Genomic DNA, 121,896 nt, shown 5'->3' with positions numbered 1-121,896 from the left:
AAGAATCCACCTGCCAATGCAGGGGACACAGGTTTGAACCCTGGTCCGGGAAGATCCCACATGCTGCGGAGCAACTAAGCCCGTGTGCCACAACTATTGAAACCCACGCACCACAACTACTGAAGCCCATGCACCTAGAGCCTGTGCTTCGTAACAAGAGAAGCCACTGCAATGAGAAGCCCATGCACCGCAATGAAGAGTAGCCCCCGCTCGCCACAACTAAAGAAAGCCCGTGTGCAGCGGGAATCGGAGACGCGAGCAGCTGGGTCTTTGGGAACTGAGGTAGAGGTTTAACTGTTGTCGCGGCGGAGCAAGTCAAGATGCACCTACAGCCGTCCGGGCCAGTGCTGAGTTTCGGTAGCCTGTGAAGATGGTGTTGCTCACGATGATCGCCCGAGTGGCGGACGGGCTCCCGTTGGCCGCCTCGATGCAGGAGGACGAACAGTCTGGCCGGGACCTTCAACAGTACCAGAGTCAGGCTAAGCAACTCTTTCGAAAGTTGAATGAACAGTTCCCTACCAGATGCACCTTGGAAGCTGGTGCCATGACTTTTCACTACATTATTGAACAGGGGGTGTGTTATTTGGTTCTGTGTGAAGCTGCCTTCCCTAAAAAGTTGGCTTTTGCCTACCTAGAAGATTTACATTCAGAGTTTGATGAACAGCATGGGAAGAAGGTGCCAACTGTGTCTAGACCCTATTCCTTTATTGAGTTCGATACCTACATTCAGAAAACCAAGAAGCTTTACATTGACAGTCGTGCTCGGAGAAACCTAGGCTCCATCAACACTGAATTGCAAGATGTGCAGAGGATCATGGTGGCCAATATTGAAGAAGTGCTACAACGGGGAGAAGCACTCTCAGCATTGGATTCGAAGGCTAACAATTTGTCCAGTCTGTCCAAGAAATACCGCCAGGATGCGAAGTACTTGAACATGCGTTCCACTTATGCCAAACTTGCAGCAGTAGCTGTATTTTTCATCATGTTAATAGTGTATGTGAGATTCTGGTGGCTCTAAAGTAGTGAATCCAGTCACTGGCAAGGGAGAACCTAGAACCCAGCAGGTGTATGTTTTCAGGAAGCTGAGCTCACAGAGATGCGTATTAGAATCCAGGTGGAACTTCTGCCTCTAAAGACCTTGCAAGGAAAGACATGTCCTGAAAATGAAAGATTACGCCTCATTTAATGAAGCTTAGCCCTATGTAGAAAGTATCTTTTGGGGGCAGAGGCTTTCTCTGGGTGCTAAGCCATATATGTTAGGGAACAGTAGATTGTTTTATTTGTTTTTTTCCCTCCCAGTGTTTTACATTTTTAAAATAGCACTGACTGGGCATTCTCATCTCTAATGGAGCCGTCAGTGAGATTTGGCTTAACTAACCTGTGCTAGCAACAGTCTGAAATCCCTTCAGAGAAGGCAGCCCTTTGGAAAGTTTTTGGACTCTGTTTAATCAACATTCCGTTTGTTGGTGACACTTGTGATTTTTCAGGAATCTGAGTTGTTGAAGGCCTTTTAAACAAGACTCCAGTATGTGAAGGTTAATTGCTGTGCTGCAAGAGATCCTGTCTATTGGCCCCTGTAGGAAGTTAACCTTTGTTGTTTTCCATTTATGATGTTTTGCTTATTGCACAATTGCTTTAGGGTTAAATGAATTATATTGATGCCTTGAAATTATAGCACTCCGTGATTAAGAAAAAAAAAAAAAAAAGAAAGCCCGTGTGCAGCAACAAAGACCCAAAGCAGCCATAAATGAATGAATGAATGAATAAATAAATGAAGAAAACAGAGAAAGAAATTGCCGAACTGTTTTCCAAAGTGGCTGCACCATTTTCTATTCCCACCAACAATGTATGAAGGTTCCAACTTGTCTACATCCTCATCAACCCTTGTCCTTTCTAAAATTATAGCTATGTTGGTGCGTGTGAAGTGGCAGCTCATTGTGGGTTTTTTTGTTTGTTTTTTGGTTTTTTTTGTGGTATGCGGGCCTCTCACTGCTGTGGCCTCTCCCGTTGCGGAGCACAGGCTCCAGATGCGCAGGCTCAGCAGCCGTGGCTCACGGGCCCAGCCGCTCCGCGGCACGTGGGATCTTCCCGGACCGGGGCATGAACCCGTGTCCCCTGCATCGGCAGGCAGACTCTCAACCACTGCGCCACCAGGGAAGCCCTCATTGTGGTTTTTGTTTGTATTTCTCTAATGACTAATGATATTGAGCACCTTTTCATATACTTATTGGCCATCTGTATATCTTCTTTGGAGAATGTGTGTTCAGATCCACTGCTCATCTTTTCATTAGGTTATTTCTCTTTTTATCATTGAGTAGTAAGTGTTCTTTATAAATTCTGGATACAAGTCCCTTATCAGATATATGATTTGCAAATATTTTTCTCCCATTCTGTGAGTTGTCTTTTCACCTTCTTGATGATGTCCTTTGAAATGCAAAAGTTTTTGTTTTGATGAAGTTCAATTTATTTTTCTTTTGTTGCTTGCGATTTTGGTATCATATCTAAGAAATGGATTTTTTCCCAACTCAATCACAAAGCTTTACTCCTTTGTTTTCTTCTAAGAACGTTATAGTTTCAGCTTTTTCATTTAAGTCTATGACCCATTTCGAGTTATTTTTTGTATATGGTGATGGGGGCTTGTGGTGGTTTTCTTTGGATTGTTTAAGTTTTCTTAGAGAATTAGCAAAGTCCTCTGCTGAGGGCAGAGGTGGAATAAGAGGAAATAGACATACAGGAGAGAAGAGAGTTTAAAATACTTGTCTGGGAGAGTGGGAGAGAGAATGAATTGGGGAAGTAACATAAAGTACTGGACTCTACCAAGGACTCAACTTAGGTTCCTGGTCATAAATTTAAAGTAGAATTGCAGGAGAGGAAAAACTCTCCTTCACCCTATCTGGGTCTCTGGCCAGGCCTAGGAATTAAACTGACACAGAACAAATTAACAGAAGAGCGTATCATTTTTTTGACCAGAGCAGGAAGCTTTTATATCTTTCAGACAAAGACACAATGAATTTGTGACAAATTGACAAGACAAAGGGGTTTGGACGAGGGGTGGTAAGTGGTGAAGAAGTAACTAGGAGGATAAAGGTTAGTTTAATAAGGTTGTTGGTACAGATTTCTTGGCTTCCAATCTCCTGGCTCTGGTGATAAAAATGTCTTCCTTCCTCCCAGGACAGGGCAGACACCTGGGAGCTTTATCTCCTGCTTTTAGGAAGAAAAACATGGTCAATGTCCTTCTTGATGTTTCTTGAGTGTCTTTAACTCAAAATAATCAATATGCCAAAGTGGCCTATTTTGGGGTGAAATATTCTAGTTTCCTTCAAGACCAATCAGCATAGTCTTATGTTTTCCTCCAGCCGGTGGGTGCATGACCCAGGTGAGGCAGGTGGAGGGTTGGATTTTTGCCCATCAAGTAAAACCAAGCAAGTAAAGGACAAGAGGGCTGAAGGGAGGGGCAAGGAAGTAAACAAAATGATGGGCCATGAAGTTTAAGGAGGGAAGTGAGGGCGTGACGGTGTGACAGACAGACAGACAATGGCAGGGCCGATGGGTTTTGGTCCCAGTGGGTACTAGGGAAATGAGGAGGAAAAATGGGAGTGGTCGTGTTGGGGCAAAAATAATTCAGCTGGTAAATGGGGTAGGTACCTGTGTTAGTTACCTGCCTTTATCTGGAGGAAAAAGAAAACTTCTCAGATTTCTATGACAAGCAGTAACAGGAAGGCATCTCGTCCTTGATGTTTACATTTCAAAGAGGTGGCTCCTAGGCCTTTAAGAAGAACATCTCTGGGTTGTACTGTTGACCAGAACTTTTTAGAAGATTTATATACATATCAAAGGGACAGAGGTAGGGTTTAAAAATATTCTTTTCTCCAGCAAATGCTCTAATAAAAGGAAGGAAAGGGAGGGAGGGAAAGGTGTCTTTCTCTTTGGGCAACAGGGAAAGTTCAATCTTTTTGTTATTTACCCTTACTGTGGTCAGAGGGTGGGATGCAGGGCATTGGGACCAGTGAGGGGTCGCAGTCAGTGGTAACGGTAGAGTCCAGGTAAGACCATGGAGTAAAGGGCAAATGGACACCATCACTGAAGAAAGAGAGTTTGGGACTTCCCTGCTGATCCAGTGGGTAAGACTGCGCTACCAATGCAGGGGGCCCGGGTTCGATTCCTGGTCAGGGAACTAGATCACGCACATGGCAACAAAGATCTCGTGTTCCGCAACTAAGACCTGGTGCAGCCAAATAAATATTTTCAAAAAAGAAAAGAAAAGAAGAAGGGTTCAAGGAAATGAGAGACCACGGGGTGGCCAGAATCAATTTGGTATATGGTGCCGTCACCAAGCATTAAGACATGAATAGGACCGGGCTTCCCTAGTGGCGCAGTGGTTGAGAGTCCGCCTGCCGATGCAGGGGACACGGGTTCGTGCCCCGATCCGGGAAGATTCCACATGCCGCGGAGCCGCTGGGCCCGTGAGCCATGGCCGCTGAGCCTGCGCGTCCGGAGCCTGTGTTCCGCAGCGTGAGAGGCCACAACAGTGAGAGGCCCGCGTACCAAAAAAAAAAAAAAAAAAGACATGAATAGGACCAAGGACCTACTGTATAGCACATAGAACTATACTCAATATTTTGTAAAAACCTATAAAGGGAAAGAATCTGAAGAAGAATATATATATACATACATATATACATATAACTGAATTGCTGTGCTGTATACCTGAAACTAACACGATACTGTAAATCAACTATACTTCAATTAAAACAAAAAGACATGAGTAGGGATGGAGTGACAGTGAGTGAGGAACTAAAATCTTTGAGGAATGAGAGGGAGTGGCTTGGGGTCCGTAGGTCACTATAAAAAGCAAGGTGGGGGGTGGTATGTCTAAACCAACTGGAGTTAGGACCAATCTGTAGGCCACAATGGGGGCTTTGGGGTTTATTTAAGAGCAAAGGGAAATGACTGGAGGATTTTAAGCAGATGAGTGACCTGATCTGATATGTGTTACAAACTACCACTCTGGGTTGTAGGCAGATGTATTAGTTTCCTAGGGCTGCCTTAGCCAAGTACCACAAACTGGGAGGCTTCAACAAGGGATCTGTTCTTTTCACAGCTCTGGAGCCTAGAAGCTCGAAATCCAGGTATCAGCAGGGCCACACGCCCTCTGAAGGCTCTAGCAAGGAATCCTTCCTTGTCCCTTCCTAGCTTCTGGGGGCTCCCAGCAGTCCTGGGCGTCCCCTGACTTGCAGCTGCATCAGTCCAATCTCTGCCTGTCTCCATGCGGTCTTCTTCCCCATGTGTCCCTGTGTCTTCTCCTCTTCTAATACATCCAGGAGGATGTCATCTTGATATCCTTAATATATCTGCAAAGACCCTTTTTCCAAATAAGGTCCTTTCTGAGACTGGGGGTGTGGGGAGGCGGGGAGAACACTATTCCACCCACTACAGGAGATGGGAGTAAATGTGATAATGACCTAGAAGATTCAAAAGAAAGAAGAAAGTGGGCAGATTCAAGATACAGTATTTATTTGTTTATTTTTGCACGTGGGCTTTTCTCTAGTTGCGGGAGGCAGTGGCCTCTCTTGTTGCAGAGCACGGGCTCTAGGCGTGCAGGCTTCAGTAGTTGTGGCTCACGGGCTCAGTAGTTGTGGCTCACAGGCTCTAGAGTACAGGCTCAGGAGCTGTGGCATATGGGCTTAGTTGCTCCGTGGCATGTGGGATCTTCCCGAACCAGGGCTCGAACCCGTGTCCCCTGCATTGGCAGGCGGGTTCTTAACCACTGCGCCACCAGGGGAGTCCTTGTTTTTACTTTAAAAGTCACTTGTATTATGAAAAAGTTGAAACTGTAAAGGTCAAAGGAAAACAGAACATCTGTAATCCCACTTTCCAGCAACATCTTGATGTATTTTTGTTCCCTTTTAAAATAGATATATACTATGTACTTATTCTATTTATACATGATTTCTTACAACACTGGTACCTTAATTTTGGATTTTCCACTTAAAATTTTATGATTATTTCATACATCATTTAATATTCCTCTAAAACATTTTTAACAACAGCATGATTCTACCATTAGTAACGTGTCCAATCCCTTTTGTCCGGCATAGATATTGTCTCCAATTTTCAGCCTTATAAACAGAATTGAATGACTATGGGTGTCACACACGTTTAACACACATAGCCAATCCTTACATACAGTCTTATATCTTCATGACCCTTTGAAACTGCTTAAAACTTCTAAAACAGAATAGATCTAGAAGAGCGAAAGAATTCTCACTCAGCTTCCCGGGACCTGCCAGGCAGTCTCCAGCTTTTAGGTTCCTTGCTTCAGGTGATGCAAAAAGTATTCAGCACTAAGAATTTGACAGTGAATGAAGCAGGTGTGGTCCCTGCCTCCCCGAAGGCTATAATCTAGGGTGAAAGATGAGCATACGAGCAGCATCAGGCACATTTGGACGTTTTGCATGCCTTATCTCATTCCACTTTTACTGTAATTCTCTAACAAGACCTTGACTTCACCATTTTATAGGTGAGGAAACTGGGCTATGGGGAGCTTGTATTTGGAAAGGGCGCAGCTGATACACGGCAGAACTTGAGGCTGGAGGTCAGATCCGCCCACCTCCAAAGCAGAGCTCGAATCGTCTGCGGGTTCTCTTGGCTGGAGGCACTTGCTGCCCTCTCTTTCTTTCCAGCTTAACTCCATCAAAGACATGTTTGAAGAGCTGAATGCAAGAGTGACAGACGGGTCACGTGTTTATAACTGGGCAGGATCAGTATCTTCCAAAAGAACCCTGGGAGGGGAAAACGGAACTTAGAAATGAGAAGCAAAAGGAGAAAAAGCAGAGAAGAGTGAAGCTTTTTAAGGTGGCTGATACTCAGAGCATACTTTGATGACTTAATAGGGACCGGTCGCTGTGCCATATCATTTAATCCCCAGAAAAACCTTACTTTATTTTTTTTATTTTTGGCTGCATTGGGTCTTCATGGCTGCGCACAGACTTTCTCCAGTTGATGCAGGTGGGGGCTCCTCTTCGTTGCGGTGCGTGGGGTTCTCATCGCGGTGGCTTCTCGTTGCGGAGCACGGGCTCAAGGCGCGCGGGCTCAGTAGTTGTGGCTCACGGGCTTAGGTGCTCCGCGGTATGTGGGATCGTCCCTGACCAGGGATCGAACCCGTGTCTCCTGCATTGGCAGGCGGATTCTTAACCACTGCGCCACCAAGGAAACCCAGGAAAACCTTATTAAACAGGAACTATTATTATCCCCATTTTACAGCCCTCTGAACCCAAGTAGCTGTGCAAGTTCACTTGGCTGATGGTGGGAAAGCCAGGAATTTAACTCCACGTAGCGCTCCAGTAGCTGGTTCTTTGGACCAGGTAGTAGAGCAGTAGTTTAGATATTGGTGTGCAATATTCAGAAAAATGAAGTTCAAATCTGAGGCTTACCATTAACCGTGCTCTCAATCAGCTCACTTAATGGGCTTGTTTCCTCATCTGTGAAATGAGGATCATGGCATTTCTTGAATATTTATATCTAATTTTTATGTGTGTATCACATCCCACTCAGTGTTTTATATTCAAACCTTTGTGAGTTGGGACTGCTCATAATTCTGTTTACCATATTTGCTTTGCTCTGCCACGAGTCTGAAAACTCTGATTTATTTTTGCAAACTCCAGAGGCTGGAAGATACTGAAAAAAAAAAAAAAGAAAACAAACAAGAAAACTTGTTAAATGAAATGAACAGAGAAGCCTTCTCCTTATCTCTATGCACTTGAGCAAATGAATCATGAGAATTCCTCCCTCTTGTTTTCTCCAAGAAAAAAATGAACACCATCAGGACACTGTCCTTAAATCAAAAGGGTATTGGCCAGATGACAAAATGTAGATCAAAGTACTCTGGGCCCTTGGAGAAAGATGCTGGGCAGTAACAAGGGATTATAATAATGTACCAAACGTAAAGTGTAAAACCATAAAGACCGTCTAAGAAAGGAGAGGGAGTGAGAGGGGAAAGGAACATTTACTGAGCACAACTGGTTCCCAGGCTCTGACTTTGGTGCCTCAGATGCTATTCTCTCTTATCCTCAGAACAGGCCTGAAAGTTGAGCATAATTGCCCTCTTTTTTTCAGATAGGAACACTGCAGCTCAGCGAGGTTAAGCAGCTAATCCGATTATCTGATTCTAAAGCCTAATCTGTTTCTACAACACCAGGCGGACACTCAAGGGACAATTCGGCTTACATTTTTCTCTACTAGGGACCTGTCCCTCCAGAAAAACTTCCTTGGGTCCTTCTCAGCAAAGCCTAGAAAAATCCACCTGAGCTGATCGTAGGTGGAATTATGTGTCTGCGCTAATTTGGGGACAGCATCTTTGGAAAGGGCTGTCTCCATGAAGTAATGAAGAGGTCCGAAAGGGTACCATCTGGGAGAGGCCGGTGGACAACAGACGAACTAGGCCAGCCTCGTCCTTCTGGTTCCCAAACCTGATGGGACTGTACCATCTTGCACCGGCTTCAGCTGGCTCAGTGCCCAACCAGTGCCGGCTGCAGAAATATTTCTGGAATATCTAGCTGAAGCCAAATTCATAATAAGCTAGAGATGATTCAGGGCTGATGGCATTTCCTCCTCAGCCTTTATTTCCAGGAAGAAATAGCATTCTTTATGACCTGGGTTCTTTCAGGATTGTGTCCATGAACTTTTTTTCATAACCTGGGTGTATTTTATAAGTGGTGGTCAAGGCACTTAAACTTAGCTGCGGCTTTCAGAGACTCTGGGAGGGGTGTAGACACTGAATATGGGTCTTAAATGCTGCTTCAGGCTGATACATGGAAGGAAACCGGTTTTGTTCTATATGGGGTGGGAATGCTGCTTTATATTCTCCTAATAGCCTAAAGGATTGAGCTCCACAACTTTTGGTTGATGTCTCCCTCTTTCTTTGTTGTAAAGATTGGTCTCACTTTATAGGGAAATAAAGAGAATAACGCATCAGTTCAAAACTGGTAAGTACATATACTCTCTTTGAAAACTGCAACTCAAAAAGCCCTGGGGCAAGACAGTGTTGTTTTTGTCTCTCCCTCTCTCTTTTTTTTTTCTTCAAGGTGTAAGTTGTCCAACAAGATCTCTTTATTTGCCTTTGAAATCAAATGTATCTGACTCAAGTTCTGAGCTGTGGTAAATTGCTGATGACATTGGGTTATCCTTTACTGATAAGATAGAATGATATTTTTTTGATATTTAAAAAGCAATCCAGGGTGGCTTCCCTGGTGGCGCAGTGGTTGAGAGTCCACCTGCCGATGCAGGGGACACGGGTTCATGCCCCGGTCCGGGAGGATCCCACATGCCACAGAGCGGCTGGGCCCGTGAGCCATGGCCGCTGACCCTGCGCGTCCGGAGCCTGTGCTCCGCAACGGGAGAGGCCACAGCGGTGAGGGGCCCGCGTACCACAAAAAAAAAAAAAAAAGCAATCCAGGGGCTTCCCTTGTGGTGCAGTGGTTAAGAATCCACCTGCCAATGCAGGAGACACGGGTTCGAGCCCTGGTCCTGGAAGATCCCACATGCCATAGAGCAGCTAAGCCCGTGCACCACAACTACTGAGCCTGCGCTCTAGAGCCTGTGAGCCACAACTACCGAGCCCGCATGCCACAACCACTGAAGCCCATGTGCCTAGAGCCCGTGCTCTGTAACAAGAGAAGCCACCTTAATGAGAAGCCTGTGCACTGCAATGAAGAGTAGCCCCCACTCGCTGCAACCAGAAAAAGCCCGCGCGCAGCAACAAAGACTCAATGCAGCCAAAAAACAAGAAAAAAGAACAAAAAACAATCCATAGCAGGATGCCAAACTTTATGTATAGCATGTATAGTCATGCCAGAAGTCCCTATTTGTACATATGAATATACATTAAAAAATAACAAAGGCAATTTGAATGTTAACAGTGATTATTTTCAGATCATGGAAGTACAGGTGATTTTTACTTTCTTCTTTATACTTTTCTATGTTCTGCAAATTTTTATGAGATGCGTAGAATTACTTATAAGTGGGAAAAAAAGAGGTTATTTGAAAAAAAGTCAAGCAGACTTAAGGGTAGAATAGCTGATATCTACCCCTAAAGCGGTAGATATCAACTACTGTAAATTCTAATACTTAAGAGGAAACTTAAGATGTGAAGGACCAGAAAGATTGTAGATTTTTAAGTAAGACAAGGAACACTACGATTCTTATTCTTTTCTTAATCAGATGGCCAGGAGTTATTTTGTGTTGGACTCTTATTTCATGAAAAAAGCTTGTTGGAGGAAACCATATTTATGAAAGAAGAGGTTTCATAAGCAAAGTTGGGGACACTTCTAAATGTGTTGCCCAGTCTCTGGGAAGCCAGGTCTCTGAACAAAGAAGGCTAGAGAAACGTGGACTGAAATGGAAAGCACCGGTTCTTAGGGTTAGGACCCAGGCCTGCAGGCTTGCTGGGAGCAGTGGGAAGGACACAGGATTTGGGTCAGAGGCCGGAGTTCCACTCATAGCTCTGCCATGTATCAGTTGCGTGACACCTGACAATCCAAGCAACATCTGTGGGCATCGCTACACTTGTTCATAAACGAGGTCTGCTCCCAGCTCTAGGATTCTGTTTTCCCTGGCTGGAAAGAATGGTATTCCCAGATAAAGTCCAAAATCGGAGAACCCACGTCAATGTCTGACCGGGCCGCTCCTTCCCTGGAATTGCCACTTAACCTTCCTGTACACACTGGATTTCCTCATCCCTCCGTTTCAGGTGTCCTCCCTCAGGAAGATACTGCAAGGACTGACTAATGCATGAGTGTCCCAAGCTTGACGAGGCAGAGTGCAGGTGCAGGGAGTTCCAATCTGCCAATCCCAAATCCACAGTAGGACTGCAGTGCGATCCTGCTGTGACCTTAAAAGTCACCTTTCTGGGCTTCCCTGGTGGCGCAGTGGTTGAGAGTCCGCCTGCCGGTGCAGGGGACACGGGTTCGTGCCCCGGTCAGGGAAGATCCCACATGCCGCGGAGCGGCTGGGCCCGTGAGCCATGGCCGCTGAGCCTGCGCGTCCGGAGCCCGTGCTCCGCAACGGGAGAGGCCACAACAGTGAGAGGCCCGCATACCGCAAAAAATAAATAAATAAATAAAAAAGTCACCTTTCTGTCCCGCACCTGGGGCCTCCCATCCCAACACAGGGCACCTTACACCTCTTTCCAAAGATCTAAAAGCATTCCTGATAATAGGTTGCCCATCTGGCTAGTTTCATACAGTAAGGGGGACCCCATTCTCAGGGTAGCAACCCAAACTTCTTCAACACCCCCTGCCCCCTAAAGAATAATTCTGAGATTTTAATCTTTCCCAGAAATCACTGAAAATGCCATCCACGGAGAAGGATGCACTAAAGTTTCCTCCTTGACTCCAGAGAAAATGAATTCTTAGAGGTTTGTTTTTGTTTTTGTTTTTGTTTTTAAAACGTCAAATGTTAATCTCTGGGGTTTCCCTCTCTTCCAAACAGCACGGATCATAAACTCACACCGTGGTGCTAGAGAGTAAGTCAAGGCGATTAGGCAGTGGGTAAGGTGAGATGGGCGTATCCTGCAGGGGAGAGTTTCCTTGGCAACCAAAGGCAAGCTCACGCCCACGTCAACAGGAGGATTATTCCTCTGCCCAGGTGTGTGTTCCAAAACCTATGCAAACTTGTTGCGTTATTTTCCACAGGTCAGTTCTGTCTCTCGGTGATTCCCCTTGAGACCCTGTTCCCTGTCACTGTCCGGGGATGGGGTGGAGGTAGACAGACTCGAGGCGGCGGTGTCCGGGTGCCGAGTGCTTCGCCTCCCCCGCTTCTCTCGGTCGTCCGCTCTGCTCCGTCGTGGGGTTGGGGACCCCGTCCGATGCTCCCCAGAATCCCGCCGGGACCCAACCCAGCCGCTCGGGGCTCGGGGATCTCGGCCAAGTCGCGAAGGGCTGGATCCGCCGGCCTCTCGCGTGGCACAGCGGCCGCAGGGGCCCGGCGGGCGCCCCCTGCCCGGCGGCGGCTGGAGGCGGGCGGCCCGGTATGCAAATGTCCAGAGGGGCGGCCGCCTCCCGCTCGGATAAAAGCTCGGGGCGGGGCGTCGTGCAGAAGCCGCTGCCTCCCGGGAGCCGGCCGTGCGCTCCGGCCCGGCGCCAGTCCGCCCCCAGCCCGCGAGGCCCGCGGGCTCCCGGTAAGGACGCGCGGCGGATCGGGGGCCCGAGGCGGCGTGGGGAGAGGTCGCGCGTCGCAACCGGGGGCCCAGCTCGAGCCGCCCGCGTCGCTCTGGTCCCCGCTTCGCCTCGGCCCAGGGGCGCCGTCCAGGGCCGAGCCTTCTCCGTGGGAACCAGGGAACCGGCGTCTCTGCTGCGCCCTCCAAGGGGCCGGGCAGGTGGCATCTCCCCAGGTTCTGCGCAGGGCCAGTTTGTCCCCAGGCCATCAGCGGTCAAGCGCGAAAGGAGCTGCGTCCGGCGTGCGCAGGGTTGGGAGGGGCTAAGATTGTCTTCGAGGGGGTGAGACGGGGGCCAACAAGAAGAGCTTGCACGATGGGTCTCTGGCTATTATCCTGGTTTTTTCGTAGCCACCCGGAGACGTTTTGGGAGGCGATGGAAGGGAGAAACAGGCCGAGGGGAGAAAGGTGTGGGTGTGTACACGTTTGAATGAGCAGAGCTAATCGACTTTAGACGCTGGACAGAAACTCCCAGCCGGACCCAGCGCGTTACCCACCTCTGCAGAATAGACACCTAGTCCCGTGGAAAAACGACTCTAATAGCCCCCTTACCTTCCCTCTCCCCTCCTTATTTTATGAAGAAAGGGGTTCTTCTGAAGTCGTTGTAAAGCTAGCTCCAATCTCAAGGTTGGTCAGTTAAGATCTGGGTTTGCCCAGCCTGCCCATTGTGGAAGTGCCTCCTTGTCTGGTTCCTGCCTCACCACCCCTCTAACCCCCCAATCCTACATCCCTGGAGATGCAGCGTGGAAGGGAGAGAAATAGTCCAGAAGGTGCCCAAGTCCAGCTTACTGCCCCCTATTTTATGATGCCAGGAATGGGTTTTGTGCCCAAGTCCAGCTTACTGGCCCCCATTTTATGATGCCAGGAATGGGTTTTTCGCTGAAGTCGGAGGGACAGGAATCACACTCCCCCTCCTTCTCTCCTCAAAACCAGTCAGAACCACCCTGGGAAGGAGGGTCTTTGGGAGTCTTTACAAGACCTGAGGGCTTTCCAAGTGGAGATAAGCTTTGGGCAGATGGCTGTCCTTGGAACTGTAGAATCTGAACTGGAAGGTCAAAGGGGGGAAGGAACGGGAGATGGGAAAAGTGGAGAGGATTAATTCTGAGGGAAGGGAGTGGTGAACAGGTAGAGGTATTTGACACTTCTCTCCTGTTTCTGTTTGTGTATGTTGCTGTGGTTCTGGTCAGTAACTGGATAAAAGAAGACTGGAAACATGTCCGAGTTTTGGTTAATTTCTGCCCCTGGAGATAAGGAAAATTTACAAGCGCTGGAGAGGATGAATACAGTAACCTCCAAGTCAAACCTGTCTTATAACACCAAATTCACGATTCCTGATTTTAAGGTAAAATACCCCAGGAGGAGGAAGGAGGTGATGGGCTGGGGTGGTGTGGGTGTCTTCTGAAAAGCCAAGGAGAAAACAACAGGACAACGGCGCCAATGCTGAGGATCAGCCTGGCTGTGAAGCTGTACGGGGCCTGGTCTGGATGGGACTTCACGAATAGCCCCAAATTAACTGTGATGCTTGTGGAATTAGAGCCACAGGACGGAATGAGAGGGAGACAAGGGTGCGGCTAGCAGTGTCTTCAAAAAGTGGAAAGAGTGTCTTAAACACACTTGGGTCCTCATTGAGTTCTCAGATTCTTCCTGTTTTATCTTCAACATCTAAGAAGACCAACAGTATACTTTAAATGTGCAGGCTTGGAGAGAGGTTCATCCTTTTTTTTTTTTAATTTTTGGCTGCAGCGAGCGGGGGCTACTCTTCATTGTGGTGCACGGGCTTCTCATTGCGGTGGCTTGTCTTGTTGCGGAGCACGGGCTGTAGGTGCGTGGGCTTCAGTAGTTGCGGCGCGTGGGCTCAGTAGTTGTGGCTTGAGGGCTTAGTTGCTCCGCGGCATGTGGGATCTTCGCACACCAGGGATCGAACCCATGTCTCCTGCACTGGCAGGCAGATGCTTAACCACTGCGCCACCCCAGGAGAGTTTCATCCCTTTTTAAAAATTAATTAATTTATTTATTTTTGGCTGCGTTGGGTCTTTGTTGCTGCACGTGGTCTTTCTTTAGTTGTGGCGAGCGGGGGCTACTCTTCATTGCAGTGCTCAGGCTTCTCATTGCAGTGGCTTCTCTTGTTGTGGAACACAGGCTCTAGGCTCACGGGCTTCAGTAGTTGTGGCTCACAGGCTCTAGAGCGCAGGCTCAGCAGTTGTGGTGCATGGGTTAGTTGCTCCGTGGCATGTGGGATCTTCCCGGACCACGGCTAGAACCAGTGTAACCTGCATTGGCAGGTGGATTCTTAACCACTGTGCCACCAGGGAAGCCCAAGAGGTTCATCCTTGATTGTGCTCTTGAACTGGGAGCAGGGCAGGCAATCCAGCATCCCTCTGGTTCTGGTGGAGAGAGAAGGAAGGAGATTTAGTGACAACTGGGCAGATGGCAGAAAGAGATTTTATTTTATTTATTTACTTTTAAAATATTTATGTGGCTGTGCCGGATCTTAGTTGCAGCACGTGGGATCTTTAGTTGCAGCATGCGAACTCATAGTTGTGGCATGCAAACTCTTAGCTGTGGCATGTGGGATCTAGTTCCCTGACCAGGGATCGAACCCAGGCCCACTGCATTGGGAATGCGGAGTCTTAGCCACTGGAGCACCAGGGAAGTCCCAGAAAGAGATTTTAAAATGAAACAGACATGGAAGAGGAGCAAGAGGAGCAAGGATACGTGCAATCTTCTTACTTCAAAAAGAGTGGACTTTTTGCCATGCTTCCTCCAAGGGGAAGAAGCCTAAGGCAGTCTTTTTGCCCTACAACTATGTCATGGATTCTGGAGGAATGGTGCTAAATGCCCAGAGGTGGCTCTTCAAGTAAACTGCTGTGTAATCCTCTTTCAAACCTCAGTTTGCCCCTCTGGCTTTTCTGCATAGTTGTTAATGATGCCTACTACATTTGCTAGTGTTTATGGAGCGGTATGCTGGGCGCCAGGTTCTTTAAGCGCATCTTCCTGAATCTTCACAACTCCCACTTTATAGTTCAGGATGGGCTGAGAAAGGAGACCCGGGTTGTGGAGCTGGTAAGTGGCAACACTGGGTTCTGAACCCACGTCTTGCTGATTTTTCAAACCTGCCATGGTTTGTCCAGGGTCAGATACTGTGAAGGTTAGTAAATTAAGCATCCACTCATTGCTTACTACACGTGAAGTGCTGTGCCAGACCCGAGGGTACAAAGATTAAAAAAAGACATGACTTCTGCCAAAAGTTGCTTAAAATTAAGTTGTCTGAAAAGAAACAACACTTACTAGGAATATCCAGACTTCATAGTTCCCTGATTACTTTTCAACATCTGATGGGTGGTTGATAATGTGATAACAAACTTTTTCCTTCTGATTCTGTGAGTAGACCTTTAAATACAATTTTGGACACAGTAATAATTTCCACAAGAAACAGCTTGTCCTGAGTAATCTGTAAAGAAAAGGACTTTCATGAATGGGAGCAGGAGGAAAAGCTGCCCTTGCCCCAGCCAGATCACTGTTAATAACGGCACAGAGGACCAGAGATAGGGATTGGCTGGACTGCCTTGGAGAAGAAAGGCTTTCAGAAATGATAACTTCCTTGACTTGCTTTCTGTCTCATTGCTTCCTTGGCTGTGTTGATTAATCCCCCAAAGAGCAGACTGCCATTCTTAGACGAAAATAAGCTGAGGGTAGACCATGACACATAGTCACTCCTTTCTATGGCAGAAATGACAGTTTATCCTGTTGGCCAAAAAAATAATAATAGTAATACTAATCATCGTCCAAAATCCACTGATTTCCCTTGAGAGCTCGTCTCAGTTTCCAGTTTCACCATTGACCAAGAACAACTGAGTCAAGATAGAAGAATTCCCTGCGCTTTAGTTGAAACCCCGTGCCCCCCCCGCCAGCTACAAAGCCTGAGCATCTAACTTCTCTCTGATCTTTCTAGGTGGGGACCTTGGATTCCCTTGTTGGCCTCTCTGATGAGTTGGGGAAACTCGATATCTTTGCTGAAAGGTAAAATATTTCTTATTTACTACATACAAGTGAGAATGTGACTTTGTTGTCAGAGGACACGGTGCTCTTGCTTTGGCCAAGGCCGTGCTTGCCTAAACCCGGCCCTGGAAGTCACAGGAAGAGCCCGGGCAGGTCTCCGTGAGGGTGCCAGCTCCATAGAGCTGCACGTGGGGTCCCTTGCGTAGTTTTGTTTGCTGAGCCAGAGTTTTTTTTAGGGGGCTGCCTTCAAAATGAAGAGGGCTACGGCATAAGGTACTGAAACACTTAGAAAAACAGTTGGTGCAGTTTTCCCCCCAAGGCTTTTTAAGTTTTTCGTTTGGTTTTGTTTTTGTAGGGAAAATATGCACGTAGTAAAAAATTCAAGTACAAAGGAAAGCTATCCAGTGAAAATTGTTTTCTTCTCACCTATTTTTCAGTTTCCTGTCCCCTCATTTTTCCTCTTTTAAGGCAACATTATTATAATTTTTAGGAGAGCCTTCCAGAGACAGCCTGTACATGTACAAATAAATATGAACATATTCTTAAAAATAATTTTATACAAATGATAGCATATACATTCTGCACTTTGCTTTTTCCCCTTAATCACATTTCTTAGAGATAGTTTCATGTCAGTCCATAATTGCATTTTTAAATTTTATTTTTTAATCTTTTAAAAAAAATTTTTAATTAATTTATTTGGCTGTGTTAGATCTTCCTTGCTGCGTGCGGGCTTTCTCTAGTTGGAACGAGCGGGGGCTACTCTTTGTTGCGGTGCATGGGCTTCTCATTGCGGTGGCTTCTCTTGTTGCAGAGCATGGGCTCTAGGCACGCGGGCTTCAGTAGTTGTGGAACACAGGCTTCAGTAGTTGTGGCTCGCGGGCTGTAGAGCGCAGGCTCGGTAGTTGTCACACACGGACTTAGTTGCTCTGCGACATGTGGGATCTTCGCGGACCAGGGCTTGAACCCGTGTCCCCTGCATTGGCAGACAGATTCTTAACCACTGCACCACCAGGGAAGCCCCTGCAATTTTTTTAAACTGGCTGCATTACCTTGAATAAATGTAACCTAATTTATTTGAATTTTCTTATTGATGGACATTTACGTTTTCTAGTCTTTTGCTATTACAAACGATGCTGTAATGACTGTCCTTTTTTGTACTTCTTTCTGCCCATGTAGGAGTGGGATAATTAAAAATTGAAACACTGCATCAAGGAGTATTGCATGTAAACATCTACAGATATGTCCATATTACCCCACCATGAATTCGTTCCTATGTGTACTCCCACCAAAAGTGTATGAGGATATTTTAGTCTTCAAATCATTTATTTAAAAAATTATTACAAATCTGGTACATAAACATTGGGAAATATTTATAGATCATAGAAAAGCATAAAAAAGAAAATACAAATCATACGATACAAATCACTTGTAAATATGCCATCCGGAGATAACTGGATATGTTATATTTGTTTTATTTGCAGTACGTACATCCAACTTTTTCTATACATAAGTATTATTTATGCATACATATGTTAATAAAGGTGACTTCATATTATACATATTTTTTAAAATAAATTTATTTATTTATTTTTAGCCACGTTGGAGCTTCGTTGCTGCGCACGGGCTTTCTCTAGTTGCAACGAGCAGGGGCTACTCTTAATTGTGATGCACGGTCTTGTCATTGCGGCGGAACACGGGCTCTAGGCGCGTGGGCTTCAGTAGGTGTGGCGCACGGGCCTAGTTGCTCCGCGGCATGTGGGATCTTCCTGGACCAGGACTAGAACCCACGTCCCCTGCATTGGCAGGCGGATTCTCAAACACTGTGCCACCAGGGAAGTCCCCATATTACACATATTTTGTAACTTGCTTTTCCCTTCGTATCTTGTTCTTTGTTCTTTGGATCTCACCATTACCTAGTCCACTGTAATGTTATACCATATGGATTTGCCATAATTTACCTTTTAGGTAGATTTTAAATAATAATACTTCCTTGTCTTGGTGAAGATGAAACTGTTGTTTAACAAGTGTTTTCACTTGGTTTTAAGAAAAATACAGGTGAGATAGGTGAGGAAAGAGACTTCAGGGGCCAAGGCATACACCTACCAATCTGCATGACCAGGGGAGACCACGGTTTGACTGCCTGACCCTAAATAGAGGGTTTCCTATTTTCAGGGCCTGTGGACATGTGCTTTTTACCTTCTCAGTGGAATGGTGATGTGCATGCTACTGCCTTTTCTGATGCATTTTTATGGAAATTGTATAATTAGGAGTTCTAGTGATCATACTTTGAGGTTTCTAATCTGCAGCTTGGTGCCATGGGCTAGAAATTAAGTTTTCTGTGCTCCAGTTGCTGTTCAGCCACCCATTGCCTAAGAATAAAAAGAATCCTTTATTAGTAACGGTTTGCTCTATGTGGGATGTTGGACTAACCACATAAAGGCAATCCTAATCACCAAGCAGTTTGTAGCTCACAGTCCTTGAGAAAGAAACCTAACCTTCACCTTTCTCATCTGTGAAATGGGACAGTAGTGATCATCTCTGTGCTTTCAGGGAAGAATGAAGGGGAGTGAAATCATGTTGAATCAAGAATGAGCAAATCCCAGGAAGTGTTCTATGAGAAACTAACATCCAAGAAAAAGTGGCTTGATGCCTAAATATTAGCTCCTTTCTTAGGCTGCTCTGCCCCATGGGGAGGTGGGTCTAACAGATACCGTGGAGGCCAGCCCACTGTCCTGGGCCGGAGATGCCTTTCCTCGGCAGCCCTGACAAACCACAGGAGGAGGCTATGCAGTGAGGTGCAGCAGTGTTGGCTTCCGGGGAGTGAATTGTTAAAAAAAAAAAAAAAAAAAAAGTGTGAATTGTTCTCAGGCCTGCTGCAGAAATGACAGCTAGTCAGCATTTTTATTTTTCTAGACCTTTCTAGACCTTTCTTTGCTACCAATTTTCTTCCCTGGTGCAAGTCCTTAACCTCTTTCTTATTCACCAAAGCCCCCTCTACCTCTAATAAAATTCTGTGATCTTGGATTATTATCACTTCCACTTTACTTTTTTGTTTGTTTCTTTGTTTTTTTTCAGTAAGCATTTGTGTTTTGTCCCATACCTGTCGGTTGCACAAGTTACTTGTGTTTAAGAAAATGCGTGAGTAAGCCAAATTAAGGCTGTAATTGTGAAACAGATAACACCCGAATGAATTAAAGAGTTTTTTGTTTTTTTTTTTAAACAGGGTGAGGTATGGAAGAATGAAAATCACTGTGCATTGTTTTATTTTTTCCTTGTGGCTGTATATTCCCAAGAGCCTTCCTCTCAGGGGGAGAAGAAAAGGGGTGTGGTCTGAACACGCTGAAATTCTTATTTCTAGCATTTATCTAGTCTAGGGGTCAGATAACTTTTGTTTGGGGGTTAATGCTGGAGCTTGGGGTAAAATAATGGGATACACTAATAAAATACAGAGATCAGCTTCAGTTAAAAGTACGCAGGTGTTATTGGATAAATAAATGCTAGCTGGGTATGTAACCCGGGCAGCATAAACCTGTCAACCCTGCTACTGGCCAGGAGAACAGAGAAGGATCAGGAGTTTTCAAGGTGTATTGTTTCCACATCCTTTTATTATTTATTTACTGGGTGCACTAGAGTGTTTTTCCACATAGCTGGAAGGCAGCTTTTGCTTACTGGAGCCTTCCTTTTGTTATTGATTTATTCCCCCATGCTGTCTTTGGTAATTTACTCTGTATTTGCACTGTAATTAAGGAACTTTTGAGAAACCAAATGATTTTACCTTTAGAAGAGCCCTCCCTCCCTTTTTTTTTTTTTCTCTTCTACATTTGCGTCCTTCCCAGTATCTTAGCCTGTTTTCAGTGCTGGTTAAAATATTACATTTCACTGGCGCTTGGGCTGTCAGAGGCACCTCATGAGTTTCTCTGGTACTTTGGCGACCGTCAGCTGCCCCTGAGTGCATTACCTGGCTTGCGGAATAGCTGGTGGCTTTTCTTTATCCACGTGGCTCCGTGAAGTTGACTGAGGGTTGGCCGATCAAAGATTCCATATCCAAGTGTGGCTGTCTGCTTAGTGATGCAAGTCTTAGGAAGTCGGTTCTTCTAAGGGCATTCTAAAGAGAAGCAAAACTATAATTAAAAAAAAATTACCCAAGCTTCTCTTCTCTGTCACTGCAAGAACATCAGGATGAGATTACCTGCATTGACGCAGTTTAGAGTCACTGGAGAAATGTCAGCCGAATGCCTGTTTATGTGTGCTGTGAGTCCTCAGGGCTGCTTGGTAGTCCCGCTGTGTGTGCGCTGACCTCCTGCTCTCTGGAATGACTAATTTTCCCTATACCCCACTCGCCCCTGTTATCACCTGCTAATCCTGTTCAGCTCCCCCAGACTCTCCTCTCACCCACACCCCCTGCCTGCGGACTTGCTGATGGACCCTCCTAGGACAACTGAGTGTGCCCGCTTCTTCATAGCACCCTCCATGGTGGCCTTGTACATGTTCTTATGGGATCGTTTGGTGACTGTCTGTCTTCCCAGCTAGACTGTAAGCTCCAGAAGACCAGCCGAATGAATGAACGGAAGAAAGAATCCTGGAATATTAGAGCTAAACGGGTCCTTAGAGATCTAATCGAACTCCTTCATGTTCTAGATGAGGAAACATGCCCAGAGAGAAGTTCCTAGAAAGAGCTGGGTGGGCTGGGGGCAGTGGAGGGGGAATAGACCCTTGAACCAGATTCACTAATTCACCCATGTGTCCATCTGTGCCTACCCTTCCTCTCAGTGGCTCCCACCAGAGCCAACAGGATGCTTAATAGTATTTTTTAATACAGACCTTGAAAGGTGTCTTACTTGTGTTTTATTCATTGCTCAGATAATTATTGTTGACACTTTAAAAAAGTAATATATTTACACATTTAAAAAAATCAAATGGTATAAAAAGGTACAAAAAGAAAATTGAAAGTTCCACTTTCACCCCAGTCGCTCTCCCCATAGGTAGCCATTATTAGGGTTTTGTGTGATTTCTTCCCTGGTGAAAAAAGACAAAATGAAACACACACACACACACACACACACACACGCATGCACATTCATGATCCAACCCAATATTTACAAATTTTATTTTGAGATATCTACTTAGCACAAACAGATTTGCAAAGATCCTATTCAGGATTCATTTCGGATTGCACTGAAATTAGTGGAGATTAACATTCTTAAAACTTTGAGTGTTTCCATGAGCATCGTTCATCTTTCAATTGACTTAGTTCTTTTTCTTTGTTCCTCTGGTAAAGCTTTAATGGTCTATTCAGAAGGTCCTGCAAAATATCTTATTTTTTCCCAAGTGTTACAGTTTTTATTTTGTTGCTATTGTAAATGAGATCTTTTCTTTAAATGCTTATTGTTTGTAAATAGGGATTTTTCACATTAACTTAACGACGTGACAACTTATGGAATTTCCTTGTTGTTTCTAATGATTTTTCAGCTTATTTTCTAAGGTTTTTAGGCATGTGATCATATTGTCTGTAAATGACAGTTTTCCCTGCTTTTCTCTCATTTTGTTTTCTTGCTTAATTGCAGAGGGTAGTAGCCCAGAAAAATGTTTAAGTTCTCAGTGATGGTAGTGGACATGGTATTCTCGTTCCTGCCTTTAATTCCGATGATTTTAGTGGCTCACCATTAAATATCATTGAGCTCTTGTTTTTAAATATACTATTATCATGCTAAGGAAGTATCTGTTTCTGTTTTACTAAGTTTATCTGGAATAAGTATTGTAATTGTTTTCAGATTCCTTTTGTGGCATATAACGAATTGGTCCTATGTTGTTTCTTTCTTTTTCCTTGACCTTAATATGGTATATTTATTAATAGATATCATAATTACTGAATCATCCTTGCATTCCAAGGAGAAACCCTATTGGGGATGTTGAACTCTGTTTGCTAAGGTTGTAAGATTTTGCATCAGTAATCATGAACGACAGCAATACTAACATCGTAATGTTATCATAACAGGGCTTCCCTGGTTGTGCAGTGGTTGAGAGTCCACCTGCCGATGCAGGGGACATGCGTTCGTGCCCCGGTCCGGGAAGATCCCACATGCCACGGAGCGGCTGGGCCCGTGAGCCATGGCCGCTGAGCCTGTGCATCCAGAGCCTGTGCTCCGCAGAGAGAGAGGCCACAACAGTGAGAGGCCCGCGTACCGCAAAAAAAAAATTATAATAAATAATAATAATAATGTTATCATAACATAGTGATAGTTAACATTTATTGAATGCCTATTCTGTGACAGCCCAGAGATTTCAATAACTGATGAAGCTAAAGTTAGAGGCCAGGGAGTCTGGCTGCAGAGTCCTCATTCTTTTTTCTTTTTTTCTTTTTGAATCTCATTCCTTTATTCTAGCTCAAGCTTTGTCTCCTGAAATGTAACCCTTTGATTTTTTTTTAACATCTTTATTGGGTATAATTGCTTTACAATGGTGTGTTAGTTTCTGCCAGAGTCCTCATTCTTTTTTTTTTTTTTTTTTTTTTTTGCGGTACGCGGGCCTCTCACTGTTGTGGCCTCTCCCGTTGCGGAGCACAGGCTCCGGACGCGCAGGCTCAGCGGCCATGGCTCACGGGCCCAGCTGCTCCGCGGCATGTGGGATCTTCCCTGACCGGGGCACGAACCCATGTCCCCTGCATCGGCAGGCGGACTCTCAACCACTGCACCACCAGGGAAGCCCTTAAATGCTTTTTTAAATTTCTGGGCTGTTGAGTTTTTTTGTTGTTTCTGTTTTCGTTTTTCACTTCTAATTCTATTGCTTTGTTGTTAGAGAATAAAATAAGTGCTATTTCTACCTTTGGGAATTTGAAGTTTTCTTTGCTGCTTTTTCTAAGTGTTGCATGGGTGCCTGAGATGGGTGTGGTCTCTTGTTTTCATTGTATAGAGTTGATATATGTCTGTTGGAGCCACAGTATCAATGACTTTCATATCTGCTGGGTCCATGTTTCTAATCTTGATGCACTTTGCTGCTCTTACTGCTGGATCATAAAGGTCTGTGACAGTTATGACTCCACTGAGGGTCGCCCCTGGATGTTCTCTAGAGTCTCTGTTATATTGTTCCCTGTCTTGAGTCCACACCACCTGCTGGTTGTCACGTCCCTGTTTTGCTAGGGGCTATTCTTTGGTAGCCCGTTGTATGCCAGGCACTGTATTAGGCGCCTTCCGTTTCTCTATTTCCTCATGAGATCTTCACCACAGTCCCAGGAACTGGGTGACTATCCCCACGTTCTAGATGAGAAGATTGATGTTCTCAGAGTTAAGTCACTGTGCAGGATCATAACTGATGTGTGTCAGGCCTTCACTGGTCCCCCTGCTTCTCTCCCTTTCTGGCAGATGGCGGTTAACTTCTTTCCCGCCCGCCCTGCCTTCATCCCCTCCTTCAAGCCCTGCTGGGATAGTCTCTGCTTTGACAGCCCCCAACCAGCTCCAGCAGTTCTCACCAAAGCAGAAGTCCCACCTGCAGGGAAGGAGGGGGTGTTGATTTCTGTGCAGGAGGCAACAGGCCAGCGCCAGCCTCAGGCAACATTGTGAAACTCAGGGAGTGATTCTTTGGAGGCTAAATTTAGTATCGAGCCCCTCTTTTTTATTTATTTATTTTCTTTATTTTTTTGGCTGCGTCAGGTCTTGTTGCGGCCCGCGGGCTTCTCTCTAGCTGTGGCGTGCGGGTTTTCTCTTCTCTAGTTGAGGCGCACGAGCTCAGTAGTTGTGGTGCGCAGGCTTAGTTGCCCTGCCGCATGTGGGATCTTAGCTCCCCGACCAGGGATCAAACACGCGTCCGCTGAATTGGAAGGCGGATTCTTTACCACTGGACCACCAGGGAAGTCCCCCCTTCCATTTTAGACCTGGATCAGCTCCTGGGAGCCATGGCTCCACTGTTCTCCAGACCTCAGCCCAGTCCTGTCCACACAGCACCCTTCACGCCTTACATAGATGGCAGCCACTTAGACTTATTTTCAGAGGCTTAAGGGGCAGCTTTAAATGGTTCTTTTTTGGCATTCGCTTTATGTCCGAAATTAATATCATTCTCAACGGACAGCTTATATGTTTCCATTCTCCTCTTACATGGTCTTTCCCACCTCAGTCAAAGGCTCCCGGGGCCCAGGCACAGAGCAAACGGTCTGGGCCCCTCCTTCCTGACCCTCCACTTGAGACCCCAGTGAGGACTGAGCCCGGTGGCCTCCGCCTGCCAAACCTGTCCCGTTTCCGTCCACTTCCCTGCCTTCATCCAAACCACCTTCTTCTCATTCTGTATTTTTGCACCGAACTCCTGACCCAGGCCCCCCACCTGCCAACTCACCTTCGAAGGGTGGGCCCCCTGTTGTCATCCCATCTCAGTTGGAATGTCACCCCCTCCAGAGGCCTTCTGTGGACTAGCCGCCAGCCAAGCCCCTCTAGGTCACCCTGTTTTAATTCTCTGCCTTCCACACACCACTGTTTAACACTCTCCTTGTTTGTCTTTGTGTGTCTCTTGTAGAATATATGCCCCAAGGAAACAGGGACAGTATTTCTGTGCGCAGCTCCTAGAGCAGTGCCTGGCTCAGAGTGTGTGCTGAATTCATATTTACTGGGTACACGTCCATCTCACAGCAGTGGGCCTCCTCTTCTAGCACCTGTACCATCTCCTGGGGAACTTAAAAAAATTACAGGTCCTGGGGCACCACCTCCAGGGATGCTGATGGGGTCCGGTTGGGGCAGGGCCTAGGAATCTGCATTTTAAACGGGACCTCTGGGTGATCCTGAGGCAGGTGGGCTTCCGACTTTGAGGACCGGTGTTAGTAATAGCACTTACACAGCTATTTAGCCCACTGGATCCTAACGTACTTCTAGGAAGTATGTCTTAAGGCCAGGGATTCTAAATTTATATTTAAAAACTTACAACAAAGTTTTTTGTACTTGTTTTTGTGTGTGTGTGTGTGTGTGTGTGGTTTTTTGTTTGTTTGTTTGTGAACAGGTAATACATTCACATGCATCAAAGATAAAAACAATATAAAAGGCTCCACATGAGAAGTTTCCCTTATCCTCTCCCCATCCAACTCCCTCCTCAGTCCCCACTTAGGAAGTTGCTTGTATGAATTGCTTGGATACATTTCTGGTCCTTCTTTATGCAAATACAGGCAAATTCCAGCATAGATTTTTATTTCTCCCCTTTTCAAATACAAAGTAGTAATCCACATGTTTAGCATCTTGCTTCTTTTTCACTTAACAATATATCCTGGGAGATTTTCCCCGTCAGTACATAGAGAGCCTTCTTGGTTTTAAGCTACCTTGCGTTCCACATGGGGGAGGTATCATAGTTTATTAACCAGCCCTAGAAGTGGACACTTGGCTTATGTACTTTTATGGGGAAGGGGGCCGTTACCAACAGTGCTACAGGGTGTAATCTTGCTCCAACATCATTCCTTTGCACATATAATTGTGCAGGTGTATCTGCAGGATGAATTCTCAGAAGCAAATTGCTGGATCCCGGGGTCATATGCCTTTGTAATTTTAATGGATGTTGTCAGATTTCTCTGACCATTTTGCATTTCCACTAGCAATGAAATTAAGGAGTCCCCATTTTCCTACAATCTTTCTAATCAAGTATGCTGTCAAATTTGGGGGGGTTTTATGAACCTGATAGGTAAGAAACGGTACCTCAGTGTAGTGTAGGCATTTTTTTTTTTTTTGCGGTACGCGGGCCTCTCACCATTGTGGCTTCTCCCATTGCGGAGCACAGGCTCTGGACGCGCAGGCTCAGCGGCCATGGCTCACGGGCCCAGCCACTTCGCGGCATGTGGGATCTTCTCGGACCAGGGCTCGAACCCGTGTCCCCTGCATTGGCAGGCAGATTCTTAACCACTGAGCCACCAGGGAAGTCCTAGTACTTTTATATAAATGGAATGATATAGTATGTACTTTTTTGGTTTGGTTTTTCCATTCTGTATCATTATTTGAGATTTATCGATGTTGTGGTGTGTATATTAATAGTTTTTTTTTTTTTTTTTTTTTTACTGCCGAGTAGTATTCCGTTTTATGGGTAAGCCACAATTTATTCACCCATCAGAGGACATTTAGATGGTTTCCAGTTTCGGACTATTTAAGTTGTTATGAATGTCCATGTACCGTTTTTGTATTGACATAGCTTTCATTTCTCTTGGGTAAATACCTGTTCCTTGAGGCAGCTAGGCTCCTGATACCCGAAGTGTGATTGCATACCTCCCCTTTGACCCTCAGACCTTTGCATTGCTTCCTGACCCTGTGGGATGGTAGTGGCTTAGATGAGGGCCAGATTAGGACCCTCTAAAGCATGGGGTCCCAGGGCACGGCCCTCTTGCCATGGACTAAGCTTGATATTACAGCTGCATTGAGTACTACTATTTTGTAGACATAAGGGCTACTGATTTTTTTTTTTTTTTTTTTTTTGGCCGCCCTGTGGCCTGCGGGATCTTAGTTCCCTGACCAGGGATTGAACCCTGTCCCCCTGTAGTGGAAGCGCAGAGTCCTAATCACTGGACTGCCAGGAATTCCCAGGAATACTGATTTTTTTTTTTTTTTAAAGAAATGCCCCTTCTTTGAAAAGTTCGCATTCTGGGCGACGAGGCAGCAGGGTAAAGCAAACGTCTGGATCCTGTCGGTGGCGCGTGAGGGGAGCAGGAAAGACCGGGGACCGTGGTGGCTCTGAGGAGCATTGGGCTGATTTCTTGCTTCACATCCTAAGGCGCTTATCCAGCGAGCCAGCCAGGATTTGCTGAGCGTCTGTGTGTTTTCTAGGAGCCACTAGATGTTTGCTTGAGCTGATGATAGCTCAATTAATAAATTTTCCGAGATCTGTTTGTTTAGTGGTGACCAGATGAGGAAACCAGCACTTCAGCAGTGTGATAATTTATATGATGGAGGGAGGGTCCTGGTGTAAGCCCCCCTGAGGGCAACAACTGTGGTCTGTTTGTTCACTGCCGTTTCCCATAACATCGCCTGGTGCATAACGGATACAGTATGTTTTTGCTGAGTGCGGGAAGCAATGATTTTTTTTTTTAATGGTAGTTCTTTTTTTTTTTTTTTTTTTGAGGTACAGTTGATTTGCAGTGTTGCGTTAGTTTCAGGTGTGCAGCAGAGGAAGCAACGTGTTGTGGGTGGAGGTGTTCTCCAACGCTCTGTTGTACAATATTTGTTAGGGTTGAGTTGCCTTGAGGAGGGGGCACTTGGGCTGTTATAAAGGGTGAGTAGCATCCAGGTAGCTTCAGAAGGCTGGCCTGGGAAGGGCAAGGAAAGGGGAAGAGGGTGGAGAAAGAGGAGGCCGGACAGGGAGGGGTGTTCCTTGTAAACTCTGCTAAGGAGTTGGAACGTCACTATTTGAACTTCTTGGGAAACCAATGCTAGAGTAGAAGCAATACTGATGGCATGCTGAGATGTGTATTTTTAGAGATCCCTCTGGCTGCCATGGGAGGGAGGGGCAGGAGGAAGCCAGACTGGGAGAGGCAAGGAAAGCACAGAGGAGGCTGTTGAGGGAAACCTGGACAAAAATGGCATGACCTGCCTAGGACAGCGACCCAGGGCAGGGCCTGGACAGATTTCTGGTCACTGTAAAATATAGTGGTGATGGGAAAAAAGGGCGTGGAGCCAAGGAGCTTTGGGGGAGCTGGCGACATCCAGCATAAATGACCAGACCAGTCCTTGACACTCTCCACGCTGGGTCTCCACCCTCGAAGCCAGCAAAAAGGCTGAGACATTTTTTTTTTTTTATAAAATTGAGATATATCGGGCTTCCCTGGTGGCGCAGTGGTTGGGAGTCCGCCTGCTGGTGCAGGGGACGTGGGTTCGTGCCCCGGTCTGGGAGGATCCCACATGCCGCGGAGTGGCTGGGCCCGTGAGCCATGGCCGTTGAGCCTGCGTGTCTGGAGCCTGTGCTCCGCAATGGGAGAGGCCACGGCAGTGAGAGGCCCGCGTACCGCATAAAAAAAAAAAAAAAAAAAAAAAAAAAAAAAAAAAAATTGAGATATAATTCAACACTGCAGTATTCATCCCCTTAATGTATAAAATTCATTTGTCTCTAGTATATTTACAAAGTAGCCCAGCCATTGCCACTACCTAATTCTAGAATGGTGTCATCATCCCCAAAGGCTGATTGGTACCCATTGCCGTCCCCTCCCAAGGGGCACCAAGCTGTCCTAGAGGCCTAGTTTTCGTCCTGGTCAGCTCCCAAGGAGCTGTGTGACCTCAGGCAAGTCCCCACCTTGCCTTGGTCCCTGAAGGCCCTTCCAGCTGTGACCCCATATGGTGATTCTGGGTGGGTACATTATGTTATGGTCATACTTCCATGGCTCTAAAGTAATGCTAAAGATTTTTTAATGGCTGGGGTGGGGGGCTTGTTTCGTTTTATTTTTTATGGTAATAAAACACAGATGATTCTACTATAATTAACACCCTAATTAGCATCTTAGCATAAATCTTTGTCTTCATTTTTGGTTACCTCCTGAAGTTGCACTTCCGAAAGTGAAATTACAGGTTCAAAGGATGTAGAAATATTTAAAGTTGCTTGTACGCATTACTAAATCGTTTTCCAACGAGGTTGCAAGAACGTGCTGTTTCATCAGACCCTCATCGATTCAGTGCCTTTAAAAAACGTTGTTCATGTCCCTGGCAAAATGAAAATGATGTATGGTTGTGTGAATGTGGATTTCTTGGCTCACCAGCATGAGCAAGCACACTTTCGGGTGTTCCTGAGTCACCTGTCATCCCATTTTGTGATCTGCCATTTCTGACCTTGACCCCTCCATCCCCTGGGAAGGCTGCGGGTGGTACCACTCTGGTGGCACCCTTCACCTGTGAGCCCTGGGGCCCCTGCCGTTGGGCGTGGTGACCGGGCTGCTTGGTGGGTTGACTTTTGGCAAACTTTCCAGAACGTAGACAAATGTGTGCTGATGCTTAGGGGACTAACTGCCCGGTTATTCCTAAAAGACACCAGAGCATTTCAGTACCACTTCAGAACAAGTAGCCTTCCTCTCCTCCACGTTCCACTAGGGGGCAAATTTTCTCTTGGGGTAGGTTGGCTTTTTAAAAATTTTTATTTTGGTGGTGGCATGTGGGATCTTAGTTCCCCAACCAGGGATCGAACCCATGCCCCCTGCAGTGGAAGCACAGAGTCCTAACCACTGGAGCACCAGGGAAGTCCCGGCAGGTTGGCTTTTTGGAGAGGAGCAAGAATTTCTATGCTGTGTTGTGGGCAAGTTGAGCTGCACAAAGCCAACCTAACCAGAACCAGTTCCGTTCTGAGTGACGGTGGCAGGGGGTGGGGTTACTTAACTGAGTGGCATTCCTCTAAAGGTGGAAATATTTGTCTGTTTCTGATATATATATATATATATATATATATATATATATATTCTTTTTCAGATTCTTTTCCATTATAGGTTATTATAATGGTGATTATAGGTTATTCAATAAGATATTGAATATAGTTCCCTGTGTTTTACAGTAGGCCCATGTTGTTTATCTATTTTATGTATAGTAGTAAGTGTATATTAATCCCAAACTCCTAATTTATCTTTCCCCTCCCCACCCCGTTGTCCCCTTTGGTAACCATAAGTTCGTTTTCTATGTCTGAGAGTCAGTTTCTGTTTCGTAAATAAGTTCATTTGTATCATTTTTTAAGACTTCACATATAAGTCTTTCTCTATCTGACTTGCTTCACTTAATATGATAATCTCTAGGTCCATCCATGTTGCTGCAAAAGGCATTATTTCATTCTTTTTCATGGCTGAGTAATATTCCATTGTATATATGTACCATGTCTTCTTTATTCACTCACCTGTCGATGGACATTTGGGTTTGTTTCCATGTTTTGGCTATGGTACACAGTGCTGCTATGAACAATGGGGTGGATGTATCTTTTCTAACTAGAGTTTTCTCTGGATATATGCCCAGTAGTGGGATTGCTGGTAGTTCTATTTTATGGTAGTTCTATTTTTAGTTTTTTAAGGAACCTCCATACTGTTCTGCACAGTGGCTGTATCAATTTACATTCCCACCAACAGTGTAGGAGGTTTCCTTTTTCTCCACACCCTCTCCAGCATTTATTATTTGTCGACTTTTTCATGATGGTCATTCTGACCGGTGTGAGGTGATACCTCATTGTAGTTTTGATTTGCAATTCTCACATAATTAGTGATATTGAGCATGTTTTCATATGCCTGTTGGCCATCAACAATTTTTTTTAATGAGGTAAAATGTACATACAGTGAAATGTGTACATCTTGAATGAACAGGTTGATGAATTTTGTTGGGTGCCTCAGTGTAACCAAACCCCAATCAAGGTTACACACCATCTGCAGTTTGCTTTTTTAATTAAAAATATGATTTCTATATCTTACCTTGTGGGTTAGTATAAGCTTTTGTGTTAGAGGAGGGAGCCAGAGTTTAGTTCAGACAAGCACTGAAGAGCATGGCTTTGGAGTCATGTAGATCTGGGCTCAACTTCTGCTCTGACACTTATAACTCACTGTAGGGTGACTTTTAGCTCTTTAAGTCTTAATTTTTTCATCTTCTGAGTGGGGATGTTACCTAGCTCAAAAGAGCATCTCAAGAATTGAGTCCCCAAAACACCTAAGAGCCCTTACAAATCTATGTTTTTTAAAAAAAAAAAAATGTTGAGAAACCAGTGAAAGATATGAACACTCTATTACCAGAAGAAAATAGCCATCGGTAGAGTCTAATAAACCTATCAAAAGATGTCCAGCCTCATCGATGATCAAACAGATGCAAGTCGGAGCACCAGTGAGATAGAACTTTTCAGCTATCAGATTGGCAGGGATTAAAAAGATCCATAATTCATCACGTTGGCGAGGATTTAGGAGGCAGGCACTCTCATCCATTGTTGGTGGGAGGGTACATTGGCTCTGTATACTTGGCGGATAATTTGGCCTTATCTGTTAAAATTGCAAATGCTCACACCCTGTATTCCAGTAGTTACTCCTCTGCAAGTTATCCTACATATGTGTCTGCACGAATGGGCAAAATATGCGTTTTGTTGCAAAATCATTCAAAGCGTAAACAACCCAAATGTTCAGTCGAGAGAATTAGTTATGATACAACCTTGCAATGAAATGCTATGCAGTCAATGAAAGGAATGAGGAAGCTCTACCGTGACGTGTAAAGGTTTTCACAATGAACTGTAAAGGGAAAAAAGTAAATTTAAAACAGTGTCTAGACCCTTAGATTCCTTTCAATGAGAAAAATGTTCTGATTTTGTCATACCACAATTCACGGATGACTGTAGTTAATGATCACAGTAAGTCAGGGAATTTTTGTTATGTGCAACAAGCAATTTTTCCAGCAATTAAGCTTCGTCAGACCGTGCTATTCTGAGATGTTCCGTGGTGGTGTACACACCTAGGGGCAGGTGTGCCGCCATGCTTGTTATAGTTACACATTTCTTGGAGGCTAGAATTGGGAACAGCAAAGAGTCATTAACAGAATGACGAGGGAGTTCTGCTTTTAGGCCGATTAGGAAGGAAGCATGTGTGTTATTTAGGTGCTATGACATTCATTTATTCATTCAGCAAACATTTCCTGAACAGCTGCTGTGCTTCAGGCATTGCCATTGGGGCTGCAGTTACTACTTCCTTCATGTAAAGAAATTACTCGGAATATGACAGAGGATATGGTAATAAGAGACAGCCACCTGCATGTGTCACTATAATAATGATAAAGAGGATCCCTTGACAGCATTAGAAAGAAGCTCTCAGAGCAGGGGCTGCTCTGTGCATAGCATCTAGGTTCACAGCACTCTCATCCGTGCTTGGCACACAGTTGATTAATGTCTGGAATTTGCTAAATGAATGAGTGAATGAACAAATGAATTTATAGGGTCAGGGTTCTAACAAATAACAGAAGACACACTCCAATTAGGATGATTTGAGAAAGGTCTATTCATAAAGGAGCATATATAGTTGTATGAGGGCTGTTGAGAAGCACAAGGAAGGGTACAGGAACCCAGGTAGACTCAGAGAGGTTGCCACACCCCTAGGCTATAGGAGATGAGGGGAGATAGGTTACTGGAACTGGGAGGGAAAGAGATTTGTACCCCCTACCCCTGCCCTCACGGTCTCCTATCGAATCTGAATCTACTGGGGAGCCAGAGGGCAGAGAGCCCAGACGCCTCCATCAGGCTGCTGGGAGCTCATCTGAAGGTACCTACCACAAGCTCCCGGGGGCCTGGTTCCTTTTTTTTTTTTTTGCAGTACGTGGGCCTCTCACTGTTGTGGCCTCTCCCGTTGCGGAGCACAGGCTCTGGACGCGCAGGCTCAGCGGCCATGGCTCACGGGCCCAGCCGCTCCGCGGCATGTGGGATCTTCCCGGACCGGGGCACGAGCCCGTGTCCCCTGCATCGGCAGGCGGACTCTCAACCACTGAGCCACCAGGGAAGCCCGGGCCTGGTTCTTGATATGCATTGCACCGAACTCTGTGAGATGAGCAACATCACCCCCATTTTGCCAAGGAAACAGAATGAGATTAGCTAGGTAACTTGCCCCAGTTGTCATTAGTAAGATGCAGAACTACTATCCTAAGAAATGCCAACACATTTGTGATTTGAGCCCAGGTGGCCTAGAGCCTTGGGGTTCACAGACAAACTGGGTAGTTGGGAGGCAAATTACTCCTCTGGGCCACAGTCTCCCATCTGTAAAATGGGATCTTAATCATCACAAAAATTCGAGAGGTTTTGGATGATTCAATAACAGTGATAGAGGACTTGGTAAACAAAAGAGAACCTCAACTTAATATAAACTGTGGAAGTGTTAAGTATTTGGAAATATGCCAAAATGCAAAGCATGTGTTTCCTTTTGGGTGGGAGAGTGTGGTGGTTCATTTTTTAAAATTAATTAATTAATTAATTATATTTATTCTTGGCTGCATTGGGTCTTTGTTGCTGCACGCAGGCTTTCTCTAGTTACGGCGAGCGGGGGCTACTGTTCATTGCAGTGCTCGGGCTTCTCATTGCGGTGACTTCTCTTGTTGCGGAGCACGGGCTCTAGGCACGTGGGCTTCAGTAGTTGTGGCACGTGGGCTCAGTAGTTGTGGCTCGCAGGCTCTAGAGCACAGGCTCAGTAGTTGTGGCGCATGGGCTCAGTAGTTGTGGTGCACGGGCTCAATTGCTCCACGACATGTGGGATCTTCCCAGACCAGGGCTCGAACCTGTGCCCCTGCATCGGCAGGTGGACTCTCAACCACTGCGCCACCAGGGAAGCCCATTAATTACTTTATACTTGTAGTTTTCAGGTCATGGTCACGAACATACATTAGTTAGATCCAAAAACAAGTTGCTCTCCCTGCCTGCTCTGTCACTTTTTCCTTCCCTCTCTCCGTCTTTCCCTCTCTCCCTCTCTTTCTTTAATCTGGGGCCTTTCAGTACCCTCTGCCTCAGTTTTCTGTGTCGGGCCCTGGGCCCCGGGGCTTCACGCTCTGAGTGGCCACACGGCCAGTGCCTGCATCAGCAGAAAACCATGTTCTCCATTTGGAATTCAGTGACCTCATCCTCCTCCCTGCAAACACCTGCTCCCTCCTGGGAGCCAGGAGAATGAGGAGAGAGGGCCTGAGGCAAAGATGTAGATCATCAGAGCTTTTAGACTTTGATCCTGGTTGGCCTGCTGCCAGCTGGACTTTTAACTGATGGGCCTCCAGGAGTGGACACTCTTTGCCACCAGACACTCCTGCCTGATTAGTTCTATTAATATTTATAACAATCCCGCAAAATGGGTATCATCCCATTTTACAGAAAAGAAAACTGAGGCTCAAAGAGATTAAATAAATTTGGCCAGAGTCATACATTTGGCAGAGCCACAGTGAACTTGAGCCCTTTCTGCCTCCAAGTCTCAGACTTCCCTTTCCTTTCTCAGACTTTCTGGAGCCTTCAGTCTGTTTTCTGAAGACTTAGGAAGTTTAAATTTTCTAATTATAAAAGTAATACTGGATTAGAATAGAAAATATGTAAAGTAGGAAGAACATCTTCACATAGCTGCAGCCATACTGTCTGTATAAGTCTGTATCTTGGTTTTTCTCCACGTAACATTATAATGCACGCCTTGTTCCACGGTATTAGAAATTCTTTGTAAACCTATTTTCAGTGGCTGCTAATAACCCCTCAGCTGGGTATACCATCCTTCACTTAAACAATCCGCTATTGTCAAACCTTTCAGTGGCTTCCAGTTTTTCGCTGTCAGCAACGTTACTGCAAAGAACATCTTTTACTCAGAAGGCTTTTTCTGTTTGTCCAGTTTCCTTAAGATAGTTTCCCAGAAGTGGAAACACTGGTTTAAATACTGGTTAGCATTTTACGTCTCTTCATGCATATGGCCGGATTGTTCTCCCAAAGGGTGGCTCTGGTCCTTTTCCCGCCAGCAGAGTTGAGAGTATTCTGCGGGCAGTTTCCTACTCTAACTGGCTTTTTGTTCTTTCCCCAAAGCCTCATAAAGAGAATGGCCCAGAGTGTGGTGGAAGTGATGGAAGATGCAAAGGGGAAGGTCCAGGAGAACCTTCTGGCCAATGGAGGTAGGTTCCTGAAGTGCGTTTATGACGGTGCTTTCCCAGCTCATTCTGGTCCATCAGTGGCCTTGGATGTGGTCGCGCAGTAGCGGCTGAAATGATACAGGCACCATGGAGGCTCCAAACTGACACATCGGCACCGCTGTTTGGAAGACGTGCCCCTTGACAAGCTTATAATCCTGCCGTCTCATTTCTAAAGCATCTGGCATTTCTTAACCTGTAGCTGAACTGCTCAATGAAATTTGAAATGAAAATGGGTTCAGTGAGGTTTAATGGTTGGTTGGCTCACCCACCTTGTCTATCAGCCTCCACTTTATCCCGCATGGAGTATTCCATCCCCACCGCCCAACCGATTTATCCCTTTCCCCAAACGAGGCTGAAAAATGCCTTCATTGCTGGGAACGCCTCAGACTGAATTCTTTAGTTGTGCCCAGTAGGTAGAGGAGAGATTGACCAAAAACACTTTGGGTAGCATGTTTGCCTTTGGCATTCTGTCTTCCCTATGCGAACAGGATAAATCTTTAGATTCCAAGGATGTTTTGGTCCATGAATTAGCGTACAAACAATTTGAGTGCACTTAAAATGTGCAAGACAAAAACTTTGAGGCTTTGGAAACCTTAGAATTAGGTGTTTCAGCATCTGTAGAGATAATTAAACCTATGACTCTATGCATAAGTATACTGAAAATGAGAACATATATTCTATATTTAATATTTATTTATATCATTTATTACATATAAATTAAAGTCTTTTCCCTTCGGGGAACATTTCTTGTTTTTGGCCGCCATGTGGCATGCGGGGTCTTAACTCCCAGACCAGGGATCGAACTCGTGCCCCCTGCAGTGGAAGCATGGAGTCCTAACCACTGAACGGCCCGGGAATTCCCTCCTGGGAACATTCGAAAGCTTTTTCTTTGCTTGTTTTAACTGATAAATGGAAATGTTTGTACTCCCAAATCTGAACTTAGTTTCGTATGTTAACGCAGTCTAATAACTCCACCTCATTACATTGCAGGTTTGAAGGAAAAAATGAAATGTTTAAAGAGTAGGTTGTGCGTTGCTTGTCGTGTGTGTGCTCAGTGTGCCACCCGCATGTCCCCGGGAAGGTGGAATCTCAGTCTGGTTGTAGGGATACAGTGATCAGGTGACGATGGATTTCTCAAGTGACAATCTCATAGCGTGGTCACGATATCCATATAACACAGATAGCAACTGTTTTTTCCCTCCCCACTCTTCCTTGCATCTCCCTTGCCTGGAGCAGCAGCCCTGCATGCCTCCTGGAGTGGTGAATGGCTTGACCCTGGAGTTCAAGATCAACTTGAGCATCTTTTGGCTTGCGGTTCGCTTCTTGCCTTGACAGCTCTCCCTAGCATCCTCCTGCCTGTTCTTGGGGGCTGGCTGTTTTGTGGACCCTGACAACTTAAATGCCAGGCTTAGCTTTGGATGGCCTTGATGGGGTTCGCTCATACAGGGAGCCTTCTTCTCTCAGGCCCCTCCTGGGAGAGTCCCTACGCTCAAACAGGCCATTTCTGGTTTCCCTGTTAGAAGGTGTCATTTGCTTTGGTTTTTCTCCAGCCTGCTCAGACTGGTGGAATTGAAGCCAGCAAATCCTCTTAGGACGAATACAAATCTTTACAGATTAGAAGTCACCAAAATGCCTTCCCAAATGCAATCTGTTAGTTACACTGAGATTTCTTGCCGAGGCAAATCAAAAAAATTATTTTGTTCAATTGATGAACTGATCTTACTTCCCAGCAGGTAACTCACAGGGCCCAAGACTGAAGCGTGGACTTAGGGCCTAGAGCTACTTTTCTACATAAAAACCTGGTCTTGAGGATTCTAGGATTTGAGCTCACATTACAATAATGATCAAAATGCTTACATTCTACTCAAAATTCACGTCAATTAAAATTAGATGTTATTATTACATCGTATCCATTCCCAGTCCAAATGGCAGGACTCTAAGAGCCGCTGCTTCTCCTCTCAGGAGGTGCAAATTCAGCTTCATTTGTTCGTATGTGTTTCATTATCTCTAGGCCTCCTGGGAGTTGGGTGCCCACAACTTCCAGACTAAAGCCTCCACAGCTGGTCCCATACCCCAGCCCTGTGCACACAAAGGTCAAGGACGCTAGGGCAGCGCTCATGCACGTGTAGTAAAGGCTCTGAAAAGTACTGCAGTCAAGAGACCTTTGAGACAGTTTGGCTCAGGCTTTCCTGATATTATTCGGATGGGGAAATATTTTGCTTCTGCAGGGCACCCAGGGAGCTAGTGATTGAGAGAATTAACTGGAGAAACTCAGTGTTGCCCCCAGCAGGTGGGATTTTAATCTGATGTCCCTGAGGGTACACCCAAGTCTTCTGGGCTGTGTTTCCTGGAGGGCCAGCAGCACTGGCCTTGGAAGAGTCAGGCTTGGTCCTTTGAGACCTTGGCAGGTCACCTCCCTGGGTCTCGGTTTTCTCACCTGTCAATGGACCTAATCCCTTTACGGCTGTCTGCTCTGCCCGGGGAACCTTTTGTTTTTGTTGGTTTTCTGCCTCCCGCTGCGCTTGGAGCGTGGAAGGGCACAGACGCGTTTGATTGCAGCAGAGGCTGAGTGCACAGAGTCAGAACCATCTGAAGGCCCGTCTGGCTGCCCGCGCAGCAGGCCGCTGCCTGTGTGGTCACAGGTCCTTCTTTCTGCTGCTGCCGGGAAGGCCTTGTTTTGGTTCTTAGATGACATCATTGTCGCTCAAGGGCAGCCGCCTGTGTACAGCGTGTTTTGATTCAAAGTGAGCCTGCCTGGGCCGTGGTCTGACCTCACAGGCCCTTGATCCTCAAGACCAGGCTTCCGGACTTCAGCCAGGGAGAGGGGAGGGGACGGGAGCCTGCCATTTCCGGGGCAGACGGAGCGGAGGCTGCGGTACTGGCAGCACAGGAGGGCCCAGGGCTGCCGCTTTCCAAGGCTGAGGACCGTCCGCAGGCGGAGAGGGCAGGGCCCTTGGATGTGTGAGCTGGGGCTGGGGGGACGGGGCAGCATCTGGAGCTGGGGCTGGTGCTCCCCACCTGGAAGAGGAGGTGTCGGAGGAGGAGGTGGGAGAAGTCACAGTCACAAACCAGAGGTTTCTGGAGGTTTCTGCGGGGAGACCTTAGCCGTCTCCTTATCTAACCTCCTCATTCATCAGACACTCGTGCCTGGCCATCGAGTACCAGGCAGTGTGCTGGGTGCTGGGCATCCAGCGATGATTGCCCTCCAGGAGCTCACGGCCTGGGGATCAGACCCACAGTGCCTGACGTGCTGTGATGGAGACCGAGTGCTTAGGAGCCTCCACGAGGAGGGGGGCTGAGTCTTAAAGGAATTACAGGCATTCTAGTAGAAAAGAGGGATGCGTTCTCTTTGGTTTGAGTGCTGTGAAAGCCTGGAGTTTGTGAAAATGCACGGACAGGAGACCTTGTCTGAAATGTACCTCTTCTAAGCAACCTGGATAGCGTTAGTACAATAATCAGGGTTATTAGGCAGATTCTCAGATGAAGCACTTGCTCCCTGCTGGGCACTGTCACAGGCTCTGGGGACACAGAGATAATCACCTGCCCTCAAGGAGGCTGAAAGAGCAAGGGAATCAGGGGTGATCGTGCAGCGTCATTAGTGGGATGAGGCTGGTGAGCATCCAGGGCTCCGGCCAGCAGGGGGAGGGAGGGTTGGGCAGGATTTCAGGAGTTGGTCTCCAGCCTGATGTTTAGGACAAGAGCAGCAGTGAGAGAGAGGGTGAGGGGTCAGGGTGGCTGAGCTCGGGTGGTGGTGTGCCCATGGGGTCTGGGGGGGGGGGCAGAGGCAGGAGTCTCTAGAGCACACATCTGCCTGGCACCTGCCTGGGGCGGGCTGTTCCCCGGCCTGTGTGGTGGGCGATGGCTCCCACTGGGCAGCATGTGACCGCATGGGAGGTGTGTGACCGTCGTGCTTGCCCAGGGCCTGGCCCGCAGTAGGGTCCAGTAGCAGGATCGGGGTGACTGCTGGCAGACGAACAGTCCTTTGTGACCGTCACTTCTGCCTCTGACTGCACCCCTGCCGTCATCCAGACCTCAGTGCAGTTCCTCCGAGACCTGGGTCCTTCCTACAAAGTCATTTCCCTGCCCTAGTGTAGCAATCCCCAAATCCATATTAATAACCCAATTAATGCCCAAATCCGTATTAGCTCAGGCTGCCATATCGAAATACTGCAGACTGGAGGCTTTTAAACCACAGGTGTTTATCTGGCACAGCTCTGGAGGCTGGAAATTCAAGGTCAAGGTGTTGGCAGACGTGGTTCCTGGTGAGAACCTGCTCCCTTCCCTGTGTGTTCACACGGCCCTTGCTTGGTGGGAGCACGGGGGGCGGGGGGGCTCTTTGGTGTCTCCTCATAAGGGCACTAGTCCACTGGGGTCAGGGCCCCACCCTGGGTGCCTCAGAGGCCCTCTTGTCCATCCCAACACCGCTGGAATCTGAAGGACCCTCTAAGTCAGGAGACCAGAAGTATCGGAGTGTGGTTCTTGCGAAGGTGCCGACAACGGCAGCTTCCCTGTCCCCCCAGAGTGTGGCCACGCCTGCCCGAGGCCGGGGCGGGGAAGGAGCGTGGTCCTCCCTGGCCTCCACGTTCCTTGTCTCCTTTTCTGGTGGACGTTACACGACTTCTTCTGTGCCAGAGTTTCCTCATCTCTGAAATGGAGATAATAATAATATTGAACAGGGTTGAAGGGTAAATGAACTGAAATAACTCATGCGTCCAGGCCAGGGTCAAGCACCAGCCAGCGTCAGCTACTGTAATGGTCGTCACCAGCATCGTCATCCTGCTGACCTCCCTCCCACAGGCCACTTCCCTCCTCCGAGCCCCACTTCATTTCCGTCTGCCGTGTGGGAGCTTAACGGACCTGAATGTCCGACTTTGCTCGTCCCAGGCTGAGCCCGTCTCCGCTCGCCTCTGCTCATCCCAGGCTGCCGCCTCCCCGCTGCCTGGCTGAGTGAGCATCCCCTCCTTTCACCCAGTCACCCAACCTGGAAACGCAGGTGTGCCCCGAGCCTCCTTCGTGCCCCAGGGGTACTTGTCCCTGCCTGCTGTTGTCGGCCCCCTGCCTCCACTCCCCGGGCACGGGCCCCTCTTAGCTTTCCCTTCTCTCTCCCTCAGAGCCCCAGAGAAGGCTCCTCAGAGCACCAGTGTCCTCACCCGGCTATGTCCTGACCTCTTGGTGACCTTTCTGCAGTGCTGTTGAGGTTGGAGTGACGTGTGTCTCACTCCTGGCATGTGCGAGGGGCTCAGGAGGTGGGCCTCGTGTCTGTATCGCCACAGGAGACGGTGCAGACGTGACTTTCCTGGCCCCGCCCGGCCTTCCTGTTCCCCCTCCGTCCACGCTTCCTGCTCCATCAGCGAGACCCAGGGAGTCCTCATGCCCCGCGTGTGACGCTCACCAGTCCACGCCGCCCGATGCCCGGCGTCCTCCTTCACTGACCACGTGGCAAACTCTGTCCCATTCCGTCCCTGTGTGAATACGGGGTCCCCACGACGCCCTTGGAGCCCCCCCAGGACAGGAGGCAGGTGTGGGCTCTCCCTTTCCTTCCTCAGCCGCTGCCAGCCTTGTGTTACACTGCTCACTGTAGTGTCATGTTTTGTTTTGTTTTTTTTTTCGCGGTACGCAGGCCTCTCACTGTTGTGGCCTCTCCCCTTGCGGAGCACAGGCTCCGGACGCGCAGGCTCAGCGGCCATGGCTCACGGGCCCAGCCGCTCCGCGGCATGTGGGATCTTCCCAAACCGGGGCACGAACCCGTGTCCCCTGCATCGGCATGCGGACTCTCAACCACTGCGCCACCAGGGAAGCCCCCATGTGGTGTCATGTTTGACTCGTGTCCCGAGCAAACAGTGAGCACCTCGAAGGTGAGGGGTCTACGGTCTGCTGTCCCCAGCACAGTAGTGAGCTGGCCTTCAGTCGCGGTGACTGAATGTCGAGGGAGCAGTGACCTGTCCCTTTTCACCTGCCTGGAGGGCCGGCGTCCACATAACCTGGGGGGAGAACCCAGGAGAGCAAGGCCCATCTTGCTGGTGTTTGTGGAATTCTGGGGGCCCCCTTAGCGCGTCCTACACTGAAGAGGTAATGGACCGGGGTGTAGCCTGCAGCTGGCCCCCGGGTGGCACCCTTTCAATGTGCCTAGAGCTCACCTGAGGAGAGAGGGCCCTCAGGTGGTGTGCGGACACCCCTTCGCGCACCCACTTCTCAGGTCAGGAGGCTGAGGCGCGAAGAGATTTGGTTACTAACACGCCCCAGGGCCCCCAAGTGCTGCCACCTGACCTCCCAGCCCCTTCCTCCACCCACGGCTGGGTAGAGACAATCACAGACGCCCTGAGCGTGCAGGTTTAGGCTCGCTTTCGGAGAAAGTAAGAGAGAGAAGAAAATTTGAGAAAACACCGATTTGTTCCGCTCACTATGCACTTTTATGTAAAGAACATACCGTACCAGGTGGTAAAAACCACCTTCACTAACTCCAGTATTTCGCTAATGTTGAAAATGCCTTTGTTGAAACGGGCGTGTGAGGACCTGGCCTATGTCTAGCGCTGGGACGTGGGAGAGGCAGGGAGATGGTCATCTGCTGGGCAGGTGGCACCCATGGTGGCTGTGGGGGCTTGGGGGTTGGCTTGGGGCTCTCTGGGGTACCTCGAACTGACAGCTCAGCTGGGAGTGTGGTCGAACCAACTGGAAAAGGCAGGGGATTCGTCTGGTGCCGCACAACATCTCCGACTTCGTGGCCACCCCCTGGGAGAGCAGGGCCTCCCACGCGCGGGGCTCTGGGGCAGCCGTCTGAGTTTGAGTCTGGGTGCGGGAGCGCACCGTTACAGCACCCTGAGGGTAGGGCTACCCGTGGTCCTGGCCGACGTTGGCCTGGCCCTCTGCTCCCGTGGGGAGCTCCTGCTCTCCCGGAGGGGGAGGGCGCCCCGAGCCTGTCCTTCCGTTTCTCTCGTTGCTTCCTCGGTTTCAGCAGGGATGCTTGGCCTGCCTGCGTCTCAGGAGAGACGGGAGGTCCGCTGTCTGTCACAACGTGTTTATGTTCTTCCAGCTGACTTAACGTCCTTCGTGACCCACTTCGAATGGGACATGGCCAAGTATCCTGCGAAGCAGCCGCTGGTGAGCATAGCAGACACTCTGGCAAAGGTAAGAGAAGGGCCTTCTCTTGGGGGACGTCACACTGCTGTGACCGGCGTCACTGACCATCTGGGGTGAAGCTACACGGCGTTTGCACCCTGGCAAAGCAGGGAGGGACTTCCCAGAGGCGGGAGGCTGGGTGGGTTCTCGTCCTGCCCAGTGGCCCTGGGTGGGGTCCCTTCCCATCTGGCTCCCGCCAGTCCTGACTGGGCCCTGAGCTGTGGCCTTCCATGCGCCGGGCAAGGTCAGACACCTTTGGGTTTCAGGGCAGCCCTGGAAACGGCTTGGTGACCACCTGTCCTCCCTACTCCTCTTCCAAATCTGCCACTGGGCAGGGTGGCTTCGTCTTACAGGACACTCCCGTCGACGGGTGCTCTGAGCCCCTGGTGTTCTGACCCCAGACCCCGGCACCTGTTCACTGCGCTCCCCTTTGAAATATGCTGATGGAGAAGTCAGCCCCACCGTGACTCTCCTGACCCCAACAGTGATTGTTTACTTAACAAAAACTATCTGCTTCCGTGGAGAGTTTGGCTTAAGAGCCCTAACTCCTGGGAGGCATCTCCCGGGGTCCCACCCCTGGTAACAGTGGGGAGGCCGGTGGGTGCTGCCCCGATGATTGCACTGTCTCAGTGAGCGGGGTGCCTCCAGCTTCTGCTGCATTAACAAGAGCACCAAGGCGGAGCCTTTTGGGGACATCGCCGGTGTCTTGCAGCGTGTTGACTCCTGCTGGTCTCCCTGAGGGTGGACGCTGATGAAGATTCTGAGATTTAGCCTGATGGTTCATGACCGCTGTCCCTCCCCTCCCTCCAAGATGCACAGAGCCCTTAATGTGTCACGTCTCCTGTGGCTGGGTGGCTGGGTGGCTGGGTGGCTGGGGAGCATCTCAGCCAGACCGGGAACAGAGCCTTCCTGTTGTCTCAGGGCGACAGAAGCACCCAGGTGTGTCTGGGCGGCTCAGGTGAAGGTGATGGGCTGCTGGGACCCACCCCCTTGCAGTCCTGTGCATCTCCTGCTGGTAGGCAGGCGCCCGGCCTGTGTCTCTGGGAGCACGGTTGGGACCAGAAGGCTCCGGAATCTGGCTGAGGCTCATCGGGCACCCTTTACATCACAGAGGTCCCAGCCCCTCCTGGGGCGATTGGGCAGTGATTCTGGAAGGCCCCTCGAGGAGGGGCTCCCAGAGCACCTGTGCCAGGTGTGGCATCCAGGAGGGTGTTGTGCACCTCCACCCCCAAGCTGGAAGCACACAGTAGTTTGTGGGACTGGCCGCTCCCCGCCCTGCTCTGGTGAGGCCAGGCAGAGCCAGGCAGCGTGGCCAGGGCTGTGCTAAACGTCCACTGGGGACAGCGCTCGCCGGCATGGCTGTCCCGGGGATGCAGGCAGTGAGGGGGTTTCCCAGAGTGCATTGGGGCGTCAGCTGAGGGGGGAAGCAGAGCAGTTGTAGAGGACAGGACCTGGCTTCTCTCTAGTCTGGGGGACCCAGAGAGTGACTTGGGCAGGAAAGCAGGGCGGAGAGGAGGGCACTGGTTTGGAAAGCGCTCCCTGTGTGCCTGGAGCCACGCTGGGCTTTTACTTCCCACGTCACCCCTATGGGGTAGGTGTCGCCTTCCTCTGCTTTCAGATGGGGAAGCTGGCTGAGAGGTTGCGTGGCATCCCCCAGGACCTGCAGATGTTGGAGTATTGCCCTGGGATGGGGATGCAGGTCTTGGTTGGGCTGTATGCCTGGCATCACTTCCCAAGGAAGCCCTGGGCTGGCTCCACTGCCAGGAATCAGCTCTTTGAGGCCAGCCAGACAGAGGTTCCGGGTATTGTCTCCTTCACCCCATCCTGCCCCAGGAGCACTCGAGCGCTGCCCTCAGCACTGGCTCAAGCCTCTTCCCCGCATTGGGAGATCTAAATCTGTTAACTAGAGACGTCCTAGTCAGAGGAACTCCCTTCTCTGAAAGTGACCAGCGTCTTCGAGGTGTCTGAACAGGTCTCCCCACCTGGGAGGCGCCCTGTGCTGACACTCTCAGGGCTGAGCCCCCGACCCTCCCAACAGCTGGGAACTGAGCCCACCTGCCTCCCCTAATGAAGAGGAGCTAGAATGGGGACCCATCCCCTGGCTGTGTCCGTCTCCACGGGCTGGGTCACAGTGTAGTTTCAAAAAGGCTCCCAGATCTCACCGGCATAACAGCAAACAGTCTCTTTGCCTACCACACGCATGTCCACGGTGCTCGGCGGGGGCCTGCTCCCTGCCAAACCGCTCAGGCAGCGGCCGCTGGCGTCTCCACCACCTGAAGCACCTCTGGGTGCTGTGCAGGGAGGTTCACAGGGTCTCAGGGCTCTGCCTGGCGCACCTGCCCCTCAGTGGTGGGAAGTGCACGCCAGCCACATGCCAGAAGGAGCAGGACTGGGAGCGTTCGGTTCTGGACATGTTCTTGAAGCACTGCCTTGTGCCGGCCGCTCTGCCTGGAATTGCAGAGATGACCCAGGCCCAGCCTGCCCTTGAGGGGCTCAGTCTGTTGAAGAAAGGACTCACCTTTCTGGATGACCTGCTCTGAGGACTGTAGCAGCTCATGGTAATTCCATGGCACTGAGCTCAGAGAGGTTGAGAAGCTGACACACGTCACACAGCCAGAGCTGGAACTGGCGTTCAGATTCGGGCCGGACGGGTTTCCAAGTCCTAGTTCCTCTCATTGTGTTGCTGGTTTCTAAACATGGTAGTTTTTCTAAAACTCTGTAGTTTTTCCTTGGCTTGTGGTAAAATCAGAAGAATAAAGACGACACAGGATTTTTTGTTTGATTTTTTTTTCCTTTAAAAAAATAGAAATGTATAAATCTTATTTTAAAAATCAAGATCTGTGGCTCGTAGCCATGTCAATTTCCTGGTTACGCTATTGTACTCTTGTTATGTGAGATGTTGCCAACGGGTGAGACGGGTACATGGGATCTCTGTGTACTATCTTGCAATTTCCTGTGAATCGATAATTATTTCAAGGTAAAAAGGTTCTAAAAATTGTAAAAAAAAAATTATAAATCTTATTTTAAAAATCAAACAATCAAAATGGAAAGATGAAAGCGTTAAAGGCCCCCCCCCGCCAACATCACCCATACGTTCCCTCCCCTCCAATTGCCTCTCCCTTTAATCTCCCTAAAGGTAACCAATGTTTACAAGTTTAAAGTGGATCCTCTCATCTATATTGAAAGTATATATATTTCAACTCAAAATTGCTCATATCCTACAGATTGCCTCCTTTTTCTGTGTAGTGATTCCTGAGATATTCCCGTAGCAGCAGTGGTGTGCTGCTCTGTTGTGTTTGTTGGTGCGATGTAAATGTCCCCTCCGCAGCCGAGGGCGGGCCACCAGTGAGGTGTCCCTGAATGTGTTTCCTCCCGGTGTGGCCTGGAGGAAACGGGCAGTCTCCCAAGAGCCACGGGACCAGCCCTCAGGCACCGTGTCGCTGGCACAGTGTTCCGTGGTGTGGGTGCCGTGCTTTGTTGGACCAGTTCTGTGTTCGTGGACCCTGCTGTTAAAGTGTGAGCCAGAAAATCCCCACAGTTCCCACGTGCAAGAGGGGTTCGCCGCTGTCGCTGAGCCGCTGGCTTCAGTGACCTCGAGATACTGATTTGCAGTGATCGTCGTAACAGCTGCTGAGTTTTGAGCGCTTCCGTTGAATTGGGCCTGGTGAGCATTTTTCTTTCACTGCTGTGGGTGAGTTGTCACCCTGGCTGAGCAGGTGGGGCACCTGAGGCCAGGCATCTGGAGAGCTGCGCCTCATTCCCCTGCCCACCGCAGGGGGGCATCCCGGACGTGCTCCTGAAACTTCCAGAACTGGGGGCTATCCCTAACGTCAGGCTGGTGACCTGCCTCCAAACTGAAAAGAGCCTTCCTACCTACACAGAACAGGAAGGGGCTGCCCTGGGGCACAGCTGAGCCTGCAGACCTGGGTGCTGGTCGGGGCTGGGCTACAGCGGGTCCCCCGAGAAGCCGGGATGGGGGTCAGCCCGAGCTGACCTCTAGCAGAGCCTGAGAGCATGTGGAGTTGGGGCCCTGGGGGCCCTGAGAGTACGAGATGGGCTTGAAATCGGGACAAGACTCAGCTTGCTGAGTGATCCTAGAAAAGCCATTTATATCTCGAACCCCCTGTCGGCAAAGTGGGGACATTAATCCCTTCCCTGCCTCCCGGGGTGAGCTCACTGTAGGGTCAGATGCTGGAAGGTCTGGGAGAACAGAGGGGAGAAAAACGTAAGCCATCCCGGCAAACGGGCAGGGTGCAGTGTTTTCCTTAAGTGCACCAGGAGCAATTTGCGGCAATTTTGAAAAGTTCAGCCAACTCTTTAAACTCTTTTGCTTTTCCAAATAGCAACTGGCACAGATTGAGACGGACCTGAAGTCCCGAACGGCTGCCTACAGCGCTCTGAAGACAAATCTGGAGAACCTGGAGAAGAAATCCACGTGAGTATTCGGGGTCCCACACTCCTTGCGGCCTCAGGGCCTGGCCGGGGCAGCGTCCAAGCCGGGCTCCTGCACGGGCCTTTCAGATCACTGGGTGAGCTGGGTGTCTGTGTCTGAGAGAGACAGCCAGCCAGCCAGACGGACAGACAGACACAGAGGCACTCCTGCCTCTTCAGGAGTTATGTGCTGGGCAGGGAGGGCCAGCAGTAACAGTGGCTGATTGAACACACACGGAGTGCAGGAGGGGAGGGTGAGGAGGGTCAGACAGTCTCTATCTCCCTCTGATGTTTCTCTTTTTCTTCTACGGATCAATGTTTATTAAGTACCCACGATACTCAGGCCTTATGCTAGGCCCTAAAGATACAGAGCAGAATAAAATATCATTTCTGCACTTGGAGAGCTCACAGTTATTCACTTAACAAATAGTTATGGAAAGTCTGCTTTGCGCAAGGCGTGCAGGTGTAAACCGGACAGGTAAGGTCTGATAGCGTAAGGAGTCCGGGACAGACGGGCACTGCAGGGTGCCTTTGGAGAGGGACCCTAAGGGCCTTATCAGCGATGGCTGGTCGGCATGGGGAAGAGGGTGTGTGGGCTCCGGGCAGGGCAGTCTGGAGAGCCCTGTGGGCCGGCTTTTTACCTAAAGCTTCGGCCTTGACTAAGGGCTCAAGAGCTCTTTCCTCGGGAAGCAACGTGCACTTGGGTATGTAACCTCACGGCCTACGTGCTGATGCTACAGACCGTCTCGGTAGTTGTGTTTTGGCCCATTTGCTGATACAATAGCCTTGATCTCTGTGCTAAAAATACCATGCCCTTGATGAGACAGGTTCCACTGGACACATGTACTATTTCAGGTGAATGTCCCCTGGCTGCTGGACCTGTAAGGTGTGTAAAGTGAAACGGAGCCCTCTTCTGGGCCTGTCTCTGCCCGGAGTGGCCCAGCTGGTGGCGTGAGCTGACCTCTGTGTTCCATTTGGGTAACATAAGCTGCCAGTCGCCAGCGGTCCCCTCCCAACAGCCGGTGGCTTGTTCTGAGGCAGCGCAGCTGCCCGAGGTGTTGGATTCAGCTCGGGTGACTGGTGATAGGACCTGGGGTCCTGCCAGGCACAGCAGTTCTGGGCGCCCAGACACAGAGCTGGGGGACACTTAGCCCAAGGCCCCCACCCCTCCCCAGGAAGCGTCCTGAGCCTTCCTGTCCCCTGCTGTCCCAACGCCTGCGTGTCGTGGGGGTGCTGGGGTCTGTGCATCCCACAGGCCCAGGGATGCCTCTGTGTGCTTCTCTGCTGATCACAACCCCTTTGTCCCACGTGGATTCAGGGGAAACCTCTTCACTCGGACGCTAAGCGATATTGTGAGCAAAGAAGACTTTGTGTTGGATTCTGAGTATCTGATCACACTTCTGGTCATTGTTCCCAAGTAAGTGGACCAGGAAGGTGAGTTGTTTGGGGCCTCCATCTGGGCTGGTGATCACAGAAGGAAATTCATCCCGCCCAACAGAGATGAAGCGGGAGTCCCCCAAGGCCAGATCCTGGGGCCCTAAATGGCAGCTGTGGGGTGGTCAGGGGAGCAGGTGACAGTGCTTGTGGTGGTAATAGTGACAGAAGCGGTCATTTCTCGGGCATCTGCTGTGTGCCCGATGCCACACACAGGAGCTCGTTTCCCTCACAACACGCCTGGGGTCAGGCGGGGGCTGTTACTGTTCCCTTGTCCTGCGGCTTGAGAGGTCAGCTGGTTTGCCCCAGCTCACACAGGGCCAGGATCAGAGCCCCCAGCAGGAATCTCCTGAGTCCTTCTCACAGCCGCTCCATGGTGCCTGGGGCCTCATGGGGAGGCTAAGCCCCAGATGGGGCTGGGGATAGGGGTCCCAAAGCCCACGGCAGTGCCTCAGGGGATGTTTGGGGCACTGTCTGGCCCCTAGCCCTGCTCCTCTCAGGCCCTCAGGGAAAGGGGCATGCAGCTTCCTGGACTCTCAGGACACCCCACAATCTTTTCTGCATAAAATCACTGAATGATTCTGTACTCTCACAGGCCAAGCTATGCACAATGGCAAAAAACCTACGAATCCCTCTCGGACATGGTGGTCCCACGGTCGACAAAGTAAGTGAGACCTCAGCTTGGCCCCAGGGCCTGGGGTGTGTGTGGGGGGGCATGTGTGGGTGCTCTGGGGCACCTAGCCACGAAACATGCCCCAAGGGCACAAGTGCCTTCAGCCCTCCACACTTGTGCCTTCACAGCCACACACTCAGCCACGTGCCAGACTCCCTCCATCTTTCAGGACCCCGCTTCCTTGCCCCCTCCTCCGGGAAGCCCTCCCGGACTACCTTCCGGCCCTCGGGGCATGCAGGGCCTACGCTGTGCTCTGCTCTGCATTCTCAGCTTGGCCTGGATTCTTTCCCACCTGAGGGTCAAGCAAGAGCCTGGCTGTGATGGCCGCAGAGCAGGAGCAGGGGAGGAAAAGAGTCTCGACGTGTGGCCTGCTGGGGTCAGAGCAGGAGCAGCCAGTGAGGGCCGGAAGAGTGACAGCAGGAGGACTAGAGGAACATAGTTGAACCCTGAATACGACACGGCTGGGAAAATCAACCGTTTAGCGTCACGGGCACGAGCAAGGATAAACCTCACTCTGTGATGTTAAGCAGAAAGCAAGTTGCAGAAGGGGACACACAGCACGAAGCCATTTACTTCAAATCTAAAAATGGACAAAACTAAACTGTATGTGACTTGGGTAATGCAGGTGCACGGAATTATGGGTGTTTGAGGATGAGAAATGCCAAACTCAGCACAGCGGTGACCTAGGGGTGGGATTAGAATGAGGTTGGGGAGGGCGTGTGGGGCTTCTATTGTATGAAAATTGTTTTATGTCTTAAGCTGGGCGGGGAATACATGGGTATTTATTCTCTGTACCTTTTCCCATGCCTGAAATAGCTTGCACTTTAAATGATTTCTCAATGAGTCTTGGGCAGCCCTGCCCACTCCCATCCCAGCCCAGAGGCCTCTGGCCTGGGGCGCCTGCTGGCTCTCCCAGGGTCACAAAGTCACTGAAGGGTGCAGGGCTCAGGACAGTCACAGCCTGAGGTCACCAGCGGAGGCTGGAGGAGGAGGGCGTACAGTCCGGCAGAGGAGCTGGCCCTCGACGCCGGCCTGCTTGGCAGGAGTGTTCACTGCTCTGCAATGCTGGCTCTCCATGGCCAACTGCTGGGAAGTCCTGCCAGGAGAGGCTGCTTCAGGAGGTGGATTGACTTCTCAGACCAGAGCCCCCAGGCCCTCCATTGTCAGGGGGCACCTGGAGTCTGCTGAGATTACTCTGGAAAGGTTTCTGGAACCTGGGTCAACCCCTATGGGTGTGGGCTCAGAGAAGCAGGAGAGGTGACCCAAGACCCTGCTTGGGCCCAAGGGCTCCCATTGTCAGGTCATCTGGCCAGTGGGACTCAAAGACGCTCAGACCACGGGCCCCAGTGACCCCCACATTGAGGACAGCAACCGCAGTGGTCCTACCTCAAGGTGTGCCAGGGACACCGTGTCTAATTAGAACATTGTGCCGTTGGACGTGAAATGCCCATTGTGGGATGGTTTCCACCACCTGGAACTTTGCCCTCTGCTTTGTTACAACCACAGCGCGTGAGAGCTGGTGCGCCCCGCTCGGCGCAGCAGGTGACTAAGACCTGCGTACAGCTTGCTCTCGGCCAGTTCATGACCTGGAGCCCACCCCAGAGCCGAGCAGGTCTCCGGCGTTTGGGTCACCCCTGGAGCCCTAGCCTGGAGGGTGAGAGAAGGAGAGGAGACGCCGGCAAGGCACCGGCAGCTGACACCGCGCAGCCAGGAGTTTGGTGCTAGGAAGGGACGCCCTCGCTTCCTCCACCCTCGCGGCCACCAGGCTCCCCCTGCAGCGACCCACCCCGCCGGGGAGAGGACAGGCTCCTTCGGCCCAGCTCCAGGGCCTGGTGGTGAGTCCAGTGAACAAACGCTTCTCTCCCACAGGTTGATAGCTGAGGACAACGAGGGCGGCCTCTTCACTGTGACTCTGTTTCGAAAAGTGATTGACGATTTCAAAACCAAAGCCAGAGAGAATAAGTAAGGGCTGGCCTCGGTGGGTTTCTCCGGGTTTGGTTTCTCTCCACTGCAGGGGGGGTGGTCCCTGCTCTGACTGGAAGCTTCTTAGCAGAAGCCTCTCCTTTCCTTGTTTTAAGGTTCACTGTCCGTGAATTTTACTATGATGAAAAAGAAATTAAAAGGGAAAGGGAAGAGATGACCAGATTGCTGTCGGATAAGAAGCAACAATACGTGAGTCTATGATACAGGCCCGGAGGATTTTCTTGAAGGCGTTGGGTGGTGCCCGCGCACCCAAGGCCTGGAGCAGAAGGGCCCCGCCTAAGTCCCAACACCCACGCCCAACATCCCTACTTGCCCGGTGCACACTCCTGGGGCTGCCAGACAGGGTCTGGGGGAGGGTGACAAGCACCGGTAACCTGGAGGTGACACATGAGCCGTGAGCCCTGCTGTAGGAGATCTCACTGAGCCTGGCACTGCCCTCCGGGAAGGAACTCTTAGCTCCGTTCTGCGGAGGAGAAAGTGAGGCTCTGAGAGGTGAACCAGCACTAGCCCTGGGAGAGGACCCCACCTGGCCGCCTGCGGTCGAGCAAGGCTGTCAGGGCTCCGGGCAGGAGCGCCTGTGCTGAGAGTGGCAGGGCCGCCACCTTGCAGAGTGCAGCCAGCCGTCACCCGAAGCCCTGGTCCGTGTGATGTCCAGGCGTGCTGTGACATCCCCGTCACTGGCACCTGAATTTACCTCCCTGAGGCTTTTAGCAAAGAGTGGGTGCTTATCCTAGAGACTTCCAACCACAGCCACTCAGAACCTTCTCATGTGTGAGGGCAGCTGAGCTCAACAGAGAGAAAAACAGATTTTTTTTTCTTTTTTCTTTTTTTTTTTTTTTTTGCTGTACGCGGGCCTCTCACTGCCGTGGCCTCTCCCGTTGCGGAGCACAGGCTCCGGACGCACAGGCTCAGCGGCCATGGCTCACGGGCCCAGCCACTCCACAGCATGTGGGATCTTCCCGGACCGGGGCACGAACCCATGTCCCCTGCATCGGCAGGTGGACTCTCAACCACCACGCCACCAGGGAAGCCCTAGATTTTCATTTTTGAAATGTGAATGGTGTAGCCTTGAGAAAGTTGCTCTGTAAAATGGGCACCTTCAGGACTCAGCATCCTCCAGCTCAGAGCAGGGCTGAGCCAGTGGGGGATGTTTTCAGGTCCCCTGCCCTACAGTCCCCCCAGGGAGGATTCTCAGAGAAACTTCCAGTTCAGCCTCTAGAGAGGAAGGGGAGGGGTGAGGAAAGTTGGTGTGTAAACGTGAAGCTGTGAGTGTGTGTTTGGGTGAAGAGCCAGTGCCTCCCGTGCGGCTGTGCCTGTGCCCCGGGCCGCCTCCTGCCTCGGGCTGGGGGATTCTGTGCATCCTGCCTGACCTCTCTGGCTCCGTGGCCTTTGCACAGGGACTGCAGACACCTGGCCCCATCAGGAGTGAGAACCAGTCTCGGGGCCCCGGAAATGGGGTCCCCAGAGCCCCACTGGATGGACCCATCCCCCTCTGAGGAGGAAATGGGAACTGATCATATACAGCTGCCTGTGAGGGATTTCAGCCCTTCTCTCCCCTAGGAGAAAGGCACACGCGCGCGCACACACACACATACGTGTGTGGACATGTGTGTGCACGCCAAGGGAACACACACTTCTTAGATCCACAATCTGTCGGGCTTGGGTCAAGGCTCCGGGGCCCTTCCTGAGACCAAGGACTGAGCTGGAGCCCTATGCCCCTGGCCTCGGACCCGACTCACCAGGCAGGAAAGATGCTCACCAGCAAGAGCTGAGATCCAAAGGGTTTCCTCCTTCACCTGAGCTCGCCCAGAACCCTAATATCCCAAGAAGGTTCCAGCCTTCTCTTTAGCTGAGCCCTGTCCCCACTTGCTTTAGTCCTGGCCTGAGCCCCCCACGGTGTCTCTGGAGGGAGCTAGATGGTGGCACCTTTCACAGGTCACCAGGGGAGAGCCTTTGGCACCCAGCTCCACGGTGGCACAGACCCCCTGGGCATCAAGGTGATATACCCGAGCCCAACGCCCGCGCCTCTGTCTCAGGTTGCTCGCTGGCATTTTTTTCGTGTGGTGTAGACTTCCGCTCCCTGGCTGCCCCAGGGAGCCCTGCCCGGTCTCCGTGGAGGGGAAGCGGAGCTCCGAAGGACAAACTAACTTGGAAACCTGTAGTTCCCTGCGAGGCTCTTGCTGGGCGCCAGCGAGCAGTGGTCAGCTGGGGTCAGCCCTACCCCGGCTTCTTAAGAATCTCTTTCCCGCTTTAGCCTTTTTGGAGGTGTGTAGGACCAGCATCCTGTGTCCTAGGGTGGTGGGTGTCAGTTCCCTTTGAGAGCCCAGGATGGGATTTTCCCGCTCTTGGCACCTGTCTGCAGAGAAAGATGATAAAGGGTCGGATGTGTCCTAGCAGCACGCCTGACCAGTTTTCTGCATGTAACATGCTTAAGTGCATCCTGACGGCCAAGGAGGCTACTGTGAGCTGGACTTGGGAGAGACACCCTGACTCAGCCCAGACCGCCCGGAAGGCGGAGCTGGTCGCACAGACGGTCCAGGGAGGGGCAGCTCCTGGCCGAGGCCAGGCTGGGGGAGGGGCTGTGGGGTCTGCCCGTGGAATATGGAAGCCGAGGACTTTAACACCCCCGCCCTGGAGGGGGAGAACCAGCAGCACCGGCTCACCTCCAGTCCAACCAGCACGCAAGTCCCGAGGGTGGGCCGGCACGCCTGAGCCCGCCTTCAGATGCTTTTCAGGCCGTGAGAGTGATTTCTGTTTGCTTGTGATGCATGTTTGCTGAAAGATTAATAAATGATTTCTGTGCCTTTAGCAAACTTCCTGTGTTGCTCTTAAAAAGGGATCATCCACCTTCCCGGACCACAAGGTTAAGGTAACCCCGCTAGGGAACCCCGATAGGCCCGCTGCGGGGCAGAGCGCCAGAGAGAGAGAGAGTGAGGGTGCGGGTGAGGTAAGCAACCCCCCGGGAGCCCTGGGGTCCCCGGCTCGCACGTCCTCGCCCGCGCAGGCATCTCTGGAGAAAACAAATCCTTGCTTTTCCTGTTATCTACTATGGCTTCTGAGGTCTTAAATTCAAGGATTCCAGAATCATGCCTGCCTTCTAATCTGCAGGGTCTCTTGGGAGCTGCCCCTCCCCCTCCCCCAGCAATGATTGGTGCTTGCCGGCCAGGGTGCCTTTGTCCTGGCTGGCGGTGGCTGGAGCTGGTGATGGGGCAGGTCCTGGCTGGGGGATGGTGGTCGGGCAGCTCAGCTCTCTTCCCCTGGGTGCCCGCCCCTGACCCACCCCTGACCTTTGTGGGCATCCGAGGAGGACCAGCCATACCAGCATTAGCGATAGCGGCTGTGGCCACGTGCAGTGGGGCTGTGAGGAACCCCCTGGAAGTGGCGGCTGGTGGATGATGCCGGGACTTGGGGTGGAGCCTTCGAGAAGGGGGGCTCCTTGGAGGCGCAGTGTCAGCCAGAAGCCTGCTGGCTGCCTGCTGAAAGCCCCGAGGTCAGGGGCTGCCCACCCCCCGCAGCCCGGTGGGTCATGGCCCCATGTGTGTGCCGGCTGGCAGGCCCACTGAGCTGCCCCAGCGCCAGGTGCCCTGGAGAACGTGGGCCTGGGCCTCACCCTGGCCTCGTCCGACCGACTCGCTGCTTCTGCTCGTCACTGGGCGTTTCTTCTCCGCTCGGGGCTTGCTCTGTCAAAACCCACGTCCCTTGTTGGCCGGGCGTCGGGTGGAGTGGCCGGGAGGGGTCACCACACTCCTGTCCCTGCAGGGCCCGCTGCTGCGATGGCTCAAGGTGAACTTCAGCGAAGCCTTTATTGCCTGGATCCACATCAAGGCACTGAGAGTGTTTGTGGAGTCTGTGCTCAGGTGCGTGGACGAGATGCCCGCCCTGGGCTGTCCTGCGGTGGGAGGTCGGGCGTCGCCAGCTCTGGGGCCACCTGGGCTCTGCCACCCCCCTTCTGGCCCCTCCGGCCTCCTCGGGGACACGCCCTGGCTTTGCTGCCCTCTTCCTCTGCAGCTCCTGGCTCTTGGCAACAGGCTTAGGGTTTCCTTCCCTCAGTCCTGAGGGCGCCTGCTGTCCAGTGCTTTCCTGCCAGTCATGGGGCTGGTGTCCTGCTGTGCCCACCTGCTCTGTGCAGCCCACCAGGGGCCAGTGGCTCCTGGAAGAAACACCAGCACCGACCGTCTCCATCCTTGACCATTGAGGCCTAACCCTCAAGGCAGCACAAAAAGTAAAACCCAAACCAAACCGAACCAACAAAAGCTAAACTTATTTTACCTTTTTTTTTTTTTTAACAAATGCAAAGCAGGTTCACTATTTTGTAGAAACTATAGGTAATCCCAAAGAGTGAATAAAAAGCACCAAGAGGAAGCACTGCTAACATGCTGGTGTACCAGCATCCTTCAGATTTGGGGGGTTTGTTTCTTTAAATTTGCAGATATGCATAACTTTTTTAAACTTTTTATTTTATATTGGACTTTAGCCGATTAACAATGTTGTGATGATAGTTTCAGGTGCACAGCAAAGGGACTCAGCCACACATACGCATGTATCCGTTCTCCCCCAACTCCCCTCCCAGCCAGGCTGCCACATAGCACCGAGCAGAGCTCCCTGTGCTCTACAGTAGGTCCTTGTTGGCTATCCCTTTAAATAGAGCCGTGTGTACATGTCAATCCCAAACTCCCTGTCCCATCCTCCCTGGTAACCATAAATTCATCCTCTAAGTCTGTGAGTCTGTTTCTGTTTTGTAAATAGGTTCATTTGTATCATTTCTTTTTAGATTCCGCAGATATGCATACATTTTACAAAAATGGAATCAAACAGGAAATATCTGTTGAAGCCTGCTTTCTACTGTGTTTGAACATATCCCGTGTCCTGAGCTATGGCGGGGCGGGGGGGTCTTGGCAGCACTGCTCACGGCCGCTGCCCCCTTCTCCCAGAGCTTGGCCCGCTCTGGCCTGCAGGCTCCAGGGCCCCTCGGCCCCTCTGGGGTAGTCTTGCTGGGTCCCTTCCGCCAGGCTGGCTGCCCCGCTCTCTCTCTCCTGCCCAGGCTTCCTAGGTCTCCACTGCCGTGCACTTCCCGACCGGCTTCGCTGGATTCCTGACTCATCTTCCCTCCCCATCCCTTCCTCCTGATCCCCGTTTCTCCCTGTGGCCTCAGGTCCTTCCCCAAACTTCAGGGCCCGCTTGGACACCTCCTCTCCCTCATCCTCATGTCCCTCCCCGCCTCCCTGCACCTCACGCACCCCTGACGGCCCTCCATCCTGCCTTTGCTTTCTCTCCCGCCGTCTCCCGCCCAGCTGCTGCTTGGGCCCCAGCCTCCAGTGCATCCTCCTCGTGGCTGCCAGTGTGGTTTTGTCCAGATACAGACCGGGTCTGATGGTGGTTCCTCGTCCTCTCAACCATCTCAGACCCCTGTAGTGGCGAGGACTGTGGCGCTGGGCTGAAGGGCACACTCAAGATACCCCGGAGTGTTCCAGCCATCGACAGTGTAGACAGGCCCAGTCTGTCCCTGCTCACCTTGGAAATCAGGGGTTCTCAGGCCCAGTGTGGCAAAGCCTGCCCAGCCTTACAGGATGCCCATTTTGCTCAAGTGAGAGGTTGAGAGGGACGTCCCTAATATTTGTTTCATCTCGGTAAAACAGTATATGCAAAAATAATTCCTTTCAAAACTATCAATGTATGACATTTTCAAAAACTGTACTTTTTATTTCTCCGGAATAGTTGTAATACATGAACACTGTAAAAAAAAAAATCCAGTTCAGAAATATGTACTATGGAAAGTAAGTTCCTCGCAGCCCCACTGCCCATAGATCATCCCAGTTAATGGTTTCAAGACTCTTCTCATCCCCCAAATGTCATCATTTATACTTACTGTTCTGCAACTTGCTTTTGTCATCTGCTTTGCATTATAGTCTTATCCGTATGCATAGAGATACTCGCTCCTTCTTAATGGCTTTTTCGTATTCCATCGTATGGAGAGAGCCTAAGCTAAGAAAATAGATGTTAAAGCAACAAGTTGATTAGAGCAGACGGGTAAGGTTCGCCTGTTTCTTGATCCTCCAACCCCACGTAGGTCTCTTCCCCCAGCTCGCACTTGGTGCTGTGTCTTTTCTCAGAGCTGGTTCTGTCCTTTTTCCCTACCCTGAGAGCTGGAGGGGAGGGCTGGGGTGACTTGGCCTCTCTGCCTGTCACCCAGCCCAGAGTCAGACAAAGAGGAGGTGCCCCACGTTTGTGGCCTGAAGCAAATCAAAGAGAAGTGGACCAGCTCTCAGCTGAGGAAGTGCTGGTTCATTCTCAGGGTGAAGTGAATCAGGGGCTTATGTCACCCAAGGTGAGGATGGAAACGGGCCCTGGGTGAGTGGTGGGACCATGGTGAGACCGGAGAAGCTGGTGGCTGGGTCATTAGTCTGGATCTTGGGAGAGGTCTAGTGGGGAATGGATATTAGGGGAGCACCAGTGATGATTGATGCGTGTGGATGGGTTCACCTGCAGAGAGTCGCTTAGAGGGAATGTACCAGCATTTAAGGAGTGGAAGCAAAGAAGCCTGTGTGGATGTCAGAGGCCGGAGGAGGGAGAGATGGGTGAGTCAGGGAACAGAAGGTTAAGGCTTTAGCTGTCTCTGGGATGGGGCCGCTGGGAGGTCATTGGTGTGGGCAGCTCGAGTGTAGTGGCTGAAGGATGCTTGGGTGACACAGGACATTGGGTGCTCTCGGATGTGGGGTGAGAGCGGGAGGGAGTTGAGGGAATTTTTATTTTAAACAGGGCACGATGGTGCCATGGTTTTTTTTTTTTTTTTTTAGTTCTGGACGTAGAATTTTATTTTTTGTTTTTTAACATCTTTATTGGAGTATAATTGCTTTACAATAGTGTGTTAGTTTCTGCTGTATAACAAAGTGAATCAGCTATACATAAACATATATCCCCATATCCCCTCCCTCTTGCATCTCCCTCCCACCCTCCCTATCCCACCCCTCTAGGTGGACACAAAGCACCAAGCTGATCTCCCTGTGCTATGTGGCTGCTTCCCACTAGCTATCTATTTTACATTTGCTAGTGTATATATGTCCACGCCACTCTCTCACTTCGTCCCAGCTTACCCTTCCCCCTCCCCATATCCTCAAGTCCATTCTCTAGTAGGTCTGTGTCTTTAATCCCGTCTTACCCCTAGGTTCTTCATAACCTTTTTTGTTTTTCCTTAGATTCCATATATATGTGTTAGCATACGGTATTTGTTTTTCTCTTTCTGACTGACTTCACTCTGTATGACAGACTCTGGGTCCATCCACCTCACTACAAATAACTCAATTTCATTTGTTTTTATGGCTAATACTCCATTGTATATATGTGCCACATCTTCTTTAGCCATTCATCTGTTGATGGACACTTTGGTTGCTTCCATGTCCTGGCTGTTGTAAATAGAGCTGCAGTGGTGCCATGTTAAAGGGGAGGGTGGTGGCTGCAGTATTCTCAGCACGGAGGGTGCAGGTGGAGGGCTCCCCACCAGGGGGGCCCGGAGGGGAAGGAGGTTCCTCTACTGAGGCGTCCAGGAGGGGGCAGCAGGGGGGCGGCCTGGAGGAGGAAGGAGTGGAGAGCCGACCCGCCATTCCTGGAAAGCAGGTTCTGAGCAGGATGAGGTGTTCACTAAACTGACCTGGAGGGAGGGCTGGCAGGGAAAGGGCTGGAAGAATCTGGAAGAATGTGCAAACCCTGAAACCAAGAGGGGAGTGGGCTGAGAAAGGGGTCCAGGGCGTGGAGGCTGGATGAGGGGCTAGGAGCATTCGTTCAGCCAGTACTGAGGGGGTGCCTGTTACCCGCCGTGCACCGGGGATCCGTGAGTGAACAAGACAGATGCAGAGCGCTGCCTGCAAGGAGCTTGCAGGCTGGTCAGGGGAGGAGAGCTCAAAAGACGGGGTCCTTGTTCAGGAGAATAATAATCTTCCAGGGCAACCTGCTAATGAATGCGATGGGAGGACCAGATTGGAGCATGGCAGAGGCAGGTTCTGTGTCCAGGTAGCAGAGTGATGGTCTAGCAACTGCATCTGGGAGCTGGAATGCCGTCTCCTGGCATACAGGTTGCCTGGGCTGTGAGATTGGTGACCGTCACCCTTTGAGAAGGCTGCAGACTTCCCTGTAGTAAGCGGGTAGAGCTGCGCTGGTGAGGTCGAGGGTGTGGGGTGGGTTTCCAGGGCACCGGGAGTTCGGGGAGGAAGTTCAGGAGGGAAGGCAGGGCGAGGGTAACTGCCCGTGCGGGTAGTAGGGGCTCTCCAGAAGCACTACGACCCTGTGCTCAGTGTCCTCCGGGTGACCGGAGCTTTGGTGACAAGGAACAAAGAAGGAATGAGGGCGGTCAGCTGGGCCATCCTCTCACCCACAATCCAGCCCAAGTGCCCCTGCCATCCCTGCCAGCATCTGCCGGCCTCTGTGGCCCTCGCCTCTTGGGTTTGGTGGGGCCCCGCTCATCCAGTGTTCTAAGGCAACGGGAGGGACTAGGTACGTCTTATGCTTGGTTACAGTGAAGCAATTACAAATGGCCCTTTCACGTATTTACTTCACCTTTCTGCAGATCCACTAGGAGACCTCGGGACTTTAGTGAACACTTTGCACCATTAGCAGCCAGAAATGAGGATGGGAAAGCCAGGGGCTAGCTTATGGGCATTGACTGTGAAATTAAAACTAAGTAATACCAACAGGTCAGGCAGTGAAAAGGACATCTTAGGGCCAGCTTTCACATGCTAGGCTCGGGCATGAAGCACAGGTGATAAGCATCGAACATCCAAGCATTTGCTCACTGGTAGTATATATATGTATTTTAAAAACATTGAGAATCACAAAATGCATGTTTACTGTTTATGTAGTACTCAGTGTAAATATTTTAAGTGTTCTGAGATACCACCACAGGAATAGCTGCAAGTGGTTTCAAAGGTACTCATGGATACAAAGTCCATTTTAAATCCTTTCTGTCCACCCAAAACTCAGCAAAAGGGATTCACAATCTTGATAAACCAGATATGCATGTGTGTGCGTGTGCTGGTTTTTTCAGTGGAGAAAAGTATGTCAGCTAAGCTGGGTTTTAGACGAAGCCTTTGGAGTCAAACTATTTAGTCAAACAGTCTCCATTCAGCTTGACCCCTCACCACCTGATGATTACATACACCCCGGAGACCCCTTAGCTCTTTAGTTAAAAAACTGTCACTATCAGAAGTGGGTGAGCATATTCTAGAGATTTTTCCATGCACAAAGATCTAGCAGTTAGTCTCACTTCTGACCCCCGACATTCCACTCGCGTTTTCTTTTCCTGAGCTATGTTGCCTCGTTTTTCATTCTTACTGGAGTGTCAGGTTCATCTTACCCGTATTTGCAGTAACTCCTCTACACTTTGAACAGGTATGGATTGCCAGTGAACTTCCAGGCGGTCCTCCTCCAGCCTCATAAGAAGTCATCCACCAAACGTTTAAGAGAGGTTCTGAACTCCGTCTTCAGACATCTGGATGAAGTCGCAGCCGCAAGTATATTGGATGTAGGTATATTTTATCCAGAAAGAGCTGCCTTTCTACAGTAAGGTCAGCCTCTCCACATGGGAGGTACTTTCCAAAAGTGGTACCTGCCAGACTGTTAGGAAAATCTACACTTCACGAATGTGAAAGTTTAACAAGAGGCTGTGTGTTTGGGGTAGGGGGTGGACTGTGGGGCAGACAATACAGTCGATGCCTAGGGAGCTTTCCTCAAACAGAAAAGTAAAACAAGAAACGAGTTTATGCACTTAGAACGTGACCATGTCTTTTGTAGGCATCCGTGGAGATCCCTGGATTGCAACTCAGCAACCAAGACTACTTTCCTTATGTCTATTTCCACATCGACCTTGGTCTTCTTGACTAGAAAGATGAGCCGGCACCGCTAAACTTGCATATTTGTGCAAATTACCACAGACGCTTCCTTCCTTTAGCCAGAGAAGAGTTGAAGTATCCTACAGAATTTTAAATTTTCAGAGAAATTGCTCACAAAAATTAGTTACAGTTGTATTTATTTTTTTTAAGTTACAATAAAGAAATGTTCTCAATCCTTTGAATTGTCTCTTCATTTACATTCTAACATAATTCAAAACTTCACTTTTCTGAATGTTTTACATAAATGGGGACTTCCTATAAATTGCTAACCTGCCGCTTATTTCACGTCTTAATGGACATTTTGTGAGGGTTTAATAATAGCGTTATTAAAAACCTTGGGCTAACTGTATAACCAGCTGTATACCCTAGTAGTCACTGGTGATGGCCCAAAGACAAAATAGTGGGGGTGGAATGCAGCTCTCACTTGAAAAACCATTGTTTTTCATCCTTCTATATAAGCTCACTTTACGTTTCACACTTATAGTTGAAACTCAGCCTTGCAGGACACGTGTAAAATCTGTGTGGCGGCAGGCATCCAGATGGTGTCATGTGAACCACAGATTTACAGGGAGGAGAGACATCAAGGTCATCCCTTCATAATACTAATTTACTGAATTTACGATGGGGACACTAATTTCATACATTTATTGGCATTGTCCAAAATAGTTTTATTCTTTAATGGAAAAAAGCCATTAATATTCAAAGGAAAGGATCACATTAAAAAACTTGTATGTAAGAAACAGCCTCCAAGAACATTCAAGCAGCAGTCAGAGGGAGGGAAAAACGCTTCAACAGCCCATCAGTTTTCTTCAAAATATTATCTGACAGAACACAACCCAATTCACCGGCTATGACAATTCACAGAATTTTTCATTGTTTTCTTGAGACGCAGAAGTTCAGCGTTGCAGTGTTTTCAAATGACCAATCAGTGTTACTTCTTGGTTAAAAAGGCCACTGGTAGATTCATCTGATTGGAAAGAATGTTCCTTCACTGCTGGAAAATCCGCTCTCGAGAAAAGAAAATTGGAGTCTGTACGGCGCCTCTCATAACTCATCTTTCTCCAGGTCATCGAGCTCCACGTCACTCAGGTCAATGTCGTCTTCCACGGGAAGCTGTACAACAGAAAACCACCATCAGGCCCTGCAGGGTCTATGCAGAACCACAGACAGGGCGACCCTGAAAGTCTGACATCTCATTTTACGAGGACTAAACTTCCAGAGGTGCTCTGGTCACGAGTTTCTCCCCAGTCCAGCTCCTGCTTTTAACTTTGCCTATTATTACACAGATAGAAAACTAACCGCTATTTAACTGGTCCTTTTCAGGGAGGTGGGCAGAAGTGTACCGGAATAAATGCTAATTTCAAAGCTGTAATTCTGTGCTTCTCTCAAAGTTAATGAATTCCAGGTTAAATGTTCACTTTACAGGTAACAGTCAGGAAAGCAACCTCACTGAAATTTACCTCAGTGTCTCTGTCACGAATATCCTATGCCATGTAGCACTTTGTAACAGGGAGGGTGGGATGAAGGGTCTTGAGACAAAGAACACCCCGAAAGGCCCATGAGGTTGATTCTTCAGGTTTATGCTCACGTCAAGCCTTAGGTCTGATGGAAAGGTCTTGCTTACAAGTAGCAAAGATGCACAGGGATTGGGAAAGTAAGGGGCTGGACCAAAGCCCGGACAGCGAGTCCTGTTCACACACAGCTCGGTCCGGGACTCACCTCGCCGTCCTTGCCGTCCCAGGGCTCTCTGGTGCTGATGGCAGGGAAAGCCCCACCTCCTACGGGTGCTGTAGACCCACGCCCGAAAGACAGCTCCCTTGGGGGAAAAAGAGCAGAGCACGGTGTTAAGGATGGACCTGCTGACGCGGACGAAGAGACAACTTGTCAAAACTAACGATTTCCCTACACCCTGCTATGTCTGCATAGAGGCATTTCTCTGCTGATGCGGACGAGGAAACAACTTGTCAAAACTAACGATTTCCCTACTCCCTGCTATGTCTGCATAGAGGCATTTCTCACCTCTCTCCAGAAAAGCACTTCATGAACAGTATTATCTTTTCAATCAGGGACAAGAATGTAACCAGATACCAATATAATGACATTCCTGACTAAGGCCTTGGCAGTAGGTAAAGCCAGGTACTACCAATAATTTTTAAAAAATAGCAAACGTATCTTGCTAAAATACAACTTAAGTGTGTAAAAACGATCAAAGTTGACCCAGAACCTGGTCTAGACCAACACTAACAGTTGATTAACAAAATTCCACACTAACTTTAGAAAGGCTTTTTGAAAGATGGTACCTTAAAACTGAAACCCTTTTCTCAGATTTCTAACAGGAAGCAGAGGCACTTAGAACCAGCCCACAGGCACCACAGGCCCCCTCAATGATCTATAGGTGACGGTGGCAATTTTCACACATGTCAAGCTTTCAGACAGAAGAGTTGTACCACGAAACAGTGTGTTAGGTTTTGACTTTGGCAGGTATTGATAAACATTTCCCTGGAAGGATGCAGACGCGATCACCAGACTGTGAGCAAGGCTTCTTTATAAAAGGAGCCTCCAATTATCCTCGGTGAAGGGTGCTTAGAATTAGGAGTTTGGGATTAACATTTACACACCACTATATATAAAATAGATAAACAACAAGGTCCTACTGTATAGCACAGGGAACTATACGCAATATCTTGTAATAACCTATGACGGAAAAAAGAATTGGAAAAAGAATACATATATAGATATATAGATAAATATATGCATAACTGAATCACTTCACTGTACACTCGAAACTAACACATTTGTAAATTAATTATAGTTCGATTAAAAAAAAAGAATATGGGTAAAAGAAAAACAAACAGGATATCAAGTTTCCTGTATGTGTCTGACAATAGTTACTTTGCATGGTGGGAAAACTGGGTAATTTTATCCATTGCTTTCGGCTACTTCACATAATTTACAATGTGTATCAGTGGTTCTGAAATTGAGGGCAATTTTTGCCCCCAGTGGACATTTGGCAATGTCTGAAGACATTTTTGATCGTCACAACTCAAAAATCACTGTGTGTGTGTGTGTGTGTGTGTGTGTGTGTGTGTGTGTGTGTGTGTGTGTGTGTGTGTGTGTGTGTGTGTGTGTGTGTGTGTGTGTGTGTGTGTGTGTGTGTGTGTGTGTGTGTGTGTGTGTGTGTGTGTGTGTGTGTGTGTGTGTGTGTGTGTGTGTGTGTGTGTGTGTGTGTGTGTGTGTGTGTGTGTGTGTGTGTGTGTGTGTGTGTGTGTGTGTGTGTGTGTGTGTGTGTGTGTACGTACACGCTGCTGACATCCGGGGGTAGAGGCCAGGGATGCTACTACACATCCTATAATGCACAGGACAAACAACTACCTGGCCCAGAATGTTGAGTCCCCACGCTGAGCAACCTTGATGTACACATACCAGTTACATTCAGAAAACAGGATTATAAATATGTCAAGCCCCACTTTACCACCATTCCATGAACTGTGCTGTGTGTAGAATAAGTCAGACCCGTGTCACACGCAGGCTACGACCTCCGCCAGAATGGCTCCATTTACTAGGGAAAGGCACAGGACAAGCCAGGCTCTGGTTTATGTGGGAAATACAAACCCATGTATATAATAAAAAGTCAGCGGTTCTACTTCTCACTAGTTTTGTGTCCTTAATCAGGTTATTTATGATCTCCGCACATCAGCCTCTAGCTTCCTACTTAATAATGTCAGCGGCAAAAACAAACAGACTAGAGGAAAGGTGTCAAACCTTCAAAAAGGAACAAAACCTCGAGGGCAGAGAGTTCAATCATCATTTAAAAAAAAACAAAAAAGGTTTTTTAATTTCAATTACGCACTTGCCCTCTGGCTCCATCTTCCTTTTAGGCTAAACGCTAACAGATCTCTCTTCTAACTAAGAAAGCCTGGAGAAGCATGGCCACCGCCTTCAAACTGAACGGCCACGAACGCATCTACTGGGTTGGCCAGAAAGTTTGCTTGACATCTTACGGAAAAACGTGAACGAACTTTCTGGCCAAGCCAATGTATGACTCAAGCCCTTTTTCACTTCTGGGGGCACAAAGCACAATTATATACTTAGCTTTTCTGGCTGCTATTCCAACAGAACATAACATGCCTTTTTTCTTTTTTTTGGCCACACCATGCAGCTTGCAGGATCTCAGTTCCCCGACCAGGGATTGAACCCAGGCCATTGCAGTGAAAGCCCGGAATCTTAACCGCTAGACCACCAGGGAACTCTCATAACATGACATTCTTAAGGAAAGATGCAGAAACCACTAATGTCACCTTGGGTTGACCACAGTGTTCAATTGCTGCCCCTACATTTATCAATTGTTAGTTTAGCTTCATGTTACCATTAACTTCTGAGGGTTGTTTGACAACCTGCGTATACGCACTGATGGTTTTTGTCCTTGGTTTTCCAGTAGCCACGCAGAACGTGGCAGGTGTGTGGTCTTTCAAGTACGTACGCTGGTGCCTCTCGCCACCAAGCAGGTGTACCCGCCAGCTCTGTGCCAGGCCCCAGCCCGGCCGGCTGGAAGCAGTTTCCTCACTAGTGACATGCTCTGTACAAGTTCAGTCTGCTTAGAAAAGAAGACTCACGTGTGGCTAGAAACAAGCGTACTGCCACGTTTTGTTTCCTTCCTATTCATTACCGCAGACTTTTCTCCCCTGGTAATCTGAGGTTTTCTGTTAACTCCAAGACACAGAGTTTGAGAACCAGTGACCTGTATGATCTCAACCAAAAGTAACTGTCCCAAGTTTACAACATGCTATTGTTCCTGGAAGCATTTACCTCCTCTGTACTTCACGTGGCTCCAGAGGCTTCATCTCAAGGTTACTTACTACTCTCCTGCACTCCTCTAAGGTTTTCTAGATTGGAATTAGCTGGTGCGAAAGGATGAAGCACACTTGATGAGTAGTCTTCCTGCCAATGTCCCTGAGGGTAGGGATGCCTTTCCTAACTGAAACTGTTCCAGAGACAAGAAGTCAATCGTTCATTCATAAATACTTACAAGCGCTTATTACCAGCCAGGCTCTACAGTGGTGACTAGGGGTAAAGTTTTGTGTAAAAGATTCAACCTTTGTGGAACTCACAGTTAATACGGAAGAGGCATTAATCAAATTACCACAAATCTAAGAAAAAGTACGGGTTAACATTTTGTATTTGCCTAAATGATGACTAAGTCAGTTTTAGGATGAGCTGAACAACAGGGCAGCTTAGCGAGCTTTGTAAATTGGGTTTTGAGTTTGAGAACCTATCATGTCGTTTGCACGTTTTGGAGTCACTTCAGTAAGTGCATTTTGAAACAACTACATTCTAAATCCAATGCCCAGGGATTTCTATCACCTGAAGTCAGGGGTACAAAGCGTCCTAGGGCGGGAGTGGGTAAGACGGGACCGCTTATAGCCCGTATGAGACCTTTATGAGAATGAGGACAAGCCCAGTGCCAAGTGCACAGAACGGCAAGGTGGCCCGAGAGGAGGAATGTGTAGTATCACTCACTGAGTAGAAGACTTCCGTGGCACAGGAAGACGGCTCCAAAGCTCTAATTTATAAACGTTAATTCTCCGAAACGTGAAGTACAAAACTATTCCAGTTATCGCCCAGTCTATATAAATCTAGTTTGGAACCAATTACCACAATAGAGCCAAACAAAGAGACAAAACAAAAATAACTCAAAGAAGCAAGAAATTACCTGAGAAACTCATTAATGCCTTGCTCGCTGAACGATCCCTTCAGAAGAGCAAATTTCATCTTGCGTGCGTTAATAGCTGCCATGGCGGGGTACCCGAACCCCCCAATCCCCAGTGCATTCTCAAGTTCAGACTGGGCTCCGGCTTCCGTCCACAGCCACCTAGAAAACCAGATTGGTTTTTAGGGCAAAGATCCCTTTTTGAGTTAGTCAGAACCTGACTAACAATTAAAGAACAAAAGATTACACATCTTTTGAATGAAATAGGTGAAAAAATAAATGAAAAATTAAAGATTCGTTTTTAAAATAATGTGTTCTAGCTGTGCTCTGAAGTAACTACAGTTCCTCTCCTATGTTCCCTAGACCCTAACACCAGAAGTCCCCCAAATGGACTGGTCTATCTATAGGACTGCTTTTCCCCTCAGTCCCCAAAACACTGTCGGACAAACCTGAGGAATTTTCTCTGCTACCTGAAATCCCACCCACATCGTTTGGGTTATCAAGCACATCCTGTAGCAGTGTAACGACTTCTTTTTGAAAGTTAAGGATGTGCCGTTACTTAACACACACAACAATGCTCAAGCACGTCTCTTCCCCTGGGACTTCCCGGGCTGTCCAATCCCCGGTCGGGGTAAGATCCCGCATGCCCCACAGCGAGGCCAAAAAAAAAGGAGAAAACCCTCAAAAAACAACCCAAAAAACCCTCTTCCCTCCACTCGTACAAGGGAGAAGAATAAGGAACTTGGGCACGCAGCCCCTGCAGGCACACAGTAAACACTTGCTGGACTAACGGAGGCGGTGTGAGGCCACCGTGAGAGGGACGGCAGGGACACATGGTACCTGGGACAGCAGTGGATACGGACGGCACGGAGCAAAAAGATTATTAATACAGTGGAAACAGAGACAAGACTTGTTTTAAACATTTGCCTGCGTCCGGCCCTCACTCAGAAGAGGGTAAAGAAACACACCTCTGCTTCTGCTTTCTTTATCTGGCCTTCAAGGCTGTGCTAGAATTGAGCTCTGTCACTAATGGCGTTTTCTGCCTGCTAGCCTAGAACCCAACCACCATCAGAACACGATTCCTCTAAGAAAAAGTGTGCTGGGGTACAAATAAGTGTGTTCTAAATAAGAGTCCTGCATGACTTCACTTCCTCCTAGGTGGTCAGTGTTTTTATATCCTAAATAAAAAAAACATGCCAAAGTGAGCACAGGAACAGAGCCCACAGAAAACACAAGAGGGAGCCGCTTTCGCACAGCACTGCACTCTCCCGCCCGGACGACACTGAGACAGTTCGATAACTTACCCCCATATTTTCTTTTTGTATTTGTCTGCCAACTTCAGAAGAACTTCCAAATAAGAATTTCTGCCTGCAGCTCCTGATGTAAATGGACAAAACAAATTTAAGGTAAAAATAAAGGAATGGGTAAAATTAACCTGTTAATTAAGTGTTCTCAGAGCAAGGAACACAGAACAACGAATGGAAAGCAGTGTGCCATACCCGTGTCAAGAATATGGGGCAGCACAGCCACGACACAGAGCTGGTGGTCCTCACACGTCCTCCTGGCGATGTCCTCGTTGAGGATCTGCGGGGCCCAGAAGACAAGGGTGTTGGGAGGCCACGTGACACAAAACCCAGAGGTAGGCCGGCGTGAGCATCGTCACTCTCATTAAGAGCAAAGCAGTTCAAGAGCCAGATAACACTTCTGTGAGCATTACAGAAACACCCCGAGAACGTTCTGTGAAGATTTCTGCTTTCATCCCTCAGCCACCTATCCGCGGTGGTGGTGAGGCATTTGTATATACACACGGTCAGAATACCTGGGCATAGCCTGGCTATGACATTTAGTTGTTTACACAGATAAAAAAGAGACATTTACACGTATTATATATTTACATGAATTTGAGGCTCTCTGTGCCTGTGTCCCCATATTTAAAATGGAGATTAAAAACAGTATCTACCTCTAAGTGTTCACAGGAGAATTAAATGAGAAAAATCCACATGAAAGTACCAGAACAGTGCTTGTCACATGGTCAGGTGCTCAATAAATGTTAGCTACTGTTTTGAGAACGATAAATGAAAGAACGGATTCGTTCTATTTTTAAGACGCTGAGGTACCCTTTTGCTCACAGTGCGATTACTTTGGTACTAAAACTTATGAAAGGCAGCCATTTTCAGACAAGTTTTCCCCATCTGAAAGTACAGAAACACTCTAAAGAGAGCATTTTAAAAGAGAAGAGAAAGAGCTTATTTGAAAAGACAGCAAGCTATCACTGCTTTAATATCCTCTATCATCAGGCTGGAAAAGCTTCCCTTACTACAAGTGATTGAAGAGGTTTAATTACCTCTAGGAGCTCAGGAGGCGGAGCGTTATCAGAAAACAAATCAAGGGCCCGGGAAACGATGTCGGATCTTGTCCGCCCCCCATCATAATCCACAGGAGACTCGCCTTTCTGAAATATCTTGATTGTAGGAAATCCCCTAATCTATTAAAAAATATCAGAGTACAAATCAAATTACCACATCATAAGAAGTAAGATCTTTATGGTTTCTAAAACTACCTTATAGGTAATTTAATGTAACAAAAATATTCCCTAGCCTGCATTGACGTGTAAGGGATAGCACACAGAGGTCTGTTAATCAGGGGGTTTTAATAGTCTCACTGCCAGGCTTAGCCGAACCTTATAAAAACCCTGGATGTATACTTAACACAGTCTACGTGCTCTAGAACAAAGGAACCAACTTCAAACGCTGTACGAACAACCTGAGAAAGCTCGGCTTCACATTAAACACATAGGCAGTGCGATGCTGAAAACAAAACAAACAAAACTAAAAAGCCCCCAACAGTCTTGAGTGCCAGATTTACTTGTTACAACAGTAAAATGATTTAATTTCGTCATTACAAAACGGCTAGCCTCCCCCCTCCCACGTCCTAGAGAGCCCAGGAGTACTCGATGGTGTAGAGGTGAAAACACAGGGCACCTCACAAAGACATCAGCCTTGTAAGCACACGCACCCCGTATCGGCTGGCTAGAACCTGGTTCGTGGTGGCGTCCACAGCTGCGAGTTTCACTTTTCCTTTCGTTTGCTCTTTTACCTCTGTAGCTGCCGCAGCCCATTCTGGCTCTAGACTGTAGAAAAATACCTGCGCTTTGAAAGTGTATTTTAACTGTAAGCACAAATACTTTAACTGGTGTGTGCATTTCTGCCCAATCCGGTTAAATCACACTTGGGAAACACTCTGTGTGTAGCTTTACGAAAGGCATGATGCCCCCCGCTTCACAGTCACTTCCTGGTCCTTTGTCCACCGCACCCCCCAAATCTGCATGCCAGCTCCCTGTTAATCACTGAAAATATGACAGAGGAAACACTCGGCCCTAATGCCGATGTTTCACATTCATTCAGAGCCGGAGCTTTTGGGGAGGAGACCCTGGAGGTTACCTATGACCTGGTTCAGCTCTTTCAAAGCGAGCCACGTGGACAGACTAAAAGCACCTGACTTAAAAAAGAACCTGGTACAAAGCACTTACTTTTTGCAGTGTCCACACCAAGGAGCATAGAACTCGACCATCCAGACATCTTCACTGTCAAGAACACTCTTATCAAAGGTGTCATCCGTCAGCTCAATCACGTCCTTCTTACTTGAACTGTCACTTTTACCCTGTCATTTGTGGCATTAAACCTTAAGTTACAACTTGGCCAAAAAGAACACTAATCCTTTTCTAAACATATGTATAACAATCATCATTTCTACAACTTAAAGTTTTGAGTCTTCTTTCAACTGAAAACTATTTTATTCAGATTGGGGACGTTCCTTAATATTATTCTTTTTACTTGGCAAACAGTATTTACCTTCAAACAATTAGCAGTATATTCAGTGTAATATGGAACGTGGATCTGAACTCCACCCCCCGCTATCTTCATTAAGAGAAACCGAAGCATGGCTCAAAGAACCACCTGAATAACACCATTCTAATTCGGAACAGCTCTGGTTCACCCCAGGACATCCAGTTAGTGCATCTTCATAAAGCCCCTACCATTTAAGAAAGCTAAAAATAACATTTAATCCTTTTATCTTTCGAAGAATTTTCTGCAGTACTAAACCTACAAAGCAGTCAGAATCGATATAATGCTTTCTGTTGCCTGGGCCAAAAGCCATGGGGGTAGGAAAGACAACTGTGCTCATTAAATGTCTAAGTTTGAAATAAAAGGCAAAATCATGAAATCTCTGGTAAGCTCTGAGTCTGTATAAAGAAGCTAGACTTACTGGCCTCCTACAAGAGTGAAGGGTTGTGTTTACACATGCAGGCGGACCTTGGAGATACTGCAGGTTTGGTTCCAGACCACTGCAATAAAGTGAGCATTGCAATAAAGCAACTCACATGAATGTTTTGGTTTCCTGGTGCACATAAAGGTTATGTTTACACTACAGTGTAGTCTATTAAGTGTGCGATAGTATTATATCTAAAAGACAATGGCCATACAATAATTAAAAAATACTTCAGTGCTGAAAAATGCTAACCCTTATCTGAGCCTTTAGCAAATCATAATCTTTTTGTAATAGTAACGCCAAAGATCACCGATCAAGATCACCATAAATATAAGGAAAAACTCTGAAATATTGCAAGAATCACCAAAATGTGACACAGTGAGCAAATGCTGTTGGAAAAATGGCACCAAGAGGCTTGCTCGACACAAGGTTGCCGCATACCTTCACTTTGTAAAAAACGCAATGATCTGAGAAGCGCAACACAACGAGGCATGCCTGTGTGTACCAGGAAGAATTCAATGACTTTTCGCAAGACCATAACTACATCACATTTCATACACGGGAATCTATAATACCAATCCAGAGAACAGGAATCTTCTTCCCTATCCATTTATGTAAAGATGCCCAGGGATTTCAGCCTGATTGCCACAGACACGGGCCAAGGGGTCATCCAAATTTCATCCACGTTTGCCCAAAGTTGACCTGGAGGAGAGCTGGTCTCCCTCTCTCCACTTTGGAACTACAAACACCATGGAAGCCAGATTCCAACTCCCACGGCCTGGGGCTCTTTCTCCCACTGTAGGCCAAACTCTTGTACTTCGGCCCTGGGCCAAGAAAGCCACCTCGGGGCGTGGTTCCTGGCCGGAGGCTGTGGCGGATGCCCTAGGACTGGGTATGGTGACAGTGATTCTGAGGGGCCACACGAGTAGGCTGGGTGTCTGACTCCCTTTTGGAGTCGCTTGACTCAACCTCCTATTATTTTTTAACTGAAAGTCCACCAATTTAAAACATTTTAATTAATATAATTATCTTCTAGGCGGAGTTTACAGTCAGGCTTCGAATCATGCCACATTAAAAACTGACATTACACGCAGCCTTACTTGTTTTCCAGAACTGTATCCACCACTCCTGCCCCCAAGGCGGTCCTTCACGAGCTGGCGCAGAGAACTGAGAGCGGCGTCCACGATGGCTTCACCAGTTCTGCCACCTACGGGGAGGCGACGGGCCAGCAGGTGAGGGGGGCGGGCAGGCTGGGAGCCGACACCTGATGCCACCTGAAGGCTTGAACCTGTACATACCTGTCAGCTTCACCTGATGTTCAAACAGACCTAACACCACGTGTATCTTTAAGACAGAGCCAGTTTCTTCCAGAATGTGTTTCCTGCTAGACTTTACGCCGGGAAAACTAAATCCTCTTCTTCAGTGTTAGGTTATTAGTGTGAACGAGGACATTCTGTTCCCCCATAAATACCATCTACTATTGAGAACAGTTCCCAGATGTTTACTGGATGTATAACATGTACACAGATGAAAAAGAAGGTTACCTAGTTAAGAGAGCGGGGGAAATTTCTCAACACAAAGCACCAAGTGAGGTAAATGGAAAAACGATTTCTATGAGGTAATAAGAAGTAGGACACGAGGGGTCCGAAGCTAAGAAACTGGAAAGCAATCCACTGTTTTCTACCTTGCTTAAAACACCTATTTTGGGCTTTTAGGTTCTGTAGCTGAACTTACTTCTAGTACAGGAAGTAACAAGCCCCATATTAAAGATAGTGACAAGAGCCTTTGGAAGTTTACCAGAAACCATGTGCTCAAGAAGAAGTCAGGGGACTATCAACTGACTCAGAAGAATATGGATAATATATGCCTTGAGACTATCTTCGGAGTTTAAAGGCAAAACTAACAAAATCTTTTTAGAAGGTTTCTTCTTTCTTCTTCTTTCTTAAAAATAGAGTTTTCTAATCAAACTGCCCAGGAAGAGGTAAAGACTTCTGAGAACGCTTCAGACTTGACATTAGAAAGAAAATACAGAACAGCAGCATTCAGAGTGTGTTCAGATCATCCTGTACTACATCCTGGCTGAGATTTACCAAGTATGTCACTTCCTAAGACAGAAAGGCAAGACCTCAACATAAAAACAGCCTTCTGCTCCCTATCTACCGCAGACACCTCCACTTTCTGAACCAGTGCCCCTTCCACCACCAATCTCCACCTGGAAATATACCAAATCAGGAAAAACACTAGGGGGACTTCCCTGGTGGCACAGTGGTTAAGAATCCACCTGCCAATGCAGGGGACACGGGTTTGATCTCTGGTCCGGGAAGATCCCACATGCCATGGAGCAACTAAGCCCATGCGCCACAACTACTGAGCCTGTGCTCTAGAGCCCACGAGCCACAACTACTGAGCCCACGTGGCACAACTACTGAAGCCCGCACGCCTAGAGCCCATGCTCCGTAACAAGAGAAGCCACCGCAATGAGAAGCCCGTGAACCGCAACAAAGAGCAGCCCCCGCTCGCTGCGACTAGAGAAAGCCCGCGCTCAGCAACGAAGACCCAACGTAGCCAAATAAATAAATTAAATTAATTTTTTTTAAAGTGAAACTATTAAAAAAAAAAAAAAAAGAAATACACTAGGGAAAAAGAGAGGGTTTTCTCACTCTAGACCAAGGGTGAGCAAACTGTTCCTGCAAAAGACCAAACAGTAATTATTTTCATCTTTGCAGGCCATACTGCTGCAGCTACTCAATTCTGCTGTTTTAGTGTGAAAGTAGGCATAGACCATATGAATGAACAAGTGTGACTGTGTTTTCAAAAACTTCATTTACAAAAACAAGCAGCAGGGCAAACGCTAACCCCTGCTGTAAACATTCCATTTTTACAAGTTAGCAAAATGAACAAATTACATTCCAAAGCAGAAAAGCAGGTGGTTAGTCAGAAAAATGAAACTGATCATTTTAAGGAACTTTAGAGCTGGGGAGTCCAGGAGAAATGATGTGTCTAAGGCCTCATCTCCAAGTATTTTGACCCCCATCTTGGTGAGGTACCAACCACACCGACATTTACCAAGTTACCTGCTTTACATGTACTATTTCAGTGAAACTTGCAGTAGCCTAAAATAGGTTTTCACATCCCCATTTTACAACCAAGAAGCAGATCCAGAGAGATAAGGTGATTCTGTTTAGCCAGCAGTTAAACCCAGGCCAGGTTGTCTTCAAAGCTCACTCTATAGTTTCTCTGCTCCCTTCGCACTCCCTTTTCTGAGAATGTTTTCTCAATCTGCTGGATACAATGCAGGACACCAAGTACAGATAAGACAACAGTCACTTTGTTTTTATCGTGATGCTGATTCTCCTCCCCCTCCAACCCTGAAAACTAGTTCTTCTCACATAAAGCAAAACCTAAGATTTTAGACTCTAAATTTAGTCACTTATATGCCCCTTGTAACAAAATCTTTTTTAAAAAAAGATCAAATGAGCCATAATTTAAACTTTAAATACATTACGCCCAATACCTTTATTAGACCCTGGATATGGCCCAACTTAGCAATTCTGACTGTCTTAAATGTGATGCTCTGTTTGTGACATCTTAAATAACAGGCGATTCTGTAAAAGAACAGGAAGTCTGAGCCAAAATCCTCTCCCCACTCGCCTCAGTGACTCACAGCACATACAATTTACCACTATCTATAAAATGGAGAACTTGTGGTACTTCTTTATTATCAATAGTTTAAAAGGCTAAATAATAGCTTTAATATTCAGATATTATACATGTTTACAAGGCATAAAGATTCATGGGCAAAATACTCCATAGTAATAGCAATAGTTTAAACTGACTTTCAAATTACAGGACTCTTCTTTTTCCACCCTGATATGCTAGACCCGCCCCACAGTGAAGGGACGAGCAATCAGAGCAAGAAAACACTTGTAGATATTTTCAAATATTAAGTAATTACAGAAACTTATTAAATATTAATTAACTATAAAATATCCAGTAACTAGTATTTTTTAAAAACTGTAATGAAAAAGAGGGAAGCACAAAACATCATTACTCTACCATTGCTAAGCCCGTGTGGGCCTAACCTAGTATAAACAATAATAAAAAAACTTTTACCTGTTTGACACATATTTAATCTTTAGAGCAACCCAGAAGAGGTAGGAGTTACTCTATACCATTTGACAGATAAGGAAATTCAGGCACGAACAGGGTGAGAAACTTGCAGGTAGCAGGGCCAACAGGTTATAGAATCCCAGGTTCTCTACTTTCTACCTACCTGCTCAAATTAAAATTCCAACCAATGGAATGAAGTAATTAGGAAAAGTCCTTACCCTGATAATCTTCTGGTTGGTTTTTATTAGATGCAAAAATCTTAATGGTAGGAAATCCCTGAACACCATATTGACCTCCCAGGGACTGATGTTTATCTGCGTCAACTGCACCAACTTTTACAACATCCTGTGGAAACATTAAAGAAATATCTATTTTTCTTTCAACCAGAGCAGATTCCACAAGAATCCATCATCTGATGATGTAGACTCAGAGACAAGATAACAAAGGGCCAGGGTTCCATTTGCCAACAGAATCAATGAGAACTTTAGCCTGGGAAACCATTCCTAAGTGGAGAGCTGGGCAACATGCAAGTCAGCCTGCGAGGAAACTGTGCAGCTCCGAGAATTAGCACGACTAAGCATAATTATGCCATTTAACTGGGAAACAGAATTAACAAAAGTAGACAAGATCAAAATTAGAATGTACAGTATCCCTTCGCTCCCTACATAATTTTGGCACCAGAACAAGAGAATTGGGCTTCAATATGCAAATTAACTTCCTTTGTACATTAAGCCCATTTGCTTAATTAAACTTATTTTAACATACACAGGTGAATGTGGACATCTCAGAAACTCACTTTTAGTGCAGTTGCTACTTTCTTCCATTCTGGTGTTAACCTTTGGCAGTGGCCACACCTTTCAGGGGATGAAAACACAAAGAAGGCAACAGTTAAGTCCTTGATTCCCAACTCAAGAGACATTCACCAACAGTCCACTGAGTGACACGCACTGAGGGTGGGGACCTGCAGGGAGAACAGCGCTAAAAAAACAGGATCGGTGACCTGAAGGAACTCACTGTCCTGATTTTACTATGATCCTCTTTCATATCATAATAAAAAAGCTTCCAAATTACTGCTGAGTTAAAGCGTATTTGAAGAGTTTAAACAAACACCCTCATTCATAACTCTCTCCCTGAGTGGAAACTTTAGTGTTTATCTGGTCAAATGTGCCTCACGTGCGGTCCCAGTTGTACGGCTTAGCAAAGTGCAGGTTCTTGGGCCCCAAGAAACCAGAGTTCCTAGAGAAGGGGTTCAGGAACCTGTATTTTAATAAGTTCTCCTAGTGATTCTTAAATCTATTAAGGTTTGATAGTCCCTGATCTAGTCCAGACTTTTCATTTTATAGATGAGGCAACTGTTTTAGAGTCTAGATCTCCAGTGCCTAAATCTCAACGTTCTTTGGCTCCCACAAGCAGCTTGCAGAGGTAAAAATGCACATGTAGTCCCAATTTAGTATGGCTAACAAGTGAAAAGCACTTGATACCGCAAGGTGGTGATAAAAGAACACGAATGAGTGACAGAGACAGAGACACATGAACACAAGGAAAAATAATCTTAATCTTTTAGGTACCAGTACTTGAAAAGAATTATCGTGAAATATAACACACACACAGAAAACTGCTTTTAAACATTATATATACAGAAATCTGTTACGTTTACATCAGTCATCGAGGTTATAGGTAGCTGCATTATTTTCATCATTGTATAATACCCATTGTATGAAGACAGCATAGCTCGTTTATCTATATAGGTGACTTTTTCCTTTTTTTAAACAAAGTAAATTTTCTTCTAATTAAGTCTCTAAGGATCTAATAGGCCAATGCCACGTGCCAGCACCACGATGAGCACTCTTCATACAGGATTTCATTTAATCAGCACAACCACCCTGCAAGCAGGCTTTGCCATTTTCATTTTACAGATGATGAAACAGAGCCTGAGAAGTTAAGAAACCCTCCCAATACCACCCAGTGACAAAGCTGCCTGACAGGTTTTCCTGGCTCCAGATCCCACATTCTTAATCTCTATGTAACATCACCTTTCATAGGGGCTTAAGCTTAATCCAATATTTTATTTTATTTATTTATTTTTGGCTGCATTGGTCTTCATTGCTGTGCATGGGCTTTTCTCTAGTTGCGGCGAGCGGGGGCTGCTCTTCGTTGTGGTGCACCGGCTTCTCACCACATGGCCTCTCTTGCTGCGGAGCACAGGCTCCAGGCGTGCAGGCTTCAGTAGTCGTGGCGCACGGGCTTAGTTGCTCCGCAGCATGTGGGATCTTCCCGGACCAGGGCTCGAACCCGTGTCACCTGTGTTGGCAAGTGGATTCTTAACCACTGCACCACCAGGGAAGTCCAATCCAATAATTTAAAAGTCAGGATCTTTCAGCAAAACGTCCTGAAACGCTGATCCTACATACTACATATACAGTACGTTTTGTTATTTAGGTGAGCTACTTAGAAGTCCAGGAGTCAAAATTTTACAGGACTTTGTGCCCCTTTAAGTTCAATTTATTCTAATGAAATAAGGACTCAAATCAGAGATTGTCAGAGTATATACCCCCTTCAATTCCAATGTGAAGCAACGTAAAGACAGATCAAAATGGCACAAATATAAATATAGCAGCACACCCTGTAACTCAAGGGTTCTTCAACTGGGGTCTATGAATCCCCAAAGGACTGGTGGATAAAAATTGAGGGGCTCTGTGAACTGTGATGGGGAAAGAAAAAATCCTCTATTTTCATTAGCCTGTAATTGAAATTTAGGATTTCCTTCAGTTATAAACATTAACAACATATCATAGTTGGTTAGTACTTGTGACTCTGTCACAAATAAAAATCACAGCTATATTCTCATCACCACTATAGTTGTTGCAGGTATCTTTAAACATCATTTATGTTCATCACTGTTTCAGAATTATGGTAGCTAGCTGTTAGATGTTGGTATTTACGTTCCAGTAAATGACTACTACATAATCATATCAAGATTTATTTTGATAGTTTAATAATGTTATTCCAATATTTTAGGTTTCCTTTGTGATCCTATAGCCTTTATTTTATACATGTGTATTTGTTGGTTTTTTGTTTTGTTTCCATTAAAGGTTTTAACTTCATAAACAATACTGTATTTTGACTGCACAGATGACCCTTGAATAACATGGGGGTTAGAAGTGCTGACCCTCTGCAGTGGAAAATCCGCATGTAACTTTACAGTCAGCCCTCTGTTTCTATGGATTCAACCAACAGTGGATTGTGTAACACTGTAGTACAAATTTGTTGGGAAAAAAAGAAAAAATCCACATGTAAGTGGACTTGGCGCAGTTCACACCTGTGCTGCTCAGGGGTCAGCTGTATGAAACTGGGCACTATTAATTTCAATGGTAATTACAAGTTTGTTTTTTTTCCCCCCAGAAATAGATGTAAGGCAAGAGAAGAGCTTTTAAATCAAACCAAATTTTCTAATTACATATTTTTGGAAGCAACCCTCTTCAAGAAACAAAATGGAGTCAACCACTGGTTCTTCCCTTTCCTTTGCCCCATATTCTCTCTGCATAAAATCAATTTCCCTTCCATCTTCACCCCACTTGCCTCATCATAAAGATGTATCTTCGTAAAATTATACGGGTTTTTTCCTTCCTTCTTTCTTGCAGCTATTAGCTACTTCCACCATTTGTTTTGTCATTGGTTTAATCTCTGCACCCTTTAACAGACTCAATCAACAGTTTCCCTCTCCTCTACCTCTTTTACTTATTTATATTTTGCCACTATGAGATCTATTCTTATTAGTATTACATGGATGTGCCCTCTACCTCTTTTAAACAATCAGTAAACTAGGTAAACGAGATGGCTGAATAAAATTACATTTTTATGTAGTATTTTTCTTAATTTTATGAAGTACCATAAGTAACTGACAACTATTTTATAATACTTACCATGGAGCATAGAATTCCACAAGCCACAAACTATCACTCTGAATAACTTCTCGGTTGAAGTTTGACGGAGTTAATTCGATTACATCATCACTAGACGAATACAGACCATTAACTGCTACAAAGAGGGTACAGCTCATCAGACCTGGAGTAACAACAAAAAGCACACCATCAGCATCAGGGTTCCTGCTCTGACAGGAAACCTGGGCCACCAAAGTCCTTTTCAACTGACCAAGGCCCTTCACAGAGGACAGCCTGGGTCAGCTCTCTCCTAACCCCCTTCTCCCCAACTCCCACCCCCAGCCTGGCTGCTGCTGGAGCCCCTGGAATTTTAGTCCCCCGCTGGCGCCGTGCTAACAAGGGAACAGACAGCCCACACCCTCATCTCTCGAGCTGCCTTGGGACCAGATTTAAATCCTCTTCTTAGTGCTTTTCCTACACTAACACCTTCATTCTGTACAACCACACTCCATGAGGCAGTACTGTTATCACCGTTTCATGGGCAAGGGCACTGGAAAATGGGGAAGTTACATCTAGCTCTGCGACCTCGGATAATCCACATGGTATTTCTTGTGTTATTCAGTTGCAGTATTAGCACCCTATCTTTATTAAAGCTTATTGATGGGAAAAATAATTATTTGCCTCCCCTACTAGACTGTGACTCTCTTAAGGGCAATGATTGTTTTTTAAATATTTTTCTTTCTACGAACACTATCTGTGGCACATCATCGGGCACTCAGTGCTGCAGGATGAGCTCCGAAAGAAAGTTCATGTGGACAATGTTATAAAGGAAGGAGAGAGAGTCCGTATTAGTAACAGCATAGCTTAGCCACCCTGTGGACCAAGTGTATTTTTGTTGCTACTCTGGGAACTTACATGCAGATTATAACAATTACACAGAAAAATGAGTTCTGAATATTTTAAAATCCCAAGTTTTCTGAATTGGTAATATCAGAATTTTACCTCCTTTAAATTTGTCTGTGTATGTATACACAGACACACAACATAAATTACATGTTATATATGAAATTTTATAAAATATATAATTTGTTTTCTAACTGCATTGTCTAATATCTCCAGAATAATGCTAAATAACAGAACGTTTTTTACTTTAATAGGTATATTTTCCCATTTGCTAGCTTTTGGGTTGAAACAGATAACCTTAATGATATTAAAGAAATTTCTATTACTTTCTTTTCAGCATCTATGAAGATGACCATATAATTTCCTTCTTTTAATCTCTTGATGCAAAGAATTATAAGAGACTCACCTGTGTTCTAAGAAAGCATGTGTGTATATGCCATCTTCGTCACAGTTTCACATGCTTACTTTGTAAACAGAATGTGGAAGATTTCAAATGGAACTTTTTGAACAACCCAATGGTAAACTTCTTCTGGAATAAGTGCATACTGGTGTTAATTGTTCTACTGCTCAATCCTCCACCTTATACTTACAAGGCACTTTGAATTTTTAAATCACTTTCAAATGCATTGGATCCCTTTGATTTTTCACAGCACTACTAACGGGAACGTGGGAATCATCCCTATTTTGTAAATAAGGAAACAAGGGCAGATAGAGAGCAAGTGGCCCGTCTGTGGTCACACATGTAACTGGTAGAGCAGCTCCCTGACTTCTACTTCCAAGCTCTACCCATTAAACCATGTTGTCTTTTTAGTGTTCGAGATAAAAATGTTCAGTATGCCATGGGCATGAATAACAATGACACTGTTCGAGAACACTGCATTTGAATGACAGACATGACTAGTATCGCAGGAACTTAACCGTGGACCTTACTAAGGGTGGTGTGAAGCCACTAAAGGGTTATCATGCAGCGGGGATGATCAGATTTGCTTTCTATAAAGAGTATTCTGGCTGCAGTGTGGACAGTGGATGGAGAATTATCAGGAAAGTGGTTTCACATAAACCAGGGGAAAGACGGAATGAGCAACAGTAACAAAGGCTACTGGGAGGTAAAGTAGGAACGACTGCAAACTGTCCACTGGATACAATGACAGAGAGGTCACTGGGGTCCCGGGCAGTCGAGGTACAGTAGTGAAAGTAAGCAGCAGTTAGGCTGCACAAGGCTGGAGAGAGCAGGAGGGGACAAGCTGTGAAAATCATGCAGTAACTCTTTAAACAAGTTTCTTAGAAAGAGCAGGAGACAGTAAGAAAATGGGGGATAGAAGGAAGCTTTCTTTTTAAAGATGGGAGTGAGCTGAGCACAAAGTGAAGAAATATGTGGAGGGAGAGGCTAAAGTACAGGGAATAATGTAACAAAATGCCTGAATTAGGAGGCCGGGAGGGAACCCAGAGTCAGTGAGGGGGGTAGCTTGCAACCGAATGACCTGTCTTCCATATCAAGAGGTGGGAAAGGGTGTGGATGGAGGTCAAGCCAAACAAAGTGAGGCTCCCTTAACAACTGCTGTGCAACATGGCAGCCGCTGGCCACACACGGCTACCTGACACTGAGGTGTGCTGTAGGTGTAAAAAGCACACCAAATCGCAGAGACTTGGTAGGGGAAAAGAGTAAATTATCTCATTAATATTTCTGATATTGATTTCCTCTTGAGATGATATTTTAGATATACTGGATAAATAAATATATATTAAAATTAATCTCACCTACTTCATTTTGTCTTTTTAAATGTGGCTACTAGAAAATTTAAAATTACATACAAATTTGGCATTATATTTCTATTGGATGGTGCTGCTTAATCTCTTCGCTGCTGCAGGAAAGATTACAGAGTTTGACATATTTAATAAAGCAAGTAAATCAAGAACCTAAGCAGAGACAGTCCTAATTCTGAGTAAGCTTGAGAGTAAGACTGGTGTTAGAAAATCCTCTATGGAGATCTACTACGTTTAAAGACGTTTATCTTCTTTAAAAAAAAAAAATCCGTATGAATTATTAGTTTTTCAATATACTGAGCTCCTTGTGAAAGTTTCAAAAATGAGAAAAGCCAAAAAAGAAAAACTATCAACAGTCCCACCAGAATGAACTATTAATATTTTGGTGGGTACTCTTAACTTACATATCTCTACACTATACAGAGGCCTAAAAATTTATATAATACATTCCCTTCTGTAACCTTTTTTCACTCAAAATAAGTTACATTTTCTACGTAAGTAATTATGGATTACCCATTACCCCCCATGTAACCATTTTTAATGGCCGCATCATGTTCCTAATCCACTACTGACATAATTTGATGGTCTCCATTTTTTTCTATTAACAGGCCAATGCTAAGAATTCTAATACTTCTTCCCTCCTCAAATAAATATGATTATTTCTTTAAGAGAAAATCTTACAAGGGGAATGGGGTATGGCTAACATTTTGATATATGTATCTGTCCAACTACCCTCCAAAAACTGACATCTTAACTAAGAATAACACTCACACAGCACTACGTACCGCTATAGCTCATTTACTCTACGTGGTGTGTATCATCAGGCCCATTTTTAGCACAGGACATGGAAACCAGAAAAGGTAACTTGCCTAAGGCCACATAATTAGAAAGAGTACCTTGCTATGCAACCCCAAATTTTAACCAAAGGACTGGAGCCTACAGAAGTATAACCCCAGGAGGGGCCTTCTATGGCCTGTGGCAGGAGAATTCCCTTCTTTCCCTCCTCATGCCCATCCGGGACGGCAATAAAGAAGGTACTCTCCCCCTCATGCTGTGTCCAGCAGGCCGGAGTCATCAAAGCATGAACCATGACTGTTGACCTCAGGAATGTGCCTCCTTTCTGTACAAAGACGGTCATGCCTAATGACACTCAGTAGAACATGAACTTGAGCTTTTTTTACCCCCTAGTAAGGGGGCTGGACTTTTCTTACTTGTCTATAAAGTGGCCCGGTTCTCACAGGAGCATTCCCTCCTCATAAATGGCTGTCAGTGGAAATGTCTTGATAAAGGTTCAAGACCTAAGCTCCTTAAAAGGCAGTAAGACCTAGTAGGGTTACAAGGAAATCGAACATGCTACTCAGAAAAGCATTAGAAGAGGTACAAATTCCAACAGCAGAAAAGCAGTCAGTAACTACCCCTACAAAACCCCTCAGCCCACTTAAGATGATAAAGTAGGTCAAGGCTGACCAACACTGTTCTGTTTCTAAAATTCACATGGCCATTCCACTCGCTGATAACGAGCACCGACGGGAAACGGGAACATCCCAGGGTCTAGAATCTATGTGAGCAGATGATTTTGCCATCTGTGGCCTCCCATGATTCCTCCAGGGTAGTAAAGGATGGTATAAATCCACATCACTAACATCTCTGTCCCACACCTGCTAGCAAGAGTACATGGTCCCAAAGCACTCATCCAGAAACCGAGAGGGCACCCCAAAAGGCTGACTACATTTATTATTATAATGAATTAATTGTAAGAATCCTACACTCGTTCACAGCCCCGTCTGAATTCACTCGCAGGCAACTAAACAGAAACTAAGTTCTTTCCCCATCATCTATTCTCTCTACGGTAAGACGGCAAACATTTCTATCTTGTTTACTCTCTTTAGACATATATAAATTCCTTAATCCTGAGAACAACCCTATGGAGTACTAGCCCAGAGTGGTTAAGTAACTAGCTCCCAGTCACACAGCTAACAGATGCGGGGGGGGGGGGGACGGAAGGGTGGGACTCAAACCCTCTGCTAATCTGGATCCACAGTGTTCAGGTACCCACTGTCAGAGCACCTTGGCTGGGACCAAGGGGAGCCCAGGAAGGAACGGGGTCCTCAACCTCACTACTGTAGTCTCTAAAACTGACATTTACCGAAGTCCAGAAAGTCCGGGTTCAATTTGGTTGTCAGAAGTGCAATCACATTTAAAGTGGTCTTGCATCGTAAGACCCGCTTTAGGAAGGTACTGTTGCCTTTTAAGGAAACTCTCCTGATTTATTTCAGGACCGGGTTTTGATAGTTCAGGTTTTTTAGAAGTGGGAATTCCATAAAACAGGTGGTGAGGACGACTTTCAGTGTGAGGAGCCCGTGACTCTCCCGCACACACTCGAGGCCCAGAAAAAGGTCCCCCTGCTAGGTGGCCCCCCAGTACCCAACCTCGGCCAGGGATCAGCCATAGCCGGTCTCTGGGCTCAAAGGCAGTTCCCGGTCTTCGCTCACACCCGGCCCGCCCGACGCCGCCCCTTCACCGGAGCCCGGCACCGGCCACTCGGCCCCACGCTCGGAGCTGTCCCAGGCGCCCTGGGTTCGAGTCCGACCTCGGGGCTCCCGCCTCCGGCCGCGCTCGCGCACACGCTCCTCCCGGGTGGGAGGAAGTCGCCCCCGCCAAGGGCGCCCTCACCTCCCCACGCGCCCCGCACTTCTGCCCGAGGGCCCGAGCAGGGGGCTCCGGCCAAGGGCAGCCCCAGTCCCCGGAGCTCCCTCACCGCCCCAGGGGCTTCCCCTACTGCGTCCTCCGCGTGGGCCGGGCCAGCGACCCTCCCCGCCAGCGCGGGCCCGGCCAAGGCCACGCACCCGCTCGCTCCCCCGTCCGCGGCCCGCCATGGGGGTTCCCGATCTCCCAGGCTGCCCCTCCACCCCCGCGGACGAAGAGGCCTGCGCCTACCAAGCACCAGGCGAGCCATGCCGAGGGCCGGGGCCACCGCGTAGTCCAGCCACCGCCTCCCCTCCGCCGTACCGCGCCCCCGCCGCCCCACGTCCAGTCCTCGACCCGTGAGGCAAACGCGGGGCGGGGCGGCAGGGGCGGGCCGGAAGACGTCACCAAGCCGTGGCCGCGGCTTATTGGTCCCGACAGACTTCTCTCATTTGCATAGCCAATGGGAGGCAGCCGGGTAGAGGTTACCGGTTTGGGTTTTGAGGGGGCGGGGCGAGCGACGGAAGGAGGGACTAGCTGGGGGCGGGGCAGGCCAGCCCCTCCATCCCGCGTGTCCCTAACGTACCTACGGTGGCTCCTGGGCTCTCCGTGCTTTTCTCTCCAGGAGTACAGTACTTGGTTTACCTCTCGGATCCTTAGGATTCTCTCTTTTCCCACTTGTTTCTAACGAGTCCGTTTCCAACCTTCATTCATCCCTTGTTCCCCCCGACCCCCGACCCTTATCCTCTTTGTCCCTAGGGAGGATAAGTTTCTTTGGGCCCTCAGTGCATCTACGACCTTATCAAATGACACATTAGTTTTTCCTGTGCCCGAACGAGTATTCAGTCATAAAACACTTGCTAAACACATACTGTATATAACATAATTCAACAAGTATTTACTTTGTTGAATTACTTTAAAATTTCCCACGACCAGGGCACAAGACTGCAAAGCTTTTCACAGACAGGCACTCAGTTCTCTGTAGAAACCCTGTGGGGCTTAAGCTTCAGAGCTCCTAACGTACAGGGTTTACCTCCTCACCCGAGAGGGGCCCTAGCAATGAGTTCACACGGTCATGTGTTTTGCAAAGTGTGCAAAAGTGAAATATTTTAAGCACAGCAGGCTAAGACTTCAGTATCTTTCCACTGTGATTTCCTCTCTGACATTTAGAGAGGACTCGAGCATTTTCTTTTTGTATTACTAATGGTTTATTTCTCTGTAGTGCTTAATGCATAAAACAGCTCTGATTCTGGCCAAAGCATTTATGGGGTCTGGGAGTAGTGGAGACTGGTAGGGCTTCCTGGAGGAAGCGGCACTAGAGCTGAGTCTGGAAGGAGGAGAAAGTCATTCAAGGCACAGAGAGCAAAGGGAGTGAAGAGGGCACAGTGGGGTGAACTGGCACCATGAAAAGGAAGCTGGCAACAAAAGCCAGATGAAGGGGTGGTGCTGGGGGCTGTGTGACATGGTGAGACATTAAGATCATATATAGACTGAGCGATGTAGATGCCTGATTTTTGTTTATTTATTTATTTATTTATTTATTTTTGGCTGCATTGGGTCTTCATCGCTGCGCGCTGGCTTTCTATAGTTGCGGCGAGTGGGGGCTGCTCTTCATTGTGGTGCGCGAGCTTCTCATTGCGGTGGCTTCTCTTGTTGCAGAGCACGGGCTCTAGGCGCGCGGGCTTCAGTAGTTGTGGCTCGCGGGCTCTAGAGCGCAGGCTCAGTAGTTGTGGCGCACGGGCTTAGTTGCTCCGCGGCATGTGGGATCTTCCCGGACCAGGGCTCAAACCCGTGTCCCCTGCATTGGCAGGTGGATTCACCACCACTGCACCACCAGGGAAGTCCCTCTGGCTCTTCTTAGGACTTTGAATCTAAAAGCTAAAGTACAAAGAAGGCTTTGGTTACAGGTGTAAACAAAGGAAAATTCACTGTTCACTCACTCTTTCCCTCATTCCTTCCTTCACTCATTCATTCGACAAATATTCACTGAATATCCCCTTATTTCAGGCACAGTGGTAGGTCCTGGGGATATTAACATGATGAAGAGATGCTCCCTGCCCGAAGGAGCTCACAGTCCAATGAGGGAGGCAGGTCAATAAAAAGCTATAGTGAAGGTATATACAAGGTATATACAGTAAGTCCTCTGGGATCATGGACTACGCCAGCGATTTGCTCTGCTTGAGGGAGTCTGATGTGGAAGAGGGTTCCTGGTGTGGCAAGGAGATGTTCCAGACGAGGCAGGTTCATGACCAAAGGCACAGAAGTGGAGAAGTGCATGGTGTGTGGAGAAACCTGACCAGCACTCCGTTGCAGGTTGACTGGGACCAGTCTCAACAGCTACACTTTTATCAACACTGTGATTTTAAGAACAAAAGATTAAAGCATTTTATATAACTAAATTTCTTGAATTCTAGAACTTTGAGCCCACATTCTGTGTGGCTCTTTGGGCGCTCAGCAAATAAGCATGGAGCATTCAGCATTGGGTGACCAAGACTGGAGACAATTTCAAAAAGTCCTGCTGACTTTGGCTGGATGCTGAGCTGATCAAACACCAGCCCTGGGCCACTGTTCCCAGAAAAGACAGAAAGGACAGCAATAATATTGTTGAAGTACAGCAGGCTCCTCTTCTTGTTCTGTCCTCAAAGGCTTGATCACCAACCAGAAAAGAATAAAGCAGATGATTTAAGGAGCAAGAGAGGGCTGTCCAGAAACCCTGATTTTTTTCTAGGACAATGAGCAGAATTAGTAACTCAAATTCCCACCATGCTTCATATAGTTAATAATAATTATTATAATAATAAATAAGTAATAGGTGATAACTTTGTATGTACTTGCTCCAGAATTTTTTTAAGCAGGGGTGGGGACGTTGATGAATAAACTGGACATTTCTTTTCCTTTCATTTCCTTATAATTTCCAGCCCCGCACACTCAGTTATTGTCATTATTGCTTGTCTGCCTTTGTCCGTCAATCCCAAGTTCCTGTAGCACCCTTTCCATCCTTAAAGGAGAGGAGAGGAAGGCCGTGGTGCTGGAAGAGAATAAGTACCTCTAGGGGACATTCTCATGTGTGTGTCACATTTGCTCAGAAGTGAATGAAATGAAAGCCCTGAGGAAGGAACCGGCATACCATCTGACTTTGCCTCCTCTGACACCGGGGGAGGGTCTTTTTTTTTTTTTTCCTTTTCTTTTCTTTCTTTCTTTTTTTTTTTTTTAAACTAAAGTATAGTTGATTTACAATGTTGTGTTAGTTTCTGGTGTACAGCAAGACAATTCAGTTATACAGATATATACCAGTGGAGGGTCTTACCAGTCAGGGAAAGAAGAGAAAGGTGTTCCAGGCAGAGGGCATGGCATAAGCAAAGGCACGGGGGCAGGAAAGTGCATGGCCTTCTCTCTCAGCTGCTGGATTTTTTTCTGAAAACTGGACACATGCATGTCTTATAATCACAGTCACTATACATCGGTTGCTTCCCAGGGGTCAAGCATGAGGTTAAGTTCACAACCTTCATTAACTTATGAAATCTGCCCCCAAACGACTCTTCCCACCTCTTCATCCTTCATGGATCTGCTCACACTTCCAGTCTTCAGAGGCCTTTCCAGACCACACCTTTACAATTCGCACCATCTTCCATCTTTAAAGCCAACAACGTCAGGCCATGTCCTTCTCATGTCACTTCTCTCTGTTCCCTCTCTCCTGTCCCCATCTCCCACTTTTAAGGACCCTTGTGATTACAGGGCCCATCCAGATAATCCAGGACAATCTCCCTGTTTTAGGGTAAGCTGATCAGCAACACTTAATTCCATCAGCAAACTGAATTCTCCTTTGCCACGTCATGTAGCATATTCACCAGTTCTGGGGGTTGGGACATGGACATTTTCGGGGGTCCATCATCCTGCCTACCATAAGAGGTTATCACAGTTTGTAATTATTTATTTGTTCACTTTGTCCTATTTGTGAAGTCCATGAAGGCAGGTTATGTGTCTTTGCTGCTTCTGCTGTACCACCATGCCTGGCCCAGGGCTGACACCCAGCAGCCCGCAGTGAATATGTGTTGAGTGAAGGAATAATGACCCTACAAGGCAGGTATTATCATGCCTCTTTTATATATAAGAAGAGGCTCAGAGAGGTGAAAAAAACAACTCATGCAAGCTCACAGAGCTATGGATCTTGGCATCTACAACAGTCAGGGTGGGCTAGGTGATGCTGCAGTAACAAACAACCCTCATGTCAGTGGCTTAAAACAATAAAGGCTTATTTCTCAGTCATCCTACCTGTCTATCATGGGTTGTCTACAGCTCTGCTCTACATCAGCTTCACTCTGGGACCCAGGTGTTGGAGTAGCTTCTACCAGGAATGTTGCTGAGGTCAAAGGAGTCCCTGACACTACAACACACAGGCTCTTACATCTTCTGTTTGGAAGTCACACATCTCACATTTATTGGACCAAGCAGGACACATGAGTTTAACTAGGAGGGACTGTATTAGTTTTCTAGAGCTGCCATAACAAAATACCATAGACTGAGTGGCTTAAACAACAGGAATTCATAGTCCCACAATTCTGGAGGCTGGAAGTCCAAGATTGAGTGCCACAGGGTTGGTTTCTTCTGAGGCTTCTCTCCTTGGCTTGTAGAAAGGCTGCCTTCTGTCTGTGTCCTCAGGGGGCATTTCCTCTGTGTGTCTCTCCCTCTCATACGGACACCAGTCCTACTGGCTTAGGGCCCCACCCTTATGATGTCATTTAACCTTAATTACCTCCTTAAAGACCCCATCTCCGAATACAGTCACATTGAGAGCCAGGACTTCAACATATGAATTTTGAGAGGACACAATTCACTTGGTAACAGCGACGGATCATTTTCTCATAGGGAAATGGGGAGGGTAAGTGGAACATTTGGCAGAAAATTTATAAAGTCCACCACAGATTCTCACCCGGCTTCAGCAGCTCTAAAGTGCAGTAAGAAGGCCTGGCTCAGAGCCTCCTGCAAGGGGTCGTGAGCTTGCTGAAGAGGGAGCCTTAGTCCTCTCTTATCCTCCATGTGGCCCGGCTGGGGCTGACTCCATTATGCTCAGTGCCTTCCTCAAATGTCTGCACCTTTATCATTTTACTATTAGGATAATTCTCTCCTCTTGATAATAAGGGCGATCATTCAGGGAGCGAGTGCCCTGGGGCAGAGGCTGTGTGACTCTTTTACTTGGATTGTCTCATTACAGCCTGGTGGCCATCCTGTGATGAAGTCACAACTGTGTCCCCATTTTCAGTGGAGGAGATGGAAGTCTGGGTAGGTGGAATACCGTGCCTGAAGGCCCACAGGTGACAAGAGGACCAGGAGGTCCCCACCGAGGTTGCATGCCTCCAGGCCTTGCACCGCAATCCACGTTATCCTGGGGCTCCGGATGCTCTAGGGAGTGTCTCGTTGCCTGGCCCCAGCCCCCATGGCCCTCCACGTCTGGTTTCCCCTTGGAGCCCCAGCCTCCCCTCTGGTCTCCCCAGTTGTCCACTCTACTCACAGCCCCTAGAACTCTCATGCAGTCCTGACATCCCACATACTGCTGGCTCTGCTGTGGGCATTCTTCTCCCTGCACTGTTGCTTAATTAGTTCTATGCATTCTTCCAAATTCAGCAAAGACATTATTCCTCACATCTGTTAGGATGGCTATTGCGAAAAAAAAAATCCAGAAAATGACAAGTGTTGGAAAAAACTTGGAGAAAGTGGAATCCTTGTGCACTTCTGGCAGGGATGTAAAATGGTGTAGCTGCTCTGGAAAATAGTATGACAGCTCCTCAAAAAGTTAAACATAGAGTTACCATATGACCCAGCAATTCCACTCCTAGGTGTGTACCCCAAAGAACTGAAAACAGACTTAAACAGACACGCCAATGTTCTTAAACAGTGTAGGCCATTGTTCACTACAGCATTATTCTCAGTAGTCAAAAGGCGGAAGTGATCCAAGTGTTCATGGATGGTTGAACGGATACATAAAATGTGATATATCCATGCAATGGAGTATTATTCAGCCTTCTAAAGGAATAAAATTCTGATACATAGTATAATATGGATGAATCTTGAAAGCACTTATGCTAACACCTGTATGATAGTTATATGTATTAAATAAGCCAGACACAAAAAGACAAGTTATATGATTCCACTTGAATGAAGTACTTAGATTAGTCAAATTCATAAAGACAAAAAAGTAGAACAGGGCTTCCCTGGTGGTGCAGTGGTTGAGAGTCCGCCTGCTGATGCAGAGGACGCGGGTTCGTGCCCCGGTCTGGGAAGATCCCACATGCCGCGGAGCGGCTGGGCCCGTGAGCCATGGCCGCTGAACCTGCGCGTCCGGAGCCTGTGCTCCGCAACGGGAGAGGCCACAGCAGTGAGAGGCCCGCGTACCGCAAAAAAAAAAAAAAAAAAAAGGAGAACAGAGGTTTCCAGAGGACAGAGTGATGGGGATTTTTTAACGGGAACAGAGTTTCTGTTTGTGGAGATGAAAAGGCTCTGGAGATGATGGTGGTGATCGTGGCACAACAATGTGAATGTACTTAATGCCACTGAATTGTGTACTTAAAGTGGTAAATTTTATTTTGTGTGTATTTTACCACCATAATCAAACAAACACAAAGAGAAGTTATTCTCCTGGGCCCCCAGAAGGCTTCTCTGGATCAGAACAGTATAATGTGCCATTTTCTTGTCTGGCCCCTCTGCTAGCCGAGTGCTCCTGGGGGCCAGTGACAGCCCCTGGGACAGTACCTGGCATAATTAGGGCTCTAGTATGTATTTTATTTTAATAAAAAAGAAATGAGCAACCCTCATGCCAGTGTGTTTTTGGAAGCCTGCTCGGGTACAGCAGGCTCCATGGAGGGGCATGTGTCTGTGGGGAGCCTCGTGTTCGTTCTGCATCCCAGGAGGACAGCCGGGGCTCTGCAATATTTAGCAGGGAGTGATGACCTTGCCTCTGTTTCTCCAAGAGGACCAGGTAAATTGGAACAGAGAGCACAAGGGTCATGGAGGGCCATCTTTCTTAAAAAGGGCCCGTCTCAGCACCATTGCTGTCCAGACACGTAGTGTCAGCTCTCCACCTGGAAGGCGACAAACTCCATCATCCTCTCCTTATGGAAGCTGTGATGAACGCAGGTGCTCCCCGGGGGCAAAAAAGGGCAGTGGCCTTGAACCTAGAGTGAAGGGAAATGAGGGGAATTAAATTCCTACTTCTGGGGATGAAAAGAATGACTTTCTACGCTCAGAGGAAAAGGACCTCACTGTAATTCAGAGGCAGCAGCATATTTAAGGGGAAAATGAGTAAAGAAAAAAGGTTTAAAGAAAAAAGGTGTAAAGTGCAGGAGTATATGCGCTTCAATAATGTGATTTTTGATGGACTGCTTAATGGTCTTTCTTATGAATGTACCACCATGTATTTAACTGGTTCTCTGTTGTCAGCCATTCTGTTGGTCTCCCCCTGCTCCCCTTTTTGTTTTGCTGTTTTAAGTGAGGCTGCACTGACCACGGTTCTCGTTATTAGAACTTGGTTATAAGCAACATGCGACTCAAGCTGGCTGAAATAGAATAAGGGCTCTGTAAGTGAAGGACCGGCGCGGTCTCAGAGCCCGAGGGCAGGGATGTAGCCTGTCTTCAGGAAGAGACTAGAAGCAGAAAGTGACTGTCCTCGACTGAGACGCTAGCCCATTCCTCCCCGATCTCTTAACGCACCTGCTTCCTTCTTCTATTCAGTTCACATGGCGGAGGACGGCCACTGCGCTAGTTACCGAGGGCTGCCATAACAAAGGACCAGAAATTTAAGACGAGAAATTTATCTTTTCACAGTTCTGAGGCTCAAAGTCTGAAATCAGGGTGTCAGCAGGGCAGTGCTCTCTGAGACCTGTAGGAGGAGCCCTCCTCGCATCTTCTAGTTCTGAAGTTTTCTGCAGTCCTTGGTGTCCGCGGGCTTTGGGGATGCATTGCTCCAGCCTCTGCCTCCGTCGTCACAAGAGTTCTCCCTGTCTGTCTGTGTCTCTTCTCCTCTTCTTAAAAGGACACCAGTCGTGTTGGATTAAGGGCTCACCCTACTCCAGCATGACTTCATCTTAACTAATTACACCCGCAAAGACCCTATTTCTAAATAAGATCACTTTTGAGGTTCTTGGTTTGAACTGCAACATATTTTTGAGGGGATACAATTCATCCCATAACAGCCACAGTATAGCTCTTAAATTGTGACATTTTTCCCATTTAACAGACCAGCCAAGAATGAACACAAATTTATAAGCCAAATTCCAACTTTCTGGAGACAGAAACCTGATAGGAGTGGGTTAAATGCCCAGTTAAGTCAACAGTGCCCAGGGGGATGGAGCGTGGCTACAGAGACCCTCTCTCATGACTGAGAGAGAAGAGCAGCTTCCAGGAAAAGAGAGGTCATTGGTGTCCATCACAAGCATTCTGCAATACAGGTTTTTAAATTGCACCACCAGACTATTTCCTCAGGCTTCACTCTCAGTGAATCATGAGCCCTTCCACCTCCCAATGTTTTATTATTAAAAATTTCAAACATATAGAAATGTCAAAAGCATTTTCCAGTGAACACTCACATACCCACCCAAGTTCTACAAGAATATTTTACTGTATTTGCTGTATCTCACAACTATTCACTCATCCATGATCATTTTAAGGCTCTTGATTTATATCAGTAAATTGGCCTCTAGACAGATCCTCAATCAGTTTACAGTTCTATCCATAGTATATGAGAGTGCTCACTACAACTCATTTCTAAAGTTCTCAGAGGAATATATTTCCAAGCGTCAGAATTTCTGATACTGACCACAGTTGGGTAGATATTTAAGGACTGAGAAAGAAATTTGAAAATAACTTTTTATTTGGAAAAAACTTCAAACTCACAGACAAGTTGCAAGAATAAAAATAGGGGCTTCCCTGGTGGCGCAGTGGTTAAGAATCCACCTGCTAACGCAGGGGACACAGGTTCAAGCCCTGGTCCGGGAAGATCCCATGTGCTGCGGAGCAACTAAACCCATGCACCGCAACTACTGAGCCTGAGCTCTAGAGCCCACAAGCCACAACTACTGAGCCCATGCGCCACAGCTACTAAAGCCCACGCCCCTAGAGCCTGTGCTCCGCAACAAGAGAAGCCACCGCAGTAAGAAGCCCGTGCACCACAACGAAGAGTAGCCCCCGCTCGCCGCAACTAGAGAAAGCCCGCGTGCAGCAACAAACACCAGTTTCAGCAGATACTGAATTCAACCTTTAATTTTATGGGGGCAGGGGTGGAAGTGACCAACAGGGAGAGAGGTCATGTGACCTGCCCAAGGACATTTCTGCACATGTGCTTGGCATGTTACAGGCTTTCAGGATATGTGCTCATTTGACTTAGTTAATGGCAGACCAAAGACTAGAACCCAAGTTCCTTGAGTCTCAGATTCACGCTCTTGCCTCTATATCGTGCTGCCTATTCTTAGACTTCTTTGCCTTTCCAGCCCTTCACGCTGGGAGCGCCCTGCCAACGTTCCTGAGGGGTAAAACTCACATATGCAAACACACGTCACGCAACTGCAGGCTGCTGGGCTTCACTCTGCCTTTCCCCCCCACTCAGGAAGCCCATGTGGTTTTTCTCGAGTGACAGTGATGCCATTAAGAGGCTAACCTGGTTACTCTCTACATAAAATAGTGAACGGTTTGCAGACATGTGTACTTTATTATTAGCAACAAGTCACTTGCCTCACCCTTAACAGCTGATGGTGACACGGTTATGATAGAATGGATAGAGTTATGGCGGCAAACCTCCTCCATTGGGGTCCAACGGTCTCCAGGCACTACTTCCGAGTTCTAGACACCCTCGTGATCCTTCTGGATTGGAGCAAAGAACTCTCCTCAAGCACCAGTGTTGAGGGTGACTCTAGTTTCAGAGTCACTCTTGGTAGAGACCGCTACTTAAGCACCAAAATCTGTCTTCTTCTCCCTTCATCATAATAGAATTGTAGCTGGGTGTGTGGCTGCCCAGCGGCCCTCTACTTGTCCAAGCCCTTGCCAATGGAATGAAGGAGCAGGTGATGTCTCAACGACTTAGCCAGGCACTCCCTTCCCTCTTCCCCAGCTGCTACTTAGCCGTGGGGCACCTCAGCTTCCACCATGCAGACCACCGCAGTGCCCCTGGGGTGAGGAACAGTGATGCGAAGGAACGTGAGTCCAGAAGGACTGTGAAGGTCAGTGCCATGCGGCTGCTATTTTAGAGACAAAGGAGACCCTATAGCTCTAGGCCACTGTATTTTGAAATAATTCGTCACACGGTTTAGTTTTGCTTTGATAAATGTACGAATGGAGAGGACTGGGGCAGGCCCCTCCAGGGTACACTGGCTTCTCCCTAGGGATGCTCCTGTCTGAATTTCTCATTCATTCTTTTTTAAAAATTGTTATTTATTTATGTATTTATGTATTTAAAATTATTTCTTTATTTTTGGCTGCGTTGGGGCTTCGTTGCGGTGCGCGGGCTTCTCATTGTGGTGGCTTCTCTTTGTTGCCGAGCATAGGATCTAGGCACGCGGGCTTCAGTAGTTGTGGCACGCGGGCTTAGTAGTTATGGTGCATGGGCTTAGTTGCTCCGTGGCATGAGGGATCTTCCCGGATCAGGGCTTGAACCCGTGTTCCCTGCATTGGCAGGCGGATTCTTAACCACTGCACCCCCAGGAAAGTCCCTCTCATTCATTCTGAGGCTCAGAATATAGCAGAGCAGGGTCTTGTTCTCAGTAAGGAAAAGTGGGGAGAGGCTTTTTAAAAATTGTAGTAAAATACACACAACAAAATTAACCATTTTAACCACTTTTAGGTGTATGGCTCAATGGCGTTAGGTACATTCACATTGTTGGACCATCACCACCATCCATCTCTGGAACTTTTTCATCTTCCCAAACTGAAAGTCTGTACTCATTAAATAATAACCCCATTCCCCTCTCCTCCAGCCCTTGGCAACCACCCTTCTATTTTGCCCCAGAATCTGATTACTCTAGGTACCTCATGTAAGTGGAATCACACATACATTTGTTCTTTTGTGTCTGGCTTATTTCACTTAACATAACATCCTCAAGATCCATCCATATTAGAGCCTATATTGCAATTGCTGTCCTTTTCAAGTTTGAGTAGTATTCCATCGCATGTATAGACCACAGTTTGTTTATCCTTTCATCCATCTGTGGGCGCTGGAGATGCTTACGCCTTTGGGCTATCGTGAATCAGATGGAGGCTCTCACGTGGGGAGTTTCCTCTGCTTATCGGGCGCGGTGGCCATGGTGGTTGGACACCTGTGGGGTTTTTCCCTGACAGGGGTTGGGCCAGAGAAGCAGCTTAGGCTGAAAAGTGAGAGAGAAGAGGAGGTAAGGTGGGGAAACAGGGAAACCATTATTGAGCGTTCACTATATGTAGGCAGTGTGCCTGGCATTCACATATGTGAACCTGTAAAAGCTGGTTAATCAACAAAAGGATGCAGTGCTGAAAAGCCCAGTTCCCTAAAGGCACAGATTATCAGAAGCTTTGCTGTTCTGAGATCAATACAGCAAGTATGGAACATCCCTGTCTTGCCTGGAAGGTCTGAGTCATTGTGACAGTGAGAAGTCACCTCTATTTCCAACCCAGGGCTTTCTGGGCACAGTTGAACATATTTATCTCAACTTGGTAGTTTCTAAGGAAATAGGACCCTGAGTCCACTCTGTAGCCCTGGTCTGATGGTGATCCTTTTATACAAAATCCTGTTTTGCTTTGAGCCTATTGATACACTGCTTCACTTAAGTTTTACCTAAACTCTACTCTTCTCCAAAATCATACAGTAATCTTACTTCTCCCTTCGATGAGAGTTTTCCCAGTTTCTCTGCAGTCCCTCCTGCCCCCAGCCCACGTCATATTGCAGGAAGCCACCGAGCCTAACTTTGTTGCCGCTGGTTTGTCCCTGGTGATGGGATACATCACATATTTTGTTCCATTTAATCCTCATGCAAACCTTGCAGGTTGGAAATCACTGTTCTCATTTTACCGGAGGCCAGTTCTTTGCACGGCGGCAGCCAGGGTGGCTCGGGGCTGGGAGCTGGAAGCACCTGCAGCCTCACTCAGTGTCTGGACCTTGACCCTGGCTGTTGGCTGGGACCTCCGCCGGGGCTCTTGGCCAGAACACCTACAGGTGCCTCTCCCTGTGTCTTTTCGCATGGGCTAGTTGTGGGTTCCTTTCTGGTCTGGAAGCTGGGTTCAAGAGTGAGTATCCTAAGAGTTAGGAAGACGAAGCTGCCAGTTTAAGGCCTGGACCAGGAAACTGACATTAGTTGAGCAGTCATAGGGCCCAGATTCAAGGGGAGGGGACTAGACCCATCTCTGAATGAGAAGAGTGGCAAAGCATTTCAGGGCCATGTTCTAAAAACGGCTTCAGAGATTTATTTTATTCAGAGTTGGAAATTTATTCACAGATTGGAATGCCCTTTTCTCACTTTTTTGTTGATGAAATACTGCCCGTCCTTTACAGCCTCGATGAAATCTGCCTACTCCCCCGGCCTTTCCTCTTAGCTGGAAGTATCAGCGCATCCCCAACTCGCTTCGCCTGGCTCCCTGCGTCTCTACCGTTGCCCTGTAAGAAGTGGAGGGCGGGATTTAGTCAATCAACTATCCCTCCTCGTGGGGCTGGACAGAGTTCCCCTTGCAAGGCAAGTCCCCAGTAAATGAGGGCTGAATAAATGCAGGACACCTGGGAAGCAGCGGCAGAGAGAAGAGAAAGGGATCAGGGAAGGCCAGGTCCCCAATTCCCCTGAGGGGAGGCCTCTGGCTGTGCACCTGGGTATCACCTCCTACTCAGCAGTATCTGAACTGATGTTAAGCAAACATCCGGAAAGCAGAAGCCTTTCTTGAGAAGTCAGTGCTTTCCCTCTGCAGCATTGTAAGTGTTTCTGCGGCTGTGAGGATCCTAGCTAAGGGCAATAATCAGCGATTTTTTTTTTTTTTGCGGTACGCGGGCCTCTCACTGCTGTGGCCTCTCCCGTTGCGGAGCACAGGCTCCGGACGCGCAGGCTCAGCGGCCATGGCTCACGGGCCCAGCCGCTCCGCGGCATGTGGGATCTTCCCGGACCGGGGCACGAACCCGTGTCCCCTGCATCGGCAGGCGGACTCTCAACCACTGCGCCACCAGGGAAGCCCCAATCAGTGATGTTCATCGTAGTTCAGCAAACAGAGATAACTGGGCGTATCCTCCTTATCTGGGAGTCTTTCCTCTAAGGAGGCCTTTCATAGCACGGTAATAGCTCCACCCTCTATGGCCTGTCACAAGTCAAACCGGAGGCTTGGATATCGACCCAGTGGCATTTGGTTAAAGTTCTGCCCTGGCTTTACCTCCTTCCTAAACAATTTGTGGGGCTTCTAGGCAAAGCTAAAACCGAAAAATATGGTGGTCATTTCAGAGTTTGAGCCTTAGTTATTAGGTATTGCTGTTCTAGCAAGTCTCAGGAGAGCTTCCTGAGGACAGAGACAAGGGCCCCCCTTTCTGAATCTCCCCGAATCTCCCTGATCTCCAGCTGGATCTTTAGTATCGGTCATGGACTGTTTTTATGCCCTGCTTGCCTGGGACTTGTCTGGGGCTGACCTTAGAATTCTCCAGGGTCTTTGGTTAGCCTGCTCTAATCTGGGCTGGGACTAGCAGGTACTGGTCCCCCCACCCCCAGCAGATATCACTGAGGCTCCGTCTGCCTCCCCCGCTTGCACAGGACACAGGAGGCTTCCCCGTACATCCAGACGGCACCCTGGGAGGAGAGGGGACAGGCGAAGTGCCACTTTTACACGCGCTCACTGCCGGGGAGGGCGATGCTGGGCATGGCCCAGTCTTGCTCTGTTTTTCCCCTGGTCTGATTCTTATGGGGACCTCTGAGAACTGGGGGCACAAGCATGCTCCTGGGAGATCCCTCCTTCAGAGAGGAGCACAAAGGCAAAATGACCTCCCGCTCTGGCTCTGTGGGTCAGGCAGTGTCCCCCCAGCACCGGCGGCTCCCTGGGAAAATTCTCAGGGAGAATCTCAGCACTCTGCTGTTATAATAGGACAACTCCATTCAAACCCGCAGGTTGGTGTGATCTGGGGACATCTGATTGCATCACCTCCCCAACAAGCTGGCTCCTCCTCAAGAATTCGGTCTTCAGAGGCCAGGTCATCAGAGAGAGAAACTGGGGGTTCATCCTGGACGCCTCCCTCCCCTGTCCTGGGCCTGGGTCCCCAGGCTATTCCCATTACTGTGCTGACCTCAACAGGTCTCAGAATTCCCTGAAGCCTCTCATCTGACTGAACCAAATCTCTCCAGGGGTCTTCTTCTGGGCCCTGTGATACCCAGGGCCCTGTCCTGTGGAGACCCTCCCCGGGGCGGTCCCCAGGACCACTGGCTCCTGAAGTCTCTGGAATGTCCACGTTTCACATACCTGCTCCCTTTCCTGCTTAAGTAGTTTGGCCCCTTCCTGTTTATTCAAGTTCTCATTCCCCCACCTGCCCTGCCTGATACTGCCAAAAGCCATTAACACCAAGGGTGTTGACTTTCTGCTCTCCAAACAAAAGGTCCTGTGGTTACCAGGATCTGCCCTCATTAGCAGGCAGGGGATTGTAAACCATTTTATTCCTTTCGCAGAATCAATCACCAAATCCTGCCAAACCTGAAACCTAAGCAGCATCTCTCCTCTTCATCCACACAGATCCTGGCCTGGCTCAGGTTCCAGCATCTCAGGCCTGAACTATTACAAGTGCTTCCTTGCTTCACCTTCCTCTGGTTCTCTTCCATTCCATCGTTCCCCAGAACTTTCCAGAGCTTTCCAGAGGTTGAGAGAGGCCCAGGCCCCTTCCTTATTTTATTCTTGGACACACTAAACCCCAAGACTAGTCAAAGCAGGGTTATAAGGTTATGATGGATTTTACATGTTTACTTTTAACAGAATCAATGCTTTAAATTTAAAAAATGTAATGCTATCCAGGAGGGCTAGTCACACGATAATTTGTAGAATTTAAAAAAGTTAATACTATCTAGTCCATCCCAAGTGGTGTGACTTAATGACACAAGTCCAAAGCAGTTTAAAGAATGTTTCATTTTTTTTACCCTGCCAGTACAGCCTTGTGACTAAATGTTGAATCTCACTTGGAGGTAACCTCGAAAGCCTGACTGTGGATTCCTTTGAGACTTAGAGGCCGCGTGAAACGGTGACACAAATCGAACTTCAGTGGCCCAGTAGCTACACTATCAAGTCCAAATGCCTTCACCGGCCGCCTGTCTACGGCGCCCCAGTATAATTAGAAGGCTCACCAGGTGGCGCTAAGTGCCCGTGCTGTGCGGTGTCGTCCACATCCTCCTTTGCAGGCCAAGGGAGCAAGCACGTCCTAAGAGACTAGGTGATTCCAGATTGTTTTCTGGAAGGAGCGTCCATGAGCTCACTCTGAAATCCCAAATCCAGCCCAGGGAGGCAAAGAAATTTGTGAAAGATACCTAAATTCAGTTAAATGGAGAAAATAGTCCAAGGAAGTAGCCTCAGTTTAGAGACAGACTTCACAGAGCAGACTAGAACTCGGGTGCAGTCCCCAGTGTTACCTCGGCCGATTTTTCAAGAGGTAAATGGATGGGCTGGTGTGGCCTCCTCCGGGCATGAACCGCTTAGAGCAGCCCTTTCGGGAGAGTATCTCATTTCTCCCCAGCTAACCTCTCAGCCCCCTTCTTCTGGTCACTAAGGACCCTGTCCTGCACAGGCATCAACCGGCCTCTCCCTGCCCCTGAGCCACGAGGTGGTCCTAACCACCTGTTAAACTCGGAGGGCCCTTGGGGAAGTGCGGGGACCTCCACTCTGCTTCAAGCCCTGCTGAAAGCACCCCTCGACCAATTTCTTTCTTTCTGGGATTCCTTTCACTTACAGTTCGCTTGGGTTAGTTTCAACTTAATACTTGGAGCCAGAGATGAATTTACTGCAGTAGGAGGGGTACAAGGAGGGGACAGAGAGGCTTCGAGTTGATTGGTTCTGTGACCCCCCTCTGCCGCCCCCCCCAGCATCCCCGTGACCCTTGTGGCTGGGGCCACAGCTCTGCCCAATTCCAGGGGCCCTATCTATATTGTAGTCTATGTAAAGGGCACGCTCTTGACCGGTGGAAACCCCTGGCCTGGCTGATCTGCAAGGGCTCTCCCACCACTGTAGAGTCACTCGGAGTGCTGAGAATATGCTGCACCAGCCACGCTGCCTGGGGAGAAGGTGACCAATTCCTCCTGGACTGAAAGCCTCTTCCGGCAGCGTGGCCACAGTCGCTCACTTCCAGCTGCAAAGACGGTGTTTTATGTGCCTTCCCTGTACAGAGGGCAGAGCTAGATCCCTGCCAGCCCTCTTCATAGCCTGGACGGGCTGTGTCACCAGGTGCTGACCAGGTTCAATAAGCAGCCTTGGGAGCACACCTAAGGCTGCAGCCCACCCAGCCCAGCCCCGGTGGTCAGGCCAGCTTCACAGGAGGGGCGGATGTCAGTTTGGCCTCCAGACCCAATCTGGTCCGGGCTGGTTCCTGCCTGAGGGAGTTTCAGGGTCTCCGCCTCTCCTCCCACCCACTCTCTCCCCCCCACTCCCCTTCTCCACACAGCTGCCACCACCTTGTCCCTCTTTGGGATTCCTGGGATCAGGATGTCTGGGGGGGCAGTTTCTCAAGGCTTCTTTGCTGCTATTTCTCCGCGCTTGCACGCATTCCACCGCACTGGGGGTTTTCAATCAGTCCTGCAGGTGCGTAAATAAATGTCACAGACAAGGGCAAAGGCCCTGGGACCTCACGAGCCCTTGGAGGACTCATCCCCTGACTTCTGTCAAGTAAATGGTGACTGCAGTCTGCTCAGAACTTTCCTGAGCCCCTTCTCAGAAGTTTCCCGAATGCCCGTGTACTTAGCACAGACCCCTTGAATTGTGACGCATCCTTCTCACAGTGACGGCGGTCTGGAGCTCCTGCAGGGTAAGGCAGTGACTCAGGCCCATGAGCGGTTCCCTGGGCAAATTGCTGACGCACAGCAGGCTCTCCAGGATAATAAGTGGATAAAGAAATCAAGGCTGGAAAGGTTACACCATGTCCTCAGGGCCAGAAGCTACAAAGTGTCTCGGAGCGGAAGTCTGGGTACCAGGATCCTGGAGCGGCTGCCCCCATCTGGTTATCAGAAGCCGCCGGCACTCGTGGTAGAGAATGTTCCTTTCTCCCAGGCCTCGCCAGTGCTTCTCTGCGTTTCACTTATCTTTTGATGATGCTACAGAGACACAGAATTCTGAAATAAACTCCTCATCCTTCTGCAACCCCCAAATGTCTGACGAAGATCTAAATCCGGCATTACGAATTTTCTCAATACTGTTGAGGAATCCCAATAGCTTATACAGGAAGCACAATGCAGAGCTGAAGACAAATCCCCAGTGCATTTTAATTTTTTTTTTCTGGCGGCAGCAGCTGCATGATTTCAAAAGGAGGCAGCAATTCCATTTCCATTCGGGCTCCATTTCTGAGCAGAGATTAAAAAGGTAAAAATCTCAAGCTGGATCAAAGGGAAGCTCTGTTTCTGTGTGGGCCACAGGTGCTGCCCACAGCTGTATGCTTTGGAGAGAAAAAGACTCTCAGTGGAAAGAGAACATTCCAGAACCTTCTAGATTTGTATGCCTCCTCCTCTGAAAGGCTTCCCTCCCTCCTGGGGGTCCGGGCACAGACCTCTGGCAGGCACGACCCTGTGGTACTGCCCCGGGCATCCACTGGCCCCTGGCCCCTCCGGACTGGGGCTCTGACGGATGTGCTCTCCTTGGGCCTGGACGGTCCAGGTGCTCAGTGAACAGGTTTTGACTGGATGAAGGACCAGAGCTCCTGTGGCCTAAGGGAGTCTGCCGGGTCCTTCGTTTTATAAACACAGAGAGGTAGGCTCTTCCCTTCCCTTTGGACACTGAGCGGCTGGCACACAGTGGCCACTCAGAAAATGTTTGTCGAACGAATTGATTTTATAGCATGTGTTTATGAAATTAACAATACTTCTGTGTTTCTCGAGCACTTATTCTGGGTCAGCCGCCACTTCACATTTTACCTGCAGGCCTGAGGTCCTGCGCGCCTCACAAGCAGTCTGTGAGCTGAGACACGTTATTTTTCTTTTAGACGTGACAAGGCAAGAGAGGTTCAGGGTCACAGGGCTGGAAGGTAAGGGTGGCGGGCGGCACATCCAAGACCTTCGGATTCCAGGGCCCGTGTTCCTGACCTTACAGGCCCGCAGTGAATCAATGCGACTCCACGTTCCCACCCATCACCTTCTGGGCTTCCTTCCTGGGCTTGTTTCTTTTCTTTTTTTTTTTTTTTTTAACATCTTTATTGGAGTATAATTGCTTTACAATGGTGTGTTAGTTCCTGCTTTATAACAAAGTGAATCAGTTATACATATACATCTGTTCCCATATCCCTTCCCTCTTGCATCTCCCTCCCACCCTCCCTATCCCACCTCTCTAGGTGGTCACAAAGCACCAAGCTTATATCCCTGTGCTATGCGGCTGCTTCCCACTAGCTATCTATTTTACGTTTGGTAGTGTATATAGGTCCATGCCGCTCTCTCACTTCGTCACAGCTTACCCTTCCCCCTCCCCGTATCCTCAAGTCCATTCTCTAGGAGGTCTGTGTCTTTATTCCCGTCTTACCCCTAGGTTCTTCATGACATTTTTTTCCTTATATTCCATATATATGTGTTAGCATACGGTATTTGTCTTTCTCTTTCTGACTTACTTCACTCTGTATGACAGACTCTAGGTCCACCCACGTTTCTTGCAGCCCCGCGTCCTCCGCGCTCTCGATGCCCGCGGCTCAGGCCGGGACGAAAGCGGCGGGAGGGGAGCCGCGCGGCCGGCGTCGCCCAGCAGGTGGCGCTGCGGACGGGCGGGGGGCAGCGCCGCGGCCCGGGAGGCCGGGAGGCTGGCGGGGAACAGGAAGTAGGGCTCCTAAGTGCATTTGAACCCCTTTCTGGGGGAGCGGAATCAAGCCATTGTTTTCGTGAACAAAACATTTTGCTTTGGGCTAAGACTAAACAAAGTTTGACTTGGACCCGGGAGGACACTGGTGCAGAGCGCTGGCCTGGATTCCACCCTCGAGTGTCCCCTTTTCTCGGGACCGTAACCTCAGCCCTCAAGTTAAGTAAGGGCTGCAACCTTGCCGGGAAACTGTAAAGTGCTGTTCCAGCCTGAGATGATCCTATTAACCGAGGTGAGGGAAATGTGCTACTTGATCCTCCGCCTGTTTCCTCCTGTTTTGGCTGGTTCTCTGTGACAGAACAGAGCTCTGCATGAAGTGACAGTGACCATGTGTCAATGTGGACAGTGACTGCAGTAGCTGAAACAAAATCTTGCTTCCTGCCTTACCTGGTCTAATTCTCGCACAGAGGGATGGCAAAATCAGGAAGCAACGTCTCGAATCTGGCATTTGGAAAGAGAGGCGACACCCCCATCTTATAAGTAATATATTTTTTTAAATAAATAAATTAATTGATTTTTGGCTGCGTTGGGTCTTTGTTGCTGCGCGCGGGCTTTCTCTAGTTGCGGCGAGCGGGGGCTACTCTTCGTTGCGGTGCGCGGGCTTCTCATTGCGGTGGCTTCTCTTGTTGTGGAGCACGGGCTCTAGGTGTGTGGGCTTCAGAAGTTGCGGCATGCGGGCTCACTAGTTGTGGCTCACGGGCTCCAGAGCACAGGCTCAGTAGTTGTGGCTCACGGGCCCAGCAGCTCCGCGGCGTGTGGGATCTTCCCGGACCAGGGCTTGAACCCGTGTCCCCTGCATTGGCAGGTGGATTCTTAACCACTGCGCCACCAGTGAAGCCCTCATAAGTAATATGGATACTTGTAAGCATGACTTTTCTTTACGAAGGGAACAGAACAGGGTGTCCCTCTCTGGTCCTGTTTACCTCAGAGGTGAGACTGACTGGAGAGACCCACAGTGATGGCAGAGGGGACACAGCGGCCCCAGGAACTAACACCCCGGATAGCTGTCTGCTGGGATGTGTCCACCCTGGGGGTAAGGAGACCCTCCCCACTGCTGGCCTCACCTTGCCCTCAGGGCTGGAAGAGAAAGCCCTGTCTCTTTAAAAAACTTTCCATCTAGGACCCTGGCAGCCGGGTGAGAAGTTAGCCTAGACTCAGGAGTCCCCAGATTCCTGGGCTTGTTTCTTGCAGCCCAGGAACCTTCTGTGTGTGGGGATGGAGAAATGGTCTTCTTTTACTGTAGAAGGAACTTCTGAGTCCCTAAAACCCAAACCCTCATCTTAGAGGTAAAGGATGCTCAGGGCACCCTCACTCCACACCCCTCCTCCGCTCTCTACCCCTCACCCGCACCTCAGCATCATCTGGGGCCAAGCCCGGGTTCCCCTTCCCTCCAGGCATTTAGGTCACCACATCCAGCACAATCAACCACACTGAATTCAACAGACCACTCTGAATAGGACCAACGGCTCTGCCCCGGGGAGTGGAGATCCTGGCTGGAGGGTCAGCTTTCTGTCCCACAAACCGGAATCCCCTCCAGGGGGACTGGGGCAGGCGCTGTGGACCCTCTGAGGTGGGGGGTGATGTGGCCATTCTAACCAGTGTTTGGATCATCCTGTATCCCAGGGACTCAGATTAGAGCCTGAAAGAAGGACACATTTACCCAGCTCAGATGAAGACACACCTCCATCTGCTGTCTTCAGGGAGGTAAAGTTACATCTTTTTTGGTACCCAAATACCTTAGCTCTTCCCCAGCACCAAGAACTCATTCAACCATTAAACTCATTGATATATCTCTTTGATAAATTAAAATTACTTTGGTCACTAACGGAATGGAAGTGGGGAGCTAGCCCTCTTTTTCTGAGGGTCTCTCTCCCAGGGAGCAGATATCAGCTAAGGCTCCTGTAGTTCAGTTACAGATGGTCACACTCCTTTAAGGCTGTCTCATCCTACAACTGCAGCTGTGGGCACTATCTCGACATCAGGCCTGCAGCGTCCTTGTCTAGAATAGAACTGGGGCTTTGGGGCTCTGCGATTTTAAACAGAATTTTTTTAGGCTTTTAAAAAATTAAGATATAGTTCACATGACATAAAATCCACCTTTTAAAAGTGTCCAGTTCAGTGGGGTTTTTTTTGTTTTGTTTTTTTTAATATTCACAAGATTGTACAGCTATCACCACTGTCTAATTCCAGCACATTTTCTCAGTATTGTGCCTTTTTATTCCCACTTGTGTTCTATGGGGATTAAAAAAAGAAAGAAACGGCTTACTCTATATAACAAGGAAGGGACGTGTGTCTTGCACAGAAGCCCTCGGTGCAGCAGGCAGGGCCAGGGAAACCCACCTGGAACTAACTAGCCCGCCAGGCCCTGCTCCTCCACCCACTCTAGCAAGCTGTGTGCACGGAGAGGGGATAGCATCTCTCTGAGGCTCTGTTTCCCCATCTTTAAAAATTAATAATGGTTAATAATGATATGTCCCCCTTACAACAAGGAAATCCTGCCTCTCTCTTTTTTTTTTTTTTTTTTTTTTGCTGTACGCGGGCCTCTCACTGCTGTGGCCTCTCCCGTTGCGGAGCACAGGCTCCGGACACACAGGCTCCGCGGCCATGGCTCGCGGGCCCAGCCGCTCCGCGGCACGTGGGATCTTCCGGGATCGGGGCACGAACCCGTGTCCCCTGCATCGGCAGGCGGACTCTCAACCACTGCGCCACCAGGGAAGCCCAATCCTGCCTCTCTTAAACAATAGAACACCGAACCTGCCTGGGTTTGGTGCTGAGAAGGAGAATCTTCTGGAAGCAGCCTGGTTAAGGCCCTGACTCTGCCCCTTGCTTCCATTCTTAGTGTCACCGCTCTCCCACCCCCTCTCCTATTCCATTAGCTCTGCCACCAGCACACTGCTCCCTCCCCCATGCTGGGTACAACCCCCTCCCCCATGCTGGGTACAACCCCCTCTCCAGGACTGACATTCTCATAAAGACTTACTAGGTATCCAAGGAGCGCAGCAGAGAGAGGAGAACAGAGCGTCTATTACTTATTTGTGCCCTGCTTAGCTCCCCAAAGTATTTGAGGCAGCGTGTAAAGATAATTCAATATGACAAGATTTTTAAGAAGTGGGTAATCGGAGAGAAATAAAACGAGGAGAGGAAAAAATAAGATGAAGCCAGGGTGAGGTTGGGAAAGAAAGCACAGATGAAGATTTAAGGAACACTTGGAAGTGTCTTACAAATATAGACTCATTTAGCCCTCATGACAACCTGGTGAGGCAGGTACTATTATTATCCCCACCTTACAGGCACGGAAGCCCAGGCACAGGGAGGTTATGTAACTTGCCCAAGGACTCCCAGCTACCGGGTATCGGACCTGGGATTTGAACCAGCAGCCTGGTGGGCAAGCTCGTGCAGCCTCTGCTGCTTCCTGATGTCACAGGCATGCACAGGTGTGGGCAGAGCTGCCCGAGCTGGAGCAGGACGAACAAGGAATATCTTTGAAGTCTTGCATTTTGTCTCAGAAATCATGTGCATTTTGCGTTTTATTTCAAAATATTTCTATATCTGTGCAAAGGGATGTTTAGAATTAGACTTTTATTCTGTCTGAGTTTCAGCTGAGACCCTGAAGGATGCTGACCGAAGGGCAAGAGGTCAGTGGACCATCTTTGCCGGGAGCCCAGACCTGCTCTACTGGTGCGGGTGTCATCACCTCTAGGGGTTTGGAGGGGTAGAGACTGTACCGGAGCTTCTCTTGAGAGCTAAGGGGACCACTTGGATAGACTGGCATGGATCTCAGGAATGGAGGGGCCCAGGGATGACATCTGAGACCCTCTAGAAACTTCTCGCGGTGAGAGGCATGTCAGCGAAGATGGTGGTTAGTGTTGGGAGGTGCTGCTCGTTCACTCACGTGGTCATTGTATAGATGTTTATGGAGGTCCCAGCACGCGCACACAGGTTCTGGGTGCCAGGGAGGCGGCTGAGAACGAACAGGTTGCCTTGCCCGCCTTGTGTTCCAGGAATGGGGTTGTGAGAAGCAGGGGGCTGAGGGGTTCTGACTGGACAGCTGGGCGGCCGCTGGGCTGTGGCCTTGACCCCTCGCCTGCGCGGGCCCTGAAGGTGATGGCGTAGCAGCACCGGTGACGGCAGCGCCCGCTGTGCCAGGCGCTGTGCACATCGTACCGCCGACCCTTATACTCCGGAAAGGCAGGGAGGAGAACCCCCGTTTCACAAAGGAAAAATAGAGGCTCAGAAAGTCTGTGTGAGAGTCGGTGCCGAGGTCCACACGGAGGCTCCTTTGCCCAGAACTGGCCACTCTCCCACCACTTGGATGTGCTTCTCTCGAGCTCCCAAAGTGGAGAAGGCAGGAATGGAATCTCCTTGGGCTCCGTGTCCGCTGGGATCTGACACACACGCCAAGCCTCCAGGCAAGACAGCTCCATTTGGAAACCTCTCAGGTTTCATACAGGAGGCTGGTTTGGGTGGAGACCCCCAAGCGAGGAAGCAGGCTCCAGGCAATTTGCTTTAATCATTTGTAGGTTTTTATCTTGTGAACAGTTCCCAGGAGTTTAAGCAAATGCTAATTCCATCGAGATTGTTCTCTTAATGATTATGTTGGTTTGTATTAGAAAATAGCTTAATTGGCAGTACATTTATCACAGTTGGAACACTGCAAGATTGTAGGTGATCTCTTGACTGGGTACATTTCCCTCAAAGCAGGGTCTCCTGACCCGACCCAGACGGAGAATATGGACTTATTTCGAGGAGGAGATCTATGACTGACCGGGGTGAAAGGTGTGCCCCAAGGACACAGAGGTGACAAATTGGGAAACAAAGCCCTAGCCACGACCGACTGTCCATCTTCTCTGTACTTGAAAGTACTGCTTCTCAGAAATCAGCACCTGTACTCGGAGAACCTTCTAGTTTCTGGCCTTGCTTCTGGACAGGCCTGTGTGGAAGTTCTTCTTGGCAGGATGGGCCTTGTCCACCTGGAAGTCACACAGGGTCACTAAAGTTCACTAAAGCGGAATATGACCTCAGTCAGCTGCAGGTCTGACCATACGGTATTTTCCAGAACACCAAGGGGGGAGGACAAAGGTGCTGAGTTTTAAGAAGGAAACAGAAAATGCAAAGTTTCTTTTAGGTTGTTGTTATTTGTAAAAGTCTGATTTTTGAAAACACTGGGTGAGTAATAACAGTATTCTTCAGACTCCAGTCCTAATAAACTCTAAAATGTCACTAGTCAGTCATCAGATATTTAGTGAGCAACTACTATGTGCTGGGCACATACTTGGTGCTGGAGACAGTAGGCAAGGACAGAGCCAGAGTCCTCATCCCAGGGCTTTACATTTTACAGACACAGAACAAACAAATACAGCGACCTTAGGTACAGACATATGCGGGAAAGACTATCAGATGAGGCCTTGTGGCACAGGGTGACCAGGAGGACAGTCCAGCTGCTCAGAAAGGGCCTCTCCTTGGAGCAGGTGCTGAGCAGAGGCCTGAACAACCAGGAGGCAGCGGGCGAATGTCTTGGGGGCTGACAGTAGACCCAGCTGAAGGAGCAGCACAGCTAAGACCCTGAGATGGGGATGGCGTGGGCAGGTTCGAGGCCTAAAACTAGGTCAGTGGGCTTGGCGCACGGCGAGTGAGCCGGGAGCTGCAGGTATAGAATGGGTGGGGGCAGCAAGCCGGGGCAGGACATGGATTTTATCCTGGCTAAGAAGTCTCTGGAGGGTTGTCAGCAACAAAGTGACGTGGTCTTGTGTGCTGCCTTCTGGATGGGGCTGTAGGCGGGTGAGCGCAGAGGCAGTGAGCGGGTCAGGGTGCTGGAGGGGTACAGATGAGAGGCACGGTGACTTGAGTGAGTCAGGAAGCAGAGACCACAGCAGTAATTTGCATGGGGGAAATGTCATAAAAGGAATGATCAGCTAGCAAAAGGGGGTGTTATCAGTTGATTGTAGCTCCCCCCAGAAGATGTGTTGAAGCCGTAATCTATGGTACTTGTAAGCCTGACCTTATTTGGAAATAGGGTCTTTGCAGATGTAACCAAGTGAAGATGAGCTCATTAGGATGGGCCGTAATCCAACATGGCTCGTGTCCTTAGAGGAAGAGGGAAATTTGGACGCAGATGCACAGGAGAACGCCATCTGACGACAGAGGCCGAGATTGGAGTGATGCAGCTGTAAGGCAAGGGATGCGGAGGATGGCTGGCGACACCAGAAGCCGAGACAGGTGTGGCGTGGCTGCTCCCGCAGAGCCTCCAGAAGGAATGAGCCCTGGTGGACACCTTGCTTTTGGACTTCTCGTCTCCAGAACCGTGAGAGAATACATTTCTGTTGTTTAAAGCCACCAGTTGGTTATGGCAGCCCTAGGACACTAATCCATGTGGTTCACCACTAAAAGGGCAAAAGAGTCCTCGAGGGCACACACACACAGGAATAGCAGGTGCAGGGAGCTGCTGCCCCCGGGGGGGCCGACGGGGAGTAGACAAGGAAGGGACTGTGGACTTGGGAGTTCCCAGGATGGGACTCAGACCTTTAGGAGAGGGCGTGGCCCCTACAGGAACACAAAACCTGCCAGAATGGGGGCCAGAGCGGTCTCCAGGGCCAAGCTGTCGGGCTGGGAGAGCAGGCTGGAGCTGGTCCTCGAAAGTGAAAGCGGCTTGCTGGGTGGTGGTGAGGTTTGCTGGAGTAGGAATGCCGCCACGACTGCAGCACACCAGTCCTCCTGGCGGCCTGGGAGCCGAGAGAAGCCCTTTCCCCTGCGTGGCCTTGCAGTGTCCCTCCAGCGCCCTCTAGGGACAGAGCCTAACCTTGCACCAGCTGGCAAGGGGAAATGTTTCCAGGGTCCAGCTCCCGTATCCCCAAGGCGGGCAAACAGGGTGAATTTGGAGCTGAGAGATAATAAAGTGACAGCTGACACAGTTGGGGCCAGAAGGATGGCGGGCTGTGTGAGGGGTAAGAGTGTGTCTCCCGCACAGATTTTCAAAGTTCTGTGATGTTGCAAGACTGCATTTAAAAAGTATTGTGAGAGGGATGAAACCCAGTACTACTTAACTGTGTCACCTGTGCCACCCCGTTGTCATCCGTATTCTTAATCCACACGGTTATCATCACCCCTGCTGCACAGGTAAGTAAATAAGAGGCTCAGAGACATTAAATACCAGGTTTGAAGTCACGCTGCTAGTAAGAGGCATTCATCTGCCTCTTGCGTTCCTTCTAGCGCATGCCACACGAGATCTGGAATCCCTGCAGGATTCTGCTCCCAGAGCTCAGTGCTCACCCTCGCTTTGTCCTTCTTTCACCACTTAGCCGTCTGCTGACCACGTGGGTCCTGGCCATGGAAACACTGCCTTCTGTACCCCCAGGCCCCAGGGATGCACTGGCCTCAGAAGCGCCAGTATTAGAACCCGGCCTTGATCAGGTCTGCGAAAGCCTGTGACCCTGTGCACACAGGCTATGTAAGAGCAGATGTCTCATCACTAAGAGGGCGCAGTCTGGTTTTCAATTGACTCTCTCAACTACCACTTAAAAATCTTTCTGCCTTCTAAAAATGGCAGGTTTTCTCTTTTGAAGAGAAAACCTCTGACATCCCTGAGCACCCCTTCCCGCAGAAGGCCTTCTCCTTTGGGTTCTTGATAGCAGGCACGAGTGAGGACAAGCTTGCCCGATGCGGACAGGACCCGGCTACATGCCAGCTCGGGTCAGTTGTCCTGTCTTCCAGGCAGGAAGATGATCTTCCTAGACAGAGTCAGAGTTCCATGGGGAAAGCCTGCGAGCATGGTAGGACAGCTCCAGTAACTTCTTTCTGAGTCCTGAGTGAGGGGGGCTGGATTTCTCTAGGTGAGCTCTGAGAGTGCTTCCACATCCTGTATCAGTTCATGTGTTGCCAGCATTTATTGTCCCTACTATGTGCCAGGCACTGTAGTAATGTCTTTCATGAATTATTATTATTATTGTTTTGGCCACACAGCACGGCATCTGGGATCTTAGTTCCCCCGCCGGGCATCGAACCTGTGCCCCCTGTAGTAAAAGCTCTGAATCCTAACCACTAAGCCACCAGGGAACTCCCTGAATTATTTCATCTTTACAACTCTGTGAAGTAGACACCCTTGTTGCCCCCATTTTACAGATGAGGAAACTGAGGCTCAAGTATGTTCATGGGCCACTCAGCAGCGCTGTGGGGAGACTCCATTCTAGCAGTTTCTGGCTGTCTGTTGTTTGATGCTTGTTCACCTCATGACAGGCTCCCCTTTTCTTCTGGGTCTTCCCCCGGGGGGGTCTGGCCTGGTGTTGTTAGTGTGCTTTCTTGCTTATGTGTCCTTCCTGCTCATCCCCAGAAGGGCTTGAGACAGTGTACCTAAATACAAACGAGATGAAAAGTGGATACATTAAAAAATCCGGGCGAAGAAAAATAGGTAAAGTAGAAAGAGAATGCCCACAGGAAAGTTAAAGTGTGTATATTCAGTTAGTCAGGGCAGAGATTCCTAAGAGCGAAAACAGAGAAACTCCATCAATTAACGTGTTTACTACACCAGGTGAAATAAACCAACTAGCACTACATGCGTCCACATTCATAGATCTCAAAAAAAAATTGGAGGTTGAGTGGAAAAACAGATGAAGAAAGGAAAACTCAGGGAGTTGAAGTAACTGGTCCAAGGATGTACAGCTAAGTGGCAGACTCCTGATTCAAATCAAGTGTTTCTGACTCTGGAGCTGGGCTGGAATTCAATGCTTTACCGTTTTCTTCGATTTCAAACAGGACACAGTTTGAGCCCTCAAGAATAGCAGAGAAATCAGGAATGTAAAAGCTTCATGCTGTGCTGGAGGCTTTGGGCTCTGTGTGGCTTTCAGAACAGTGCAGTGACAGGAGGTGATGCCTGGGGCCGAGGCTGGAGGGCCGAGTGGCTGGCTGTGCCTGGGGCTGGGTGGGGACCTAGGTTTCCCCAGTAGAGGGTACAAAGGGGGCTAAAAATAGCCTGTGTGCGGGGGAGCAGTAAACCGTTCAGTAAATGGTTTCTGGAGTTTAAAAAGCTATCCAGGGTCCACGTCGGGTGGGGCTGGGGAGATGGGCCAGATGAGGAAGATGTGCAACTCCAGTTATGGAGGGTAGACTATGTCTTTAGTGTCACCGATGGAGAAAGGATATAATGTATCAACCACTCAGGACACTTTTGGGAGTGAAAAGGTGCTAAAAATACCTTACAGATGTTAATTACTCTATGACAGGTATCAACTGTGACCGTCCCAGATACCCCATCGTGGAGAGCCCCTGAAGAGTTTGAAGCGGGAGCGTGACGTGATCAGATTTGCACTTTGCAAAGGTTGCTGACTGCAGTGTGCAAGACGGGTTGAACGTATTTTTATCTGAAAAGGTAAAACATGGTCAGCGTAAAGAATTTTTGACGGTGCAAAAAGTATGTAGTGACAAGTCTCCCCTGGCCTTTATCCCCGAGTCTTCATCTCAAAAGCAATCACTGTCCCTTTTTGGTGTTTTATGCCCGACAGAATCCAAATATAAGAGCGTATATAGATATACCCCCCTTTGAGCACAGCGGTAGCACGTGATACAACACTGTTCTACTCTTTGCATTGTGAGTCATCCTGTATTAGTACATGTAGAGCTGCCATGGCCTTTCTGTGGGCTGTAAAATGTTCCATGGACCCAGCATGCTGTACTCAACATTTACCCTATGAATGGGCATTGAGGTTGTTTCCGGTGTCTCGCTATTACAAACAAGGCTGCAATTAATATCCTCCTACATAGGAATGTGGGCGGAGCATGAATTCCCTGAAGTGGGATTGCTAAGTCAAAGGGCGTTTGCATTTAAATTTTTCACAAATATTGCCAAGTTGTCCTCTATTGGAAGGGAATTCATTCTACGCACAAATTCCTGTGCATGAGGCTATTGATTACGGCAGGAATGCACTGAGTCTTGGATGACTGGGCGAGGTACGTTATCCAGGTGGGGGTAAGGGGAGTGACTAGGTGAATTTTGCAACCGTCCAGGAGAGAGATGTGAGGGTCTGATGTAAGGTAGTCACAGGGGGGTGATTTGGAGAAACGCATGAAGTCATCGTGCCCAGGTGATAGAGATGTGGGGTTTTTTTGGTGGGGGGATGACTTTCACTTCCCTAGCTTGGGTAACCGAAGGAGAAAGGTGACCTTATTCACTGCGATGGGGGCTGCAGTCTCCTGGGAAGGTGAGGGAGGTTGCTTTGGGGGAGCCGAGGACATCCTGGTGGAGACGTCAGAAGGAAGGTGGACACGTGGGCCTGAGGCTGGGGAAAAGCTCGGGGAGAAGCCCCAGTAGATGTGGGAGGTGAGGCCTGTGCCTATGGGGCGGCCTGGACCAGTGTACCTGGGTAGACAGCATCAGAGGGAAGAGGCCAGCCGGGGGCCTGGGATGCAGATTGCAGGAGGCCCTCCATCTCGGGCACAGGCCCTGCATTCTGTTTTTTTTTTAGCGGTACGCGGGCCTCTCACTGTTGTGGCCTCTCCCGTTGCGGAGCACAGGCTCCGGACGCGCAGGCTCAGCGGCCATGGCTCACGGGCCCAGCCGCTCCGTGGCCTGTGGGATCTTCCCGGACCGGGGCACGAACCCACGCCCCCTGCATCGGCAGGCGGACTCTCAACCACTGCGCCGCCAGGGAAGCCCTCTGCACTCTTGAGAATTGCTGCCTGGGCCTCGTCGCCTCACCCTATTCCGGCCGTGGTGGAGGAGCTTGGGGATCAGCCGTATTTAAGGGCAGGCTGCGGGGAGGGGCACAGGGGAAGGAGCAGAGAGGCCCAAGGAATGTTCCAGAGGCCACGGAGATAAATACCCAAGTTCGTGGGCCACAGGTCTGGCAAGGTAGGGACTAGAAAGTGTCCATTAGAGAGGCCGAGTCGGAGGTCACGGGCGCCCTTAGCGGAGCCACTTTAATAAAGCGACAGGGGCTGGGATTCTATGAAACAATAATAGAAAGTCAGGGTGTTTACTCACTGGTTGTAACCTAGCAACAGCGTGTTCTCAACAGGGATAAGTGTTCTAGAAAGTGAGACCAAATTACACAAGAACACGACGTTCTAGAATGTCTGCATGGGTTTGTCAGCCAATTTCCTACTTAGAGGTACTTAGAGATTGGTAAAAATTACCCCAGCTTTCCTCTAAATTTCCAGGTAGTGGATGACAGGCATTTATTAGGCTATTACAGCCTAATAGAACTTAAGTGCTTTGCCAGGGTCACCTCCCTGCATGCAAAGTTAACCTGAGGGGGCGGGGACAGGATACGAGCAGGGTCCCGGCAGGGAAGTGAGCTGCGCGTTGGACCCTGTCACCTCGGGAGTTGAACGTCACTAAGTGTTCTTACGAATTCTCTGTGGGGCCGTACGCTCCCCTGAGACACTGGCGGTGCCCTTTTTCCCTCCCCCTGTGGATCCTCCTGCAGCAGTGGTGGCTGATGCGACCCAAAGCTCAGTTTCAGCAGCTTTTACTGATGAGCAGAAAATGGGGGAGGGGTATTAGACCTCCAAGGCTGCCGTTCCCCTGCGGGTGCTCCCTCTGGGCACCTCGCACACCTCAGGGAGAGCACTTAGCCCACCTGAGGTCTGATATCTGTTCTATGAACACCATCTCCCAATAGACAGACAGTGAGCTGGTCTCCGAGGCAGGGCTGGGCGCAGACGCTCGAACCCGTGTCCCCCGCACTGGCAGGCGGATTCGTAACCACTGTGCCACCAGGGACGTCCCAGGCATTATCCTTCCACTTTACTAGTATTTTTCATTGCCCAGATTTTAAAAAAATCGATTTTTGTTTTTAGAGCAGTTTTAGGTTCAAAGCAGAACTGAGGGGAGGGTACAGAGATTTGTCCTACACCCCCTGCCCCGCACACGCCTCCCCTCTATCCGCATCCCGCCGCAGAGGGTACATTTGTTACAAATGATGACCACACGTCACACACCTCATCACCCAGAGTCCATAGTTTACAGTTTACTCTTGCTGCTGTGGATTCTAGGAGTTTTAACAAATGAATACTGACGTGTCTCTAACATCATAGCATCACACAGCATAGTTTTCACTACCCTAAGAATCCTCTGTTCTCGCCTATCCCTCCCTCCCCCCAAGCCCTAGCAACCACTTATCTTTTTTCTGTCTCCATAGTTTTGCTTTCTCCAGGATGTCATATATGTAGTTGGAATCATACAATACGTAGCCTTTTCAGATTGGCTTCTTTCACTTAGTAATATGCATTTAAGTTTCTGCCATGTCTGTTTATGGCTTGATGGCTTATTTCTTTTTAGTGCTGAATAATGTTCCATTGCCTGGATATACCCTAGCTTGTCCATTTACCCACTGAAGGATATTGGTTGCTTTCAACTGTTGGCAATTATGAGTAAAGCTGCTGTAAACATCCGTGTGCAGGTTTTAGTGTGGGGATGTTTCCAACTCATCTGGGTAAATACCAAGGACTGTGATTGCTGGATGATATGGTAAGAATATATTTAGTTTGTAAGAAACTGACCAACTGTTATCCAACACCCTGATTTTCAAACGTATCCACTTTCTATCTCGTTCATATCGTGGAGAGTTATCTCAGATCCTTTTTGGAAGGAGGCAAGGAAGAAACACAAGCAAGCAAGCACGCAAACACACAACTAGTTCCTGTCCAGGCTTGGCAGGTGGGGACTCAGGCCAGACCTCTGAGAGACAGGAACTAAAAGAGAAAGCAAGGCCTGTTTTGAGGTGAGCATGCATCAAGGACAGACTGCCAGAAGTCTGCTCCAATCAGCAGACTCTTAGAGGGTGCCTACCTGTGCCCTGAGGATACAGAGAAGAAAGGATGCTCTGAGCTGCCCACCGTCGACAAGAGTGTTCCATCCACCGTCCATCAGCTGCTCTGTGCCCCAAACCCCAGACTCCACTTACACTAGCAGCGGACTTGGGCAGCAGCTTGCTGCTGGCCAGGAGGCTGCCTTGCGTTTACACGTTCCTTGTCTGGGTCTGTCCCAGTTTTGGGTATTGTTGCTTGAATTCAGAGGCTCGAGGGAGCACTGACTGACTCCCTCAGTTGATGGGAATCCTGCTTCCTAGGACTACCGTAGCCCTTCTGTTCCTGCCTTTTTCCAAGTCCTCCAAGCCAGCCCCCTCGGACCAGTCAAAGGGCTGCTGGGAAATGGCCCTGAAGCACCAGCTGGTTCCAGACCACCAGATGTCCCCTCTGCTGCCAGCTTGCTCTTACAATGCTCCGCTCTTTCTGCAGTCCCATCTCCGCCCAGCCCAAATCCTGATTCTCGAGTGACTGTCCTAGGACACAGTAGTCCCACCCCCAGGCTGCTATCCGGATATCTTTTTGCACTGCTTGCTGCCACCCTAACTGTCCCCTAGTTCCCTCACCAGAGGGCGCTCTCCTTGACACCTTGCTGCTGGCTGACCAGAATCTCAAGGCAGGGGCCACATCTCACTCATTAGAAGGTGATGCATTGAAATTATGGCAGAATATAAATATTCAGCCTGTTTTAATAGGAAACAAAAAAATCTTATCTTTTCTGTGCTAGAAGAATGGGATGTAATTATCCCCTGCCTTATAACACAGTCAGGAAATTAAGCTGTCCCTGTCCTGGAAGGAGGAGGAACCAATATTTCAGTTGTACCACTAAGGTGTACTGTGACAAAGCAAGATTTTGGGGTGTGGGCAGTGGTGGTGGGGGGGTGCTAAAGGAGGTGGAGGGAGGCCTGGTGGTCAGAGCAGGTGGCCAGAGGGCTTGGAGATGGACCCTCGAAGCCTGGATGCTGGTCTCAGGAAGCCGCCCAGGAATGGAGAGGCAGTGAGTGGGCCCAGTGAAGCCCCAGGCGAGGGGCCTTGTGGCCTGCCAGGTGCCTCTGGCTGTGTGACAACCTTCCTGCTGCACCTGGGCCTCCGGGCAGCCCCTCCAACTGGAGCCAGAAGCTCTTCAGGCCTTGAGCCCCAAGCTACTGGCCCCGAGTTGCTCTCTGGGCGTGAGGCCAGGCTGGCTCCGTCTGATGACCGAGTCAGCCCTCCCGAGACCTGAGGCCTCCTGCGTCTGCCAGTGTGCCTGCGTACATGCTTCCCCGAGCAAGCCCGAGTGCCCTGATCTGGGCATCCCCCACCCTCCACGACCCACAACACATCCGAGCCCAGAGCTCTGCTGCTGGGCCCAGCTCACCTTCACGCGCACAAGCTGAAGCCTCAGCAGGCTCAACCACTTGCCCGACTGGGGTCATGGCGCCGACAATGTGGACCTGGGATGTAAGCTAAAGTTTCTGATTCTCAGGGAAGCATAAAGACCAACTGCATAAGGGCAACTTCTTGGTAGCTTCTGGGGATGCTCTGGGGCTTTCACTTAGCATGGTTCTCATCTGCGCTGGGGATGAGGCCGATTCTGGAGAACCAAGACAAAAGATCTGCAATTCTACTTTAAACGAGAAACTAAAACTTTAAGTTCTGTGAAGATATTCGAAATTGTAATATTAATTAAAATGTCAGGGGTTACTGCGAGCCAGCTATGGTTTTAGGCACATTAAAGGCATTACTCATTTTATCCTCAAAACTGCTTTATGAGACAGGTGTGGAGAGAGGGCCGGCGTGCGGTTGGTCTCTTCCTTAAAGAGCGCCACCTCTGGACACGTGGCTTGAGGCTCAGGATGCCAGGAAGTGGTGTTCCTTTTGCACGTTGGTGACTGTTTCCAAGTAGAGACTTTCTCAGAAGCTGGAGACAACTGACATGTTCTGCGCACGGTCAGGGAGCACTTCTGACCCTGCTGGGAGTTTTCCCTCCCGTTGTATTAGCCTCTTGTTTGGGGCTCAAGGGGAGCAGAGTAAGACGAAACCATGGAAGCGAACAGGCAGTTAACTCCAGCCCCACTTGCTGACATGGGTTAGAACTGCCCTCCTGGAGGCTCTTTTTTGCACTTTCCCAGGAGAGCCTGGCAGAGGTGGAAGTTGCTGCCTGGGGGCTGTGCCTGGGGCCCTGGCCGTGCAGCAGGTGCGGTGCGGGAAACACCTGCTCTGGTCAGGAGCCCCGGGCGCCGGTCCCAGCCCCGCTGCCTGGCCTGTGAGATCTTGCGAAAGTCACTTCCCATGGGTCCCTTTGAGCTCCCACGTGGAAATGGGATGATGATTTATGGCTGCCCTGTATTCTTGTGAGAATAATGAGTTACAGTTTGTGAAACATATTTTGTAAATTATGTGTAAATATCGGGAGTTGTGGCCCTTTTCAGTACCACTGGGGAGTGTCTTTGTGGATGGTGGAATAAGGCCAGTTGGATGACGGGTCTTTCGATTTTTAAAAACTTTTATTATGGTAATTTTCAAATACAAATGAAAGTAGACAGAATAGAACAATAATTTTCCATGTGCCCACCACCCCTGTTAACAATTAACCACATTTGGCCAATCTTGTTTCCTCCATCCCCATTTTTTTTTTTTTTCTTTGTGGTACGTGGGCCTCTCACTGTTGTGGCCTCTCCCGTTGCGGAGCACAGGCTCCGGACGCGCAGGCTCAGCGGCCATGGCTCACGGGCCCAGCCGCTCCGTGGCATGTGGGATCTTCCCGGACCGGGGCACGAACCCACGTCCCCTGCATCGGCAGGCGGACTCTCAACCACTGCGCCACCAGGGAAGCCCCTCCATCCCCATTTTAAAATTTAACTTTATTAAGGTATAGTTAACATACAAATAATGCACCTACAAGTACCTTTTGATGAATTTAGGCAAATTTTTTTGGTCTTCTTTATTTATGTATTTTTGGCCGTGCCATGCGGCCTGCGGGATAGTCCCCCGACCAGGGATCAAACCCTGTGTCCCCTGCAGTGGAAGCATGGAGTCTTAACCACTGGACCGCCAGGGAAGTCCCTAGACACTCATGCCACCATCACCAAAATCAGATATTTAACATTTTCATCATTTCCCAAAGTTCCCTTTGCCCCTTCCCAGTCCACCCCCATCCCCCAGGGTCTGAGGGTCTAGAGCAGAGCTGCCAGGGACACTGCAGCTTCCTAGCGATGCTCAGATTACAGGGAGAGAAGAGTCTTGTCTCAATGGAGATAAGTGGATGGAAGCTTTAAAAAAATCATAGTAAAATATGCATAACATAAAATTTACCATCGTAACCACTTTAAGGGTACAGTTCAATTGCATTAAGTACATTCTGGTGCCACCATCACCGCCGCCACCAGGACTTTTTCATCATCCCAAACTGAAGAAATAACTCCCCGTTTCCTCTCTCCTCTGGCAACCACGTTATAACATGTGCTGGAATTTCCTTCCTTTTCTTTTTTTTAGTTATCTTTTTTGTAATTGAAATATAGTTGATTTACAGTATTGCATTAGTTTCAGGTGTGTAGCAAAGTGATTCAGTTATATATATATTTTCAGATTATTTTCCATTATAGGTTATTCCACGATATTGAATATAGTTCCCTATACTACACTGTAAATCCTTGTTGCTTAGTTATTTTATGTAGTTTGTATCTGTTAATCCCATATTCCTAATTTATCCCTCCTTTCCTTCCTTTTTAAGTCTGAATAATATTCCGTTGTATGTGTATACCATGTTTTGTTTATTCATTCATCTGTCAGTAGACACTGGGGCTGCTTCCACCTTTTGGCTGCTGTGAACAATGCTGCTATGACGATGGGTGTACAAATATCTGTTCAAGTCCTGGATTCCAGTTCTTTCGGGATTATACTCATTTGCTGGGTCAAATGGTTATTTTATGATTCACTTTTTGAGGAACCGCTGTACCGTTTTCCATAGTAGCTGCTCCATTTCCATCAGCAAGCGTTGCAATTTCTTCATAACCTCCTCAACTTTTGTTATTTTCTGTTTTTTTCCCCCTGCATCATAGCCATCCTGATGAGTGTGAAGTGGTACCTCACTGTGGTTTTGATTTGCATTTCCTTAGTGACTAATGGTGTTCAGCCTCTTCTCTCCTGTGCTCATTGGCCGTCTGTGTTATCTTCTTTGGCGAAATGTCTCCTCAAGTTCTTTGCCCTTCCTCTTCTTTAAAAAAAATGTTTTCTTATTCTTACAGGTGGTTTTTGCCAATTCTTCCTTTATCTTAAGTATTTTTATTATTATGCTTTTAAAATGTTTTGTCCCCCTTTTTCAATCATTCTGCTTCAGGGGGTAAATGATGTTTATTTGGCTGTCTTTATTTCAGAATGGCTGTCCTTCTCAGGAATCTGGCTACTTTGGCCTGTGGGTTCAGGACCCCATAGGAATGTCAAAGGCCAGGCCTGTGTCAATCCCAGAGTCTAACGGGAGGGGAGGGATGGAGCTCAAGGGATCAGGATTTGCCACCCGAAATCTGCCATGTAGACATAAGAATTATTTTGAGCTGAAGGCATTTGAGTTCCTGAAATCCCTTATCTGCCTGAAAGCAGAGTCTCCAAAAAGAACTCAATTGCCATAAATCCCCACCGGGATTATTTTTCTCGGAGTCTGCACCACCCATCCAGACATTGTCACAAACGGTCATATCTCCATCTATTCCCCTAAAGGCCCATTTATCTTTCCAAAAAGTCATTTGCTTTTCCCAAAATGTCCTTTCTCCCCATCCCTTTCCCCTACTAAATTAGATGAAAAGACCCCAAATTCTAACCCCCTTTGAGTTATCCACTTCTGGGTACTCCCATGTGTATATGTGATGCACAAGCTAATAAATTCTCCTCTTTGTCAACCTGTCCGGTTCAGAGGTGCAGCTGGAGAACCTAGGAGGAGAGAAGGAAAAAGAAATCTCCCTTTGTCTATAGAACCCAGATCCCAGAGAATCAATCCCATTTTTGGTTTCCCTCCCTGAAGCTCTGGTCGGGGTTGTATCTCTGACCCTCAGCAGCTTTGGAAAGAGCCAGTCTCCTCAGGCCCCCATGCTGTAGGTGCTTGGGGGTGCTGCCTGGGGCTGGGGGTCTGTCCTCACCTGTTTTTCTCATACCTTCACCCCAGCGAGGATCATGTACTGCTCTGCTTATGCCACAGAGACTAGGGGCAGGGGCCTAGCTTGATGGGCCCACAATGACTGTTCTAAGGATGGCAGAATGGCGGCCGGAGCGGAACTTAAAAGTGCCCTAACCTTCCCTCTCACTGCCATCTCTGGGGGTCTTCCAGCACCCCAGCGCCAGCCCCACTCCAACCAGTAAGAGCAGAGGTCTACCCATACCAGGCCTCACTGCACCTACTGCCTACACTAGTATGACCCTGTGCTATTTCTCTGTCTTCACTAACTTTATTTTTCCAGGTAATTGCTTGGTTGTTCTTATAGAAATTTCCAGAAAGACTATCAACTTTTCGATGGAAAACATCAGCAGCTGGTTTGTGCCCTCAGATTCGTTGAACCCTTGGCCTCAGAATCAGAGTCATGGCCCCTGCGGGGTCCTAGTCAAGCTTTCCCCATTCGGAAGACCCGCTTGAAACCAGCTTCCAATTCTCAGTTAGTTTTGACGGTGTCCTGCCCCCTCTGAGACGCTGCCAGACCTCTGGAGGGTGATGCTCCCCTTGGCTGTGGTGGGCAAAGCCCGGTCATCTCAGCAGGTTGTGTGGGTGACGTTTGGGAGGCACCTTTGATGCCGGGCATCGCTTACGCCATTCTCTGGTTTTCGGAGCCTTCTCATCTCGTTATTCTTTTTTTTTTTTTTTTTTTTCCTCTCCCATGCATTGCTTGCTTTTTGTCTTGTAAGTGTGCTTAATTTTTTTTTTTTAGATCTGTTCTGATTCTGCTGACTTTTTTTTTTTTTTTTTTTAGATGTTAGGGGTAGGAGTTTATTAATTAATTAATTTATTTTTGGTGTGTTGGGTCTTCATTTCCGTGCAAGGGCTTTCTCTAGTTGTGGCAAGCGGGGGCCACTCTTCATCGCAGTGTGCGGCCCTCTCACTATCACGGCCTCTCTTGTTGCGGAGCGCAGGCTCAGTAGTTGTGGCTCACGGGCCTAGTTGCTCCGTGGTATGTGGGATCCTCCCAGACCAGGGCTCGAACCCGCGTCCCCCACGTTAGCAAGCAGACTCTCAACCACTGGTGCCACCAGGGAAGCCCCTGATCTCGTTGTTCTTGGTGTTTGCTCCTCTGACCCGTGCTTCCCTTGCTTTGTAATTTCTCCAGGTCGATTTTAGGGGAGGGGGCACCAGGCAGTGACAGTTTGCCATCTTGACAGGAATCTCCTTCCAACTGCATCAAATCAGTGGCATCAAAGGGAGCTCACACTGTTAACTTGGTAGATTGTCCAGGACAGCAGGCCAGTGTCTGAGGCTGCACCCTGCCAGTTTCTAGGCTTGTGTAATCAAAACCGCCACTTCCATTTTATATTTTCCCATGACTG

The 121,896-nt window shown here is 48.4% G+C and overlaps 3 protein-coding genes across 6 annotated transcripts; 2 read left to right on the top strand and 1 right to left on the bottom strand.

The window, feature by feature from the left end:
* The first annotated feature begins 244 nt into the window (after positions 1-244).
* LOC308627873 (vesicle-trafficking protein SEC22b-like) lies at positions 245-1,687 on the top strand. The gene has a single exon (XM_081254321.1). It carries the CDS (start codon positions 371-373, stop codon positions 1,016-1,018), a length of 648 nt encoding a protein of 215 aa, XP_081110447.1. The 5' UTR covers positions 245-370; the 3' UTR covers positions 1,019-1,687.
* Positions 1,688-12,105: 10,418 nt separating this feature from the next.
* On the top strand, positions 12,106-60,764 carry ATP6V1C2 (ATPase H+ transporting V1 subunit C2). 4 transcript variants are annotated; one of them, XM_081253968.1, is made up of 13 exons: positions 12,106-12,175; positions 13,399-13,553; positions 16,164-16,231; positions 34,670-34,755; positions 41,804-41,898; positions 46,233-46,324; positions 47,639-47,737; positions 48,350-48,418; positions 50,297-50,389; positions 50,506-50,599; positions 54,170-54,267; positions 59,789-59,921; positions 60,191-60,764. In XM_081253968.1, exons 2-13 carry the CDS (start codon positions 13,425-13,427, stop codon positions 60,278-60,280), a joined length of 1,146 nt encoding a protein of 381 aa, XP_081110094.1. In that variant the 5' UTR covers positions 12,106-12,175; positions 13,399-13,424; the 3' UTR covers positions 60,281-60,764. The 4 variants fall into 4 exon arrangements, with proteins under 4 accessions (XP_081110094.1, XP_081110096.1, XP_081110095.1 ...); XM_081253971.1 differs by lacking the exon at positions 12,106-12,175 and adding an exon at positions 53,220-53,357 and having other exon boundaries at positions 13,415-13,553; XM_081253970.1 differs by lacking the exons at positions 59,789-59,921; positions 60,191-60,764 and adding an exon at positions 55,452-55,738.
* Positions 60,765-60,903: 139 nt separating this feature from the next.
* On the bottom strand, positions 60,904-83,990 carry PDIA6 (protein disulfide isomerase family A member 6). The gene is made up of 13 exons (XM_081253967.1): positions 83,860-83,990; positions 78,298-78,439; positions 75,171-75,228; positions 74,593-74,719; positions 71,365-71,471; positions 69,525-69,655; positions 69,011-69,125; positions 68,340-68,480; positions 67,495-67,579; positions 67,300-67,372; positions 65,999-66,157; positions 62,008-62,104; positions 60,904-61,401 (listed from the first exon to the last, which is right to left on the bottom strand). The coding sequence occupies exons 1-13, from the start codon at positions 83,876-83,878 to the stop codon at positions 61,333-61,335; spliced, it is 1,323 nt and encodes a 440-aa protein (XP_081110093.1). The 5' UTR covers positions 83,879-83,990; the 3' UTR covers positions 60,904-61,332.
* Positions 83,991-121,896: the final 37,906 nt, after the last annotated feature.

This window comes from Mesoplodon bidens, assembly GCF_964165515.1.
Source record: "Mesoplodon bidens genome assembly, chromosome: 14".
Lineage (NCBI taxonomy): Eukaryota > Metazoa > Chordata > Mammalia > Artiodactyla > Ziphiidae > Mesoplodon > Mesoplodon bidens.
Note: the sequence above shows the minus strand (reverse complement) of the source record. Positions and strands in the feature narration are given on the sequence as shown.

What these genes read in the sequence shown, in the direction of transcription:
- LOC308627873 (XM_081254321.1), top strand. Translation starts at nt 371, where the DNA reads ATGGTGTTGCTCACGATGATCGCCCGAGTGGCGGACGGGCTCCCGTTG.
- ATP6V1C2 (XM_081253971.1), top strand. Translation starts at nt 13,425, where the DNA reads ATGTCCGAGTTTTGGTTAATTTCTGCCCCTGGAGATAAGGAAAATTTA. An exon ending in AACCTGGAGAAGAAATCCAC is followed by an intron (nt 46,325 to 47,638) that starts GTGAGTATTCGG and finishes ACGTGGATTCAG; the next exon opens with GGGAAACCTCTTCACTCGGA. An exon ending in TTTGTGGAGTCTGTGCTCAG is followed by an intron (nt 54,268 to 59,788) that starts GTGCGTGGACGA and finishes CACTTTGAACAG; the next exon opens with GTATGGATTGCCAGTGAACT.
- PDIA6 (XM_081253967.1), bottom strand. An exon ending in AAGTAGCAACTGCACTAAAA is followed by an intron (nt 74,720 to 75,170) that starts GTGAGTTTCTGA and finishes ATGTTTCCACAG; the next exon opens with GATGTTGTAAAAGTTGGTGC. An exon ending in TACAAAAAGAAAATATGGGG is followed by an intron (nt 66,158 to 67,299) that starts GTAAGTTATCGA and finishes CTGGTTTTCTAG; the next exon opens with GTGGCTGTGGACGGAAGCCG.